Source organism: Perna viridis, chromosome 4, assembly GCF_037379345.1.
Source record: "Perna viridis isolate PV_CMFRI_1.1 ecotype Kerala chromosome 4, ASM3737934v1, whole genome shotgun sequence".
NCBI classification, from domain to species: Eukaryota; Metazoa; Mollusca; class Bivalvia; order Mytilida; family Mytilidae; genus Perna; species Perna viridis.
The window spans coordinates 47,779,405-47,914,303 of NC_142448.1; the positions used below are offsets into that span (position 1 = coordinate 47,779,405).

The following is a 134,899-nucleotide window of genomic DNA, read 5'->3' on the forward strand; positions in this document are numbered from 1 at the left end:
GGATGTTTCTAGAAAAGCAGAGGACGCTTACCCTATCAGTATACCTGGTCCATGCTCCCAGTTTTTAGTGGAGTTCGAATTGCTCATTTGCTTTCGTTACTTTGTATGTATGGATTTAGTTACTTTATGTTCTTTGTTGTGTATGTCTGTTTTCCAATTCTGGTCTTTGTCCCTGGATTGCATTCTTTTGATTACCGCTATAACCTTGGTTCCCTTGATTACTCTCTCCAACAGACAATTAATACACCATTGTACGGAAATAAATACTACCTCCATCATCTGTTCCTTTATATTAAAAACATAACAAATTTATTTTCGAGGGCAATTTGCAAAATTCTTAATCCACAATTTCTGTTTGAAAGACAAATCTCATTGTTGTATGTAATTATATTTTATTCTGTTTGCTACATTATAAATGGTGATTGTATGGGTTTCCTCTTGACAAATGTTAACCATGCACTTGGGTTTCCATGAATCTAATTTTTTTTCTAATGTTAATGCTTTCTTCTAGTAATAGTTAGGGTATATTAAGTGAAACTTTAATGGTTAAGAAGGGGCAAAGTGACCTAATTAATTATCATAGTTAAGCCATTCATAGCATGAAAACAACTAGTTTACAATGTGAATTTCCCTCTTTCCCTAGCGTAAACAACAGGTGAACATTTTAGCATTTGGTGATAATATAGCAATGGAAGCTTATTCTACCAGTGCATCTGGTCATACCTTCTTTTTTTTTTTTTTTTTTGTGAAATACGTTTTGCTGATGTATTATTTTAGATTAAGTTTTTTTTTTAATAATTCTATGATGTTTTTGGTTATATGTTTCTTTGATCTAGTCCCAGATCATGCATATCCTGTTCTGTGTTCTAAAAACGGTATCCGTGCTTTCATTTTCTAGAAGATATTACTTTATTTTGCACATTTTAAATGCAGAAAATTTGTATTTAATGTATTTTATCTAATGAGCTAGAAAATTGAAAGACCAAAAAGGAAACAATAATGCTCTAAAAGTTAAGTCTATAGATTTTGTTAAAAGTATGTCGGATTGCGAAACATTTTCTCCTATATCGAAGTAGAATTGTAAATTTCACGCTTAAATTCTTATGTTTTTACACCATATATAAGTCAGAATAATCAAATTCGTATGGAATTTATTCAGTTCAAAAGCCCTTAACACAAGAAGTAAATTAAATGATATAATATTACTTTTATTATTCCGACGCAGTCGGTATATTTTCGCTTTTTAGCCTTTGATCTTAAAGACGCTCTTCCATGGCAACGCAAGTCGCCTGGTCGCAATTCTGTTTCCCGATTGGTCAATACTGATAACATAGTGGCGTTCGAAAAAATAAAAAAACTGTATCGAAATTGCATGCCATGTGTTATTTCCTAAATGAAATGCAGAAAATTAAAAGTAGAAAGAACGATATTTTACCGCGTCGGCTATCTTTGTTTTTTTAAAAAAAGATAGTACTTGTCTTATTTTCATAATTTATATTGTTTTGAAAGTTAGATTAACCAAAGAAAGTGTTCAAGATCGGGATGTATTATTTGTTATTCCCAAGGTTAGGTTTCCAACACTTCAAATGTATGGCGTCAGCGATGTATATTTTCGTTTTTGGTGTCCCACTCTGATACCAGTTAGTGATCTTGTTTTTTTTTATTAAATAACAAGTGTAGAAAACTTAATGACATATTTTCATTTATGTTTGAAGATAACGTTAACCAGACAAAGGTAATATTTTCAAGCTATTATGTCATTTTAGTACTATAACGAAGTCATAGATTATCAATGATTTTATTGATTATTTTTATGAAACGTATTAGTTTACTGTTGACTGTAGTTTAATATTGTATCAAATGTTGTTGGAAACAGTTGGCTTTCATGTTCAAAACATCAATGCTGTCAACGCGTATGGTCAATATAGGAAAATGTAACACCACAACAAAATTAAGTAGTTTGAGTAAATATGAAGAAATTGATATACATTTCGTTGCTTCGTGTACATTGTCTTGCTCAATTTTCATGAATATAATGGTTGGATAGCAAAGAATAATTTCTCATCTCAATAAACAAATATGCAACATCTATGATGGTATGACAAGATTTGTTTAATAGGTACGAGTCTGATATACAAACTAAAAATAACCAGTTTATTATTTTTAAAAAATCAAATGTATAAGGTGTACTGCAAAATTGGGTTTGCGTTTATGTTTTATGCTGTTTGTATTTTCACCAAGAAAATAAATAATTTCAAAAGGGACTATGTACTGATTTCGTCTTCATGACTATAAGAATAATAATAATAAAAAAAACAGGAATTTGAATGAGTATATAGCCGCACCAATTTATAAAATACGTCAAGTGAAGAAACTGTTACGGTTTTACTATTGCAGAAATGCGACTGAATCCAATTTGCAATAATGTAAACCTCATATAATTGAATTTTAATGCAAAGGTAAAATGAAATAGCGTTTTCGGCTAAAATTACGTAATTGAAAAAAATACAAAGTAAGAGTTTAAGTTCAAGTTTGCTTAAACAACTTAAAAAATAACGTTTATATCAAGAATTTTGCATTAGGCAGCATATAATTCTTAATTTACTTTACACAAAAAATGTAAAATTGGCAAACAACATTTTGATCATGCTATAACAGGGTTTTTAATAAGTAGCTTAATGCCGACCACTTTCATGTCAACAAGATACGCCTATTGTTGTAAACATTTCACTCATAATTAATTGAAGATAGTAATTATCTTGAAACTCACCATTTATAAAGCGGATAAAGATTACTTCAGATACTTCATAGAAATTTTGTCTCAGTATCTGCAAAGTAATTAGCGATTTACTTTAAGTATTCGTGCGGAAATTATCATGCTTAAGGTTATTCCTAAATGACAAAAATTTATAGCTTTTTCAATCGTTAAACTCAATCTGTTTTTTTTTGTTTTATAAATACTATTAATATACAATAAATAGTCTGTAAATCATAACATTTATTCCATTTAGAAAACATCTACCAGCATTACAAGTAAACAAATTAAAACGAAACAAAACAACAAAACAAATCGAAGCAAAACAAATCTTGTCATTACAATTACGCCATTGAAATACAATGTTGGCAATTGAAATAGATGAAGGTGTAGCAAATTTGTTTGTTAATACCTTAAGTTTTTAAATGTATTTTTTTAAAAATGTTTAATCTTATATTTATCTTCCTCACTGTTCTTGAGAGTCTTCGCATATAATAGCTCCCATAATGGAGTACGTACTAATAATTCAGAGGAACATACAAAATGATGACTGTATACAGATACACAGAGAGTTCTCAACAAATATATGTCACTCGATACTAGTAAACACAAAATATCGAAGTAAAATGCCATACTGAAAAAAATGTATTGTACATTATGTGAAAATTTTGATGTCATAAAAATGTAAACAGTTTCTCTTATCATCTAAAATTGGATTAATTTGTTACTTTGAATTTCGTTTTTAGTTTTAAAGCGATTCCATTTCTTTGTTTTGGTGACTGGAATTATCTTCTAATTTTCACATGTATCAACTTTGAATAACAAATCTATTCATATAAATAGAGGAAAGCAATATTCTTCCTTTACTGTTAATCTGTAGATCGTTGTAACAGAAGGCAATTTCTGTCAACATTGCATGTTACATATACAAGTTATTTAAAGTGAGATATTTTAGTTCAAGTGTACAAATTTTCAAAGTTTAAGTTGGTTAGTGCATTCCATATATTAATGCTATTTTTAAAGATAATTATAACTTTTGTTGGATATTTTACTTCATTGTATGACTGAACAATGAAAACCACAAAACATTGTACCCTACTGAGAACGTATTATAGTGTTGACAAAAAATATGTATTTGCAGATTTAAAGGCATCAGAAGATTTTCCTTCTTTGGAAAAGAGATTGATCATTTTATGATCAATTATACTTGCTTGTTATCTATGGACAGAACAAGGAAAAGATGCATTGTCAAACCTGAAAATGTTCTTAATAGCCTTCATGTTCCGTCGAATTGATTTGTAGAATTAATCTATCTATTATTAATTTGTATTTGTTATCGTCATGTAGCTGTTGCTATCATACGAAGAATTGTTCTATATTGACTCTCTGTCTACTTCTCACATACTTTCATCCTAATTGTAAGCACTTGTAATTGACGCGTTTGCATGTTTATTAATTTATCGAGAAAGAACAAATAACTGCAATTGCCATGATTTAACTATTTAGGCAAAGTTTTAAGACTATAATGACGTATGTTTACCATGGCGCTAAACATTCATATTCAAAGCTGGCTCCTTTAAAAGGATTATTTACTTAAATAGTGGTAAGACATGAAACCTTAAAAAAATCAAACAAACAAAATCAAGTGTAAATAAATTAAGAAACCTGTCACAAACATATTATTACCAATTGCGTTATTACGTTAGTAGCAACGGCAATCTATTCTCAAATACTGTGCTCTTACTGATATGCGTTCTTGTCGAAAAAATAGAAATGAGATTTCTGGTCCCAGATAGATGCATCATATAGTCTTTTCAATTCGAATCTGATATTGATTTTTTTCTGAAATGATTTTAAACGGTAGTTATTGAAACAGACATCATCCACTGACAAAATGCTTACACGTTATTCGGTTTAGTCCTTGAATGAAACAACCAAAATAAAACGTACAAAGCAACAAAAAAGAAATGAGGAACTTGGATTCCACTAAACAACTCGGTGCATGGACCAGGTGTACCGGTAGGGTAAGCGTTCTATAGGATCTGCTTTTTGTAGAAACATCTATCGACCTGCTTATAAAATGTCAGACCGATGTAGACGTAAGAGGAAAGGAAAAGTATGACATGCTGAACAAATTGGTTCTTATGGTGCAGATGGATACAAAGTAGCAATCCACGAGTTCATGACAAGGACCATAAAACTTCTATAGTGATGACTTCAATCTTGAAACAACTTAACTTTGTTTCAGAAGCCGAAACGAAAGAAGTCTAGAGGTAAAAAAGTCACGCAAAGTTTGACATAACGTATGAGCTGTAATATAAAAAAAAACATAAGTGACCACTACAGCTAGAAAGACATCTCATTTATAAAACTGGTATTGCACTATCATCAACATTTGATACAAAACAAGTGGGTGACTAAGGGGGACAAGATATATTGTGAATGGATATACCCCGGTACCTGTGAAAATGACCGAAATCTTAAAAATTTATTGAAAAACACTTGTTATCAACTTATCAGAAAACTGGATTTTGTTTTATTTGTAACTATACAGTGAATTATTTTCCATTTAAAGCCGGGACATGAAAATTACATAAAAATCAACATGTTGAAGGTAACATAAGTAATGCTATATTTATCGAGATTGCTCTCCTTTTATTATCTTGCTTCGAGTAATTACTTTTGTTCTCTTTATGTTTGAAATGATAAATCGAAATATCTGCTGTTTATAATGCTTTCATCGCCTTATAATGTGTGAAGCCTATAAACTTGGAAATGCTTTGCAAAATTGTCATAATATATCTTATCAGTTCTTCTTTTTTGTAGCAATGTTGTCTATAACTACTTTCATTGTATTCAGGACGCAACGCTATTTCAAATTGTATTTTTGAAAAACTATATGTATCATGTCGAAGGAACAGGTAAGGTGTACCTGAAAATATTTTTGTTAACTATTTTATTTTGTTTGATTTTGCTAAAAATGAAACATCTAGCTTTTGAAGTACTTTGTTTCAAACACTGCAAGCCAAATCTTTTTATTGGAAATGATGTCAAGTAAGTATTTACAGAAAAAGTGAAAGTTTGCGATATCAGAATAAATCGGACTAAAATACAGAATACAGAAATTATTTTTTTTGACTTGAAGTTTGTCCACATATAGTGCCTCTGTTATCCATTTTTCTGTTTTCCTTCTTCATTGACTTGTAATTTTTACATTCAAATGAAACCCGTTTTGAAATGAGTACGTGTACTGTGTTTGGGAGGGAAATAATATATACATTCGAATAGATTTCAGCTCCATGAGATCTTACACGAACGAGCATCAACATTATTAAAAGTCTTGATAAATGTCTGATCAACAGTTATCGACGATTTTCATATAACTTAAACTTGGATTTTCTCGTTATTAATATTTGTAAGACGGAGATTAAAAATACTATATGGAATATACACAAAGATATCATCAATTTTTGATTCTATTCCCGTTCAACACTCAACAATGGCTATCGGACCAATGTTTGTTCCTAATAGACGAGAATCACAATGACATGTAAAACAACCTTCGGTGCCTGAATCACCAGCTCGTCAAATTGCCTTTTTAAATCTAATGAGCTGATTGAAGATGTTAACAAGTTTAAGCAAAAGATGTTCTAACAGATAAAAAATGCAAAACTGCATTGGATTTCAATTACAGGCATGTTGTTCATCACAAAATTAAAACATCGAATAATGTCTGAATAAGAATGTTTGCATTAGTGTTCATTTATTATTCATCATTAAATAATTTTATTTATTTATGATTCTATCAATTAATCATATATTAATCATATCAACTGGTGATTCTGCCATATAATGAACTGATGATTATATCCACTGATGACAAAATCCACAGATGATTACATCCACTAGCGGTAACACCAACTAGTGATTCTACGAGAAAACTAATTATACCCACTGGTGATTCTACCTAGTGGATATTATATCCAATGACGGTTAAAGACAGTGTTGATCATATCCCCTACGAACTGGGGATTCTACGAACTGATGATCATTCCCACAGATGATTCTTCCCACTAGTAATCATATCCACTGATGAGTTTACACACTGGTGAATCTATCTCTGCTGTTTCTACCACTTGATGTTCATATCCGAAGATGATCATTCCCACTTGTAATCATATCCACTGATGATTCTTCCCACTGGTGATCATTTCCACCCACTTGTGGTCATGTCTATTGATGATTCTACTCACTGGTGATCATATCCACTGATGACTCTACCCACAGTTAAATATTCCCATGATTGATTTTAAATCTTCTCATTAATGATTTAGCAATATAATTGTTCTAACCTAGTGCAATTCTACCGACGGAGGATTTGTATCTATTTAAATGCTTCACGCTGATTATTCTAACCTTCAATAATTATAATGATTCTGTTTTATGAGTTCGGTATTTATCTATCTGCTGATGATTCTATCCGCCGATGATTCTATCCGCTGATGTTTCTATCCGCCGATGATTTAATCTGCCGATGATTGAATCCGCCGATGATCCTATCCACCGGTGATTCTATCCGTTGATGATTTTACCCTAGATGATTTTTTATGATTGATTGCTTCCGTCTTAGAACTATTAGACACTGTGAAGCCTCATATCTTAATCTACACTTAGAAATCGAAAGGAAAACTATTGACCAAACCTTACGACAAATATGATGACTTTTCATTCAAAATAGTCAACTTTCCTTTCATCTGTGGCAACTTCCCTGCAGCATCTGAGTGTTCATATCACAACTCTTATGTTATGTCAGAGCTTGCCGAGACTACGCAGACTTTTTGTATCGCGATAGAATGCTAACAAATAGGCTTCTGGTGCAGGGTTATGTTGCTACAAGATTGAAGTCATCACTACAGAAGTTTAATGGTCGTCATCATGAACTCGTGGATCGTTAGGGGGTATCCATCTGCGCTATGAAAACTGATTTGTTCAACGGGTCATAGTTTTCCTTTCCTCTTTTGTCTACCCCAGACCTGACTTTTTATGAGCAACTCGGCGGGTGTATCTAGAAAAGCAGAGGACGCGTACCCTACCGGTGCACATGGTCCATGCTCCCAGTTTCTTTTTGGAGTCCGAGTTGCTCATATGTTTTTGTTACTTTGTATGAATGTTTTAAGTTACTTTATGTTCTTTGTTGTGTATGTCTGTTTTCCAATTCTGGTCTTTGTCCCTGGATTGCATTCTTTTGATTGCCGCTATGGCCTAGGTTCCCTTGATTGCTCTTTGATTACCGCTATAATCTTGGTTCCCTTGATTACTCTTTAACCCAAGAATTAATCCAACTACAGTTTATACACAATAAAACTATAACCTGACGTAAATAATCTTAATAATCTTAAAATTTTAAAATATTTTTTTATTTGATAAAATCATAGAGACTTGAATGCGGTATGAAAAGCAAAACATATTTTTGTGTACAAATACTAACCAAAATGACAAATACCTATTTCTATATGATAAAAGTGTGAAGAAAAAGAATAAAATAGGAGATTTGCACTGGAACCGTACGTATTGTCATTCAATACGAAGAATTGCCATTTTATGTTCGGTTAAATATTCAACAGAACGTAAAGTGTAAAAGTATTTACCAGATTAGTGTATCTTATTGATCATAATATATTTTTAGGTACCCGAAAGTGGTGTCTTTTTATTTTAAAAAGAGAGGAGAGAAAGAGTTTTTCGTAAAAAGTGTCAAAATTCTTGAATTGAGACGATAGAAATCTCTATCAGCAGTCATGTTTTAAATCAAACACCGACACGTTTCAAAAATGTTGTCTCATTGTATGAAGTAAATTTTCAACTGCTGATTTTTAGCCTGAACAAAGGTGTTCGCATTCAATATCAGACTTGTTTGATTCCGAATTCGCTGCTCCTGAAACGCGGTAAGAATATAAAGGTGTGTTCTTTCAGAAGATACGATATTTTTTTTGCAGATGGATGAGGTAACGGATATTGGTGAGAGCTAAAGAAGAAGGACTAAAGTCATGAATAAATGCTTTTAAATATACAATAATAATTAGCGTTTTTTTGATAGTTCTACTCGAGCAAGTAAACCTCTCTAAAATGATAATATTCAAGACATATAGACACACTTTGAACTTATTTAAAATATAAAGGAACAGTATGAAATAAAGGTCTTAATAAAATGTTTGTCAAATCAGTTACACAATCGTAATCTTCTTTCTCGAACAAATATAAAGACATAAATGTCAAACATCATTAAAAAAGATATTGCCTTTATAAATAGATACATCAAAATCATAAATTGTCTTAATCGTTAATGCTTATCGGAAGGTTTGACGGAGAGTTTAAAAGTTTATGTCAAATTAACTTCGAACTAATTAACTTTGGACATCATTCGATTTTGCTGTAGGAATGCAAACGTAAAAACCTAAATATCTTAACAGCGCACACAAATATACAGATGATCTGTGATCCTACGTGGAAATATTTCTCAACATATGTCAAAGCGAAAATAATTTAAAAAAAAACTTTTTCATTAACAAAACATGAATACAAAGATCAATTAACAAGGTTAATGACAAAGTACAGTTAAAAGAGTTGTTCTTGCAATATTAAATAGAGAATCAAATTCCTTAGTTTCAAAATGATCAAGTTTTACATGCCACTATCTTGCTGCAATTTTTTTTTAAATACATAATATTTATATTCACACATTGAATATTGCATCATTCTACATTTTAATGAATTTCTATTATTATTGTATCTTTATGAGAAAATTTCGTTTTTGAATTAACACTATCTCTATGAAATATTATTTCATTGTACAATTAATATTGTACACGTTATTTTAAGTATTTAAAGATTTCCACAGACCAATCAATTTCCGATGCAATTAATGTCGATTTTTCATATGAAGAAAACATAGACTATATATTTTAAACAGCAAAAGTAGCTTTAAATTGAAAAAGAATTCCTTCATATTTTTACATTAAACCAAGATTGTAAGAAAAATTATCTCACTTCCTTGACAAATTTTTTTTGGTAACGATTATCCATCAATATAAAAATGAATGATACAAAATTTAAAAATAAAACATGAGATGTCTGATTGAGAATTATTGCCCTACATAACAAGAGAGGAATGATTTTGACTTTAAACTGAAAAAAATATAAATACGGTTCCCTAATTTTTATGCAGAGGATTATACATCGTCTCATTTCTTCAGCCTTAACCTTAAGGTGTGTTTAATAACACTGGTGCCTAAAATTATCATCATCTGGTCAAAGAGTTTTCTCTAAGTTACCATAGATTAATACGTTACAATTATAAATAACACAATAAGATGTCCATAAACAAGGTTTCCACCTTTTTAAAAAAAAATGAAAAAAAAAAAAAAAAAAAAAAAAAAAGGTACTTGTGTTAATAACCTTCGTTATTCGTTATTTGAACCACGTTCATATTAACACTGTTCCTTTTTGTGTAAATTAGAAAGACGAGGATATAATTCCAACTTCAATAATTAACATGTTCCATAAGCGGCTTGTCGGTTCAGGTGCGAAAGGAAAAATAAATAGTGCCGCGTACCATTAATTAATTATTTTAAGTAATTGAAGATCTGATGGAATTAAAGTAAGAATAAGGATGAATATATATTTCCCAGATCAAGAAATGACGTACGTTTAAAGCCCAACATTAGCCTCTACTAGATTTCTTGATATTTTGACATCAAATCCATCTGAATTCATTTTTACAACACGATAAATAATGCATGTAATTATCTTCAAGTGGCGATCAAACCGTGTATTTTTGTTCACTGTTTCTCTTTGCACAAAAATCTATAGATCCAGTTTTTCCGTCATATTACCGTATAACTGGAAGGTGCTGTCTTATTTGCGGTTAATATCCAAATACTACTATACCTGTATATCTATCTGTAGTCCATCGAATGAGTTATTCGTTCAAAAAAAAAAAAAAAAAAAAAAAAAAAAACGGTTATACGGTATTGTACAAATGTAACTGTTCATATTTTACACAGTATATATTTTTTTTTCGAACATACGATTAGATTACATTGTAAAAAGATTCTGAGACAATAATGCCATACTTTTTAGCTTTATTTAATGGTTACAGGAAACGTAATAAGTTAATAATACTGTTATCAAATACTTAACTAATAAAAATATTGATGAGGTGGTGTGACATGTTGACTTCAAATAACATAATCTTATCTAAATGATAATAAAAGAAAAAATAGATTACTCTATGTTTGCGACCTTTGTTCCCAGAGCTCTTCTTTGCTCATTTAATTGATATGGTGTTTCTAGATATAACGTATTGGACTGTATGATGACCTTCACAAAAATAACTAATTAACAAAACTCCAAAAAGAAATTAAAAAAAACCAATTAAGTAATTTCATATACTTCTTGTTCTCCTGTAAAATCAAAGTTGAGAAAATACATAGTTAGTTTTTTTAATAAAATGATGTCCAACTCCTGCCTCAAATTTTCATATCTTCAAATAAATCAAAGTTGTCTATAAGGAAGCTAATATCGCTTCCCATGGTAATTAAATCTAACAATATTTTATACCTACATACATGTATATGTTAAACTTCGATCAAGATATAAGTGATTGCAATTCGTAAATGCAAAGAGAACGGTAAAGTAACACATTGTGGACATACAACGAACGGACAGACACCATTATTTCTATTTACACTATCCCTATTTACCTAACGCAACTTGGAAGATGACATGCTTTTGTCGTTAGATTGATAATTTACACTCGAGATACTCGACCAGTTTGTACCAAAACTTTGAAACATTTGTGGCCAGCCTCTGCCTTGGTATACAATATTTTCTTAATCCTTACCTGTTCCCGATGTATGAGAGCATTTAAGTAGACTTAATATAATATGAGAAGAAAATCGACATTTAATTAAAAGCATTTTATGACAATGCCAAATCAGAAACCGATTACACCCGTACATTGTTCCCGCTGCATACAGGCTTCAATTGGAAGCAATGAAGTTATTTCTATATGTGCTGGGCGGCAACATTATACGTGTTAATAGCCCCCATGATTTCATCGATTGATAAGCCATGTATTTATACTTTGGAAACAAAGGCATTGTTACCGTTGTAACTTTATTTTACAAAAAGACAGTCAGGGATTAAATGCTTATTTCAATAATCAAGACATTCCATAATCGGCTTATGGTTTCAGGTGCGGCACGAAAAAATAAACCGATGATTTCAATAATCAAGTCTTCTTAAATCGGAAACATTCTTTCTCAGCCCAGTACAACCGAAGATACCGTATCAGTTAGTACTCGGTTGTTTTGAAACGGCAGTGATACGGGTAAGTCATTAAGTTAATGTTACATATCTTATTTGTTCTGTTAATTTATTTTTATTTGTAACAACAAAATGAAATAAAGTGTTACGGATTTTTTTGTTAATTAAAAAGAAGATATATAACACATTGTCTGTTTAGTAAAGCTAGCAATACCATTCTATTATTACATGTAAACAGCTAAATGTTTACTCATAATGTGAAAGATGAAAATTGAACATGATCAGTTCACTGAAAAACAAGGCTGGCTATTTCTCATATATATATATATATAAGCAAAGTCTAGTTGCTTTGATATATTTTTCTGGATTCATAAGGTATACTGACACTATGTTCTGAACAATGGTCTTATTTGATTTTAATCCTCAAAGTTCTTGTTATACATCTTTTTTGCCTCTTTCGAAAAACAGATTTAGTAGAATCTATTTATATTGAATTAATTTATACTATTGATTTTTTCCCATGTAATAAAACAGTAACTATGAAAAACAAAAATAACAAATGGCTTTACATTTAATATCCCAGAGTACTTTCCTTTCTATTATCTCAGATGTATATGATTTCAATCAAAGCAAATATTTTCTTAAACTGCACCGCGTTATTTCTCAAACTTCGGCAATTGCGTACCTCATAGTTGAGTCTTAAGTACTCATAATATACGCTGTACATGCGTTTCCTGAGAGCGTGTTGAATAATACTTGTTCCCAAATTACTTCCTTGATTATATATTATGTCTTAAAACGTTAGAGATAATGTTAAAATAATAATGCTAAAGTACATAAGATGTCATTAAATTGTCTAATTAACCTAAGGTATTTGAATTAACTTTGAAAGAACATCCTTATCAAACTAATTTTTCACGCATATCAAGACGTCCAATATAATAATGATAATGTTACTATATTTGCACAACACATAAATTAAACCAAATCTAAAGGCCTTGTCAACATTAGTGTAGATTTGGATACTTAAAATCAAACTGCATTGGCCAAACAATTGTCGTTTTAACCAAGCAGCTAGTATATGCAAGTATTGTATCCCGCCATCCCGCAAAAATAAACCACTTTATTATTATTGTCATACACTCAATGAACTAAATAAAGACTTCACCACTACTCTTAATTAAGTGGTTTAGAACATCACAAGTTACTTTATTTCATTTCTGAGGAAATGAACTGTTCTTATTGTATAAAACATGGTTATATTGCATCAATTACAATATATTATATATTTCAATATATGTCATTGATATTTTTGTATTTAATAACTATTGGGTTGATGACACTTCTTGTGGACGAACGGTCTCCGATGGTATTCACTGACCCAGTAGTCAGAAATTTCTGACTCCGAGTTATACTAGATTTCATTAATCATGTTTCTCAAATATTGCAGTACCAGTAATACAACTATCAGAAAACCTAATTCACTGAGGCTTTATTTCTAGTATAAATCGTGAAATAATTTGGATTCCTATTTCGATAGTTTTGTCTATTTCGAGTACTTCTTGTTTACAATTAATATTGGTTTAAGAACTTATCATATATATGATTCTATTGCTGATGATGAGAGGATAGTCCTTGGAACACATGTAGAGCATATCGAAATTTGCAAGATATATGATTGGTACTTGTATTTAGCACGCATTTAAGTGTCAAAAGTGCTTTACCAAAATATATAATAAATACCCTGGATATTATCACTAAGCAATATGCGCTTACGATTCTTAAATAAAATAGACATAATAGTTATCCACGTAGACGAAGTCTGCCCCCGTGCAATGATATTGCCTCCAACACTGAAGTTACCCTCGTCTCTAGCTCGAGACATAATCGTTCTTTCATCTCAAATCACGGCCCCTCGTCTAGCCTACTTATCATTATACAGCCCTCCCTCTATATAACAGACTATTGAATAAATGAACCATATGTACATCAGTAATCAAAAAACCTTTTGAACACATGAAATATTGCGAATTGTTTTTAATTTCTATTTTATGTGTACGACCAGCACTCACTGAAAATTTGTTAAGGACTACAAAAAAGTCATTGATAAATCATATTCACGATTTACTTACAAAAATATGTCTATGAATGCTCTTTTAGAAAAGTTTTTAACATTTGTTTTCTTATACAACCAGATTATTTACACTTTGGTCCTTAACTTATATGCATATATTGTTAAGAAACGTGTGAATTAGGTAACTGTAAGTTCCGTTTTTAATATAATTTTTGGATGCTTCGGTATTTTCCTGTGTATCATTACCAAGAAATGAAATTATGTCATCGAAAGCTCATACTAAAGTAATGTACTGAAGTTAGTTAAAAGTTTTGATGGATACTGAACCCTGTATAAATGTTTCTTATGCAAAAAATAAAATGAAATAATTTTTCATCTTTCGAACATTTAGATGAAAACTTCTATCACCACTTTGATGAAAGCTACAGAAAATAATTTCAATGATTGATCGTGTCACGAAAACCGCCATAAAGGTGTATTACTGGAAGAAAATAACGGATTCAGGTGTTTAAAATTATTTATGAGAAGAGAAATGCGTATATCGTTAACTTTATTTTTTTTTAATTCAAAACAGGCTAACAAGTGTGATGACCTCGAATAACGAAATAAAAGAAAACGCGAACACATGCTTAGTTAAAAATTGTTTTCCGAAAAGCCGATACATTCCGTTAAAAAATGTTTTCTTGTTTTGTGTCAAATAAGAATATACGTATTTTTACATGGTTCTGTCTCTGTTCACTATTATTGACGAGCAAAATAGAAAAATAGTATTTAGTTCAAAAAGTATTGTACAAATTGTCAAGCAAATGCCACTTCTCATAGTAATAATCTACAGAGATGCAATATGTATGTTTATTAATTATTGATTTACGCAGATTTTCTTTGTCTTTTGCAATATTTCTTTGTCAAGGTAATGCATCAATTTTCTAAAAGGTACAAATTATATATCGTATGTTTTTTTTGTGTTTTCTTTAGAACTATTTTATCAAATAAGAGCATTCAACACATACGTTCATTTAGCAGTGAACTTTTAAACAAAATATTGTTTTGTTAGAACTGGTGTTCAGTTCACCAACGTTAACAATAATTTTAAATGGATACAAAATGACTGTTAAATGCGTGTGATTTTACAGGTTTTCGGATTACTTATGGTTGGGCTAGGACAGTTTACACTATATTCATATGAAAAAGATTGCATTATTTTGCTATATTTGTGCTTTCCATTTACGTCATGTTTTCGCATTTTTGTTCAAACCTCACACTCGCTGATGATTACCTTCAAATCTTAGCATTTAATGACATGACATTCACTGTGAAAATGTCAAAGTGCTTTGTGTCTTGTAATGTAAGAGTATTATTCAATGTTTATCTCCTTTTGTTAACCGAGTGTTTAGTGACGTAGACGCGCGTATTTATTAATAAATAAGCATCATATTGCAGCTTAAAAATAAATAAGCAGGCTTAAAATGAAACAATGACACTTCAACAGAAATTAGTAGATATCTAGTTATCAAAGCCATTTTATTTGGATAGTGTAACTTAAATTACTTGTTTTTTTTTATTTAGTTACAGTTTTTTTTAATTTCAATTTACCAAAATTAATCAATGAATAGTTTGTGTATTCACGCAATAAACCCCCTAACCCCCTAAAAATAAAAAAAAGGAAAAATAAAAACAAAATACAAAGACCCCCAAAACTCCCCACAAGAAAAAAAAATAGCTGATTATTCACGTTGAACAGGGACCTGTAAACGTTAATCGTGACATTGAAAACAAAAAACAGTATTTCAGAATATAAACTATTATATTGTGACCTGTTGATTTTGTTGTACCCATATCAAACAGTTGACTAAACGTTTTGAAAACAATCATGTGATTTTTAGTGCTTTTTTTAAAAAATAAAATTGAAGGAGAAATCAAGGGAACCAAGATGTCAGCGGAAATCAAAAGATTGTAATCCAGGGACGAAGACCAGACATTGAAAACATGCAATCACAAAAAAACATAAAGTAACTAAAATAATACATAAAAAGTAACGAAAGTAAATGAGCAAATCGGACTCGCACTAAAAATTGAGAGCATAGACCAGGTGCACCAATAAGGTAAGCTTTCTCTGCATTTCAAGAAACATCCGCCGAGTTGCTCATAAAAAGTCCAGGGTAGACGAAAGAGGAAAGGAAAACTATGACACATTGAACAAATCTGTTTTCATGGTTCAGATGGATGGATACATCGTAACGATCCCCGAGTTCATGATGACGACCATAAAACTTCTGTAGTGATGACATCAATCTTGTAGCAACATAACCCTGTTCCAGAAGCCTAATTGTAAGAAGTCTAGCGCGATACAAAATGTCTGCGTAGTAACGGTAAGCTCTGGCATAACGTATGAGTTGTGCTATGGAAACTCCATACGCAGGTGCTGAAGAGATGTTGCCACAGATGAAAGAAAAATTGACAATTCTGAATGAAAAGTCACCACCTTTGTCGAGAAGTTTGGTCAAAGATTCCCTTTACCATCGATCTCTAAGTGTAGGTTAAGATATGAAGCTGACTTCACAGTGTCTGTTGTATCCTTTATCTCAAGTTCTTTTGGGTAGATATGATATATCAAATCCCCGAAACTAGGATTGTTTAAAGATATTAGATATTTTTTTCTTTTGGGTCAGATCAACTATAAAGTCAGCCTTGGAAGAGTGAAGGAATAGGTCAGTTTGTAGAGGAGCACAATTTGTTTCAATTTGAAATGCAGACCGTTTGTTGATAAACGCGTCCACTATACTGGACAATTATGTTGTCGATAAAAAATTCCGGAATTTTGAAAACATCTTTTTCTGTATATTTGGAAGGTGATTTGGAATTAGTTTTACAAAGTATGAGGAATCTCTACCAAGAACTATATATTTGTATCTAGGTGTACCGTCTTTTTTTGCGGCAAATCGATGTATAATGATTTTAAGTCGAAATTTTAACTGAGTATGAGGAACAGAAGTATATACTTTTGAAAAATTATAGCTGTTAATGCTATTATATTCTGATAATTATCTTGAAATGAGGGTCTCCAGAAGGTCTTTCGAATTTTTCAGGATTGAATTAATACCACTACAGGAGTAACAAGTGTTGTGGTAGGATTGGAGACCCTCTATGACAGCTGTAAGTTTAGAAGTTAAACATTAATCAAATTAGGTATAGAAGTTGAAAAATTTTCAAATTAATGTTTTGTTAAAGTATAATTTGATGTATATTCGATAGTTTCTACTTACAGCGTTTTAAGGTTCTTTTTTATTTTTCTCTTTAGAATTATTTTATTCTTTTAGGAATGATGAATGTGTCAAGTTGTCCTTATGGGTACGATGTTATAGATGGTATTACAAATGCAACAGAGGTAGACCAACTGAAATGGCCGTGTGACCTACGGGTCTTCTGGGTAGAATTTTTACCATTCGTTACATTGGTGCGTGGCCTTCTATCTTATGGCACATCTTTCATTGTTGCTCTAGGTCTTCTGTTCAACTTGACGTCATTGCTTGTGTTAACCCGGAAGCACATGCGAAAATCAACTTCAAATCTTTACCTTTCCGCCTTGGCATTATACGATTGTCTAGCTTTGACGATGAATTTCATGATAGGGGTACTAAGAGGCCAAAATAAGCATGTCAATAAAGATTTTCAAGATCATGAACATCTGTGTAAGTTTCATGGTGTGATCGTTGAAGTCTTTAATCTTTTGTCAATTTGGATAATCGTGTCCTTTACAATAGAAAGATTCATCATGATAAAGTTCCCACTGAAAGCAAAGCTGTTGACACCACGACGTGCCCTGTTCACAATATGCGGCGTATCTACAACAGTTCTTCTATTCTCAATGCACAAAATAGCGGTTTCCGGTTTTGAGGGCGATTCAGTGTTTGGTTATGCAGCTTGCAAAACAAGAAGAACGATCTCAAAAGAAATAATCTACTTCTACGTCGCCTTCAACACATGGTTTCCTACTGTCTCAATAGTAACACTGAACACATTAATCTTGTTAGAGATCCGGAGGAACAAGAAAAAAAGAGCGGAAATGACGTCACAATCAATGTCAAAGTCAGACGAAAAGGCAACAAAACTCCTGTTGGTCGTTTCTTCAACATATGTTTTACTGGTATTACCCCTCGGCTTGATTCAGTCTACAGAGCTAATATGGAACAACACGCAAAAAGTTCTGGAAACCCACCCTGATTATGTTGATTTTATGAAAACAAAGATGCGTCTCAAATGGGCTCGAGCGTTCTTTTTCTTCTTTTATCAGCTGAACTTTGCAATAAATTTCTTTCTCTACGTTTTCTCATCGTCTGCAACCCGCTTTAGGGCCACACTAAAGATGCTCTTGGGAATAAAGGTTGAACAGCAGGATATGACGTGGAACAACAGGACAAGAGCATCAAAGATAAATTCAGTCGCACCAGCCCCGAGTAAATCCACCATTGAGGAGCCAACAACTTCAATCCAAAAGACAAAGATTGAACCTATTCCAGAGTCTGAAGCGTAAAATTGTTTGTATACATAAACTAACGGATTGATATGAATGTCTTATGACACTTGTTAAGTGCGAGAAGGAAATTAAATATGTTTTGCCGATAATGTATCTATTGAATCTTAAAGGGAGTTACTTTCTCAAATTATTTAGTTTTGTTACGGTCATTTGTATAATAGTGTGAGGCAAAATATAAAAATAATAACGCAGCTATAATAGTTCAAATCTTAATGCAAAACAATGACAAACAAAAGAAAAAAACAGGCTAAAAATGAATGTGGTAGACATGTCAAAGAGCCAACAACCCTACCGGGAAGAAAAAAAATATTTTTCTTTAAGCAATCCTAACTAAAACGAAAATGAAAAGAGCAGTTTGTACTTACATACAATCTTAGATTTTAAACCAGGTAGCAACTTCGATATGCCATTAATTGTATTTATTTTAATTAGAAAACGACTTTTGATCGATTTGTCCCCTTTAAGCAAATGAAGTCATATTGTATCTACTTAGGCGCTGTAGCGTCTTTGTTGACTATTTTCCCTATATCTACAATTCATGTTCATAGAATAACCCTTTGGTGTATGATGCAATCCGACATCGTTCAGTCGAAGTTGAAGGGACAGGACAAAAGTGTGTTCGAGTTATCTGAGAGGTCCGAGCAAAACCCGGAAATAATTTGGTCGATTATTGTTTCTGCTTTAACATCATTTGTTGTGTTTGTACATGTACATATACATTGTATTTCACTTTATTACGATGATGTCTTGCGGTTCATATTAGAAGATATTTTTTGTGTCTTGTATAGTATGTCCTAAATATTGAACGACAGCGAGGGTTGTAGGGAAAGTTCCTTATAATTTTTTTCTACATCGAAAACGTCATCAGTACAGAACATATTGATTTGATGACTAACTATCAGGACTATCGTCAAATGATGTGCTCTACAATACTACGATAAAATCATATTCACTAGCAAAATGAGTGTAGTAGTTGAAGCACACTAACCATCGACTGTTAGATGTGTAATTAAATGTTCAGATACTATGTAACAAGCCATCTGTATTGTTTTATTATTATCAAAATATCCTATATCACTGTTGGTGTGAATTATGACACGTATATAGTAAAATTCGTTTACTTTCACTCCACAAGCAATTTTTAGTTAACTTCATACACTGATCAAGCCATAATGAGTGTCAACGAGTAATTACATTAGCCATGCTAATCATTGTAAAAATGGTTTGAATAGTTTGACCATCGTTTGAAATGAAGCAATTAGTTTTCCGACTAATTAGTTGACGTCGAAACATCATGCTTAATTAACCATGAGGTCACATCGAGAGTGATTGAAAGCTCGAGTTATACGATATTTCAAATATCACCAAAAGGTCTTCAATAAGTGTAAATAAACCTTGACGTTGCTCTGGACGATAGGGACAACTAAGTAATACAGTAACTAAAGGAGGACATTTTTTTTCCAAAATAAAGCTAAATCTATATAACAACACAAAGACACATGAATGACCAACATTAATGACCACCATACTACCAACTGGTACGTGTATCCTTTTTACTGTTAAGAAGAAGATGCAATAACAAATGTACAAACTTGGAGAAATTTCTAGACAAGGCAACGGTTGATCAAAATGTACTACAAAACGCATTCACAAAGTTGCTGAAATCTTGCAAAATGAGAACCTCCACACACACACACACACACAGAGTAGAAACATTACTTATAATTTTAATGTTATCTTTATATTAATCACACGGGATTCTAACATTTAGAACCGGTACATATAGGTTGCGCAAAAAAATAAAAATAAACAACTCCTGTCACATTTTATAAAAATTATTTTTTCAAGATACTTATAACAGATAATTATATTACTTTGCTAGGTCGTGTTAAACCATTTTTATGGAGAATTATTAGTTTGTAATAGGATTGCGGAACTTAAACTGGAAATAAAAGTGACAATAATTACATTATAACATTGAGATAAAAAAGTCGTACAGTATTAATTAGTCGATCATATATAAGCACTCACCTGGTTGAAATCTAAATACAAATTCAACAAAATTAGATATAACTGCCAAGAGCATTGTCTTACAGTTTCTAATTGGTGTAAACTTCCCATTTCCCGAAATGAATCACCCCTCCCTAAATATAATTCCCCATTGCATTTTTCTTTAATATATTATTACATGATGAACTTGATTGATATAAGTAACAATGTTTACATCGATTTCTCCATCCTCCCAATCTCTATACAAAATCCCCGTCCCCAATATACAATAGACTAGGATCCCCGTCCCCATTATACAATAGACTAGGATCTCCGTCCCCAATATACAATAGACTAGGATCCCCGTTCCCAATATACAATAGACTAGGATCTCCGTCCCCAATATACAATAGACTAGGATCCCCGTCCCCATTATACAATAGACTAGGATCCCCGTCCCCAATATACAATAGACTAGGATCCCCGTCCCCATTATACAATAGATAAATACAATAGACTAGGATCCCTGTCCCCATTATACAATAGACTAGGAAAGTACTTCATGTAAATTGACTGTGTAGATCATTGTTGTAAAATAATGGTATAAATCATGCATTTATTCCTGTTAATTAAGAAGAGTTCAGCTGTAATTATAGATATACAGCTTGCTATATGATGTCTTGTACCTGTCAAAATACTTCATTTCTTTTTGAAGTTTGCAAAATATGAAAAAAAAGACAGCAACATCCATAAATTTATTTGATATTATATTCCCATCAAAATGAACGCATTGAATTTTAGTCATTAGAGGAGGAACTAGAAGCGACACCATTCCCGCGCGTAGAGATCATTATTGTGAAGTCTAGGTGAACTTAAATAGCAATGCTAATAGCGGTGCACAAAATAATGAATTTTATAATAATCAAGGGATGAGCTATAATTGCATTGAAATGCAATGAAAATAAACATTTCAAGGGCAGATAACTATGTCAAAAAATCCTCATTTTTTAACGTTCTGTCGAAACATTTCAAATAATGGTCTTGTAAAATAGACAAAGCATCCTTGAGTGAAATTATATTGTAATATCGGTGTGTTTGTAACATGCATGTTTATGATTTTTCCCATTTTGCCTAATTGCACTTAAGGCAAGGTTAATAAACGGTTAAATACCATGATATAGCTAAATTGACTTGAATGAAATTCAGTTATTTTATAAAACATGAAAACTTTAAAAAACATCTAAGCTGTCGTCCAGTGCCGTTGCCTCCTAAAATACATGGTAGCATACATGAATGACTATATTCGTTTCTTGTGTTTAACTACAGACAGACAGGCAGACCCCTGCTGTGACTAATGTGTACTGGGTACAGTAGGTAAAATATGATAAGCACGTACATGTACTAATCATTTTTAATTTTTTTTTATTACTTTTAGCAGAAATAAAAAACTCCTATATTTACAAATAATATATTTTTCAGATATTTAAATGAAAAAATAACAAATGATACTTTGTCATTTGAACTTAGTATGCTTACCAAAAGTAGTAAATTTATGTGGAAAAGTTTGAAATACATGCATTTATATAATTGTTAACTCTTCCGCTTTCGGCGGGAGCCTCTCGATCGTTCATCATATTTTTCGTAATGTCCCACTCTCTTGACTGTCTTCCGCTGGGAACTTATAACGTACCGCTTTCGGAATTTTCGGTATTCATAAGTCGCAATGATCGGGAGAAAAGGGAAGCTCAGAAGTAGCTATTCAATTTAGGATCGAAATTGCAGGTTTTTTGTCCAAATTTAATGTTTTAATGTATGAAAATGAACTGTCACAAATTCCAGTATCTATACCACTAATGAAAAAGACCGATTTCTTTGAGCCACAGCTCCTCGGAAACCATACAAGGTCGACTACATTTGTGATATGAGGTATAATTGTATTGTTGTGTACTTCTTAAATTTGTCTTTGAAACAATCTTTTTTCTACGGAAAACGCGAATTCGGAAACCGCCATTAGTCTGTGTGTTATAAAACGCTTTCGCGCAAGCTCAATCGACGTACTATTTAGATCATGTGTACATTTGTCACAACAGTATTGTACGTTTATTATTTTGCTAAATTAAACGACAGTCACCATTTTCTGAAGTGCAGAATTGTCCAGAGATGGAAAGGCGTAGAACGTGTCGAAATAAACCTTCCCCCTTCTATGTGTAAACATCTGCTCCTAAAGTCCGGACCCCTCCCCCTTTTTATGTGTTAACTTGCATGACTGGTAAACCCCCTGCCCATTGTTTTGTGTAAAATATTGAATAATTTAAAATTTAAGAATTCATTATGCACTATTAAACTTAGGGGAGCAAAACTTATAAAAAATGAAAGCGTTCAATTCACCCACCCCCCCCCCCCATAAAACAACCCCAATAAAAACGACTGAATAATTAATCACAAACAAATAGAATAAGACATTTCCATACATTTAGAATGACTTTGTAGTACCAAGTCTGAAAAGTTTAATATATAATACATGTAGTTGTCTTTCTTTTATTACAATATAATGATATAAATTTCTGTTCGAGCAAATTGCACAGTTTGGATAAAGTGTAAACGAAGCCTAAATATAAAAAATCAATTGAGTGTCTGTCTGCCCGTCCTTGGTTCTCTTGATTACTCTTTGATAACCTACTTGAAAGCATTAATGGGGGTAATTTCTAACAGAAAATTTCACAGAAAAATAGGAAAAAAAGCTAGAAAGTCCCCTATTGACTTTTCTCGCCAATTCAACCAATTAAAAATTACGAGCGAACAAGTCCCAGTTTGGGGGTTGATCACATATTTGTATATACATATAAAAGGGTGGTTACGAAATGTGCGTCTGAAAAAACGCACACGATACATTGAAAATAACCGATGTCAAAGAAAAGGGCTTTAATGCCTCTTCTGCATCTTGATGTTGAGCAATGTATGAGAATCTCCAACAATGAAAAAAAACGTTAACACCCTCAAACCAGACCAAGAAGGCCCCTATAACGTGCACAAATTCTCGATAAAATAAAAATCAAGGTTACTCTGTTGCTGCCCACTGACCATGGAGTGAAAACTTGGACGAAGCCTCAAGATAACCAGGGTTAAAACTAGAGACTGCTCATCTTGAATTAATCGCTGCAAAAATACGTTATTGACGCTACGCATGACTGGAGCAGTCACATTGTTTATTGCAAGTGTATTTTAATGGAAGTTGTTTCTTTTCCTCAACGGGCCATATCAACTTTAAAAGTCTTCTTTTTGTGTTTGTAAAGCATCAGCTCCGCCACTACCCCTGGGTCAAATTTAACCTGGGACCAATAAAACAGCTTCTAAGTCTCAGATTAAAACATTTTTTTCCAGGAAAGTGCATTGGCATGAGGATATGAAATTTTGCCTAGGGACGCATAATTTAACTTTCGGGGGGTTGGGGGGTATTTCTTTGGGTGTTAATAATATTTCGATTCTGAATTTCAAGAGAAGATACTTTGGTAAGGAATAGTTAAAAATAAGAAATGTTGATAATAAAAAAAGAAAAAAAAATCGCTTACATGTGTTAGAACAGTACACATTTTTTCGCGCTGTGCTAAAAGAAATGATTTATTCAGAGACAAAAGAAAACCAAGTCCCCCTGAAAGGTTAATGGTTAACTCCTCTTAAACCACCAAAGCATTTTGAACAAAACTACATCATTGATGTATGGTAGACGATCGTAGAACTTTACAACGATTACTCATTTTGTTTGGATTCGTCAAATTAGTACTGGGTCCACATTTCGCTCAATCGGCCGTGATTTCGCGGGAATCCTCTAGTAGTTCTACAGTTCAAATATGTCATGAATTTAAAATGACGCCGCATCAAATTTCTGGGAAATTTTAAGAGGAGGGTGTTCTTCTCTTGGGTTTCCGGGGATTCACACCTATGCAAAAGGTATCTCCACTGTAATGCCTTAAAGCTTATCATAACTCAAATTCCAGTTGAAAAAAACTATTTTCATTTAAAGGTCACGTGGATATTCTTACCACAAAACCTCAAATGGTTCACTGCCAGGCCATTGCATTGTCGCATATCCCCTCCATATCCACCACTCGTGACGCGCCTGCCGTTGTTTTTAAGATAAAAAAAATTCTGGAAAGACATGGATTGAATACAAATGTCAGACAGGATGCAGCTGACTGAAATAAAGACAACTTTGTTTCACACATAATATAAGCGCTAAAATTTGCATTAAAGAGTAATCAAGGGAACCAAGGTTAAAGAGGTAATCAAAAGAATTTAATACAGGGACAGACCAGACATGGAAAACAGACATTCACAACAAACATAAAGTAACTAACATCATACATACAAAGTAACAAAAGCAAATGAGAAACTCAAACTCCACTAAAAACTGGGAGCATATTCGAAACGACGACAACAGCTGAACTGTCGACAACAATTAGCACGACAGGAACGCTAGGGTCCAATATTTGACCTGTCATAGTAATTACTGAAACAACAAGCAGATATTTACACATGACCGTTGTAAGTTTACATGTACATCCATGCATCTCATGAACCGTACTGGAAAAGTAATGTACATGAACATAGTTTTCCTGGATAGAACATTGTTAGATATATGGGACTATTCTTGATAATTTCATTAGATAAATTCCAATAGCTTTTATTTTTCCGACATTCAAAATAAGGATCGGGAAAGTGTTCAAAGCTTATTTTGCGCTTGATGTTAAAATAGTATTTCCAACTTTGCCAGAACATATCTGGGAAAAGAATGCAAGGCAAAAATTGTTACAAACAAAATGAACTTTCTACAGCGTGCTGCTTGTTTCTATACACTATGGGGGGAACCATTTGATTTTTTGGAGGGGCGGGGTAGGATCAAATTTTCTATCCTTCTTTTTTTATTGTGCAATGAGAACAAACAAAAAACAAAAACAAAGCAAAACAAAACAAGCAAAACAAATAAACAAAAACAAAAAAAAACAACAAAAAAAACAAAAAAAACAAAAAACAAAAAACACAAAAAAAAATCCCAAAAATATTGGGACAATATTTGATTTATACAGATACAGCTACTCAAACCAACAATTTCTGAGAAAACTATTGGATTTAAATGAAGACAAAAATCGTAAGTAATATGATATGTTCAAAGTAAGTGCATACATGTACACGTACACAGTACATGCGTGCATGTTCACAACAGTCGCTATACATGTCAAAATCGAAAAATTATAGATTACTTCAGCCTTTATATCGTTACAAAATGTCAATTATTTGGCATGAAAAGGAGAGAAAAGATTTTAATTAGTATATTTATTCCATGCGCTATTATGTAAATAAGGTTTCAGGGGTACGATACACGGATGACTAGGCGTTTAATCTTGTGATAGTTATCTAGGTCACATGATACATGTACAGGTATGGTTGGACTTTGTAATTTTTAGCAATTTGAGCTTTTTTTACTAAGCAAGTGTGATACAGACTGGAATTACCAGAGGGGCAAGTATGGACGCAGACTGGTATTGCTCAAAGAGCAAATTTGAACATGCATACGATTTGTCTTGAACGCGTTTGCATCGTCTAGAAAACTTCTCCGTTTATTGATATCAATAACTGAATTATGCACATGTTGATAAATATCCATTAAGATATGCTACGAAACATCTAAATGGGGAACAAATTCCACTATGGATTGCCATAAGACAAGTCATATACATATTACAATGCTTCGTCCTTGAAGGTGTACTTGTATGGATGTGTTGAACTTGCTATGTCATGTAAAGGATTTGCCATTTCACTTCATACAGGTTGGCTTGACAAAATTCTTGACCCTCAGTTTTTTTAGATTAACGGAAATTTCATAACAATTGATCAACCGTAACCATAAAGTTCTCGCACGAAAACCAAGTGAATATGGACGACGACACGGACGCCGCGGTCAGCACCATACCAATATACAGTGTTTTGCGGTGACACTATTATATGAAATATATACATATATGTATATAGGCTAATTCGGGGTTTGGGAATGCTCCATTTTCAATTCCCTGAAAAGCCTGTCAGTTACTCTTCCTTATGACCAGTTTAGTAGTGTGTGATTTGCTAAGAATTTACATCTATAAGGTCTTTGTTTTTACATTAGTCCTAGTTAAGCAGTTCTCTAGCAAAAGAGAATAAAACTGCATAATGGAAAAAATTCCCAGTAACAGACATATACTCAACAGATAACATTCGAAATTCTTATAAAACAATATTACAAATACGGTATATGAAGGACATTAAGACTTAATCCATTGTTCCTGGCTCACAGTTAACACTTAACATTCCAACTAAATCTTGTATCAAACAATTTTAATCAACTTCTAATAGTTATATACATTTGTAGCATGAAAAATGTTTCAACAGTATACTATAATATTTGTTTTGCAGCTGTATAAAATATATCTAGAAGCTGTGCCAGTATCGTTTGGTTTCAGAACCGACGTAACATGTATGTACATTCAGCATTTGAAAACATTGTCATTGACTTTATTTTAGAATCTTTATTTCATTAAATCATGTAAATCTTCACAATTTAGTAAAAAATTAGTTATTTTACGTGTGTAGTATTAATGTATTGATACTAAACAAAATCTTCATCCTTTTAACAGTAAAACGATTCATCCATATTTGTCTATCTGCAAATATAAGAAAAGAAAAAGAGTAGACATTTATTTCTAATACTTCACCAAAAAAAAATCAAAAATGCTTTTTTACATACATGTAGTTGTATATCAATGCCTGAATTTGTTGATAGAGTGTATTGTGTTACTCTACATCTATAATCATATACAGTAAATCTAACTGTGCAATTCGAAATCAATGTCTATTGAATATTCTAAGAAAAACATCATCTGACATCACTATTGCTATAAAACATTTTTAAATAGCATTGCATGTGCAATGTATTTTATCTTGCATGCACATATGTGTACAATATCATAATAAAATGAGCTCAGACCACCACCATCAAAACAAAAATATCTTAAGCGCCGAATCCCAAAAGAGATTTGGCCGTGGATTAAGTCTAGAATTATTACAATGTAGTTGTTTAGTCTTTGCATATTTGGTTTTCATTGTATTTTGAGATTGGTGTCACTACAATGACATATTTCATTTCAAAATTTTAAGTAAAAATAAATCCCTACCTACCGACCCTATACAATTTCAGAATGGAGATTAGAAACATAACTTTATTTTCTTCGGCCTCCGAGATTTCTCATCAATTGACTGGCACCAGTAAGTTGACTTACCTATCTGTCTTACATGCACTTGAAACTGTTGATTTTATCCCGAAAAGTATTTTGCTGGGTTAATGATTCAGCAAATGCTGTAGGCTGTACAATATAAATGTGCAGATCACATGACTACTATAATTTCCCCGAATACACCACATTCACGGGTATGACTATGCTCGGGGACTGTGTAAACGCTTTGATGCTTTACATCGTCCGTAAGAGACCAAATGGTAGCCAAGGGCGTTAAGAAACCCCTAAATACCACATGAGTGCAAACCGGGTCTAACAGTATTGAGTATATGTGTTAGCACGAAAACAAACATTAAACCAAGTATAGGAATAGTCAGCTGGTGACCAGCTTCTCTAATATCTCACAAATGATCGGCTAAAACTGTGTTACGAAATTATCAACTTAATTTTCTGCAAGACGCAATGATGTCGTAGCTTTATAATGCACGAAATGAAGGGTGTAACGGATATACGAAAAAAGGCTGTCACTTTCAACTTAAAGTTTATTGTTATATTGTTATTTCATGAACATAGTGCTGTTGATATATAGGTGCTGTAGCTTTCGAGTTTAATGGTCCTAGAGCGAATACGGCTATATCTTATGTCAATGGAAGAAGAAATCAATGTAGTTTTGGAATATCATTCTTTCATAACTGAAAAGTGGTAGAGTTTTCTTTATCAAAGGACACTTCGCATTCATTAAGTTTTATGTCATAACACCTTTTATACCGGAATCATAACGAACCAAATATAATAAATTTGTGACATATTTAAATGGCCTTATAACTGAATTACCTTTTGAGCATTTTTCTATGATCCAAATAACTTGTAAAATGGCTCAAGTACATTTTTGCACTGAAAAATCGCTAGAAAATAGAAATGACTCTCGTTTCTTCCAAATAATCAAGACAGCAAAAGGACATAAAAAATAAACTTACGAAGAAACTCGCGAAGATATAACCGCAGCAACACAAACTAATTTAAAAAAATCCCAACAGATAAAACCTTAAGTTCTTTGATCGAATAGGCGTTTTCATAGATTTCAGCATACTGAAACAATAAACCTTTTTTTTTAAATGGTACATTTTTCAAACGGAAGGGTGATAGAGTAATCAAGGGAACAAAGATTCTAACAGAAATAAAAAAAATGTAATCCAAGGACAAAGACCAGACATGGAAAAAAGACAAACACAACAAAGAACATAAAATGACCAAAATAAAACATACAGAGAAACAGAAGTAAATGAGTAAACCGGGTACCACTACAAACTGGGAGCATGGACCAGATGCACCGGTAGGGTAAGGGTCCTCTAGAAACACCCACCGAGTTGTTCATAAAAAGTCAAGTCCGGGGTAAACAAAAAAGGAAAGGATTCTATGACAGATTGAATAAATTAGTTTTCACTTTGCAGATGGATACACCGTAACAATCCATGAGTTCATGACGACAACTATTAAACTTCTGTAGTGATGACTTAAACCTGTTCCAGAAAAATTGTAAGCCTTAAGCGATAAAAAAAGTCTGCGTAGTTACGGCCATCTCTGGCATAACGTATTAGTTATATAAACATACGCAAGTGCTGAAGAAATGTTGCCACAGATGAAAGGAGAGATGACAATACCGGATGAAAAGTCATCGCACTTTGTCGTATAGTTTGACAATCGTTTTCTTTTATCAAGGGTGCAAGCTGAAGAAAATTGATATGTATTTGACATCTCAATTTCCAGGAACGTAGTGCAGTCACGTGAAATCTATTTATTGAGGACTAATTTGATATTAACAGATAAATTAATCTACTATTAGTAATACATGTAAATAAGGACAACAATAAAATTACCGAGTACTAATCCGATCTATAATAGTCCAAAACAAATCTGGCAAAACAGATATTACACTATATCATGACTCTTGATTTAAACAAAATAATACAAAACTAATTTGTCATTTTCTATTTTATTCCTGATATTCATCTGTCTAAAATCTTGTACAGCGACATCGGCTGTCGATGCAATGCTTTCTTTCGTGGCGGTCACAGTCTGGGCAATCGGAAGCTAGAGTGCAAGCTGAAAAAATAAAAAAAGTGTATTTCATTTTGATATGGTACAACTGCAGTGTTAACAAAGTTCTAACATTTATTAGTTGAACAATATTGTCCAAACACTATGTATACTTTGTAGCAGCCACATAAGATTTAAGTATTTCAAGTCGCAAGCTCATGCAATTTAATATTTTGCAGGAACAAAATTCCCCAATATAAATGCGGTGATCGTATAATGCGGTGTGACCTTTATTTAGTGATACAAAGGTAAAATTATATGTTACATGACAAAAGAAAATAATAAATAATATATTAAAATTAATAGATAAAAATGAAAGAAAACAAATAAAAGAAAAAAAAGAAAAATCGGATGTACTCTAAGTTGCGTAAAGCTTAAACTTTCATTTATATTGTAGGTCAAATACATTGATATTCAACACGTCAAACGGATTGCCCCTTTTGAGTGAACACATGCATGATCAGAAACAGAGGAATATGAAAATTTGTAATAATTATTGGACTAACATAGAATAATTATTTAACTATTTTGACTTTTTACTGACATGAGCTAAGCTTTTTACAGCAGTTTAAACAGAAATGTTACTACAGAAAAAAAATTGCCAAAGCTTAAACGATGGATTTGCATTGAAATCAATTCGATTTTGCGTTGAATTTATTCATGTACGTTCGCCATGATTGTGCCGACACGAAACATTGACTTAAAAAAGACTATACTGTAGTTCGAAATTTATTAGAATATTATAATTATATTCGATTAGTAATGTCGCATATTTTATATTACATTGATGACATCAACAATATATGTGCCAAACTATGCCTTCTATACTTACTACTACCACTGGTGTGATCCCGGAAACATGTGCAAACATTATCGATGCAGTGAATCTTTTCATCCTTTTCGGAGCATTGAGTCACTGTACAGTCTGACAATTGCTTGCATTGCTCGCACATAACAACTACAAAATCATATCAGTACTATTGAATATACTGTTGAATATCAAGAAAACAAATTAATCAAATAAAAAACATATTTTGAACTAGGCTACCCAGAATTACATAAAACTACGCCAAAATAATCACATTCCTAATTTGTTGGATTCATAGCGTGTCACATGAAGTCGGCAAATAGTAAAATGATTTTCTTTTCTTTGACGGCGTCGTTTGTTAACCCTTCATAGTCTGATTTAGATTAAGAGCTAAAATTGTTTGTGACTTATTCTTTAAAAGTAAATGTGCTTATACATGCACAAAACAATAACTAAGTCAGAAAATGTTATGAAAGTATTTGTATTCAACCCTTTTCACTGGTTATAATGTATTCCTTATGACTGATTATGTAATTTCGGACTTAGCATAAAGACTAAGAAATTGTCAATTTTCTTAAATGGATAATTTGGAAGTCTTCATAAAAATGGGTGGGTTACATAGCTTTAACCATACAAATGTTCGGTAAGAAGAAGAAGAAAGGTACAAATGAACCGTTTATCTATATTGCAAAGAGCAGGAAGTTGAAGTTGAAGTGTTTAATAAACGTTTCGATACCTAGTCGAAAGTAATCCAGGGATCCAAGATTTTAGAGGAAATCAAAAGGATGCAGTCCTGGGATACAAATTAGAGAAACAAAGAAGATACATACAACAAAGAACATGCAATAAATAAAATAACACGTAAAAATAAACAAAAGCAAATGAGCAACTCGGACTCCACAAAAAAACTAAAAGAATGGACGAGATACACCGGTAGTGAAAGATACACATTCTTTGGTTACTTTTACTGATTATAGTGTTTATTTATAAATTGCAATTATATTTTTTCCATTGTTTTTTTTTTCACATTATCAAGTAAACTGTGTGATGTAACATACGTTTGACCTTTTAGTCTTTAAACGAAACACACTATTTCATGTTTGATAATATAGACACAACTCAATGAGTAACGACCACTATGCATCTTTTCTCCTTCTTTACATATATTTTGCAAACATGTCTGTAAAAATATGCTTCTAACTAATTTTTAGTCGACGAAATTGTGGTTGAATTGTGTAATATTGTATAATATCTACATATTTAGTAGAGAGGAAACATATGCATATTGATGCAGCATTGACAACAAGTCTTTATGACTTACTAGATATCATATTTTATTAAACAAAATTTCGCAACATGTTCAAAGTTTGAAACGTGATATTATTTTATAGTTATACAAGTAGATCAGTAAGATTATTAATTCATTTTTGAAAACAAAATTTATGACTTACCAGCTACAAGAGCCAAACAGAGAATAACAACCTTCATTTTGTCGGTGAGTGTTACTTTCCAAGCAGGGAATGTACATTATCTAGAAACTGTTCCACCTTTTATACTGTTCACGACACGATTTTACATTGGCTGAAGTCAGTATTGGTGTGTCAAATGCATATTGTGATAAAGATTCACATTGTTAAAGTCTTTGTTAATATCTGGCAACAGCACGTAACATCCAGGTAAAGAAAGAGTTATCAAAGTAATCTAGCAGAAATTAAAAGAATGTAATCCAGGAAGAAAGAAATAGAAAACAGACAAACACAGCAAAGAACAAACAGTAACTAAAATGATACATACAAAAGAACAAAAGTAAATGAGCAACGGACAATAAAAACTGGGAGCATGGACTAGATGCACCGATAATGAAATATACATGTTCTTTGGTTTTGTTTTACTGATTATAGTGTGGATTGATAAATTGCAAGTATGTGTTTTCTTTACCTTACTCGATATGGCAATTATACCGTTTTGAACAGTATTTAATAATATCATCAGCAGAGATTTAGATATTGTGTTTTTCACAATATTAAATGTCCTAGATGTTTTCATTTTCTGGACAATTTGAAGTTGATTTTAAAAAAAGTGCACCGAGTGGCCAGTGGTGAAGTTATGTCGTAATGACGGAGTTTTAGGAAGTACACGAAAATTAAGTGGTTCTTATTACAGGATGTAGGGAAAGTATGCTAATAAACTCTGTTACAATAACATAAAAAAATGATAACATGATAAAATATATAAAATGTATGGAAACGAATGTTCATTTATACGTTATATTGATGCAAACAACTATATGTAATTACTCAAATAAGAAAAATCCTCTGAAAATTGTAAACGTTGAGGTTTTTTTCAGACATATTTACACCCAGAAAACTATGTCCACTCTCCAGAAACATCTTTTTTTTTCAACTAAAATATACTATTTAACAATTAATATATTAACAGAATATGACGTTGTTTCTTCTTAGAAAACACGATTTCCTTGCCAACAATTTTATCAAAAAGGGATAAAAAATGAAGCATGTCATAAAGCACCTTTTTTTACTTTTATTACAGCAAGAATTGTCAAACGTTTTCTCATTTTTGATGGATTCAAAACTCTAAATTCTCAAAAAGAATTCTTCCAGTCGCCTGACTTTTATAGGGACTTGCATTACTGAGTCCCTGTCACGTTTTAATTGCCATTCAAGTAGGGTCACATAAGTGAATCATAAAGGAAAGCTAGTTCTGATAATGATGACCTTAATTTGATAGTAAATTCTAAATTTACAAGTCATACACGATTCGATCTACATATTTGTATCGTTTCATAACATGCAAACGATAGTTTATCATTAACAGCATGTCACATGGTTATAAAAGAGTAATCAAGGGAACCAAGGTTATAGCGGTAATCAAAAGAATGTAATCCAAGGACAAAGACCAGACATGGAAAACAGACATACACAACAAAGAACATGAAGTAACTAAAATCATACATACAAAGTAACAAAAGTAAATGAGCAACTCGGAGTCCACTAAAAACTGTGAGCATGGACCAGGTGCACCGGCAGGGTAAGCGTCCTCTTCTTTTCTAGAAACACCCGCCGAGTTGTTCATAAAAAGTCAAGTCCGGGGTAGACAAACGAGGAAAGGGAAACTATGACCCGTTGAATAAATCAGTTTTCATGGTGCTGATGGATACAGTATAACGATCTACGAGTTCATGATAACGACCATAAAACTTCTGTAGTGCTGAAGGGATGTTGCCACAAATGAAAGGAAAGTTGACAATTCTGAATGAAAAGTCATCACGTTTGTCGTAAAAGGTCAATATTTTTCCTTTACCGTCGATTTGTATGTGTAGGTCAAGATAGTAGGCTGACTTCACAGTGTCTGTAGTACCCTTTATTTCAAGTTCTTTGGGGTAGATGCAATGTATCGAATCCCCGAAATTAGGATTGTTTAAAAATAATACGTCATCTATATAGCGGAAACTGAGATTAAAAGATCTAGCTAAACGATATTCTTTCTTTCGGATAAGATCAGCTATAGTCAGCCTCATAAGAGTGAAGGAATAGGTCAGCAAGTAATCGAACACAATTTGTTCCCATTGGAATGCCGAGCGTTTGTCGAAAAGCACGTCCACCACACTGGACAAATATATTGTCTATTAAAAATTCCAGCATTTTGTAAACATCTTTCTCTGTATCTTTGGAAGATGATTTGGAAGTATGAGGATTCTCTACCAAGAACTATATATTTGCATCTAGGTTTACCATCTTTTTTTGGAAAAACAACGATGTATAATGTTTTTAAGTCGGAATTTTAACTGAGTATGGGGAATAGAGGTATCCAGTGTTGAAAAATCATAGGTTTTAATGCTATTATATTCAGATAATAGTCTTGAACTGATTGTCTCAAAAAGATCTTTCGAATTTTTCAGGATCCACATTGAATTAATACCACTACGGGAGTACCATGTGTTGTGGTAGGACTGCAGACCCTCGTTGACAGTTGTGAGTATAGAAGTTAAAAGTTTGAAAGAGGTTTGGTGGTACATTTTGCAGATCCAGCTATGAAACGTTGTTTGTATAGATTCTTGTGTAGTTTAGAAATCCTGTACATAGACGGTAAATCACAATTATCGTCCTTGGAAGAGAGACCAAAAGAGGATAACACAGATTTATGATTTTCCACAATCTCTTTTTTGGAGAGTGTAGTAGCAGTATATAGGTCTTATATCTGCTATTATTTTCCAATTCTACCTCTGAAAATAAACATTTGATGTAAAACGTTTTGCAGACAAAACAAAAATAGTGTTTTGGGCTTTGTCTGCTGGTATGACAACATATTTGTCATTTATATTAGACAATGTTTTTGCTACATCGGGGTCTTTGAAAACTGATGTAGCCTTGGCACTCATTAACCTACTTAAATCTTTCATTCGTTTCAAAATTAAAGACCTCACGGCATTTAACCCCTCTGCCAGAGAATCCATGTCTTTTTGTTCTCGTTTTATCCATTTTCTTGCATAGTCCCCTACGGCATCCATAAGAACTTTAAAGTTATAATTCCAATTTATGGAGGGTGCTTCGCGGTACTTGGGACCTTTAGAAAGGATATTACGCAGGGATTCGTTGGTTAAATCTCCTGTAACGACGTGACCAGAAGGACATATTTGAATGAGTTTTTGCAAGAACAATCAGGTAGTTTAGCCTTGAAGTCCTCAATCTCGAGGTTCTGCAATAGCCTTTTATAATTGAAAATTTTGGATGCCATGGGTGAAGTATAGGAATATGAAATAATTGGTATGGAGTTTTCTTTGAAATATCGGGGAATTTTGTTGGTAACGTTTTTGTGATGGAGGATGTTAGTCACATTAATTGCATCTATACCTTTGTTGACAAAGGGTAGTGGAAGAAATGATCGTTTTTCTTCATCTTGACCTTTCATACAAACTGGTTTAATGTGTATGTGGAAACTAATATCCAAAATGATGGCAACAAGTCTTTATAATGATGAGGTGAAGTCCGAAACAAGATTGTCAAGACTTGTTTTGTAAAGGGAGTGTAGTAGAGAGGTATAGAATAAAGTTTGGTTCTAATGTGATGAAGTCCAAGAGGTTTTTGTATGAAAGGAAGACCATCTATGGAGACATCATGCAACTTAGGTGACGTATAGTGGCGATGGCTAGGACTCCTTTCCCGTCTTAGATTTTTGTCAAATAAATTCATCACATTTATGCTATTGTTATATTGACTTGAAAGGTTTCCTATACTTTTGATGTTGTCATAGCATTCGTAAGGTATTGCAGTACATACTCTGCGTATCCAGTACTCCTCTCCTTCCCTACGATAGTTTTTACTTAGAACGGGACTGTTCGTAGGATGGTAATTTTTTTTCTAAAATACGAACTTTCATAGAGATGATTGAATGATCTTGTTGATTAAAGTGTTGATAAACTGTCGGGAATTTGGTGGTGTTAATTCCCGAACAATGACCGCACATTCTTTTGTTTAATCGTTCTTGTGTTTCTCCGACATATACTAAACCACATAAATTACATTCTAATCTATATATTAAGTTTGTAAACAAAAGATAAGAAAATAGAATTAAAAACGTCGTGGTATATTCTGCATTAGATTTTCAGATAGGGATGAGGTAAATTAGACAAGTGAAAAATCCCTGTTTTGTCAGAAAGTGCTTCTGAAGAGTAAGCATGTCCTAGTCAACCAGAAGACCCTGTCAGATTGGAAGTCAACAATATTTAGTACTCATCAAGTTCGATTAATCACCAATTTGCCAAGACTGGAAACTTATAATTATATCATAATGATATCAACAAAAAAAAAACACATCTCTGTCTTAAATGCTTATTTGTTATCCCCATTTTAATAAGAAAGTCGTAGTATAAGTTACATATATGACATTAATATATCAACTGTGAAATTTATTTCAAAAGGATTGAAAACTTATATCAACCAAAATGAGGACTATACATTTGGAAAGTCAAAATCACCACTCAATACGTTGAGGTTTAGAGCAGAAAAAATGCACTGCTTATTTTATTTTAATTTGAATTGAATTTGGATAGATCTGATATAACTTATCTTTGAAAACAGAATAATAAAGAGATGATAAATCATGTATATAATATATGATGAAATCGAATGACTGTGGCAGTGTTTTTAAAAATTGTTTTCGTTCGAAGAAAGAAACAGGTCGTCAAACAGGGGTGCACGGTTTGTTCCCAAAGGTTGATTTGTTTCAAAGCATTTCAAAAGAAAGCAACATTTTATAAATATTCCAGTAAATAAATTTGTGATTGCTTTTCTGCATAATAATCAGCTTCTGACCTGAGCTTTCCAAGTAGAAATTTGGTTTACAACTTAGAAAAAGCAAAAGGTTTTAATATTATTACAAAAGATTAAAGTGCCAAAAAAGGAACGCTCCTATGTGTCATATTGATTATTGAGATTCAATATCCACCACAATAAACAATGGCTAATTTTTTACAACTTACTTTAAAATAAAATGTAAAAGTCACATCAAATATATTTACATATTCGATTGAAGTCTGTACTTCAATGCACATAGGGATATATTTTTGAAGAATATTTTCTTGGCTACTGTTAAATCTTTAGAATGCTGTTGTTCTATGTAGAACGTTTCTAAAACAATATTGAAAGAAAAAACATACAAGGTGCATAAAAGCTGTTGCATAGGATACAGAGATTTACCAGCGTGCTAGTGTTTCCTCAATTGTTTCTACTAATTAACACAAAGAAATCGTTTTGATATTTTAGGTGTTTTAATTAAAGTGATTGATTGATTGATTGATTATTGGGGTTTAACGTCCGAGCTAATTCAATTTATATACTAACATATTTTATCAAGACCGAAACTGCAAAATTGTTATTGTTTAAGTATAGCTCTGTCTAAAAACAATACAAAGCTGATAATGGGCGATTCATTCATTTCTTAATCCAAACATATTTTTAATGCAAATTCTTCTGTAGGCCCCATGAAAATTGTGTTATCAAATATGAGTGAAAATACGAATAGTGCAGTTGAGATGTTAAAACTCAAATTTGGGTATGTTTTACTACAGAAAAATAACAGAAAAATGTCCCGCCAGAACGTTTTACACTAAAATAATTGTTATAATTATTTACTTTAAGTAGCAGATCCAATGACACGAACATAATTTAAGTAGTTTTAAGGACCTACCAAGATATACAGGATATTCCAAATATTTTTGATTGGAAGTACTACAGTAGACCTCATAGAAATTGTATTCAAAAATAAAACTGCAAATGAAAGTAGCCCTGAAAATTTTCCGCCAGTTAAGAAAATATTTCACAATAAGTAGCAGTTCCAGTAGTGTTTAGGACCTAATTAATGTATTTATACAGTTTCATTGATTATCTAAAGATACCATGAATCGCCCCCGCCTGATTTTTAGACAGAAACATACTTAAGAACTTTCAGTGAAGGGAAATATTAACTTATCTGACAAAAAAGTCAAAAGGAAACAAAAATACACTACTTACATATATAACATTAAGTAAATTAAAAACACTAGACCGATTGATTTTTTACATGGCAAATTAAATGAAATATTAAGATGCATATATATACAAGTATCATTGTTTGAATATAACTAAATGAGCATTCAAATGTTTTGTTATATATATATTTATATCATTGTTATAATTGTGACTGGGTGAGTATTAAAATTAAATATTTTATGACCCAGCTATATCACAGTCGCTCGCTGTATGTTTTTAAAACATGTGGTCATACGTGTCGTCCATGTTGTTTTGTTGTCGTGCATGATTTGCTGTATCATACGTGTCTTCTACACTGTGGTCATAAATTGGGTCCTTAACCATATGTCGACTATTTCCGGAAATGTCGTAATGACCAGCACCCGACTCGGTATAATAGCCATCGATGTCTTGAACATCTTTCATTTCTCTAGCAGACGCCTCTCCGTGTTTCACTGTTATTCTCTTGATGTTCCCGGTGTTCAAACGGTCTACCATAGCATACTCGTCTCCGGGTATATTGGCTAGTTGACTTCGTTTTACCATATTTATAGATTTAGATGGAGACACGTTACCACAGTTTTGTGCATTTAACGGGTTACTAGAAGCATGATGTTTACTGATATTAGGCCTCGATGCATTATTTACATCTGCCGAATTCGTGATTGTTCCCTCATTGTCTGTTTCCCATTTGTCCGTGTAATCAGGTGTTCGGCGACTCTCTAGTTTCCTATGTGATCGGCGACACCTAAATATTTAATTTGTGACTTTACAACCAGCTATTGTACTATACGCCTATATATACGTACTTATCAGAGCACTTTCTATAAAGTATGTGATGAAATGTACAGTTGGCGTTTTTTGATTCTTTTGATGTACACTTCGTGTTCTGATTACGTTTATGTAAACTTTTCACGTTATATATTGTTTAAGTTTAGAAGTAATCGTGCCACATGTATATCTGTCTAGTCTAGATTATTAATAAAAGAACTGTTTTCTACGATATTAACAAGATGTTGGTGTACATGATATATAGATTACTAGAAAACATTTGTTACTGCAAGTCTTTATAGTTCGATAATAGTGCAAAAATTATCGCTAAAGAAATGATATAAAATTTGTCCACAGACATTTTAATGCTTACACCTTGAAAAAAAAGCCCCGTGCAGGTCCGGGTGTCAAAATAATAGACCTGCAGCAGCGCTACGCTGGTCGTAAAAGGCCGAGGCTAGATGCTCTGCCAACAAAGCAACTGAGTTGTGTGCTCCAGGTGTTGGAATGGGGTGCCCCCGGCGTGTTATATGCTGGGGTTGTCAGGCTATAATACGGAAAACCTGACCGCAAACAATAGTGGTACACCGTATTGGGAAAGATGCCACGTTCCTTGCACTTTAAAGAACCCTACTGTGGTATTCAATAGGAATAATAACCTTTGCGTTCCGCTACAAGAGGCTAAATTGCCCCACCCTATCTTTCCCTTCTTTTTTCTTGTGGCAATCAAATTTTGTCGACCCTGTTATCCTTGTGTCCCATCCCTTTTTCATTATCATCGCCTGAACATAGTTGAGATATTGCTGCTCGGGCGTTAAACCCCAACAATCAATCAATCAATCATTGAAAAAAAGGGAACAAAGAAACAAGAAAGAACAAAAAATAAAAACCAAAACAAAAATAAAACAAAATGAAACAAAATGAAAACAAAACAAAACTAAACGAGAAAAAATTGAAAAATAAACAACTGAAATCATCTCACTACATGCACCAACAAAGACCCTATATTCCATTGCTAGAATCTTCTTTAGGATATATTTCTAATGATTCAATATTTTACAGCTTAACATTGATATTAACCAAAAATACTCATACCTGTAGGCCATTAAAACTATAGTGCATATCAAAGCAATAAAAAATACCCCAACTCCTGCACTTAGACCAACAAAGATAACTGCAATTACAAAAGGAAACCAAATACAATAAAACGTAAATAAGATATATATTGAGTTGCATTGTATTGTTTCATAACAATAAGTTTATTTAGTTAAAAAAAGATATATTGTCGATTCCTCGATACAAAAGGTAAATTGAATATTTTGCTTTCGTATTTTTTTTTTTACAATAATACAATATTTATTTTCCTATAATGAATTGGGTTTATGATAAAGTATGTTTTATACCAATATTAATAGATTTTTATTGATACCTGTATTTCTTGAGTTATTGTTTTGAATTTTTGCTGTCATTTCTGAAATGGAAGGGACAATGTTGCAACAATGTAAAAACTAAGGATACAAGCTGTCATATAAGCAATTCTCTGATAACAAAATGTTGCAATTACAATCATAACAACAAAGGGTAGCGTTTCCACCTTGCATATGTCTTGCAGCAAGTGTGAACAGATAAAAGAGAACAAGCATTTAACTGAAACACTGAAAACCAATTATTGGTGACGAAAGAGATAAATCAACGTTTAATTATATGGTTCGTACCGCTATATCACATGATAGAGTTTTAGAAGTCATATAAAAAAAAAGTCCCGGTTTGTTGGTATTTGCCGCATGTACTTGTTTTTGTAATATCGTTCATAATGTTCTCCGATGAACACTTCATGACAAATCGAAGATAAAAAGCCCAAATTAGATTTTGACATATATTGAAAACAAAAAGGAATTAGCATAGAATATCCTATAGTGTTATGTTTCAAGCAAGTGATCAAAGTTTGTTTAAAGTAAGATGAATTTTGTCTAAATTGGAACTTACCGTTGTTTTTTTTTTGTGTAAAATATTATATTTCTTTCACTAACCTAACATATATTTTATATGCAAATGATAACAAACAAGCTGTGTTAAAGTTTACCTTCACAAGAGTATTCTATCATTAGTCTGTTCCAAGTAAAACATTTAGGGTTTTGTTTGACCATTTCTCCTGTATTGCAGTATGTATGGAAGTTGGAATGTTTGCAAATGTTTTGTACTCCTTCAGCAATATACTCTCTGCATTCATTCATTTTAGGGCGGAAATCAAAAGTAATGTTTTCCAGCGGAAGAAAATGGCTATTACATTCATCTAGTTTAATTTGCTCATTAACACTGTTACAACTCTTCTTGTGGGATATAAAGCCTGTTTACCGAAAAGAAATGTCGATAACTTACTTCTTGTTAGTAAGATATCGGTTACTTTTTTCAAGTATAAATTATTAAAGTCACAATAATGGAAAATTGACTATTGAAGGAGAAACACTATCTTTGGTCCGATAATTCAATTGGTTAAAAAATCAGCTTTTGTGAAAAGATGTTATCTCTTTACCGTGAAAAAATGTACGAGAAAAAACATTATAAATATTTTTGCATACAAAAAAACAATGTCTCAAGATCTTGAAATCAAATTCATAAAGTAACTAGATCAATGTCATTTTCACAAAAAAAAAATTGATTCAAAACAAAAGTTGTCAACTCAATTATTAGTTCATTGCACTGGCATTTCTATATTTGTGAGGAAAAGATGTACAAATCTTTTTTTTACAAAGTTTGTCATTTGTATTAATAAAAATAACTGATTTGCATTTTCAGAATAAATATTGACAGAAATATACTAGAAACATCATAGACAAAAACATTTTAAAAAATGAATAACTCGCCGACTTTAAGTGCATCACTTGTTTTTGTTAAGTAGGAGTGACCTGGGCTTTAAACTGCCGAACCAAAAAGCTATAGATGTTTTATTTTCCCTTAATATGTGCAGTTGTGTTAGTTGCATTTAATTCCACGATTAATAGTTCCAGAAACCTAACAACACACAAACGAAATGTGCACATTCTATAGTCGTCACGTTTTTCGTGAAAGCAGGAAAATTGTCGTAATGAAAAAATTAGAAACGAAAAAAAAAATACACTACATCTAATGATATGGCAAAAGGGTGCAATGAATTGATAACCTTATAAAAGAAATACTCTTAGATAGCTGATGTACCTGAACAATTTCCCGGATGTAGAGACATATCATCAATGGCTATATCACTTCGATCGCCTTTTCCCCGTTGACCTTCAAAGATTATTTTGAAAGTTTGGTCTGTTCTTATGTCAATACGTGCAGAATGCCACTGTGGTCCTTGATTATTTGACTTTGAAAACAGTTTCATGGAGTGCCCATTTTCTGATATATTATAAACATTTAGACTTCCCATTTCAGCACCAAACATATTGTACCAAAATACAAAACATAGTTCTCCTTTTTCAAAATATTTTGGACTGGTTGTGTTGACCTTTTCATCATTAGTCATGGAACTTGCTTTCATGTACATATAGGAACCATTCACTACAACAAAAAAGTGGAGGTATTGGTAAACAATGTATTACGGTATTTGGTTAGAAACGTTTCAAGTATATATTTATGTTGAAAAAATGTCAATCGATCGGTTGGGAAAGAGTTTTTGGTATTAAATTGGTATCCCTACGGTTTGAAATATGGGCTTTAGTTAAAACATAGAAACGCTCATGCAAACACAGAATTTATTCATATAGAAAACATTGGATTTGTACAGATTGAACAAGAATTCAAAGATTCAACCACAGATTTCTCTATTTATTCAAGACATTAGCTTAACAAAATTAAAAATATCATTTGTAGGAGTAAACTAGGTATGCTTCAAAGTTTCTTTTGAATTTTAAACTAGTTCACAGAAAACGTTTTGGGTAGATACAGCTTGTTGTCCTAGGTCATATTTAAGGCTCTTTGTATTTTGACACCTCAAGTGTCGAACCCGAAATCGACAGATATAGTAATAGCTCGTTTCATTGCTGTATTTTCCTACCACTGTCCCGGTTTGGGTAGGGTTGAGCGCTCACAAACATTTTTGACCCCGCCACAAATATTATTTCAAGCCAGGAATCTGTAGTCCAGTGGTTATCGTTGTTTTTTTTTTTCATTATTATTGTAATTCGTTTTACGTTTTTTGTTAATGTTAGGTCGATTTATTAGTCTTTTATGAATAATTTTACATCATTTTTGTAACTTTTAACAGCTTGCTTAATAGCATGGGTTATGTCTATTATTGAAGACCATGCGGTGACTTGTAGATGTTTGAGTGTTCGTTGCTTTGTATGTTGTGGATAACTATCTCATACGCAAAATATCTCTTATTTTTATATTTTACAAAGATGTTTGAAGTATTCTACTAGGTCGGGGCCATACAATCTGATTAAAAAAAATAGACTTAGATGCCAACACAGACACAGAAAATCATCGATTATTTGCGGTTGTGAGAGAAATATGTACAGAACAAGAAAGGAAACCACAACCATGGAGGAAATCCTAGTTTGAGGTAAAATGCCGATAAAATGTTGATTGAATAACAATATATTTGGCGCAATTAGATGTCGTGGCCAATTCACATTGCATCATTTCCCATTAGACAACAGCAAAATTGTACATACACGTGCAGATACTAAAAAAGTACATGAAAGCGTAAGAAAATTACACCGGGTAACTCAGAAATAAGAACAGTCATTGAATACAGACATTTTCACTTTTCTGCGTATTTGGTATTACATAGACAAGCCATACATCCCATACGCCGTCTAAATCGTTTTCTCCCCGATATTCAGATATTATTTAGAAATATTATGTTTCTGACAAAAAGTTTATAGGTGGTCGACGTTCAAAATATGATGAATATATTTCTGTACGTTTTACTTATATTCAATTACATTAACTTCAAAGTCAATATCGATGTCACCTTATAACCTCATCTGGACCATAGGTCCTTTAAGCATATGTCATCAATTTGTGTCCGTTTCGTCCATCTTCTGTCATCTACCGTCTGTCGTCTGCCGACTATTTTCTCAAAAATCTTCTCCACTAAGAAGCTAATTTTTGGTCACCTTTATTCTAATAATATTTAGTTTTAAAATTGTATCCAATGAGTTTCTTATCAAAACGCAATGCCCGTCACAACTATAAAGAGATCATCGAGTTAAACACTTAGTCGTGCTTAAATCTTGAAAATGTGAAGCGACAGGGTGATTTTTAAATCATATTCCAGATACAGAAACGAACGATCCTCAACTTTTGTTCGAGACCAATTCTTATTTGCAACTCCTTGTAGAATTATTGCCCTTGAAAAGCGAAAAAATGACTTGTTTTCAGTTTTAATCCAGTGTCTTGAAAACTATGATAGAAAGAAAACTTTCATTAATGAAAGTTGTAAAATGACCCCTTGTTCGAAGTATTTCCCTTGAAAGGCGATACATGACGTTTTTTTTTAAATTGTAAGCCCATATCTTGAAATTAAATATAGATAAAACATTTAATTGATGAAATATTTTTTTAATAGGCGTACAAAAATTCTTCCTTCAGATCAAGTTGTACGACTACCTCTTTTTACAATTATTGTCGTTGAAAGTCAAAAGTTACTTTCTTTGAAGATTTCAGTCAATATCTTGAAAACTATTATAAATAGAAAAAAAGACTTTTGATTGATGAAATGATCCTCAAAGGTAGGCATACATAAGCCTCTAAAAGTCAAGTTGTAGTACGACTCCGTGGAAGAGTAAGTGTAAGACACAAAATGAGACAAATGTGCCACTTGTTACCGCTGTCTTCTTTGGCGTTTGGTGTTTCCTCTCAGCTAATACTAGTTGCTCCGAGAAAGTCCGGATTCGAAGATCTGTTTTGATCTTTTCTATACCTACTTCTTTTTTTAAAAAAAATCAACGACCGGTCGGAGAGGCAATATTTCGGATTTTAGTCGTATTCGTTTTGGCAGATAAAAAAGTGACTTATTCTGCTACTTAAATAAGAAAATTGATAAAATGTGCTTCTTTATTTGACATTAATAGTAATACGTTATAAAGAACGGTTGATGTCTTTTTTAAGCCTACCATCTACTGTTGAATGGTCTGAAGATGGTCCTGTTGCAGGAGTTTCAGTTGATCCTTTCCAAAATATCCAGTTTGAAGAATTACTCCAGTCACATTTGTGAGATTCAAAGTCGCACTCTGTAAATACCGAAAAAAATAATTCATGATATAACAAAGTCACTAAACACTTTTGGAATAAAATGATAAGGTAAAGGCAATTCTTTTTTTTTCGTTTGTGGAATATATTTTTGTTTGCAATGTACCATGTATATTAAAAACAGATATTTTTAATAAAAATGCAACATTTGCGTTTTCAGACAAATATGATGGTATTGCATAAGATAAAATAGCTAAATAAATTAATATAGAGTTTGTTTTACTAATACTAATGAAATGATGATATTCTGCCGCAGGAACAAAGCTTGACACAAACGTACACTGTATACCATAATCTATTATAAGTTTCGTATCGCAAGTTAATTTTCGAAATATACCAATAACAGAGATTAATACTTCCAATGAACACGATATTTCGTCTATCGTGCTTCGGGCAACGTGTTTCATGTAGCTTTCGTGTATCGCGTGCCTTTTGTGTGTGTTTCGTGGGAATCGTGTGCGTGTTTCGTGAGCTTAGTGTGCATCGCATTGGGAACATTACACGTTTTAGGAGGTGTAGTTTTATACAAATATAATCCAGATTCTTTCAAAACATCATGATCTTATATATGTTGCTCATATATTTGCTCGTGTCGTTGTCTTTGTTTGCTCCATTGTGGTTTGGTGATCGAGTATTCTCGGGAACAGTTTTGTACACTATATTCCTTTAAAATACGAGAAAGAGTGTGGCCTTATACAAACACGTATAATACAGTGTTACATGTTTTGTTAATGGGTGTGGTGAGTAAACTATAACAAATAAGAGAACAACAATAACAAAAAAAAAAAAAAAAACAATCAGGATATCTTCCTCAAAGGATAAAACACAGACTTACCCCATATTTTCCTACACTTTAAATTTATTATAGAAATGTCGTCAATAATGAAAGTAGATGTATGCGTCGATTTTTTGACAGAAACTGTCCTAAAAACCAACCGGTAGTCACTAGTTTCATTTAGATTAATGTCTATTCTTGTCCATACTCTGGTAGTGCTATTTATTTTCCATGAATTTATTGAATTGTTAGAAGAACCGTTAGAAGAAAACATATCGAGTCGCATTTCATGACAACTTCCTGTAATGATAGCGTAAAACCAGAACGAGAGACACTGGTCCTTGTTTCCATGTATCACATCACTTCTTAAATGATCTGTGTTATTGTTGTTATTAACGTTAATAAATATGTATTTACCATTTCCTGTAATACATATTCTATGCATGTAAAGATTAATCATTTAGCTCTTTAGACAAAATTATGTGCCTTTCTAAAATGTTGGAGCAAATAGATGTTTCTGCAACATGAATTGAGATACTCAGCATTATTATATCATGTTTTAATCAAACAAGAGATAAAAAGTATAAAACTCATATTCCGCTGATATTTAGACATCAATTTACAAGGCAAATATGTGGTTAATATATATATATATAAACGTCTCAGAATGTGACGACTCTATTCTCTACACTGCCCATCGGTTCTCAAATTTGACAGTTCTAAAATCGTTGGGAATTTTTCAGACCCTTCTATAAGTTTACGTTATCTTCCCTGTATCAATTTGATCCGATGGAGCAGTGTAGCGAATAGAGTCGTCACATTCTGAGACGTTGTATAATATTGATTTGTTGTGACATGCATTATTAATTTGATCCTCTATCCTACATAATAACACCTAGATGAACTGTCCCGTACTACCATACATCGTGTACTAAGTTACAGCCCAAGATTAATCCTACGAGGAGGAATGACCCGGCCAGTAAAAGCTATATTTTTATATAGCCTAGCTGGCCGAGTGGTCTAGGGCGCTGGACTTAGTGCAGGCGGTGTTGGCATAGATGTCACAGCGGTACAAGTTCGAGTCTCTCGTAGGGAACGACCAAAAATTTGCTTCGCAAATTTGACAGTTCTAAGATCGTTGGGAATTTTTCAGACCCTTATATATATATATATATATATATATAACAAAAGCCAACAATCACTCTTAGAAACATAACAATAAATTAAATAAACGTCTAAATATGTTTAACATCACCAGAAGATGGTAAAATTTACATTGAATATTTCGGATAACTGATCTCCTTCTTCAACATGAAACTCATATAACTTTATGAGCTTAAAACTCACAAAGTTCAAGATAAAAACAGATTCAGAAGCCGAATCACGTATCCTGTGGGTGATTGTACCTTTATCAAAGGCACACATAAGCCAATGGTAAGGAGCCTGAATTAAATTAACAAAGGGGGTCTTTCTATCTATAATTAAAAGTAAAAATTAACTGTGGAAAACAATTAAAAAAAGTCAAAATATAGTAGTACGGCGTATTGATGTATATCATGTAGTGCTGTAGTAGCAGCCTTAGACCAAGACCAAAACTTATTTACAAGTGCGTTCATTCAGCTAATGAAATCTGTAGTTTATCAAAGCATTGATGCTAGAGTGTTCTACAGAGTTTTGACCTTACCGGTACCAGTTGTATGATCTCTGTAACCTTCATTTTCTGATGCTTTTTTCCATCTAGCTGATGTTAATGTCCAATTACATAGTTCTTCTTCAAAATCACACACATGTGCAAGTCCTAGAAAAACAAAGTCCGTGTAAATAAGGTATAGTATAGAATGCAATACCTGAATAGACATTGAGTATTGTAAAGTAGAAAATGGTTTATTGGAAAATTGAGAATCAGGTATAGGGCATAAGGGGATGTGCACGTGAAATTTAAAATTACATAATGCAGTCAATGATTAATTCAATTAATAATGTATATAATTGAAAATTTCTACATTTAAATTTGCGGTTAGGAACTGGGCGTAATGTACGGTAAATTGAAATTGAGTAAAGTGAAGTGATATATTTAACTAACCTGGCCATACGCCAGGTGAGCTATTGCCATCACTTGGCGTCCGTCGTTGTCGTTGTCGTCGTCGTGAACCATTTTTCAATCGTCTTCTCAAACTACTGAATGGATTTGGATGAAACTAATGACCGTTTGGGTTTTATTTTTAAAACATGAGCGCCGTAAAAAATAAAGAGCTGCGCTTTAAGCGCATGATAAGCCCGTTAGCCTTTTAACTCGTCCTTAAGCTTTTCTGACAATGTTACCAAATACCTTTTATACGCTCCCGACGGAAGCGTTTATGGTTGTATTAACAACATTGTTCTATATACTTATGGCAAGAGAAAAAACACCAATATCCGGTTTGTACCTTCATTTTCAGGAGCTGAAAAACAGCATAATGGCAGCTTCATTTGCGTATATTTGTATATATGCGATTGAGGGCGAAACCAGTCTTAAAAAAATATTCACTAGTTTCGATAATTAAATTCAAATCGAATCATAGCTTTTCCAAAACAGGTTTGGCCATAATAGTCTGCAGTCTGCCCGCCCAGATGTTTACGAAAATTACATAATCAATATTACCCATGATTCTCGAGTCATAAAAATTGCGAAACATAAAAGAAACAAAACGAAACGAAAATAATCGCTAAAAGAAAGAATCGAAACGAAAAACATCGATAAAATGCATCAAATCGTAATAAAAACACAATTAAACGATACAAATCGATACAGAATGAAGCGAAACTAAATTGAATAAAGGAAATCTTTCAGACGTCTCGCAAATTATAAGAACCATAATGTTTACCAGTGCGGGACAATTCGACCAAGAACATTTCCGATCATGACAATCAATAATTCCTTAAAAATGCCGGACATTTGGGCCAATAGACATATCTGAACAAGACAATCAGTATATTGCTTTAGGGCATATATCATTACAAATTTTACCATATTTGAAGGTTATAAATATAATTGATCAAATCGGAGCTGACAAAAATGATCAAAGTTTTTTTTAATTAATGTGTCTTCGGGAACGTCAAAAGGTTTCACCTTCATCATATTATTTATTAGTCGATCATCATAACAAATTGTCCGATTTCAACGATTTTTTAACGAATAAAATTTCCTTGGCCGTTTCCGGCTTTTTTTCAGAGTAAAACTTCATCACACGGAAACGTAAAATTTGACATTTCTACCAATTGGAAGGAAGCTTACTTCAGTGAATATGAACAATTCACGAAAGTTTTAGAAAAAGTTTTTTTGAGTAATTGTGCGAAATCTCGAAAATCCCCCTTTTTCAGTATCATAATTCAGAACACAGAAACGATACATCTGAAATTTATAAAAATCGAAAGGGAGCTTAACAATTCAACAAAGTTTCATAAAAGTTGATTAAAGTGTTTTTGAGATATTGTGCGAAAACTTGACAATCTCCTTTTTTAAATTATAAATAATCATAATATGGAAACCATATATCTAAAACTTTGAAAAATCGAATGTAAAACTTACTTTAGTAGGTATGAACAATTCACCAAAGTTTCATAAAAGTTGATGAAAGTGTTTTCGAGTTATTGTCTAAAAATGTGAAAATCCCCCTTGTTTATGTAAAAAAGGCATAACACGGAAACGAAAAATCTGAATTTATAAAAATCAACAGGGAGCTTACATCAATAGATATGAACAATTCATTAAAGTTTCTTAAAGGTTGGTGAAGTCGTTTTTGAGTTATTGTCCGAAGTATGGACGACAGACGGACGGACAACGTATACCATAATACGTCCCGTTTTAGACGGGCGTATAAAAATAGATCATAGTGATCAGACAGCAGTATTTTTGCATACATTTCCTAAACTGTCAGGTTTAACCAAAGTCTTACTAGATGAAAATGTTCAGCATGATGAGATCTATATGTGGTCAAATTTGTGTGAAAATGTGCTGACCAATGTTGGAGTCATTGCCCTTTTTTGGATGTTTTTTTTGTTTTTGTTGTCATTACTTTTAAAATTTTTCTCCTCAGAATCTACTGTAAAGAATTTAATGAAAATTGGTACTATTGATTTTTCGAGATATTGCACAACCGTTTGGTTTTTTGATTGGTGAAAACAACATGGCTATTGTTATTGAAAATAGAACAAAGGGGCAAAAATACAAAAAAGTAATTCAAAAACCGTTGAACTTAGCAAAATTCTAACGGAGAGTAAAATTGTTCACCATTACAAGACGGACCGTTGCTGAAATTTTCAAAATGTGTTGTTACTTGCTCTAGGAGATTTGGCATCTGAAAAAGAATATTTCTCGTTTTTCACGTGTACTCCTTGTAACCAATTGCAACAAAATTTAATAAATGTTGCATAATTTGTTAGGGATACATGCACAAACTGATCATTTAGAATTTTTCATCAGTCAACAAAACATGGCAGTCATTACTAAAACAAGAACATAGGTCAAAATGCTTTTTTTTTGCTTTTTTCAACTATAGAAGAATAATGATGAAAGCTACTCGTAAGTTGACTGGCAGTATTAAAATTATTTTTAGGCGGCCACTTTAACTAGCTGTTTAAAATTGAATGGTGATGACGAAATATTGTTCTTGGTGGCCATTTTCCCAACATTTGTTTACTTGCTTTGATTTCAAAGATACTTGGTTTATATAGCAAACTTGGTCTTCTGATATGAATGATGATGATGAAAATGTAGTATAGCCATGGTTTAACGTCATTTCATGTTCTTTTTCAAGAAATGTATAATGGGCTAATGCCCCCTCAGACCCGATGGAATAGGGCAGAGGGGGACAAATGCCCAAATCTTTTCCAGAGGTTCTAAAAACATTTTTAAGGCATTTCCAACATTTTCCAGTGCCTTAGGTACTCTTTTGAAATTACAGCATTCATCAATATATGCTCTTTTCCGAATTTTTTTGTCAAACATGGTAACAAAGCATGATACCTTTACTTACTTAGTTAATAGAGCATTGTTTGTCAGGTGAGCGATTGAGGTTCTTCGAGAGCTTCTTGTCCTCTTAAGTTTCGATACGAGGGATTCGAAAGACTACGGTACGTTGTATTGACTTTAGTGAAAATCAAGTGTACTTGTTCTGCCCCCCTCCCCCCCAACAAAAAAATAAATAAGTAAATAAACAAATACAGACTAACTCTCAAGAATACACAGTTTTTAGATATATCAACACTTGCGGAAAATTATTCGTTGTTCTAATAATTATTTTTCTTTGGTATTGAATACATACATACACTTACATACATATATATTTAAACTTAATCATAAGGTCAGCTGAAGCTTGTTGTTTACATAGTTAGCCTTGATTGTCGATAGGACTAAACATTGCATTTTAATGGTGGCGATACTGCAATTAATGTATGAGCTGTACATGTACCAGTTCAAGTTAAATCCACCAGCAGTGGCTTCGACACAGTGGTTATTACATATATATACCAATCATATATATTGCAAATTTCAATTTGCTGCACACCTGGTTCAATAAATAACCTCTCAATATCAGCACTCAAACCTTTACTATCGAAATAGAAAGGCCAAATCCATCACCGAGAGGTTCTACCATGTGGAATACAAGAAATGAAACCTCAGTACTTTAAGTGCGCTAAATATGATAAATAAAATTTGATATAATTCGGGAAAAGACAAGTCTTAGTACTAGGTTGGTAAATGCGTCCACGTCGACCAAGTGGTTGATTTTAGTGTAGAAACCTACATTGTTGTTGATATTTCTCGATATTTATTCAATTTACATAATAGAGTTTAAGAAATTATGTGGAAACTTAAAGTGACAAAATATGTAGTACAACTACATGTATTTGTTCTTCAATAGACAGTAATGCTTGAATTCAATACTTAAATGCATAACATGTCAAAGTTAATTGTTTTCACAAATTAATACATTAGTTTTTAGTTTTCATAAACGTATCTCATGAGGCCCCTGCCTTTGTGAGCGTAAAAACACCCTCTCGTACAAAACCAACAGTTTTATTAATAAATTTAACCTTAACTTTTTAAATGCAAATACCCGTACTTAAAACTTCATAATAATGTTTATCGCTAATATAATAAGTGATCGAAAGCTGACAGTAAATCACGCTTTCATCCATCAATAACCTAGTGACCTACAATGTATGCTGACAATTAACACTATTTTCCTTCTTTTACTTATCACCGACTAAATAAAAAAAATGAAATGACGCTTTTACTCAACATTGATCTTAATAATGAAAATAATTATTGTGAATATACTTTAATTTCAGTTGTTGGTTAAATGTTTTATTTGAAGGTTAAAGGATAAGTGATTGCACAGAAAAGTGAAAAATAGTAGCAAAAAAGGGAACCTTATCAATAATACTTCTTGCACAAAAGTAAAAAAAAATACGTTATTGTTGCCCGGGTGATAAATCAAATACAAACGAGTTCTTTGACATGTTTTAAAAGAAAATATCTAATCAAAAATTAAAATACCCATAGAAACAAGATGGCGGATAAACAATACGTTCAGCGCAAACTTATTTTGCAAAGTCGCAGCGTAAATCTAAAAAAAAAAACAATTGGAAACACACATCAATGAATAGCCCCAATATGCATGTTACATGCATCCTTTTCTATATATTGGAATTATCTAAATAAATGCTTTTATTTAAAGAATAAAATTCATTTGCTTTCTTATATGTTTATACTAGTACTTGATATAATGACTTACTATTGCAGGAGTAGTTTATGTTGTAACGTCCTTTTTCATATAAACATGAATTCATCAGTTTGAGAGAAACGTTGCATGTCATTTTATGGTTACATTTTTCGATATAGTGTCTGTCAGGTTTAGTGAGGTTGCATAATGGTTCTTGGCAATTTGTGTTGAAGTTCTGATATTGTATTGCTTTTATGTTGATTACTTCACTTTGGTCACATGTCATCTTCAAAGTTTCATTTTTTAAATCAGCCATGAAAAGCATGTCAGTGTCACCTAGAAAGGAAACCAAACAATATTAACTTATAGACGTTTACACAAAAGTTCACAAAATGTTTCTCTAACACATGTATCACTTTAATTTTTATACATTTTTAATCATTTTATTTCATATTACATAGATATGTATCAGTAAAAACGAGTGGTTTTATTTTTCATCAACACAGGTAAGAAAAAGTTGCAATACCTAAACATATGGAATGAAATTAATGGTGAAGTCAAAACTTAGGGGGACCGAGAAACCCATAAAGATACGAAATCTAAAGGGAAAGAGAGAAAAATGAACCCCACCTCAAAGTCAAGAAAACACAAATGTACCAAGGTGCTTTGGACATGTTTGCAGATTCTGTCTCTTGCGAAACATTCCTAAGATGCAGGTTTGGCAGTCATTTCAGAAACGATCAACCGTAGAACTTTTTGAGTGACTACGGTAATCACTAGTCAACATGTTCTTATTCTAGTAGCTTTTGTGTAAGCCTATGGGTCATATCGAGATTCGGTTTAATGTTTGCAGTTTTTATAAACGTATGATGTGAGAAGCAGAATAAAAAAATGTATTGCATATGTTGCAACATAGATAAAGTTCAGGACATAATTTTAGAAATTATTAGAGAATCATATATAATATGACAACTCCAATATGTGATAAATCAATGGACTTTAATAGAGCTGTGTCATAATACCAGGTCGCTTGCTACAGGACTCGATGATTGTTACCAATCCAGCAAACCAATCTATTGAAACCCAAAAATATGAATTAAAATTGATATGAAAAGACTTCAGTACACAATCTACCAGGTTTAATATATTGTAAATTGCTGTACACGTGTTTCAAGGAATAAACTCTCATCAGCAGCATTGAAATCGAACATGTAGGTAGATCATAATCGAAATATCAGTCCTATACAAGAAGTACTCAAAACCAAAACTATTGTAAGAGAAAGCCAAATCCATCATCAAGAGGTTCTACCATATGCTATGCAAGGAATGAGACCCCAGTGTTTTATGTATTTTTACACTGCAATATATCATGAATAGGGTAAATAAAGTATGATATAATTCGGGGTGAAACAAGTCTGACAACTGGATTTGTGAATACCCTCGGGGCCCTCAGGTCCCCCAGCAGCGGTATCGAAAATATCTACTTCAACGGGTAACAGTTGTTTTTTATTTATTCATTTATTTTTTTTGAATCAGGGTACCGTTTCATTGTAGGCATTTAAAATGTTTATCTTTAATTGTATGCACCTGTATACCAATTGTTCTCACAAAGTAATCGAAATCCTTCGAAAATTTAAATCAAACATCTTCGGAAGTCCTTTGATATCAATTTTAATTTATTCGGAACCAATGTAAACCGAACAACTAACTTAACCAAACAAATTATTCAATCCCAAAGTGTTCCGATGTGGAAAGAAAGTTTCACTGTATTTTGTGTTTCTAAAAATTAAATGTTTTAATTCAAAGTGATGCTGAAATTTCTTTTTATAAGCTTACTCAGTCTTTATTGTTCACAAACGCATTTGGCATGATGATTTAATGTTTGTTAAAACGTATAAAATCAAAGTTGCTCTTTAGGAATAAATTCAGTAAAAAACTCCCATTGCTTCAAATGCAAACCCATATTTTAAGTGATGCCCCTTGTGAATAAACCTTTAGAAATAAAGCAGTTTTATGTATCACTCTTTAAGAATTATTTATCTTTTACAACTTTCAAAACATAAGGTCATGCGGCATTTTTTTTGGCCATTTCCATGGCTTCTTTACATACAGTTTGTGCTAATTTTTTACCCTAGCCTGCATCACTGTTTAAGGTGCTTTGGAAAAAAATGAACAGCAATATAAATACTGGCATATTCTGCAGTGACAAAATGAAAGTTTTTTTTCCAAAATATATTAAATTGAAAAAAATATTCAATCCCATGGCCACTGTACGAAAGCCAGTAGAGGAAAGCAAGTAAATACCTTTTTTTGCGTAATGCTGGAATAGAAGCGAATATAAATAACATTTGATGAGACGAACAAACCAACACGTTTCCTGTTTTATATCCTTGTATGATTTCCCAGAGATATTGAAAGGGTACGAACTTAAAAAAGAGCAGTCTTTGTAAGAATCATGCAGATACTGTAATATGTGATACACCCCAATTAAAGGCTACACATTTTTATTTATGATTAAGTTGTTTTATAGTTCTATATTATGAATAAATGAATAATCTTCCCAAGCTGTGTGTTCTTAGATTACACTGTATATTAGAGTCATTAATAGAGTTATCTTCCTTTACATTGAATTCTAATATACATTCTGTAAAAAAAATATATCTTGTTAGTGCAATGGTTATATGAAAAGCTACGTAACAATTTTTATTTGCATTAGCATTTTAAACATAATATCAAAAATAAACATGTAGGCCTTCCAACCATGGATAATATTTTACATGCTTAGTAGCTGAAGTGGTACTTAAGTACTTATATTTTTAGTACACGTTCACGTTAGTATTATCCAAGCTACATGTTATAAATTTTAAACTGTTTGTTACTCTCTAAAAGGAGATACTTTATTTATTTATGCTTTATTATGCAAAATAATCTCGATAAATACAAAATATAAAAATTACATCCATATACACTGCAGTAAACACTAGCAATATAACCAGATTTAATCGGGCACGTGTATCCAGTTCAATGTACCAATATGAGTAATGAGAACCAATGACAAGACAACATACTTCCATTTATGGTATTTCGGCGTTACTTTCGGATTTCATTTGTGCATATTGAGTCCGTATTACTTCATTTGAAGCAAATCGATGACCGCACGTTTAACATACTTATGCAAATATCAGTGAAAGGATACGTGAAACCTGAAAGTCACTTGTTTTAAACAAAATTCTAAGATTTATATCTAAGGATAGATAAGTGAAAGAAATAACTTAAATAGTTTAATTGAAGTACAATGCAAACCATGTTAGTCATTTATTTCAGGAAGTATACAAAGTATCTATAGATTATTTATAGACTTACATTTATCTGCAATTCATAATGTAGCTTGGGTACTAACTTTCATCTTGGTAGGAAGTAACATTTGGTAGGAAGTAAGATTTGAAATGAAAGGAATCCATAAAAATGCTGATCTAAGATTCAGTGCACGCTCTTCGTGAATGTTGAAATCCAAATATAATTAATTCTTGTATAGTAACTGGCCCACTCATTGCAGAGCCATTTTTTCAAGTTTAAAAAAAACTACATATTAAAACATATTTAAATGGGAATTTTAACATCTCAAGAACAGATTCAGTCAACATTTTCGATATAGTTTCTAAAACATGGATGTTCAACAGTCCAAAATGTGAAACAGTTCAAATCAAAATTGCCTTCTGTTATTCCAAACCTTTCCCAAAAATTGATCGTCCAGTCCATACACAAAAAAGAAACATTTTATAAAACTTAAGTATATTAATAAAGGCTTTGATTTTATAAACATTGCTATTGCTGATATTAAATGATCATAAAGTTAAAGAAACTATCTGTTTATAATAATAATAAACTCCCTAGCTATATTTACAATATGCCGACCTCTAAACATGTTTTTTTTAATTATAGCGAATAATGCAAACATGTGTACATTAAGGAAAATATGCAAAAATCGGGAAACTGAAGTAACTCAAAATATATTAATGGTCCCAATTTCCATGTTATTGCAGGTAATTTGAATATCTTTAAAAAGACCGAGAATTGAAATCACTTCTTCAAAAAGGACTATAGTATCGTCCTTAAGCCACAATCGATTTGAGTAAATGTCGTAACGTCAGCGTGGACTCACTCCAAACTGTATATACCGGATAAAATACAAATTGAAAGCACTCGGCACGGAATGTGTTTTTGTTCCTGCTGATAAAGATGCAAATAGTATTATTGATATTTGTCGTAAATTTTACATCGAAATTTTGCAAAAAGAAATTACGAATTCACCAAAGTTCTGACTGACTATTTTTAAGAAAGTGAAATTATGAACAAACGATATCTCTTTACATTCTTTAGTAACGAAATACATAAAAAATACATTAATTGTCGTTTGATTTTTCTTACACGTTAACAAAACCGTTTATCGTCAAATTATTGGAATTCTCATTTGGACCAATTGTGCACCACTAGTTGCGGACATTCTTCTGTACTGTAACGAATCACAAATCATAGCTAGAATAAATAAAGACCCTTTCAAGCAACATGTGAGAGATTATTGATATTGATAGTAAGGAATGTCCGTTTTTGATCTTAGTTTTCATTTCGATAATAGTAAACTTTTTACTAAGATTTGCTATAAAAGGAATGTTTTTTATTCGTTTTTAGATGGTGACGTCCCCTTGTCAACATCATATGGTGTTTACATATCACAGTTAGTTCGATGTGCACGTATTTATAACAAGTTTTTGAATTATAACGAAAGGAATCTTTGTATTACCGAGAAATTGCTACATCAAGATTTTTTATATCACAAGGTTGTAAAACATTAACAAATGTTTTCAACCGATACAAGGAACTCAATAATCTCAAATATAGATATACTTGTACATGATTATTACTTTGTTTTACCGTAATATTTTACTCTTAGTACGGGAAGACCATATGGTGGACCTGGGCTTATATTTTTATCCCATTGGAGTTAGTGTCCCTCCGATATACACACAACACCTTTTCTCGTTATAATGAAAGTAATTAATACTTTTCGTTGTTTGTGAATGTTGATATACAACTTTTGTATAGTTATTGTTCCACATATTTCAGAGCCATTTTGTTTTTAGCCAAAAACATGTAACATGAAAGTAGTTAATACTTTTCGATCAGAGGCTCGTTGTTACAAACATTATTATTCGATAAAAAGTCAAAATAAAGTATGACATCAATGTTGAACATCTGTATTAAAACATATAGATGATTTAGAACATCCTAAATTAAATACATAATTTCGAACATCATGAACGTATAACTTAATAACGTTGAAAGCAAGAAACAGACAGTGCTATTCGATTTTAAAGACAATTAAAAACAACTGTTATGGGAAAAATATATCTTCATCGATTTTCTCTATGTAGTAAAGACATTTGATTATCCATCTCTTTTTACTACTATACAAAAGGAAGAGTTTATACAATCATGCCATAAATGATTTCTTCAACCTTCCGGTTGTATAATATGTTTTACATTGCGTACAAGTACTTTATCAAAGGTCAATTACAGGGACCAGAAATCAATTATTCTGATAAGTAAGATAAAAAATTTATCTAAACATTAAAAGACATCGTAGCTGCAAAATAATTATATTTGAGCTGCAACGTGTAAAATAACCTGCTTTAAGTCTGATATTAAAAGCTTATTAGCTTTTAGCATTTGAGAGTACATTATCAAGATCTTAACAGTTCGTAGCAGTTAAAAACTTAAAAGGCGTGAAAAAAATCGACAAGCGTATTAATGCCCAATGTAAAAAATGTCATACTTGAAACTTACCTCCATCACAAAACAGCAATATGATAAATATCATTAACGTTTTCGTGAAGAAAAAAATTTCATCCATGATCAAGTTTTACAAGGAAGTAACTGCTTTGAAATAGTCAACATAAATGTTGTGATGTGTTTTAAGATAAATAAAAACTACTTAAAACGCGATTTTCAATTTGAAGTTTCAGTAGTTTACTGTTAAATTGATATAAAGAGACCCAGGTTGAGAACGTTCATTAAAAAGAACAAATCAAGGCAAGGCAAAGAAAAGGGCACACAAAAAGAACATAGCAGCACTTAACTAACACACTCACACATATAAAAAAAAAGTAAATCAGCAACCTGACCTCCATTAACTGGATATTTACCGTGCTTAATCAGATTATCTTTGTTGATTCTTTTCTATCCTTTTTTCATTATATACAAAGACAATAAGCGAAGATGATTTAGAAACACATTTTTTGGCATATTTCGTCTCTTTTAATACTTATTTAAACGAAGACATCGTTCTTTTAATATAGTGGTCAGCAACTTTTACAATTTTCTTGAGTGAAACTATTTCTCTTGATTACGTATTTTCCGCGTTTTGCACAAAAGAGGTTTGTTTGTTTGTTTGTTTGTTTGTCGGGGTTTAACGCCCGAGCAGCAATATTTCAGCTATATTCAGGCGATGAACATGAAAGAGATGATAAAATGAACATAAAACGATGAATGAAAAAAGAGATGGGGCACAAGGATAATGGGGTCAACAAAATTTGATCGCCACAGGATAAAAGGGGGATGGGTAGGGTTGGGCAATTAAGCCTCCTGTGGCGGAGCGCAAAGGTTCCTACTCCTCTGGAATACCGCAGCAGGGTTCTTTAACGTGCGAGGAACGTGGCGTCTTTCCCAACACGGTGTACCACTATGGTTTGCGGTCATGTTTTCCGTATTATAGCCTGACAACCCCAGCATGTAACACGTCAGGGCTATCCCATTCCACCACCTGGGGCACACATCCCAGTTGTTCTGTGGGCAGAGCGCCTAGCCCCCGGCTAGGTTTCTGAGCACTATTTAGTCGCCTTTTACGACAAGCTTAGCGCTGATGCAGGCCTATTCTTTTGACACCCGGACCTGCACGGGGCCACAAAAGAGGTAACCCTGTTTTTATAGTGGTTTTTCCATCAAAGTATGGTAGTGATAACAATATAACATTTCCGCATTTTAAGTGGGTAACTAATTTAATTGATAAACTTAGATTATAACTGTAAGACAGCTTAATGTAGAATACTATTATGAAAGGTAACTAGTAAAGGGAAGAAAACAAATGATAACTGTTATAAAATACAAAATTATACTTATAAGTAGTTAAACTAAACATGAAGCCTAACATCCGCAAACGTGTGATCAAATAAGATGTTTAAATGCACGAAAATATTGGTCCCAAAAATATTTTTTTGTGACAGTAAGTTCACAGAAGTGTATACGGAAGTATTATTTAAGTGTCATGTATTAAATTATATCAGTGTACAGCAGGAAGTTCGATTGAGATGACCTTGATGCTAAAGTACAATTTCCTGAATGGAAGTGTTCTTCGTATAACGACAAATTTCTAGTTGGCCATAATAACACTGTTCTCATAATTTGTAAACTCCGTAAGAAAAATGTTCATTGATTGATATATAAATTGAATTGCTTTTTAGAGTTATTGTATGTGTTATGAACTAGTTATTAATTAGTCATTAATTGTAGACTCTCATGGAAATTATATAGCTTGCACTCATAAAATTCGCAAAAATATTTTAAAAGAATTTTTTCTCCAATTCACGTGTCGAAGTCACCCACATGATAATGATATTAAATAAATAAGCATTTAAGTCATTAATTTTAAACCATCATGTAAAAATTAAAAGTGTGGGCACTCATACATTTGCCAAAAATATTACATTTTTTAAAGAATTTTTACTCAACTTAATGTGGCGTATACGTGATAGTTATATTGAACAATTTAGCATTTCAGTCATTAATTTTAGACTCTCATAGAAATTAAAAGCGTGGGCACTCATACATGTTGCAAGAATATGACATTGTTTTAAAGAATTTTGACTGAAATTAGTATATCTTAGCCACCTACGTGATAGTTATATTGAAAAGTTTTAGTTTTGTAACACACGTACATTTTGTAGAACTGTCACTTCAATACAGGTGCCACAGTCACTAATATGGAACCAATATTTATAATTTCTACATTTTCTACATGCCTTTGTAAGGTCATATAGGTAAATTGGAAAAGTGCTCACACTCATATACTTGGTAAAAATGGCATTTGGAAGAATTTTGACCGAAAATTTTAGGTATCAGTCACCCATTTAATGCTAAAATTGTCAATTTTAACATTTTATAGAATGACTTGAGATCCTTATATATGTTTTTCAGCAATAGCTTCACCCAAAAACTACTTTGTCAATCTTGAACTTCGTGAGAACTACCAAACATCTGAAAGTTATCGGTTAAGGCCGTTTTCACACTTAGAAACACGTGTACAGCACATTGAAATTTACAATATATAAAACCGGTATTTTTTTGTATTTTAGAACAGAAACATAGACCTTTTATTTTATTTTGTAATTTAAAAAAATCTAATTACAGGACTATGACATAATGTAAAAAGTTATACATGTAAACATATCCTAAATGTAAAATGGGCCAACAAATAAGAAAGTGCAGCTTGTTAAAGTGAAACTAGATGGTACACCTCTAGGTATAGATTTCCCATCTTATTTTTAATATAAATCCGCATAAAGATAAAAAAACTTTCCGAACCTGTCAGCGCTTAGAATGTGAAAATTACATGAACAAAGCCTTAGAAGAAATCGACAATGCAGCTGACTGTAACGTGCGTTTATTTTGGAGATTGCAGTCTATACACTAAAATAGTTATAACAATTTTCTTAGTGGCAGCCAATTATAAAATAATTACGCTCAAAAGTACATGTACATATATAAACAAAACATTTTCAACACTATATTGTGAAACATATGCAAGGATTTCCAAGAAGAACTCGATCACATATGTGAAAGCATGCTGAACTGGTCACGTCTTCCGTTCGTTGCTGATAAACATAAACTTATGTCCTTACAGAATTTTTGTCAATTTGATCCCGATGGCATTACTTCTGATACTGTCTAATCCTAAACAGATATGGACTACAACGTTTCTTGGTTAATGTATATTCTTGTTGTTTTCCATTTAGCTGGAAAACATTGTATAAGATGATATAGATAACACTCCGACAAAGTTTCAAGAATACAGAGGGATTATAAACAGATCTAATGGACTTACAGAATTTTGAAGCTCATCGAATGTATGGAAATATGGACTACTCTCGTCAAAAGACCTACACATTGGGAAGAGAATTTCTAAATTATGGACATTACCCATGAAGACCGGGAACTGTCCGTTATGTTTATTATACTCAGTTTATTATAGTCCAGGTTTATGTAATAAAAATGGTACAACATTCAATGTATTCAAAGCCTGTATACTCCAGGAGTACGTTTATGTACGCAGCTTATTCACGTAGTAATTTGAATACAAAATGATCTTGAATGATTCTTCACTACACAGTTTGGTTAAATATATATAATGTTATATTTATAAAAGAAAACACCTATATGTATTTTAGATTAAATTAAAGCAGAGCATTTTACAAAAAGGAATGTTAATACTGCTGAAAAATAATTAAAAAAAATTACAAGCATTGTCATACTACATGTGAATGGGTGTATTTTTGCGGGAGAGGAAAAGGTAGTACACAAGCCCTCAGTAAGAACAGCAAAATCCTTCTAAATCCTTCCTTAGTCGTTGATATGGAGGCTAGTGAATCAAATCCGTCTACTTTTCCTACAAGATCCAAACCTCAGCACCAACAAAAAAAGCCAGTGTTCACTTAATCAAGAATAACAGCCCAAGCAAAAAAGAGGTTGACACATGGTGCCCACAAGAATACCTCGACCTGAGTCGGACGAGTTGGGTGCTGAAGTTCTTTTTACAAGTAAGTAGAGAGGAAACAATCATTTTTAAAACTGCCTACACTTTATAGAAATATTAGCTTTGATAAAAAAGCTTTTGAGGTCAGAGCTTTATATACTTCATGCTCATGATTAACTAAACTGGTATTACTAGACCGTGTTAGGCGGATAGGTTACTCACAAGTACATTATAACTTAACAATATGAAATAGATTTGGGCAGTTGACAATATTTTCCTAGACTGATTTAGACAGCTAGGCCGGTTTAAATAAGTATAAAAGGATTAAGTGCCGAAAGGAAAATGGTTATTTATGATATGAATAGTCTGAATTAGGCACATACAGTTGCGGTCACTTCTAAACTATATTAGGTTCTGTCAGGGTTTGCTGTCATAAAGCAGTTATAAACTGTCCTGACCCATGACACATCTTGTGAGGATCAGTCAGGGCTTTGGAAAAGGTCTCTCATAATCTGTCATGGGACAAACTTCTGTCAGAAACATAAAAGTAAATCCTATATCTAAGTTACCTGGATTAGAAAGAGTAATCAAAGTAACCAAGATTCAAGCGGAAATAATAAAAAAATGTAATCCAGGGACAAAGACCAGTCATGGACTCCACCAAAAACTGGGAGCATGGACCAGGCGCAACGGTAATGTAAGCGCCGTCTGCCTTTATAGAAACACCCACGGAGTTGCTCATAAAAAGTCAAGTCCGGGTTAGACGTAAGAGGAAAAGAAAACTATGACAGATTGAACAAATTAGTTTTCATGCTTCAGATGGATACACCGTAAAAACCCACGAGTTCATGATAACAACCATAAAACTTCTGTAGTGATGTAGCAACATAACTCTGTTCCAGAAGCCTAATTGAAGAAGTCTAGCGCGATACAAAAATTCTGCGTTGCAACTGTTAGCTTTGGCATAACGTATGCTTTGCGATATGAAAACTCCATTTGCAGGTGCTGAAGGGATGTTGCCACAGACGGAAGTAATGTTGACAATTCGAAATGAGAAGTTATCAAGTATGTCGTACAGTTCTCTAAATGGTTTTCCATTTCCATCGATAGTTTCTGATGTTTTTTGTATGACATGCTGTAACAATGCCAGGCGCAACGACCGTAACGTTAAAGATTGTCGAGGAATAAGGCAAAGTATATCTTGACCCAGGACAGCCCCTGTCAGATCCTGTTAGGACCTGCTAGAAATTCTGTTCTATCTGATGTCGTAGAAGGGTTGTCCTGACAGATTCTGCATTTAAGAGAGGTTAGATGTGATCGCAAGTATAGCATACTCAGAATAATCTTTTTGGAATATGATGGTTCAGTGGGTAGAACGACGGACTAGACTGGCTTAGGTAGCTGGCAAAAGTCAGAACTAAAGCTTGTTAATATGAATTAGTTTCATTATCCCCTATAATGCACAGTTTAAAATTGTTTTATTGTATTCTCATGTACAAGTTATGAACTGGCGGGAAGTGACAGTTTGAAGGTTAAGTCGAGTCATCATACTTAAGACGTTTAGTATTTAAGTTGTACCCAATGAGAACCAAAATTGGTGTAAACGGTAAGCTACTGGAATAGGGTTATGTTTTAAATGTTCAGAAAGAAAACGGAAATAGATGAGTAATGAGTAATTAAAGAGTGTATGTTTATTATCCAGCTAGATCATAGTCACATTCATTTTGTTTCCCAAGTATGTGGTCATAGGTATCTTCCTCGGTATTCAGTTGTCGTCCATAATTTGTTGTATTAAACGCGTCTTCCACACTGTGGTCATAAATCGGGTCCATAAACTTGTGTTGACTATTTCCGGAAATGTCATACACACCGGCATCGGACTCGGCATAGTGGTCTTTGCCAATGTTTTGATTTCTAGCCGCAGCTAATCTGTTTGTGATTATAACTCTTTATATGTTGCTTGTGTCTTTCCGATTTACTATGATATATTTGTCTCCTGTTTGATGGGATGTATAAATCACACTTGTATGATGAGCTGGTGAGTGTAGTGGAACTATTCCCTCTCAGTGTCCGTTTTCCATGGAACCGTGTAATCATTTATTGTTGATTGATTTTCAGGTTTTTAATTTGGTCTGTGACACCTGTCAATATATGCGCATTAGATATGTTTAACTTTTACGATTCATTATGTGAAACCTATCATCATATGTCTACTTGAATCTCTTTTATATCTTCTAAACTTTAAGTAAATAAAAGTGGTTGATCATTTTCAAATTTTCTAACCGACAAGCAATATAAAAGAAATAAGCGTTCAACCTCAAATGAGTTTAAAATATGTTTCATGTTATCTGCATTACGTTGATTGCTTCATTTTCAAATTTTGTTTTTGAAACATTATATGGGAGTTTGATTGAGTTTTTTTTATATAAAAAAAATAGATTAATTGTTTTGTTTTCGACACTATTACAAAGTATAACCTTGTATGAGATAAAATAAAATTTTGAACATTAAACAGACAAACCATATCTGATATCATAGAAATGTTTTGGTCTGTTTTCACTGATTTTCTATATGTTTTGTCATTTTTCAGGAGAACCTTTAACAACATATACAAATAATGTTGTTTTGTTTTATAATCTACGTACAAAAAGTGAGTTTTTGCAGGGATAATTTATAAATATTAATTGCAAATGTGCCTAATGATTACTACTACCTGTGAATAAGTACGGCGACGAATATCAAACTAATTATCACGACTCCGCTGACTACACCTAAAATCGGAACTGAAGATAATAATATAAGTACTCTGTATCATACTTGCGACACATATTTCAGTCGCAATTCTTTAAACTTAGGTGCGTAACTCCTGGTAACAGGTAGTGCTACCTAGGACTATACCAATATTTTATGTTGGTATTGCATAAAAACAAGTACACACTTGGCTAGGCTTCCTCTCTGTCCTATGAATCTGGATTCATGTGGTACGACTTTTTGAATGACGTACATGTACTGTATGTACGTTAACGTCAAAGTTAACCGTGCATGATATGTAGATCGTAATTGTATTCACCATTTCCATTCTCGTTATATCGATATTTTCAATTCGTATTTTGTAAAAGAATCTGGCTCTCTTTTTACGGGTCCAAAATAGATATCATTTAAAACATGTAGTTCATACCTTATTGTTTCAAATCTACCGGTGTGTGACAGGCAAAATATTTCAGTAAAATCACTCGTGTTTCTCTTAAATAATATTATATCTTCTGTAACTCAATAAAAAACAAAACTGTTTCATGAGTCCGATTCTCCCATGTAGTCACCCAAGGTCTCCGCATCATATTATATCATTTTAAAGTGTCAGTCTATGAAAGAATCAGGCATTTTAGGAAACACAATTTTGGAAATTTAATTTGACTTTTTGCACCAGAATCAGAATCAAGGAAAAAAGACTAGATTATCCATATCATTTAGATAAATTGAGTTATAATTAAATTGAAATGCACTGGCCATTTCAAGGGCTTTTAACGAGCCATATTTTATTATTTGATTTTTTTTGTGATTTTGAGAGTCAAAAATTCTCAACAATCATCTTAATTTTGTAGCCCATAAATTTCTTTTATCATGTAATTTCAATTCTGAATTCTCGGGTCATATTCATTTTTAAAATGACCTGTTCCTCCCGAGAGACATACCATGTTTTCGACATTTTAATCTTTTGTAATAATATATGGCTAAATTATGTATCATTTATCGTGATGTTTACAAATGAATTTCTTAAACCATGTCTCTAATTCCTGACATTCGTTAAAGCGTCTGCAAGAAAGATTACCCAATATGTTGACAAGTAAGAAAAAAATCTAACATATCACCCTCAAAGGGGATAAACTTGTCTTTACTTATAAGGAAAGTAATGGTTCTTTCAAAGATGTTGTGCGCAAAACCTTGATAAGAATGGCGGCTCATTAATTGTGCAACTATTATCTTAAAGCAGAATTACTTTTCTACTACTGTTTTTATCATAAGTACTAGTTTGTTAAGACATTTTAGATAAGCTTCAAGGTCAAAAAGCAGTCATAGTTTGGTTTGATGCTAGACTATGGCCATTCACTTAATCTTCATCATGCCTCTTTTAAAAATTCATCTCTTCATCAAAAGTGGGCTTAAAAAATTGTGAAAAAAAGGCTGTTCCTAGATTATCAAAATTCAAGTACATTTTCTGTTCTGAAATATTAAAATCTCGATTTCATTTTGTTGTGCTGTTCTTTTATCCATTGGTCAGAGAGTGCACAAATTAAAAAAAATATTTCACATGTATGAATGATGGACTCAAACTGTATAATAACAATAAAAATAGAAAGACAATACCCCCTATACACAGTTGATTATTTGAACTGTGTAAAAGAATGAATCTCAAATCATGGTTGTTTATTTTGTCATTTTTGCATAAAGTATTAAAACAGCAAAAAAGTAAGGTCAGTTTGTCGTTTCATTTTACATAAAGTTAATGTAACTTTCTCATGGTATGCTATGCTTCAAAATTATTCTTGATACACAGAATTTTCTGTATTAAATGGAAAGTTAGTGGTAAAACTTAGTGATGAATCTTAAAGTTGCTTGCTTGAATACTTGTTTCATATATTGGGCTGTTACTGCATGGTATAAAAGGCTTAGAGTCCATCTCACAAAAGCCATTGTTTTTCTTTTATGTCAACAATAACAACGTTAACGGAACTCCTGATATTTTAATCAAAATCTTCTAAGAGCGCTTACATCTACGAACACCATTTCTTAAATTAAAACTTGCCTTCGCAAAATGATTTGGGCAATGACATTTTATATTGGCTTGTAAGATATTTAAAAAAAAGAGTGTATTCTACTTAGTTCAAAAGGTTTGTGATTGAGTCAATTAGGGTCACATGTCCATGTATACATTTTTGTACTTTTAGGGAATGTTTTGTACAGCAGTTAAATCACTGAAAAACAAAATAAAATTGACTTAACAAATTAACTTTGCATATTGGCCTATTACATACATGAAAATGCTATTCAGTGGCATTCTTCTTGAGTAATAACACAGTATCATGGCGTCATAGGGGAATTAAATCTGAAATTGTGAAATGTACCGGTTGTTAACACTTCGAATGATGTCAGTTATCGCCTTTGGTGAACAAACTATACATAACAAATATTTCAAAGAAGTAAATCTTTCCATTATGTTGGTGTCAAAGATGACTGTCGAATATATATAAATACATGTACATATGTACTTACTTGTATTTTTACACCTTTAATTTGTGATAATAATGTCATCATTAGCTAATCGTATCCTGGCATAGGATGGAAAACCTTTGAACTCTATCCATTAGTCACCAATATTATTCAACTGTATATCATACATCTGCCATAAGACATTCTTAGTTTTTTCATATCATCCATGATCAGTTTAAGGTATACTGGGAGCCATTTGAAATGTGTCTGTCAATTTGAATATGATGATATGATTTACTTGAGTAGACCCAACAGGAAAGGCATTGATCTGTGGTTCTTTTCATCATTTCTGTTTTCAGTTGATATATTATACCATCGGTATTAGGCTATGTGTAAGCTTAGTGACCATACCCTGAAACATACAACACCGATTTTTGGAGTTTAACGTCCGAGCAGCAATATTTCAGCAATATTCAGACGATGAACATGAAAAGGATGATAATATGAACATGAAATGATGATGAAATGAAAAATGGGATGGGACAGGATAATAGGGTCGACAAATTTTGATTGGCACTAGAAAAATGGGGGATGGGTAAGGTCGGGCAATTTAGCCTCCTGTGGCGGAGCGCAAAGGTTCCTATCGAATACCACAGCACGGTTCTTTAACGTGCGAGGAACGTGACATCTTTCCAAACATGGTGCACCACTATGGTTTGCGGTCAGGTTTTCCGTATTATAGCCTGACAAACCCAGCATGTAACATGCCAGAGGTACCCCATTCCACCACCTGATGCACACATCCCAGTTGCTCTGTGGGCAGAGCGCCTAGCCCCTGGCTAGATTTCTGAGCACTATTTAGTCGCCTTTTACGACAAGCTTAGCGATGCTGCAGGCTCATTCTTTTGACACCCGGACTTGCACGGGGCTTTAGAAGATCGATCGTGGGAGATTACTCCAAACGAATGGGCGAAGAGATATATGTCTATTTAACAAAAGTTACCGTTTTGGTAGGTCAAAACGATTTTTCATATAAATGCAACGAAAGACCTTTTCAGAAGTGATACATTCAATGTCTTAGAGGACGGTTTTTTTCATGTTGTGCTTTGGAAATCTTTCAGGTATGACCTATTATCTTTAATTGCATGGTCCCTTTTAAAAATCACACGAAAATGCATTATTTATAAAGCGTTAAAAGGAAATTATTTTTCCTTTAGTTAAAGAGTAATGCTCTAAATTATCTCGAACAAAATATAATTTGTTCTTAACGAGTGTTTGAATAACACGGTAATCAACCTTCAGATTAGAGATTAGAAAAAGAGAACATTTTCAGCGTGATCCAACTTATTTGGATAAACCAACTGAAAAATCGTAAAAAAAATAGCACGTTAACATTAATCTTTTTTATTATATTGCGATGACGTTTCACAAATGTACATAGTAATGATTTTCTGAAAAGTTAACAACGTCATACTTTAAGCTAAAATTTATTAATTTTAACATACATGTAAGATAGGAATGAATATGGTGAATATGTCAAAGAGACAACAACGCCACCAAGATGAAATACAGATTGGTCGTGATTGTTCCTGATATTTATCTATTCTGTGTTTTACATATCCGCACATGATAAACGGAAATATCAGATATTGAAGACATTTCCATCTCATTAATTTTATGGAACTTTACTACCATACTAGTGTGCTTAAAAGACGATAGACCAATTGTACATTCGTCATTTTACCTCAAATACCGGACATCGAAAGACATCACTGACTCCCATCATTATGTTATTTTTGAAACTATGATTTAGCTAATAGAATATGCCCACTTTCATGATTACAGACGCATTCACTTCAAATCTCTCTTAAATTCTGTAAAAGTCTTCCAGGAAGACAGTTTAAAGATAGCAAGTAAAACAAAAATTCTGACAAGGTCTAAGTTTGCCATATTCGGTGAAATATTCAGACAGCAACTATCCTTTGCTATCATAAAGAAATACTATCAGCTGTGTTAAAGGTATCACACCCCTGAAGAATTTCTGGCAAAAAACATTCATTCTGCATGATATAATGCAAGCAAGTCAGAAACAAATAACCATTTAGAAGTATGTAGAAGTTTAATTGTTCGTTAATATTTGGTGAGTGATTGTCTCATTGACAATAATACCATATCTCCTATTTTTTTTTAATTTAAATATATCACTCAACTTTCCCGCTCGTTGCTCAAAATATTTATCATTCATTTCCATCACTGAACAAACCACGTATCGTAACGTTAAATCGGTCGATCAATGACTTTTTGTGTTTTGTTGATTGTTCTAATTTTGTATTTTTGTCTATTGTTTAAGTTTCAGCAAAACACTTCTGCTCCCTATTCAAAAAAATAAAATGATTAAAACAGATTATGTTATAGATCATATGTGGTTTCTACGCCATGAAAAACGAAAATCATCAGTTTTTGTTTAAATGGTTACTACACTTAAAATGAATTCCTCCAAAAATTGTATTTTATATTATAATAGTACAATGTGCCCCCTTTATGGAAACAATCACATCTAACTCCAGCATTGTTCCAGTTAATTTCTATACTTTCTCAAGAGAATTTAAACGATTTTATTAGATGGGTTTACCCAACATCTTAAACAATATTACAGAGAAATCACTTCTTAATCTTTTCAACCTCATTTTTCTTCTGAACTATCAAGTCAGAAATCTAGAGCTATAGAAACAATACCTGTCACAGTTGTTCTGACAGAGAGGCTGAAAAAGGGGTTGTAAATTGTCAATTTTTTTTATGGAGAAAGCAGAAAATAATAACTATACGAAAATGAATTTATTCCATATCAACAGTAGTGACATCGCATGCAAAGTTACAGAAGTTTCCAAAGTATTGTCCCACACTCTACACTTCGCTTGATTGATAATTACAAAGAACTGGTGCTAAAAACTGGTGGCTGATGAAATGAAATATCCAACCCTATCTCAAAATAATAATTTTATTCCAAAAAATACATTTTGTGCCTTTGAAAGGTCTAACGCTTAAAGGTTAATGAAAACCAGAATGGATTAAGTGAAAAGCAAATCCTTGAACGAGGAGTTTATGTTTGACATTCACTGACAAAATATCAGACCATTATGTAAATTTAAAGAGTTCACATTCAATATTCGTCATAACCCTGTCATTTTAAAGGAATTTGGACCGAACCATTTCTTTTGTAGTCTCTTATATATTATCGTAAATGTTAATTCAACATTTTAAACTATATGTTTAGATTCGTATGTAAATTTCGAACACATACGTTTTGCAAGAATGTGCTATTTTTAGAGAATCTGGACTGCAATATACGTGTCACAGACACAAATTTGAAACTTATCATAAAAGTGTTACCATTTGATATTTAAATATGAATAAAAGTGATCGCAATCATACATTTATCAAAACTGAATTTAAATATTTTTAAAATACACTTAATCTTGAACACTTATAAAGCATCTGAAAGTTTTTGGTTACAATTCAGAATGTAAAATATTATACATGTAAGCAGTGTAAGTGTATTTTTATTGAATACATAACGATCCTAATTTACTGACAAATCTATGAATAAGTTTATTGATACACTGTAAAAAACCTCGCAAAAGTACAATTTAGCCGACCAAGATCTTTTACATGTTTTTGGAGGTGTTCAATGTCCCGTTACTGTAAACCAAAAATAAAAGAAGACAACAATGTAAAAAATAAGTAAACTGTCCAAATAAGTAAAATTATTAGAATCCATGAAATAATTCTAGATTATATTGTACACTGTATAAAATTATAAAATCCATGATTTTTTATGGGTTATTTTGTACATATGGCTGCGGCCATTCGAATGTAACGATTCTATTCTCTACACCGCTCCATCGGATCAAATTGATACAGGAAAGTTAACGTAAACTTACAGAAGGGAATTTTTCAGACCCTTCTATATATATACGTGTGTATGGGGGAAAATATGTCTTTTTCATATTATTTTATATATATACAACGTCTCAGAATGTGACGACTCTATTTGCTACACTGATCCATCGGATCAAATTGATACAGGGAAAAATATAAACGTATAGAAAGGTCTGAAAAATTCCCAACGATGTTAGAACTGTCAAATTTGCGAAGCAAATTTTTTGTCGTTCCCTCCGCGGGACTCGAACTCCTGTGACATCTATGGCAACACCGCCTGCACGAAGTCCAGCGCCCTAGACCACTCGGCCAGCTAGGCTATATTAAAATATAGCTTTCGCTGGCCGGGTGATTCCTCCTCGTAGGATTAATCTAGGGGTGTAACTTAGTACAAGATGTATGGTAGTACGGGACAGTTCATCTAGGTGCTATTATGTAAGATAGAGGATCAAATTAATGATGCATGTCACAACATTTGATCCGATGGAGCAGTGTAGAGAATAGAGTCGTCATATATATATATATATATATATATATATATATATATATATATATATATATATATATATATATATATATATATATATATATATATATATGTTTAACATCACCAGAAGATGGTCAAATTAAAATTGAATATTTCGGATAACTGATATCCTTCTTCAGCAAAAAACTCACAAAACTTCACGAGCATAAAACTCACAAAGTTCAAGATCAAAACAGATTCAGAAGCTGAATCACGTACGCTGTGGGTGATTGTACTTTTATCAAAAGCTCACATAAGCAACTTATAAGGAGCCTGAATGATAATAACAAAGAGGGTCTTTTTACCAAAGTTACGATTAACTGTGGGAAACAATTTAAAAATAAAAAAATAAATATAGTCCAAATATAGTAGTACGGCCAATTGATGTACAGAAAGTAGTGCTGTACCAGCCTTAGACCAAGACCTAAAAATGAATTATTTTTTCTCGTTAATTCCATCTGGAGAAGTTGTTTGCAATTTCTTCATCCAAAAGCTTTCCCGAGATACTCTTTTACATTTTGACCAGTTTTTATTATGTTCTATGATCGTAACAACAATAAAAAACAAAAAGGCACAAATACGATTATGTACCCGTAACACCATATTTTCATATTTATGAATACAAATATCAAAATTTGTAGTGTAGACAAGAGTTCGCTATTCATTAAAATAATGAAAAAAAATAACAATAATTCGTTACTATAATTAAGTCATATATCTTGACTTTGGAATAACCTTAAAACTAATTAAGTGTGCCTATGAGTTTTGTATTAATTTTATTTTATTCAGATCATATCATAATCAGATTTATTTGTGTAAAAAGGGGGCTTATACATAATTCGTACCGATGTTGGAAACAGTTTTTATTTATATTTATATGATACACAATGTATGATACTGAGATGGAAAAGCAAATAAAACTACTCTGTGTTACAAACTGCATTTTCTTAAAATTTGCTTAACAAATCCAGTCATTCAATGTCCAAAAAGGATGTTTTATTGAGTGCTTTGAATTAAACCAAGCTATCTTTAATTCATCCCATTACGATCAAACAGCACTACCTGATATCTGTTATAACTTCATAATCAATTTTCTTCCCTGCCAGTATGCATAAGGTGCTAAATAGATATCGTACCACAAATGTAGTCAAAGTTTTGGAATGATGTCAATGTCCAGAAAGTAAAGTAAAAAGTATTCAATTGAAGTAGTGATTGATATAACAAAAAAGGCGGAAAACTGCATCTATTAGGTAAAAGCGGCAACAAAATACGACAATATCCAATTAGTTATCTAGAATGTTCTTGTTACTTAATGAGTCATTGAAGAGTATAAGCTTATGATCCAGCTACATCGTATTCGTTCCCGATTTGTTCTCCAAGCATGTGGTCATATGTATCTTCCTCGGTATTCAGTTTCCGTCCATGATTTGTTATATCATACATGTCTTCCATACTGTGGTCATAAATTGTGTCTTTGAACTTGTGTCGGTTATGTCCCGAAATGTCATAAACACCGGCATCGGACTCCGCATAGTCATCGTCAACATTTTGAAAAATAGACGAAGCTACTCTATTTGTGACTGATATCCCGTTAATATCAACAATTGATCGATTAGCAATAGTATATTCGTCTCCTGATTTATGGGATGTATTAATAACATTTGTTTGTTGAGCTGTTGAGTTTACGACTAATTTCTCATCATTGACTTCTCCCGATGGAACCGTGTAATTGCTTGTTGATTGACTACAATGTTTCTTGTTTCGTCTACGGTTTCTTAAATGTAATATATTTTAAAGATTAATATCCTAACTTATAACTAGCACTATTGCAAGCAAGAAATCTAAGCAATGCCTCTCTTGAAATACCATCGTTTCCATTTAATAAAAGGAAATTCAATTTTTTTAAAACAGGAAGTAAATAAAATCAAGTACAACAATGCACCACACAATGCAATTTTTCTAAAGAAAAATCAATTAAATAGCATCCTTGATTAATATTACTTAAGACAAATGGAAGTTTTTTTGGAACAAAAAAGGAGATGTACGTAAACACTTCAGTATACCATATGAATCTTTGTATAAAATATATCAACAGCCTGTGATGTACAGAAACGGATAAAATTGGACCGAAAATGTAACGAAATAATGCTCCTAGATAAAACAGTTTACCCATCTCTCCTACGGCGCGGGAGTATAAAAAGGCCTAAGTTATCACACGTTTACGTATGTAAACACTTTTTTCACGAAAAGATAACACTCAGCAAATGCATTAGTATTACGTTTCATACAGTACAATTCATTATATTATGGAAACTAAAACAAAAAGAATTAAAAGACAGCGTCATTCTGCTTTAAAAATATCTAAGATAAAGTTTGATTTTACTACTTTATTTTACCAATAATTCTAATATTATTTGTATAACCTGCGTCGCATGTAAGCCTAAGGACTATTTTCAAAGAAAACATTTACAGCAAAATGTTGTTCTATACGCACACTGAAACTAATATGTGAATTAAAAAAAAATTTTATTAGCATATACCTGTAAATAATGTAAGCAATTGTACATATAAAACCTATGAACAATACTCCACCGACTCCACCAATGAGACCAACAAACGGAACTGCAAATAAAAAAAGAAAAAAAATATAGATTGCAGTTGAAAGAGATAAGCACATTGTAAATACTCTAAAACAAAACACACGTTCTAGTGAACGTCACTGCATTGTGTTAGAAGAGCACTCTTTATATTTCAGAACATGAATGTAACATGCATATTAACCAACTGCACTAATGAACATCACCTTTTTCTCCAGGGTCATTGTTTTTACTGTTTTCTGTTGTCGCTAAAAATAAATTTATAAAATAACGTTCAATACTTTGACTTTGAGTTGTCGCTATGCAATAAATTACTATTTTGAAAATCTATATTACACATATAAGAATAATTCACATAAAACAGTGAATAGGACGTGTGTTTTTTTTTACTGTAAGAAATCAAAAAAACTTTTATGCAACTTAATGATATAGTCACACAGTCGACATTATGTTTATCTTATTTCCTCAGATATACTCTGTCAATAAAAATAAACTTGTTAACATGTTTTTGGCTGTTCAGGAAGGTTTAAGTAATAAATAATAATAAATGCTTTCCCAATTTCATATCCTACCAATTACTGATTAATTGCATTAGGTATCAATCCATATACAATCGAGACACTTTCATGAATTTTCCTGAAAATAAAAAAAGTATCCCCCTCCAAAAAAAGAAAACAAACAAACAAACAAAACGAACCGCAAACGATGCTTTTTCAATTTGTCATATTCTACGTTACTATAGTCCGCATTCATATCTGTATAGTAACAATATCATGTACAATCTTTATGATTTTTATCTCCAAAGTGTAGAAGAGTGATCAAGGGAACCAAGATTCTAGCGAAAGCCAAAAAATGTAATCCAGACGTGGAAAACAGACACACACACCAAAAAAACATCGAACTCCACTTAAATCTGGGAGCTTGGACCAGGTGCGCCGGTAGACTTTTTCAGACACGGAATCGAAGTCTAGACTAAGATTTAGGTTAATTAATACATAGAACTATGATGATGTACATTGTTTAAATAAATGCTTTGTTGTAGCATACATGTCATCTGACCTTCAGAATTATTTTTTTCCGGTTTATTCAGCTTAACAATAGTTTGCGACTAACCATTATCGCCTGAACTTTTGCTTGAATCTAAAAAAAGAATTAGTTAGCAATTATAATATTGTTTTTTGTAATATATCAATAGGTGTCTATATGTAACAAAATTTGGTTTGAATAATGTTATAATTGTTAATTTTTGCGGCACGAATTTTTTGCAGTCTATATAAGTACTACGAACAGTCTATTCTCGAGGAACTTTAAGTTAACACGACTTGATATAACTTTTATGATTTCAATTATTGTGGTTCCGTGGTAACTGCAAAATGTTGATAAATTAGCTGGATTTCATACAGTAAAATGATTGTTCTGTATACAAAGTTTTTCTGGTAAATTAAAATCTCAATTCCTTAGTATAAAATAACATTTTGATATTCATGCAAAATCGCACTCGAAATCTGATAACCACAAATGTTTTTTTAATTTAAAATCCTAAAATAATTACCCTCACACCTATATTCCAGTGTTAATCTGTTGATATAAGGACATGAATTCTGTTGAGTAAAGCTTGATAGATTACAATATGTATCGTAGCCTTCACTTATGCATACCTCCTCGGCATTTATTTTGCCGACATCAATGCAACCAGTCTGGTTTTGATTTGCTTCAAATGTGACATTGGATAATGGAAGATATTGGTGATAACACCCTGTTAACGATATGCCTTCATTGCTACAGTTTTCATCGCAGCAATGTTCATTTGTTATAAAGCCTATTGATGTAAAGTAGAAAAAAAAGATACAAACAAACAAACAAATAAATAAAAACAAAGAACAAAAAGAACAAAAAAAAAAAAAAAAAAAAAAAAAAACAACTGCTCAAATTATTCAATTCAATTTATTTTATTCAAAAGAAATATTTGATGAAACAAATATATACAGATAGCTGCAGAAGAATTAACATTTGCTTGTTAAATATTTTGTAACGTTGTGGTATTTAAGTCCAATCTTTCTAAAAGAAAATGCCGTATAAAGTCGTATAATTCACGCCGTGTCTTCATTAGGAAAAGAAATCATTCAGATGTAGTCTAAACCAGGGCAAATTAAAATTACCTTCACAAGTTCCTGGCAAAAGAGTGATATCATCTATAGCTATATCGCTGCGATGGTCATTTCCGCGTTCACCTTCGATAATTATACGGAAATGTTCTTCCGTTCTTATGTCGAATTGTGCCTTATGCCAAAACTGCCCTTTGTTACCGAACTCCGAAAAAAGCTTCTTAGAATATATTGTTTCTGACTCGTAATACACATACAATTTTCCCATTTGATGTCCATACATGTAAAACCACAAACTGAAACAGTACTCTCCTGTTTTATTGTAGAAATGTCTTGATAGATTTGAGCGAGCCCCATCGAATCTGCTACTTGCATTCATATATGCACAGAAACCGTTCTCTATAAAAATTATAAAAAAAAAATTAAAATTGTAATTTGCAAACAACTGATTGGGAGTTTAACAATCGCCTACTAATTAATATGATACTACAACAGGAGCTTTGCTTAGAAACATAGGTTTAGTTGCTCATTTACTTTTGTTATTTTGTATGTATGATTTTAGTTAATTTACGTTCTTTTTTGTGTATGTCTGTTTCCCATGTCTGGTCTTTGTCCCTTGATTATATTCTTTTGATTACCGCTATAACCTTGGTTCCCTTGATCACTCTTTATAACTACCAAAATAATTTGTTACGAGAAGACAATTGAAATGCGACTCGTTCACTACATATTGTTACTGCAGAACACGTGGTTTAGTTAAACTAATTGTAAAAGCTAGGTACATAAGGCTTACAGTAAAATTATACTTACTCATCATCAATAATACTTGTTTTAATCTAAATCACTGGTTAAGAAAAAAATGTCGGATAACCTCTCGTTCATCCATCTTCCTTAGAGATTAAATATCGCATTAGATTATTTTCATTGGCTGTTACTTTTATTTGACAAAAGTTTAATTGGTAATTCCCGGCTTAGAGCAAGTGGAAAACCTTAATTACAAGCCATGTGCTTCATGTTACATCACAACAAGAGACGGCTTCACCATCACACTGATTTTTTGAAGTTTTTTCATAGTACAAAGGCAAATGTTTTTCACGTGAAATTCATGTTAATCTAGCTTCACGTGAAATTCATGTGAAATTCACATGAAATTAACATGATTTTCATGTGAACATTTCGCGTGAATTTTTACGTGAAGGCTCCATTCACCCGAATTTCAAGTGAACTCTGTTACTTAGTTTATTTGCTCAATTCATGTGAAAATCATGTGAAATAATTTTGCCTGTGTATTTGTTTAGCCAAGAATCGGGTTCATAGTAGTCAATTTGAAAATAACATTGTCTGCACATCATTTATATAAACATATTCAGAATTCAAACCTTACATGGTTATATCTCCTGCGTTATGGTAAATTATTTCCTCCTATGTTTCCCCTATTTTCATGGGCACAAAAAGGACTATCTGTACGATTTTAAGACTGATCTTGAAAAAACCGTCCCTTATCATACAAATATTCCCTTTTGAATAAAAATATTTACAAAATATGAATAAAAAAGGGAAGTTTACCAGATGTCGATGAATGGTCTGTTGAAGGCCCTGTTTGAGATTTTTTTGACCTGCAATGTTGACGGTCCCAGTTTCCAGTTGCAAGCCATCCGCACAAATCCGATTCAAAATCACAATCTGTAAAGGACAGTGTGTTAAGTTTCATTTAGAAAATTTGACAAATGCAAAAAAAAAATTAAATTAAATTAAAGAAAAATAAAAATAACATGTTTTCCATGTAGGTAACATAAAAATAATGTTGGCTTTAACTTATTAATTGGTTTATATACATCCACTGAATTTTGTTCGGATAAGGGAAACTCGATTGTGCTGTATAAATATTCGGTCGTCAGTCTCAACAAAAATGAACAATTTAAAATCAAAGAAATGATCGCTAAAAAAAGTTTCAATGACTTCTTTTCTTAAATGTGTTATTTCTTCAAGTAACGGTTATAATGTTCTCATATAATTACCATCAAGCTCATCACAGTCAGTATTTGTTATAACAATATCATCAACAGCAAATTTACTGTTTTCATGCTTGCCATTTGCCTCAATCATAATATAATAATCACCATCGTCTTTCAAAGATAGTTTTTTTCTTGTCCATATACAAGTATTTTGTTCATTTTGAATAACCCATTTATTTATCTCTTTTGAATTCTGAATTCTGCTATATATATAAACCGTCATTGTGTCAGCTGTCATACTCATCCAGTAGTAAAATGAAAGGCATTGCTTGACATTTCTTTGTATGTGCCTTTCCAGCAGTAAACTTTGGTTTGTTGTACCGGCATTAACAAAGTAAAAATTAGGAGAATCTACCAAATGATAAACAATAAATAAATCTGTAAACAATATTACGAAAATGAAATAAAAATGTAAAGCAATAATAAAAAGTTAGAACCCCAGATGTTAAAAATAGAACTCATGGGATAGGGTTACAAAGAGAACCAAGATTCTAGAGGAAGTCAACCGAATATTATCTAAGGACAAAGACCAGTCATGGAAAACAGACACACACACAACAAAGAACATAAAATAACCAAAATAATGTGTACAAAGCAACGAAGGTAAATGTGCAAATTGGACTCCACTAAAAACTGGAAGCATGGGCCGGGTGCACCAGTAGAGTAAGCGTCTTTCGAGAAACACTCTCCAAGTTGCTCATAAAATCTTAAGTAATATGGGGTATACGAAATAGGAAACGAAAACTATGAAACGTTAAACAAATCAGTTTTCATGGTGCAGATGGATACACGGTAATGATCTACGATTTTGATTAAAGTAAAATAAGTTTTTTTTAATTTTGATTATAAGTAAATTATGTACATATCTTTACTATCAGATTTTCGAAACTTTAAATTTTATCTCATCTACATGTAACCAAAACAATAGAAAAATGCAAACTTCTGTTGTTTTTGTTGTACAAATTACCAAATTCGCAATGGACAATGAACACATTTTACACATACAGATAGATTTCCAGATGTATTTTGTGTCAATAAGAGCCACAAGTGTTTTTTTTTCTTATTTCATGTTTTCTTCACTTTTTGATTTGTGTTGATTATCTTTTGGTTCTTTTTTCTTGCTTTGGACTTATTGTTGTGAAAGTATGTTATGTTTAATTGTAGTTTCCGGGTATTCACCTCTAAGAAACAATTCCAAAAACAACACAAAAAATGTTACTACTCGTGAAATATGTTTTGTGAAGGATAAACCCACTATTGAAGTACAACAAAATGACATATTTTCAATTTTGAACTTATCATTACAAAACACAAGGAATTAATCAGATATTAGCTTACCGGAACCAGTTGTATGATCCCTGATATTATGTGAGCCATGAGCGAAACCTTGACCCCTTGCCCAATGATCATCAATGTCCTCGTTTTTCAATTTACAAGTGTCGATCTCAAAATCACAACTATACACATCCCCTGAAGAAAAAAATTAGCAGGAAGCATGTTGATCGTTTTTATGTAGAGATTCTTCATCAAGCACGAATTGTTTGAATTATTTTTTTAAAAATTGGCATCCGTCACATTGCACGTGAGTAAATTCGACAAGCGTCAAGTTAAAAGAAAACACTTGAAAGAATATGGGTTGGCTCAAGTAAAGGGGGGTGTTACAAAAAACTTTCCTGGGAAACCTTCTGTTGGAATACAACCGGTAAATTTAGAAAGATTGGAATTCATTTTGATATTATGGCACAATTTAAAAGATATATTGAACAAAATTCAAAATATTTTGAATTGTCGGAGTAGAAGGGACCTTACGTATCTTGGAAGGACAACTTTTCCTAAGACTTTAGCCCCTCCTAATTTTAGTCAAAGTTTTCACTGTATTACCAATTCCATCATTGGATATAACAGAAGCAATTCAAGAGATTTCTTTTAAAAATTTTTTTTGGGATGGAACACCAAAATGAATCTTATTTTTATTAATATTATTAGTAATAATTACAAAAATGGTGAATTAAAGTTCCCAGATGTTAAATCCGCTCTCAAATTATTGAAGATGTTCTGGCGACAGAAACTTCTTAACCAACTTAATCACTTATTTTAGAAAGGATTATTATTAAGCGATGTCGAAATATATGGGGATGACAAAATTGTTAACTATAATACCAAGGGTCTAGAGTACCTGTCGGGATAATTATACAGTTTTCTTTCAAGGTGGTACAGGGAATTCAAAACGGAACTTAATGAAGGCGAATGTGAACAAATTTTAAGTCTATGGTTTCATTCTAACATCAAGGTGATGGCCACTCTTAGTTTTAACAATATTAACGATTTCATGTCGGGTTATATACTACTCACCTATACAATGATGGAATATAAAATAATATTGTAGAAAAGTTGTAAAGTGACAAGAAATTAGGAAATATTTTTTTCATAAATTATTCATTTAAAAACATCAGAAAAACCCATCAAAATTCAAAAAAATTGAGATATTTTAGTTGTACAGGAAAAAGTAAATTAGAACCACATCTTTTAGTTGAGTATTTCCATTACAAAAAAGTTTTAAGGCTTAAAACTTTCGGTTTAAATTAGTACATATGCTTGTAGCAACAAATTCCTAGTAAAATAAGTGTGGGATATGGGAATTGCACATATGTTCCTGTTGAAATGAAACTAAAGAGAGTATTTTCCACCTATTTTGTGAATGCAGACTTAATTATAATATCTTGCTAAGTGTAAAAGGCCTTTTACAAAAATGTTGTTATAAAATCCACCAAATAATATATAAAGACAATTTTGTGGCATTAGAGATGTTGATGAACCAAACAATATTGTTCATCAAACCTTTCTTTTCATGAAATATCATATATATAAATGTAGATTTATTGCTAATATGCCTTGTATGAAAAGTGCTTTGGAATATTTTAAATTTTGTATTACGATAGAAATAATTAGTCAAATTTATGTCACCCTTGCACAAGAGAACTATTATTGTAAAAGTTTGATGCCCTTGCAAACTGGTGTGAATTAAAAGAAATACTTTAATGCAAGAACATACTATTTTTCTCCACCTTCTTACGTACATTGTAGTTTGTAATATATTATGTGCTTTTAGTATATATGTGTACTTTCCATGCTTTAAAAAGCATTGATGTATGACTTATTCCCTATCTTGGAAGCTCACTATTCTAGAAAAGGAGTAGAAGTCAGATGCACAACAACAAGGGATCTTTTGAAGGCAATTATAAACGGGTTTTAAACAAATACAGTCGAACCTCGTTAAGTCGAAGTCGAAGGGACCATGCAAAAATGTTCGAGTTATCCGAGGTTCGAGTAATCTGAGGTCGATGATAAACCGGAAATACTAGTAGTTTGGTCCATAATTGTTTCTGTAGTTACATCCTTTGTTGTGCTTGTAAATGTACTTCACTTTACATGGTACTTCGTAATGTCATGCGTTTCATATCGGAAGACATTTTTGTTTAGTATATTGTATATCATGTTTCAAAAACTGAACGGCACCAAGTGTTTTAGTGGAATTTCCTTTTTATTTTTTTCTATATCAAAAACGTCAGTTCATAACATGCTGCTTTGTTTGATTCATGATCAGGAGTATCGTCAAACCACGTGCTCTACAATATTACGATAAAATTTCAAATTCACTAGGGAAACGAATGTAGTCGTTGAAATACCCTTACTATCGTCTGTTTGATGTTTCATTAAATAATCAGATACCATAATACAATTTATCTGTATTTTTAATAAATTTTTTCTAAATATCAAAATGTCCAATATCACTGTTATCGTAAATTCCCACTCAAATGCGTTTCTTTTAACAACACCCACAATTTTAAATTAATTAAATAAACAAATCAAACCATAACGAGTGTCAACAAATTAATTTTAAAAGCCAAGCTAATTGTTATTAAAACACACTTCGATAATGGTGGGTAATAAGGCAATCATTTTTCCGACTAATTAGTTGACTTCGAGACATCGGGGTTAATTAAACTCGAAGTCCTATGGAGGGGACTGATTGATTACCTCGAGTTATCCGAGGTTTCGATTCATCCGAGTTCGAGTAAACCGAGATCAAATTGTATTGGAGTAAGGGGAGTTTTGGTGGGACTTTGTAATTAGTTCGAGTTATCCGAGATTTCGACTAATCTGAGTTCGACTCATCGAGGTTCGACTGTATATACTTACGAAAAATTGAAGTGTAAATCTTTTAATATTTCCGCATATGGCAGGTGAAAGTTTTACCAATATCGCCTACTAACGAATACGTTCTTTTTAAATTAATTGCATACACACCAACTGAACAGATTAAAAACCCCTTTTAATTGGAAATGAGTCAACAGAGATGAGGAATATAAACTAATATGATACTTCATACAACAATCACAAAGTTCTATTGGATAAGCATAATGTGTATAGGTATGTGTATAATTGGTATTTATGAGATTTCCCAAGATGTCATTTTCACCAAGATAAACCTCCTTCTTGACCTTAAATGCTTCTTCGCGGTGAATTTTCATTTTTAATATAAAATTACTTTACAAAAACAAGTGAAGAATGGATGTGTTCATATTTGTTATTTTCTTTTACTATTGTTGATTTACCAAAATGTTTGAGTACTTTTATCTTTAATTTCAGTTAGCATTCACTTTATTTGAGGAAATGAAACAATTTCACAAGAATTTAATACCAGATAAGTTTCTTAAGGGTTATGCACTCGTACATGAAAATGTGATGTATTAAAAGGATAATCAGTTTATTTCGATATTGATGATCCACATAATATTGTTCATCATACCTTTCTTTTCATATATTTTTATATAAATGTAGATGTTCTGAAAATATGGTACGTAGTAATAAAGACTTGTGTATCAACTATGCATGCTGTTTCAAATATTTTCAATTCTCTACAGTCTTATTCATATTGAAATACTGATGCCCTAGTTTCAAAGGCATCTCGGATTATTTATCAAACCCGTGTGTTACTTTGACGTATCGCCCTCTGCTGAAGGCAATATTTGTTTATATTATACAGAAGTGAAATATGCCAGGAAATGATGCAATTCGATTGGTCAGTTTGATAGGGTATGTATCAAATGCGGACTTTTGATTTGTTGGTTACCCGTCGGTACAAATTCCACGACCCCCGAATGGTTCCTGACCGTCTTGTGGTAATTGTTTGTACGCTACTAATGACGTTAAAATGTCATATTTTTTTCTGCAGACTTGTGTATCATTAATGTATGCTGTTCCAAATATTTTCAATTCACAACAGTCTGTAATATTCATATTGAAATACAAATGCCCTACACATATTTTATTGATAAAATTGGAAGTTTACGTCATTGTCTGCCGACGTCATGATAACATGACTTGAGCCGCCATTATACCAAAAGTAGTAAAGAACAATGAACAACAGGATAACAACTAACACAACACTCTTAGACTGAGGTTGGTGCGAAATAAATCATCTTCGACCTGGTTAAAAGCGAATTTTCTAAATGAAAAACATATCGTTGAGTGTGTTAAGTTGCAATGACGTTGCATATATTTCATATCTGATCATAAAAATAACCGACATTTTGCCTTTTACACTTTAGCAAGGGATAAACCAAGGTTACCTACGTTATAATCATGGTGTATGAAATTTTAACATTTGAAGGTATTTGTAGAGAGACTTGTGTTGGCCACAGGCTGAACAGAATTACTTTCAGGTTGTACGATTTCCATACACCTGTGTAATAACGTAGATACCTGACGTTAATGACGTGAACAAAAACAAAATGCAAAAAAAGTTTAATGTATTTAATATTCGGGTCAATTAAAAGGGAAACGATCTAATATTCTTTGTCATCGTTCCTTGTTCCTTTTACCTACAAGTTATGGAATATCGAGCGCTGACAGGGAACATAATCCAACATTCCTTATGTAGGTCATGATTGACATACAACATTGATGAAAAACAGTTTTTTTAAAAGAGGATAATTATGAAATATGTGTGTGTTTTACATAATGGGCGATATTGAACTGGGAATGTGACATCGGAAATATTGCAATGACGAATAGGGCAAGGAATATTTGTGATGTGGGACAACATAGTAAGACCAATGGGACATGGAGTAATAGTGATGTACATTGTAAAAACAGGGAATGCGACATCGGAAATATAGCATGGCGAATGGGACGAGATGTAATATGGACGTGGATAGGGGAATGCTTCATCGGGAATACGATATCGAACATATGGCAGGGTGGACGAGACAAGACCTAGAGAAAAAGGGCCGCGGAAACGGGAAATGCGCTATCGGTAATATGGCATAGCGGACGGGGCAAGGAGAAAAAGTGACATTGGAGTGGTGGAATGCGATATTGAAAATATTGCATGGCTAAATGGGTAAGGAGTAAAAGGAATGACGAAATGGGGAATGCGGCATCGATAATATATCATAGCGGACAGGACAAGGAGAAAAAGTGATGTGGGAATAGAGAATGCAACATTGGAAATTTGGCATGGCGAATGAGGTAAGGACTAATAGGAACGTGGCCAGATGAGTGCTTCATCAGAAGTATGGCATGGCGAATGGGGAAGGTATAATATGGATGTGGAAACGTGGAATGGGGATTTGGATATTAAAAAAGATGTACACGTGCTTGTAAAAACGTATTTCAAAACATGTATGCTCATGTTACTCTGCATGGCAAAATCGATAATATGTTAAATTTATACACTTTTCCAGACAATATAGCTAATAAATATGATCGATTTATACATAAGCACGCAGTGTAAGTTGCCTAGTGTCGATGTAATAATGTATTGAATGAGGAGGTCATTTATTGTTATAAACAGTCAATACACTGCTCTCAATGTTGGGTTTCAATCCATGATGCGGTTAGGGATACTAAAACAGTTTCCAATATATGGATAGTAACATAATAAAAGTTTTATCATTCTAACAAATTAAAACGAACAAAAAACTCAATCAAATGATGCGTCAAATACAAAGATATTGTCAAAATAGCAAATTTATATAACTGGTAAACAATTTGATCAGTTGGTTGAAGTGTATATCTGAAAAAGCACACATTTTACATGTTTATAAATTTATGGTAGGTTTGCAAATTTGCTCACATTCTTGTATTCGAATTGGCATCATGAGAATTAGAATAAAATACATATTAGTAGGCATTGATATTGTATTGGAAGATTCTTTTTGTACTAAACATACTGATATTTATTATTTGTTTTCTTTAAAAAATACCAAAAGGGTCAAACAGTGAACAATTTTAACTCAATTGCATTTTTTTACCAAACACTTCATATTTTATTTGTTATGTTAAATATTAAAAAGATGATAAAAAAAACTTTGAAACTTACTTCGACATGCATATTGCACTTCCAGGAAACTCCTCTGCGAAAGGCACAAACTCATATTGAGAAGAGAAATTTCACAAGATTGCTTTTGTTCACATTTTTCAGAGATGTATTGTTCATCAGAGTCCAAAAGAATACATTGGTTTATCGCACATTTCGTCTGGTTGCTCTGAACTTCTGTTTTTATTATTCTAATAATCTCACTTTCACCGGAACATTCTAAATTAATTACACTGCTGTCTGCATGAACGCTATATGATTTGTAACCTAAAATCAAACTGTAAAATTAACAACGTATTTTAAATTGAAGTCCTGGTTTCGATTTAATATAGGTCAAACAAATAACTTTGATTTGAAACAAAACAATAATAGAGCAAATTTATTCAGTGGTTAAAGAAGAAGTATTAACAGCAAATGTATAAACGAAAAGAAATTCCGTGACAGTGTGTACACAGATGCCTCGATAGGATGACCAATTCCATTTATGATTCGAGCCGTGCAGCTCGGTTTAGGGAAGACAGGACATTTATGATAGTTGGAGATCACCGAAAACAACATCTTTATATATAAATCTTTTAACACGTAGATTTGATACTAATGGCAGTAATTTCCTGTCATAATAGTAAAGGAATCAGTCGCAATATCTAGAGTTGAGCAAGTGTTCAACATTTCTCTTTTCTAGAAAAAGAGTCATCATATTTTAATGATAAAAACTACAAGATGATACTTCACTTATCTATATGCATGAAGGAAATACATAAGATAGATTCTAAACCGGATAGATATTTTTTTTTAAAAAATATCATCGTATTAACACTTGCCTGTTTACTGGCAAGTGATTTGTTTTAATTTCTCCTTGAAACACTTGTTAGAAATTGTACTAAGCAAACTAAATGCAGTGTTAAACGAGTGTATTGAATTGCACAAAACATAGGATTACTGGTATTTTAGTCAGTAGTCTGTTTCTGCTGATTTTATGATTTTATTGTCTCCTTATTAACCTTAGACGTTCTTGGTTTTAACGTTGATTTACAAATATAACGTGATTTGTTATAGTTGTGTTTTCAGACTATTCAGGGTTTGATGAAAGCTTTTTTCTGTTTTCCTTTCCATTCTAGTCTACCCTGGACTTGACTTTATGAGCATATCGGCGGGCTTTTCTACAAAAGCAGAGGACGCTTACCATGCCGGTACACCTGGTCCATGCTCCCAGTTTTTAGTGGAGTCTGAGTTGCACATTTACATTTGTTACTTTGTATATGTGTTATTTTGGTTATTTTATGTTCTTTATTATGTTTGCCTGTTTTCCATGTCTGGTTGTTGTCCCTGGATTACATTCTTTTGATTGTCACTAGAATCTGTGTTCCCTTGATTACTCCTCGTGTATTATATAGACCTTATTTCTTGTTTTATAGTTACATAACGTAATCTAATGACGAATGTCAAAATATCGTTGCATGTAACGTATTTCAGGGATGTCCAAGAAACATTCTTTTTTGATAGGTAAACTATTCATTGCCAACGATATAAACTATATCATTTATTTTTACATTTAAAGGAGCAAGCGTAAAATATACAACAATTACAAATGTATTGAAAAACGTTTTAGTAACTAAAATGAATAGATACAGACTGTAGCTTGTATCAGTTTACTTACCAAAATTACCGGTTACATGTGGAAAAGGTATCATTAAAATGAATATCAATAATATAAAGATGTTATCCACCATCTTGAATTTAAATAAAATGTATTTATATTTGGATCAAGACAAATATCTGTACTTCTTCTTCCTTGTCACTTATGAGGTTAACACATGTTGTTTGCAGAAGTAGTTAATGTAGGCAATTCGACTCAAAGTTGAAATTCAAAGGTTTTTATTGTACATCTTGAAAGTCATAGTACAAAAATTTCGTTTTGACAAAATAATGATACGGTTCAAGTTGAATTGCCAGATTACCTCAGCTATTGTTTTAAAAGGCCAAAATAATAGGATTTTGTTGTCCATAAGAGTGAATCAGGTCTATAACTATTCCAAAGTATGAATAGTGCATTGACTTTGACCGAACTTGGAATGTGGGGTGTAATCAGCTAGCTGTGCTATCGGGATGGGACGTTTAAGAATTGAATAGATATGTTTTTCAACAAGATTTCTTCTGACGAATCCTGTGATTACCAATTTCAATTTATAAAACGTGGTACTGGAACGATTGTGTAGGGTATTTTTGTTACGTGCTGCCTGCAAAAATTACTATATCATATTTTAAAGCATGAAAACAAGGTAAATAACTTCATTTTATTGTATAACATATTTTTACAGTTTAAATGTAAGTGAGGTACGTAATCTAAATACTACCTAAGCAACAAGAATATCACCATTTATATCGTACATATCATTGCAACACAAGAGACTCATTTGTTTTGATAATGAAGTACGAATTACAGTTAATAAAATTAGTTTATAAGTGAACTTGTCGAAGTAAAAAAGCAAGCAAAATTGTAAAAAAACCCATAATACATGTACATCATTTTTACTAGCCATTTAATTAACAAATCATAAGCTTGTAAATAAAAGGAAGAACAAAACTCTTTTTTTTTAAAGTGTACAAGTACATAAACAAAAAGATGTAAATATAAATAGGACAGTAGAAAATGTATAAGTGTGAATATTCAATGATTTATACATGAACTCAACCCCGAAGAACATTCACAGCTGTTCAAAATAGGTGTATGGGATAAGTAAAACTTTTAATGGAGGAACACTTACTCTTTATGTAGACGTAAGATTCATTTGTCAAGATGATTTAATACAGTGGATACTTAAAAAATCGCATTCAAATTCTAATTTTGAAATTGTTTTTGTACGGCCTAATGTAAAGTTATCATTTATTGACGTAAATAATGTATCTTACATGATTTATATAAATATGTATACACTGTTTTTTTTTTATAATAGCTTGTGCTTGGAACGTTTTAAGTTATCACCTTGTTATGTAGATTACTTTCATATGTTATATAGGTTTTTTTTCTATAAGAAAGTCGAGAATGTGTGTACTTTGTGGTGGTCATTGTTATATGGACGAGAGGAGTTTCATTGGAAGATGAGTAGACGAAACTTTTTTCCAATTTCTGCTCGCGGTTTCTACATCCGTGCATTGAATATAGAAGTAAGAGTACTAGACATCATGAAACGGAGTTCGTGCAATTGATTGTGTGAGTTTTAAGTTAAATAAGTACAAGAATAAACATCACACATATTGTAAAGTTTCGAGATACTCTACAAGCGTTGAAGGGTGTAACCTCTCATCAGCAACATTCAAATCATATATGCAAGAAAATCATAATTCAAAACTTAGGTGTGTATAAGAAGTACTCAAAACCAAAACTATCGAAAAAGAAAGTCGAATCCATCAGTGCGAGTTTCAACCATGTGCAATACAAGTAATGAAGCATCAGTGTTTAAGTATTTTAACATTTGTAATACTGCAGATGTTGGTTAATATGATAAATACAACCTGATATAATTCATTGCTTAACTTTGCGCAATAGTATTATTGGTTTTATATATATTGCACCCACTGCACGTACATCATGTGAAATTCGAATATTCTGCAATATTGTACTATTTTACATCTAAAGAAACTAAACCGAGGAAAAGGGACATAACTCTTTAAATCATATTTAATTTCGTCAAAGCCTATCAAGCTTTCATTTGAAATCAGTTCAAGTTACTCTGATGATTACATGAGATTGACCTTAACTGCTGTTAAACGTTCCAACGATTTGTACGAGTTGTGTTCCTTACCCTAGGTTTATCTTCTTAATATATGGCTTTGATAAATCTTTGATAAGTAGCAAAAGAAATCGACAATAACAAACGCAAAACTTTTATTTTACATTACCCATTAACCAATTTCCAATACCTCATTGCATTATTCCATATTGAACCATCTACATAAATGCTTAATTTACCATTTATATTCAATGCATAATATATGCATACTGAAACGTAATGAATTCATAATATTTTTTCATTGAAATATTTTTAGTGAATAATTGTATATTATCGTAAATGTCTGCTTATCAATTCCAAATTCATCTTTATTCTCAATACCTCTAAGATCCAACACATGTTGTCTTATTCCGATACCGTTTTGCTTCATATACCATAAATATAAATTCCACCATAGGTTATAATATGAATAGAAAAATCAACCAAGAAAACTGCAATTGTCAAGTTAACATGTAATTATACATGTAAAGTGCGAAGATATCTGATCATAATTAGTGTGGCAAAATAAAAATTTAGATGCAACAATTCAAGGTCTAGCTATATCATATTCATCCTCGGTTAGTTTTCCAAACATGTGATCATAAGTATAGTCCTCGTCTTTAAAATGTCGCCCTTGATTTCCTGTATCGTACGTGTTATCCATACTGTGGATCGTGTCATTAACCTTGTGTCGACTACTAATAGACTCCGCATAATCACCGTCAACGTTTTGACTCAAAGACACAACTGATTTGTTTGCGGTTACTTTGATCCTTTTAATAATACCAATGTCTGCTCGATCTATAATAGTATATTCATCTCCTGTTTGGCGGGAGTCATTTTTTTCGCTTTTTGAATAAACAACTTTTCCCTCAACATTGTCTGCACTCCATGAAGGCGTTGAATAATTTACTGTTGATTGGCGTACTAGCAGTTCATCTGTTCTGCGACGCCTTTAAATACGTTAAACAAAAAAAAAACAAATGTGAAAGTGTCATTTAATAAATACAGTTGGAATGAGCAAGGTTCTAAACGATTTTGATAACTTTACATACAGGACAATAAATGCATTAAAACATCAAGGTTCTAGGAGCTAAACCGTTGAAAACAACCTAATAGATTTGCATAGATATTTTCGTGCTAGTTTATTACAACAGCACAACCACGGGGAAACGCTACAAAATATTTTGTAACGTGCACTGAAAGAGTGCTAACGTTATATATTTGCAACACTGTCCCATCTGTGGCCTTCAATATGTTGGTGATTCTAAACATCCTTTTCACAAGCGCTTGAACGGACACAGAAGCGATCTAACAAAAAAGCCTTTACTCCCAGTGAGTCAACACTTCAGATTACCAAACCACTGCCTTGATGATTTCAACAAAATGGAAATCTTCATCGTGGAACAAAACACGGTCTGCAGCGATCTACAGAGAGTGAAGAGGGGGGATTTTGGATAAAAGAACTCATTGTTTTACACCCACACGGAATTAACAAAAATATTAAGTTCTACCTATTTTGTATTTTCTTATTTTTAGTTTTATAGTTCAGTGTTCAAGATCAACACACAACATGTGTCAATAAAAGTTTATACGTCACAGGTATTCAACTGTTTAGGTAGTGAGTTGTGTTCACAGACCATTTACTTTCATACACACTCAGTTTATTTAAGGCACTGAAGAAGGTCATTTGTTGACTGAAAATTATGCTCATTATATATTTTATTATAGCGTATTAATACCTTTATCGGTATCGTTGTACAATCCTTTAGACTTATATAATTTTTTTGTCTGTGCTGCATCGTCATGACTCGACGATCCGATACCTATTAGGCAGGTGAAGCTGACTAATATATTTGTACCAAAGATAGGGAATTCAAATATTTAAGCCTAGAATTGAAACATAGTAATATTCTTATCACTTACAAAGAAAACTCATATTAACTATAGTGGAATTGCATTACATGTACAAAGAATTTTATTTGGGACTGTCTTCAATTAACTCTCACAAATGAAACGAGGTTTAAGTTATGTAGGGATACTGGCTTTTTATTTATAAATTTATATCGATTATTACATTTAATTACCTGTAAATGAAGACAACGATGCATACTGAACAAATCATCGCAACGACTCCAACAACTACACCACAAATAAAACCTTAAAGTAAGAAAATTCATATTCTAAATTAATGTAGGTATAATAATTGTAGGGCTCTACAACAACCTAGGTGGTCTTGTGGTAGCTTGTTTGCATCAAAGCCATGAGTCTGTTGTCTGCTTATCATTCTCATGATTTCCACTAGAATATTGATTCACTTGATGACACTTAGATCAGCGTCATATTAACGTCTTTTTGGTTGTCACTGCTTCTTTACCAAGCAAGAAAAATTACCAAATTAATTTACTGCACAAAAAACGAAGAAAGTTCAATACAAAATTCTAGTTCAGATTATTATTTGTGCAATGATACTTCGTAGTGTGATGTAAACAAAAGTATCACATATATTTATACCCATTGTACAGTACATTTTATTGTATTTACGTAACTGTAAAAAAACATTATCAAAAAATATTCTAAGTTTCAATGTGCTGTACATGTGATCAAGGGAGTGACCTCTCATCAGCAGCTATAAAAGAGATCTAAATCCAAAAATTAATTGTTTACAAAATGTATTCAAAACTAAAAGTATTGTAGTTGAAAACCATGAGGATGGAAAGGTTCTTCCATCTGCAATATAAGGAATAAATACTCAGTGTTTTTGGTATTTTCAAATTTGTAATACTGCAACGTTTGATAAACAGGATAAATAAATTATAATATAGTTGGCAGTCAGATTAGTCAGACTACTAGGTGGTGAATACCCTCGAGGACCTTTGGTCCACAAGTAGTGGCATCGATCCAGTAATTATGACATACAAAAATACAAAATATTTACATTGCAAATTTCGATATCCTGTACACGTCTTTCGAGGGGGAACTTCTCACCAGAAGAATAATAATGGAATAATATTTTTATGTAATAATCAATAAATGCAAAGAAAGAAATGTAATTATAGGGAACGTATTTTTCAAAACACATAAAGATAAAAAAAAATTGTATTACCAAAACTGTAATCAGTATTTCCAGAGTTATCGTTTCCATTCGTTACAGTTGTTTCTACATAAGAGAAGAAAAATGATCGATAAAAGACCTAAACAATTTTAACTGAAAAAACTTTATCTAATGAATGAGTTCATTGAATAATTTTTATTATAATGCGTCAAAAAGGCTGCAATATTAACATAAAAAATATTTTTGTATTATCCAAATTCACCCTTCCATCGTGGTAAATTGTATCACAGAGTTCTCTCATTGACTGAAACATCTGATATTATAAAAAAAAAATCGGCTATGAAATGTACTTGATGAAAAAATGATTAAGAAACAAAAAAAAGTTTTATACAGTTTTATTCGTAAGTGTAAATAGAAATGACTTGAAATTCCATGGTTACTATTTTGTTATATTTTTGTAGTTTTTGATAAGTAGTGTAGAATACACCGTGAACATAAAATATCAAAAGGAGGAATTTAGTTTGTAGATTTGTAAATATCCCAGAGTAGGAACAATTCTAACTTCGTCTCGAATGGTACATTTATCATTTTTTTAATAACTCAATTTATCTTAAAGAATATTGACCAGCCTTTGTTTCAGTAAAACAATATACTAGTATCGATTAATCGGCATGTCATTGATAAGTTTATGCACAAAAATGAAATGTACTTGAAATATTTGTTGACAGGTATGAAACAAATGTAAAAGAAGAATGACTTAATTTACTAAAAGTTACTTGTGGTTATTTTGTTTCATTTGTGGAAACAATGTTATTGTGTTTTATTTTGTTTTGTTTATCGTGCCGATAAAACTCTTAATAAAAACAAAAATGAAACCCAAAGTGATAATTTTTTAAAACAAAAATGCGAGTTATAAGTTGCCAGATAAAAACTTAATTAATATTTCTCTTTTCTGGCTTTTGTGCATGATTTAAAATACATCACTTTTACTTGTCTCAGTACTTTCATTCATAGCTGTTGTTACTGAAATGTTAAAAAACAATTAGTAAAATGATGCTATAGTTTGTTAACGATTGTTCTTTTCTTTAAGATGTTTTATTGAGTTGTCCATTAGTTTGATTTGTGAAAAGACTGCGACATGTTCTATTTCTTAACATTTAATTTTTCAACTCAGTTGATACCTTATTTTTTATGTGTTATATATGTGCTAATATCAATATATTTTTATGGACCAATTAACATGTTTTTTTTTTACAATTATCAAGCTTTACCTGCACATGTGTATTTTATTTCTAAAGCGTTGAAATAGTAACATGATGCGTTCTGTTTAGCTATGGCTCTCATATCACAGTACGTGTAGCTACTGGAATTGCTGCAAATATTCTTTGTTTGTTCTGCAGTGTACGCAGTGCAGTTATCCTTCTTGGAATGGAAATCAAAAGTGATGTTTTCCATTGGCAGGTAGTGACTATAACACTCATCAAGTGAAATTTGCTCCTCGACACCATTGTTTCCCTTGTGGTACGAAACATAACCTACATGTATGAATATTCAAGGAATTAGAATTAATTGATGCATTCATGTTAGTTATTCTGAACAGTTACTTGTTTCTTTGTACATGCAATTCAAATATTTCAACTTTCAAAGATCAACATTTAAACATAATTCTAATTCAGAAGTAAAACGGTTCCTGATTGAATCAGATATTTCGGTTATATTCGCATAGACCAAGTTTTGTAATGACTGTGACGTCATCAAACTTTTTGAACAATTTCCTCGTTGAATTTTGGTACTTAAATTTTTTTTGTAAATCAAAGTATAATGAATGAGTGTTATATTTTTTCGTTCTATTTGAAATAACCTAAATGCTCTTGGTGGTTATTTAATGTACACTACTTGATTGAGGTTATTTCTTCATTCTTTAAATAACTGATATATTTCATTTCAGTCATGTTCAAGTCATTTTTCTATGGCAATGGTGAAAATGTTATAAGGTATGAAAAAGAGAATTGGAGAATGGTATATGATGTAAATATTAATTTTTACCAGTTATGAGCTTTATGTTTTAAACATAAAATGTTGAAGACAACACTTGTACCTTTACAATCTCCCGACAGTAGAATTATATCATCAATGGCTATTTCACTTTCAATACCATTTCCTCTTGTACCTTCGATCGCAACTTTAAAATTCATGCCTACATTTATGTCAATGTGTGCAGAGTGCCATCGCTGACCTTGGTTGTTAGATTTCGAGAACAGTTTCACTGAGTGTCCAGTATCAGATTCGTAGTAAACATTCAGGCTTCCCATGTGTTTTCCGAACATATAATACCAGAAGACCAAACATAGTTCTCCTCGTTTGGTAATAGTTGTACTTGTAAAATTGACTTTCTCAAAGTTACTCATATTCGATGAGTCCATGTACAAATAGTAGCCTTTGTTTTCTATGGTGGTTTCGAAAAAACAATAATAAACATTAAAAGCAAACAAACTGCTTGTTTTTGTAATTAAGAAAATGTATAGACATGTTGTTTTGAATTGCATACAATAAACACTAACAAGTTAAAAGATATGTCGATAGACGCCTTACTGAACCTTGGCCTTAATATCCTAAAAGATTGCTTAGTATGAAACAAAAAAAATCAAGGTATAATATAGATATATAGATATATATGTAAATGTAAGTTATCAGTTCGAAATAAAATCTAATTTTGGGCAGGGAATGTTATATATATCAAATATGGGTGTGTATGCAAACTATCAAAAAACATATGGACGTTGTACATATATTTGTCGGACCTGATCAATAGCAACGGTTGTTGTCAGGGGAAGATAATTATGAAACGAAATCTGTATTCAAACCAGAGAAATAGTATAAATCAGTAATCGGAATCGATTGCCTTTGTTTACGTTTTGATTACATTTTAATTTCAATCATATTTTTTTCATCATCTAGACTGATTTTCTTTCTCTTTTGTGATTTGTCATTCCAATATACTGAGTAAATTTTTGTGGCTGAATATAATACAAACAGATAGATCATCATTTTGTTATACGTAATTAACATTCTTATGTTTGTTCATTGCTTGTCATATTTCGTACACCGTGACACATGTGAACATATTCCCTGTCTATTGAATCGAACAAATTAAAGTGTCTTTGAATCTAAAGGATATAACATTTGTTTGAACTTGGAATGATTGAAATGCGTCAAAATCCAAAAACATGGCCTAAACATGAACACATGATACAAAAAATATCAATGGTCAATACGAATTAACCTAAAATGTCTCAGATGTTTTGTACAGAGAAAACACTGAGTTGTTTAAAGACTTATTGGTCTTTTTGGACCAGATATAAACATGGAGACTCAACATTTCAAATGAAAATAATTTAATTTGGATTGAAATAGTTTTAAAATTTGGTGGTTCTTTTTTTAGGAAACCAGGGTTTTTTATAACCTTGCTTGCTACTAAGACGTCATTAGTCCACAGCCCGCGATTAATAAGAAATACCAAACAAAATGAAGTTTTGAATACTTATTAATTATAATTTTTGAATTTTGAAGTAACATCCGTTAGAAATCAAATTATAAGAAATGATTCTGATTTTTGAACAGGGTATACTCAATAACCTGGCTTGGAAAGTTTACACTTTTTGGTTACCGCGAAAGTGTAAACTACCGCAAACCAGGTTTTCAGTATAACATGTTCCAACATTAGGAATCTTCCTTAAATGGTGAAAAAGTGGAATGAAAACAAGATTTGCAACTTTGTATGTGATTGAAGATCTTTTTTATTTTTAAATCCACATCGTTCACAACTACATCCCAGAATAAAATAGTAAAAACCAACAAGACGGTAGGACGTATTCTGGATATAATAACAACAATACTGACAGAACCTACCAAACGTTGTTGTATGGTCAGTTAAAGGCCCTGTTCCACCAGTAAGTGTATTTTTGTTCCAACGTTTCCAACGTGAAGGAACACTCCACCCACAATTGTCAGATTCAAAGTTACAATCTATACCTGACAAACAAAAAGAAAGCAAGTTTTGGAAAGGAACAAAGTTTAAAAGATGTATAAAATTTCATTATGACATTTATTTAATTTAGGTAGAATGAGAAATTAAATCAAAGTATAAAAAAATGCATCGTTTTCAGATAATTGCACAAGTATTTTGTTGATGTCGAATTTGCAAAGCATAGTAAAATTGTGAATTTCTTTGTTGAATAATTTGAAAAGTTAATATTTTAATATATAAAGTTAGTATCATGACAAACAACGCGCAAGAAAGATGCAATTAAACTATGTTGTAAGAATGAAATGGAATTTTCCTTTTACTGTCGTGATGAAGATAAAATAGTTAAATCAGTAATATAATGGTTTATGTTTGAAAATATAAAAGTAGGAAAAAGTAAAAATAAGATATTTGTTAAAATACATAGGAATACAAACTACCAAATATACAAAGAGACACTGAAATAACAAGAAAGAACTTACAGCTTGTCATCTGACACTTAGAGTTAGTTATAAGGATGTCATCAATAGCAAATCCTGTTTTATAATTTCGTAACGTGGCGTTTTCAACAGTCGTGAACGCTAACCAGAAGTCTCCAATGTCAGTCAATTCATATTCAATCTTTTTCCAGGAATATTTGTCCGATTTATTTATTATCCATGAATTGTTTAAGACACAGTTACAGCTGCTGTTTATATATCTTTCAAGTTTCAGTTCGCGTGAACTATCCTCTGAGTGGAACCAGAACGTCAAGCACTGTTCCTTGTTCCGTGCTATCACACTGCTTTCAAGTCGACTAACTGTTCCATTTTCTAAAGTTTTTACATACATTAAATGACCACTTTCTACAAAAAAAATACAATTTTAATATAAAACGCGGTTTTTTTTTGCATTAACGAAATGCAGTACTTAAAATCATCTGTAATTTCGACCATCAATCAACGCTTCCGTTTAAATCAGTTCAGAAGTTTGAAGGGAAACTGTGTTATATCAGCTTGGTACTTAAGTTATTGTATTATAAGTTTTGAAACAAATTTAAAAACATATTTTTGAAAATCAAATATCAGCCAAAAAAGTACGAGAAGTCAGCAGTGGGAGGATTTAAAATACGTCAAAATCCACAAAACATGGTCCAAACGTAAACACATGAAATAGTAGCAAACCGAATAAAATTATTACATATAAAACTGAAGATAAGAGGAAAAAGACGTTAGACAAAAAAAAGACCAAAACACTAGCAATATAGACTCCAACAAAAGACCAGGAGTGACATCAGTGCCCCGGAAGGGTAAGGATTTTCAGCTCCGCCTGTATCACCCACCGTATTTCAAGTGACTATAAGCCGGTAATAATCTAGCAACAATAATGCAATTCAGCGGCACATGCCAGACACTATTTACATAAGGTCGTATCATTCATTCATTTTGAACTAAGTATCATACTATAAGCGTAGTGGCTAACTTGGAAATAGTGGACAAATATCCAAATATAACAAGAATTAGATTAAGGTAACCAAAATTAACCATTAAACATACGCCACTATCCATTTTTTTTTCACATATGAATGTAATATAATAAAATACAGTATACATGTACAAATAATTTATTAGAAAGATCTTTTGGGGACAATCAGTTCAAGACTATTATCTGAATATAATAGCATTAAAACCTACGATTTTTCAACACTGTATACTTCTATTCCCCATTCTCAGTTAAAGTCACGACTTAAAAACATTATACATCGTTGTTTTTCCAAAAAAGATGGTACACCTAGATACAAATATATAGGTAGAGATTCCTCATACTTTGTAAGAAATAATTCAAAATCATCTTCCAAATATACAGAGGAAGATGTTTACAAAATGCTGGAATTTTTAATCGACAACATATTTGTCCAGTGTGGTGGACGTGTTTTTCAACAAAGGGTCGGCATTCCAATGGGAACAAATTGTGCTCCGTTACTTGCTGACCTATTCCTTCACTCTTATGAGACTGACTTTATAGCTGATCTGATCAGAAAGAAAGAATATCGTTTGGCTAGATCCTTTAATCTCAGTTTCCGCTATACAGATGACATATTATCTTTAAACAATCCTAATTTCGGGGATTTGATACATCGCATCTACCAAAAAGAACTTGAGATAAAGGATACTACAGACAGCCTCATATCTTGTCTTACACTTAGACATCGATGGTAAAGGAAAACTATTGACCAAACTTTACGACAAACGTGATGACTTTTCATTCAGAATTGTCAATTTTCCTTTCATCTGTGGCAACATCCCTTCGACTCCTGCGCATGGAGTGTTCATATCACAACTCATACGTTATTCCAGAGCTTGCCGAAACTACGCAGACTTTTTGTATCGCGCTAGAACTCTAACAAATAAGCTTCTGGATCAGGGGTATGTTGCTACAAGATTGAAGTCATCACTACAGAAGTTTTATGGTCGTCATCATGAACTCGTGGCTCGTTATGGTGTATCCATCAGCACCATGAAAACTGATTTATTCAATGGGTCATAGTTTTCCTTTCCTCGTTTGTCTACTCCGGACTTGACTTTTTATGAGCAACTCGGCGGATGTTTCTAGAAAAGCAGAGAACGCTTACCCTACCGGTGCACCTGGTCCATGCTCCCAGTTTTTAGTGGAGTCCGAGTTGCTCATTTACTTTTGTTACTTTGTATGTATGATTTTAGTTACTTCATGTTATTTGTTGTGTATGTCTGTGTTCCATGTCTGGTCTTTGTCCCTGGAATATACTCTTTTGATTACCGCTATAAGCTTGGTTCCCTTGATTACTCTTAGATAATTTTGTTTCTGTTTTACATATTTTAACTCCTGTTTGTACAACACAAACTTGCAGCGGAACTGTTATTACCACTTTAAACATAAAAAAAGGAGAGGTTTTGCTAGCCATGCCACTTGATTAAATTCATCAGCTTTCTTTAAAATAGGTGTACACGTTGTGAAAAGTCAGCCTCGTATTGACTACTCTGTTTGAGTTTGGTAATTCTGTTATTACCTTAAGTTAGATGCATCTCAACAAAAAAATCGAAAAGATTATTCAATCATCTGTTATTTCGCATTTCAGAAATAATATAACATCAGTCATTCATCTAAAGTTTAAAAAAAAACTGCAGAGATGAGTCAATCTGTTTAAATTTATAAAACTATTTCAGGGACTTTATTATCTTGATAAAGAAGTGTAGGGGATTAAAACAGATGGACAATATTCAGACGGAAACGCTCTTTTGTATATTTCTCTGATTTTTATCCTTTATGTCTTTTCCTTTTCAGTAGAAAAGACCTTGTATTACCACTGATTATTATTTTTATCATTTTTTATTAAAAAGTTTCATATCATTTCGATACCGCGTTACATGTATACAAGTTACACATCTGACGGGTTGAGATATATCCTTTCCAGATTTTTGTTTTAGAGAGGCAGTTTTCTCTCCGAAATCATAAAAAATCTCATTCGTATAAAAATCTCAGTCTAACACAAAAACTAAAAACGTTATACTATTCAAAAACCCATGGCCATGTCAGTAATATTTGACAAAGTTTCTTCCTTGTGCAGTTTAGCGGTCTGAAATTAAAGATACAAGTTGACCACTAAAACTATAAAATCGTAAGTCATTAAAAAAAACCTTGACCCTTCGCTACATATTTATAATGGTATTATAATGATACATCAGTGACTGAAATTTGATCTTGGCCTTGCAATAAAAATACTCGAAAACAAAAACAGACAGAGAACAATGTTGGATATTAAAGACAAGTTCTTAAAAAAAGTTTTGATGACGTCAATTGGTGGTTTTCTAAAACAATCAGTATTCTTAGTTAAAGCCCAGATCTTTTTATTATAAATCAAAAACTGTTACAGATAGATTAGCAATACCTACAGAATTACACATTCTACAAGAAAAATGTTTTTTTTAATTAGGTTTTAATTGTATAAGTTGAAAAAAGGGTCAACGACAATAATGAAAGGGTTATTTAACTGACATATAAGGTTTTGGGTGTTTGTTTCTAGCAATATGAGTATTCATAAGAAAAGTTCTAAACAACTATGTAAATTTTGATTTCACGGGGTCAAAATGTATCAAATTTGCAAAGAAATTTTTGGTCGTTCCCTCCGCGGGACTCGAACTCGTACCGCTGTGACATCTATGGCAACACCGCCTGCACGAGTTCGAGTCCCGCGGAGGGAACGACCAAAAATTTGCTTCGCAAATTTGACAGTTCTAACATCGTTGGGAATTTTTCAGACTCTTCTATAAGTTTACGTTATCTTCCCTGTATCAATTTGATCGGATGGAGCAGTGTAGCGAATAGAGTCGTCACATTCTGAGACGTTGTATAATATTGATTTGTTGTGACATGCATCATTAATTTGATCCTCTATCCTACATAATAACACCTAGATGAACTGTTCAGTACTACCATACATCGTGTACTAAGTTTCAGCCCTAGATTAATCATACGAGGAGGAATGACCCGGCCAGCGAAAGCTATATTTTTATATAGCCTAGCTGGCTGAGTGGTCTAGGGCGCTGGACTTGGTGCAGGCGGTTTTGCCATAGATGTCACAGCAGTACAAGTTCGAGTCCCGCGGAGGGAACGACCAAAATTTGCTTCGCAAATTTGACAGTTCTAACATCGTTGGGAATTTTTCAGACCCTTCTATATTTATATATATATATATAAACTTCAACATCAGAGAATGCGAGTTAAAATTGTAATATGTCAATGGTCTGCTCATACCTAAAATATGTCAAATAAACTCATAGTGACCCACTGTGCTCGCTGTCATTCAGAGCCTTCCTCTACCAATCCGTTGTAGAATTCTTATCTACACCCAATGGCAGGGGTTTTATCTGAGTAATGATGGATGCGTGAAAACGTTGAAAGAGCGAGTTTACATGGGTCTATGTACAGAAAATTGCATATAAAGACAAAATAAAGATTGTACATTTTGTTGTATAATGCAAGTATCCTTTGGCCCTTGTTTTTTTTCTGAAAGTAAGATGTTTAGATTTTAAGTTCTATTATGTATCAGGTGTTAATACATACTAGAACCTGTCGTGTGGTCTCTGTCCGTTATCGACAATCTTTGATTAACTTTGACCCTCTTCCAATTGCCGTTACCTTTCCAATTACATTGTCCATTTTCAAAGTCACAGGCATGGGCGTTTCCTACAAAAACAATTTGGTCTAGTAAAAAATAGATCTCATAAATATTTTATTCTAAATTTGTACATGTATATGTATAAACTTAAAAAAAAGTAAAGTGCAGTGACGTTTGATAATATTGGCATTGAGTATATGTTTGTTTGATTTTCTAATATATCATCGTATACCGCTTTCAAAAATGTGTCTATTGATGACTACTAGAATTTGAAAGATATATCGAAGACGCCGACATCAATCTCAATTGCATATTATTATTTTACAATGTAATATATTGTTTCCTCTTTGTATCGTTCTTTTTATCGATTTACATCTGACAAAGAATGTTGAAACGTTCAATATATTTATTGCAAATCTATGTTAATATTGCTTTTTTTAAATCCGAAAGATCTTCATGAAACCCTAAATGCATGATTACTTTCGGAATAAAATAGCACCAAAGACCCATGATTCTTCAATCTTTGACACAACTGTTTTTCAATCCCGACTTCAAAAGCATTATGATTCGTTGTTTATCTTTTAAAACAGGAGATACACCCAGAAACAAACACTAGGAGATCGCCATTCTTAGAAGAAATCGATTCCAAATAATATACCCCATAAACAGAATAATATGCAAAATAACTGGAACTTTTGATCGACAACACATTTGTCTAGCGTGGAGGACACGTTTTTCAACAGATGATTGGCATTTCAATGGGAACAAATTGTGCTCTGCTACTCGCTGAAATATTCATTCACTCCTATAAGGATGACTTTTCTAATATCTGATCTGATCAAAAAGAAGGATCATCGTTTAGCCAGATCCACTGAACTCACTTTTAAACCCATTTTCTTAGACTTTATACACTGCATCTACTAAAAAGACTTTGAGATAAGGACACAGCAGACACGATGATAACAGCCTCTCATCTTGACCTACAGTAAGTGAAAAACTCATGACTAAACTATATGACGATTGAGATGAATTTGCATGCCGTATTATCAAATTTCCTTTCACTTGTATCAGCATCAGCATCCCTGCAACAGGGGTTTTCATATCACATACCATACGTGTTACCAGAGCTTGCCAAACTAAGCGGACTTTAAGTACCATGCTAGATTTTGAATAAGAAGGTATCTGGAAAAGGGCAATGCTACTCCAAGATTAGATTTATTACAACAGAAAGCTTATGGTTGCCATCATAGTTATGGCTTATTATGAAGATCGATTTTTCCACAGTGTCATAGTACATGTAGTATTTTGTTTTTCTTTTGTTAACTGCCGACGTGAAATTGTATGAGCAACTTGGCAGGTGTTTCTAGAAAAGCAAGACCTACAACTTTTCAACAATCGAAACCACGATACCTTGTACTAAACAAAAAGTCATATTATTCTATCTCACAGAAGCAACAGCTCACAGAAGGGCGTATCTTTTCACCTACTTATTACTACGAGGAGACCAGTCGTCATCTCCAAAACACACGCGCCGCTTGAGTTCAGGTGTTAAAGTGTTGAGTAATGATCTACTGCAGATCAAAAACGCTACATCTGGCGGTAGATTATCTTATATTTGAACAAAAGTCAACAACCAAATAATTTCACAAGTGCTGCCCCGTGCAGATCCGGGTGTCAAAAGAATAGGCCTGCAGCAGCGCAAAGCTTGTCGTAAAAGGCGACTTAATAGTCATCAGAAACCTAGCCGGGGGCTGGGCGCTCTGCCCAAAGAGCAACTGGGATGTGTGCCCCAGGTGGTGGAATGGGGTACCCCTGGCGTGTTACATGCTGGGGTTGTCAGGCTATAATACGGGAAATCTGATCGTAAACCGTGTTGGGAAAGATGCCACGTTCTTTGCACGTTAAAGAACCCTGCTGTGGTATTCGATAGGAGTAGGAACCGATGCGCTCCGCCACAGGAGTCTAAACTGCCCGACCCTACCCATCCCTCCCTTTTTCTAGTGGCAATCTAAATTTGTCGACCTTGTTACCCTTGTGTCCCATCCCTTTTTTACTTCATCATCATTTCATGTTCATTTTATCATCCATTTCATGTTCATCGTCTGAATATAGCTGAAATATTGCTGCTCGGACGTTAAACCCCAACAATCAATCAATCAATCATAAGCTGCTCATCTTAATTTGATATTTAGAATGATACATGTACAGGGGAGCCTTTAGATGAACGAATGAGTAATTCGAGTGTTAGCGTGACACATATATAATTTCACTTATCAATAGATAATAGTTATTTCTGAGCATTGCCGCTTGTTTCTCATAAGACGATGCAATGCTGTTTGATAAACTATATCTATCCTCGAAATCAATGGATCAGAAGAAAAATATTGAAATGGAAAAATGAGCTCAAATGGTGGCTCAGCATTGTCTTAATATTGGTAATGGACAACTATTGTGGCTCATCCTATAAATACCAATAATATTTTTCGGGACATAGTTCACAATCTGTTCATTCAATTATCATCTTATCTTTATTGTTATTACATTTAATCAACTTGATATGACAAACATTGTATCTCCTCTGATGATTGATCAACTAAGCTTTTTTATCCACTATCATATCCTTTTGTTTTCATATTTTGTAAAACATATTATTTGACTTATACTTACTTTTACAAAAGTAATTTACGCTGAAATTTCTCTTCTTAGCAAAGCATGGACTTGACTGTTCGAGTGGTTCAGTACATTTTGTATTTTGAAAGCATTCCTTTATTATGCGCCTGTCAATATCCGTCAGATTGCATGTGTTATCTGTTGCCTTCTTTAGTTTCACATCTACGATGTTAATGATCTCACTTCCAATGCATCTAATCTCCATTTTAGCAGTTTGTGGATATATAATTTGATACATGTCACCTACAAACGATAGCTGTATTCAAACATAAATATAAATGACAAAAAATAGCGACCATCAATAAATTGATCGAAGTTACTTCAAATTTCCTTTTTGCTCTTAGATAATTTTTTTTATAAGTTTTAAATTTGGAATAATCTCTTGATATTTGTTCGAAAATATTTATTTTTATTCAACTCGTTCCTTTTCAATTAGATCTATTGCTCTCACAAATCTTAAGTACTTTTAGTGAGAAAATGATACGCAAGTTTATGCTCACTACAAATTTAACACACATATATATATTATGTTTTATCTTAAATATAAAAATATGAGATATGATATGATTGGAAAAGAGACAGTCATTCTCGGAAGCCAAGCAATATACAATTAAACTCCTACATGTCACGACACGGCCTTCAATAATGAGTAAAACCAATATCATAAAATAAGCTGTAAAAGTCCACCAAAAAATTGAGTGAAATTATTCGAACGAATGAATGAATACTTTATTGCATTCGCAAAATAATGCTATAGCAAATATCCCAATATACATATATGACACATATGACAGACAACAAACAATATGTAGTATAATATGAATGAATTGTATCTAAATATAGTGAAAATATGAAATAAGTTTCAAATAATTTGAGCCCCTAGTTTCCAAGCTGCACGAACAATAATATTTTTGTTAAAAAATGACATCTCAATGACCTAAATGTAGAATATGTCAAAATGAAATAATATTTATCTTCTATGCAATTCATATATCAATATTTAAAGATTCTATTATGTCTAGGAGTATTATCATATCTACCAGTTTCAATACACAATTCATTAACGAGGGAAATCAACCTAATATATAGAAAAAAATTAAAAGAATAACAATGAACACAAAAAACTACAACAACCACTGTCCTGCAGGTTACTAGCTTGGGACAGGCACATAAAGTATATGCCAAGGTTAAACATGTTTGCGAGCGCTCAACCCTCCCTCCAAAACTGGGACTGTGGTGATAAAGTACAACAATAGTACTATAAAAATATGTTGAATTCGGATTTAACTCGATACCGATTACAAACACCCTTACAAATAAAACAAAATACAACAAGCTGTATTTAGCTCAATGGAGTACCAAAAAATGATAAGCACACCATATTTACTCAAGCAAAATTATCAATTAAAACACGTCCAAGAGGATTCAGTGAAAATGTATTATAAGTGTCTAATTAAAACAAGTTACCAATGCAAAGAATAAAAGCAATGACGTTCACAAGCACAATAACATAATATTGTTGCAATGGATTCGTTAATCTTTAACTTTGTTAAGTACATTTTAGATAGAAAAATAGGAACATTGTATTCTGTACTTTGTTTTACTTTTTCCATGATATTTAGATAGATCATTTATAAAAAAAAGGGCTTTTTCAATATGTACAAACATTTTTTTACATTAAGTTATAATTGCACTGTTTTGTATCTTTATAATTTAATTACATTCGTTAAACAATATCATGCTATATAGTGACCTATTTTTATGCCTAGCTTTAACAAATACAAACAACGTATTAATTTGGTTGTTATAATCAGTTATACCCTAATATTTAATATCTTATAATAATAGAATCGACAACAAGATATATGAAACCTACCGGCATAACTATACTGTAAAATGATTATCCACATCTTGATGGAAAGAAAAATGTCTTCCATGATACAACCATCCAAGGAAGTAAATAGTCTTGTATGTATCATAATTTGAAGTTCAGAGTAATTTCCCTTAGTGTTGAATTCTATAGTACATTCTTTGTAAGAGTAATCAAGGGAACCAAGGTTACAGCGGTAATCAAAAGAATGTTATCCAGGTACAAAGACCAGACATGGAATACAAACATACGCAACAAAGACAATAGAGCAACTAAAATCATACATACAAAGCAACAAAAGCAAATGAGCAACTCAGCCTCCACTTAAAACTGGGAGCATGGACCAAGTGCACCGGTAGGGTAAGCGTCCTCTGCTTTTCTAGAAACACCCGCCGAGTTGCTCATAAAAAGTCAAGTCCGTGGTAGAATTATTAAATTAAATTATTTTTATTGTACTGCTTACTGTTGTTTTAACAAATACCCACAAAACCACATGGCAATCACGTGTTACACATTTGTTAAATTTGTTAAGTCCTAACAAAACTCATGTTAGGATTAATCTATGTAAAAATCCAAAGTAAAATATATACATGTTTTATGCCAACAGCTTCTTATTAACCATTCCCACCGATTAATTTGAAAAAAAGTTATTCTATCGGCCTTTAAAAGTTCAAAAACTAAAACAAATTATATATTCTATTTATAGACCCCACTACAAAGTCATTGCAAAAGCTACATTACAAGTAGAAATAGATGGATGTTTTAAAACTACAATTATATTTAGTTATAGAAAATTCTTAACTTCTAGACTACGTCTAGTCAACTGTTAACATAAAATCAAATTAATGTAATAAAATAGTATAAAAGTTCTAGACTACGTCTAGAAAAAGTGAATGTTCCTTAAGTAAACATGCTAAATTTTAATACAAAATACAGTAAATGTAAAATGTTTAAAAAGAAAAACATCAAATATAACAGAAAAAAACAAACAAAATCAAATACAAAACAAAAGAAAGTAAAATTCTGTGGAAATGTTATCTGTTAGTTACATTTATAACGCATATCCTTTAAGGAAGTATATGTAAAACTTTTAAGGGCTGCTTGATTAACTTCCCTGTTACATTTATAACGCATATCCTTTAAGGAAGTATATGTAAAACTTTTAAGGGCTGCTTGATTAACTTCCCTGTTTCACAATGAGAAAAAGAAGATGATAAAATTCGTTTACAACTTCTATTTTTCTATGAAAACTGAAACCAATTACTCTAACGTTAGGAGTGATTCACTATATATTAAGTAGGTACAAATTATTGACCCGGAATTTTCTTGAATAATGAAAATGAAACCAACAATTCTTCCTTCCACTTTCATGTTAAAACTAAAATATAACAAAATTTCAAACCAACCAAAACTAGAAGGTCACGAATGTTAAAATGTGCCTGATCATATAATTGCAGGGCTGATGTGATTGATGATATAAATGCAGGGCTGATGTGATTGATGATATAATTGCAGGGCTGATGTGCCTGATGATATAATTGCAGGGCTGATGTGATTGAATTTTGCTCTTTCAAAATAAATGTTTTCGTCGTCTGACTATAACATCTCGTCACAATTTTGATGATTGCTTTCTAATGTTTTTTTGTCAAAACTTCTTTTTTCAGATTTAGTGTAATAAGTTAGATCATACCCTTGCCACAAATTTTGGCAATTATATCGACGGTTTCAACATTTTAAATGGTAGGTCTGTTAAAACAGACCAAAGCACTGATCACACAAGAGCTTCAGAATAAAATACTGATTTAAACGAAAATACATGTACTATGTGTTTAATGTGTAATGATTCACGAGATTAAAATGACATTTGAATTATCTTATTGGTTCCTTTTATACGAATCGGTTACGGAAGTATAATTCAAAAGGCCCTTCTTGAAGTCTTCTATTTTCACACATCTGTAATAAAACTAACTTTTTCAAGGAATTAATTGAATTTATGGTTTGTTATTTAGGGTGTGCAAATCCTTAACAATTCTTTATTTATCATGTGTAAAAATATATCATTTTGAAGGAATGCATATATGACAATTTTTGGGTCTACTGATCATTACTTACATGTATTTTAAAGAAATTGTAAGAGAGGGAAGCACTTAGTGCTTGGTGTGTATTAGTTTATATATTTAATTGGTTTCATACCTCATTGGACTTGATGCTTATCAGATTGAAATCTCCAGTAGACGGGTTCTGCTGGTGGATCAGGACATTACTTACTCCCATTTATTTGTGTGGGATCCAAGGACTTGTCATGTTTTATATGTAATTGTATTTTTTTCTATTGTGTTCATTGCGCATGCATATTGTAGATCGTTTCATCATGTTCTCTTTTTTATATTTTAAGACATATATTTTGATTGTTTTGATATCTTTGAATTGTCCTTCAATTTTGATACTTCGGTAATGCTTGAAGATATTTCATGTTATCCTAGCGCATCATGAAAATTGAAACAATACGCCTTTCTCATAAACAGCATAATCAAAAAGATAATACATAAATTGAATGATTTAGTTCGTAGTTACATTTCGCTTAAAGTCAACATTATGTGGGCAAGTTTATAAACTATTTTAATTCTGAAATATAAGTTTATATGTGTACATATATATGGATGTTTAAAGCTCTTGAACAGACAGAGTATCTCATACGAATATCCCTTGATGAAGTGTACTTGTACACTTAATCTCTAGTGTGGTTTATAAGAACAATGTGACAGAACACTTCAAGGAATGTTCAATTGTTTCCGAAAAAGATTTTCCTACACAGTTTGACACCAAGCACTTAAGAACATGATTCATTAACTTCGTCCTCGCGTGACCGGGCTGAAGCTTAAAGCAAACTTATTAAAGCACATTTGACTCAATTATAAAAATATATAATCTGTTTTTATTCGGCAAATATTTTACTTGTATTATAACATAATATAGTTTATCATGTTTTTTATTGTTTGTATTTGGTATTTTTAAAAGTTGGTGGTTCATGTATGTGACAACTGCATGCATTCAGCGTAGATGTTGGTACAAATGCGTTTATACTATGTTGTTCCTGTGGTAGAATCAATATGGCGATTTTCTATACCATAAATACCATTATGTGTTTTAGTCTAATGGATTGAAAATAATATCTTTGTTTACCATCGATTTGTAAAACATCAAATTAATGACAATTAAATCGAGACAAATATAGGGTTTCATTATTGACTATGTACGCCCTATGTACTATTTCCAATTGTCTAAAGCCACAATCTCAACGACCCAATACCCCATCATACTGTATTTGCTTATGACACGTTGAAAAAAGATTGTTTTTCTATAATTTTATTGCATTTTCCACTTGATGTAAGTGGTTCATTTGTTCCTTCTATACAATTAAAACAGCCCATGATACATTTCCTGAAATGTTTTTGGAATCGTTTCTTTAAATACACACTTCACTAGATGGTAATTTATACTAACAATGAAGCTATACCATGTACAAATCATTTCTTACATCCAGTATGAGTCATAGTATAGGAACTCTTGAATCATATAAAATAAATAGGGTAAAAGAGGAAATAATCATTAATTGGCAGACTTTTATATCGGATAAATATATCTATGGTGGTGGTTCTATACTATGAATTTAGAAAGGAACTCTGTATAATTTAAATATTAAAACTTAATTTTAAATATTTGTGTGAATGTCGCATCATTTTTGCATACATCAGAAAAATAAGAAAAGTTTGATTTTATGCATGAGTAATCAAGGGAACCAAGATTCACAGCAATAGTAATTAAGCAACTCGGAATGCACTAACAATTGGGAGCAAAGACCGAGTGCAGCGGTAGGGTAAGCGTCCCTTGTTTTTTTTTCTGGAAACAACCGCCGAGGTTTCATAAAATGCAAGAAATAATACTCCGTTTGTTGTATTTTGTTTTCAAAATGAGCCAAATAAACTAAAAATACATGTACATGTATTAACTTCATATTTGGAAGATGATCACTTTGATTCCTAGAACGTACAAAAACATGCTTAATATACCATTTGATGTACTGTCACTACCACACTACTTATATATACACAATGAAGTTGATATCAGTTAGCATTCAGTTTTGAAAATATGTCATAAATTATTCTAGTAAAGTTCTACTGATACGAACAATCAATTTTACACGTAATTCATATCTTTATAGACTCTAAATATCGGCAACAAATATCGAAGCGTCAACAGTGGGATGACTCAAATACCTCAAACTAAGGAAAAAAATATGGCCGAAAGGTGATCACATGAGACAAAGACTATCTACATTTACAATGCGAACCGAATAAATACAAACTGAAGATAAGGTAAAAAGTCACACAAAAACTCAAGCACTACAACAAACCTGGAGTAAAATCAAGTGTTCTTGAAGGATAAGCATGTCCTCTTCCGGCGAGGGTACTCACCATATTTCAAATAAGTATAATCATAATCCGGTAATAATATAGCAACAACAATGCAGCTCCGACACTGTTTACACTAGGGCGATATCAATTATTTCATTAAAGTATCATGATGTGAGTTAAACGTAAAAAATAACTTGAAAATGGTTGGAAAATATTCAAATTTAACAAAATTAGATGAATGTAATAAAACATCACCAAAACATACACCATTATCAATTGTTTATATTTAATTAACTTTTGAAAACGCCGGAGCTAGATCTTGAACTTAGTACCAAATAGCAATTAATAATGCAATAAAAAGGAGAATATTCAAATACTTGACTATTTCGTAATAATCTTTGAACGCACTTATACAATAGCAATACATTTTCAAATAATAGATAGGATGAGGATGATCCAAATATTACATGTAATATTGCTTAACCTAGACCTGAGTATGGATATTGTTAGAACATTTTAATTTATTAAGTTTAAACTAAAACTCCAAATAAAAGCGTCTCGAAAATGTAGAGGTGTGTTTTGAAACGAAAGGAACTAATATCATATTGAAGTGTGCAATGAGATGTGAGAAATCAATACCAAACACATCCACTGCAAGTAAAGGATAATTTTTTTTTTATCGTGGCCGACAAGGCCTACTAGGGTCTATATGCTTTATAAAAAAAAAGGTAACAAGGATAGCAATTTGATTTATGATAGTTTTTGCGAATCGTGGTGAATCTTGTGATATATCCACTTTGACTTGTGTCACTTTACTGTGACTAGTAGGTTTATAGTTTGGTGGGTAGTCAATGCGGTTAGACCTCGAATCTATCTGAACGTATATTATCTCATCTGGGAGATTGAAATTTCGTTAAACCATCGTTTTTTGTGTTATCAGCAAAGACAATAACAACAAAAACAAATCAATTATATACAAAAGGGTAATGTACACCAGTTGGCAATAAATCTTAAACCACTTCATGAAATTGTATTAGGATCCAGCTATGTCGTAATGGTAATCGGTTTGTTTTCCAAACATGTAATAATATGTATTGTCCTCGTCCTTGCTTTGTTGCCCATGGTTTGTTGTATCATATGTATTATCCTTACTGTGATCATAAATTGCGTCCTTCACTCTGTGCCGGTTGTCTCTGGAAATAATTGGTAGTGATTTGAAGGTGGCCACATGTGGACTTTTTCCCATTTAACTCAACTGCAGGATAACCAGTATATTCTATATCAATGCATTGTAAATGTTGTACTGTGTTTCTTATTACAGCCGAAGTGTTGACATTTTGTACATATGTAGGAGTATCTATGTTTTCATTACCACGGACGTCAGACGTTGGTGCTTTATTTACCGGTTCGTAGTCTTCATTAGCGTGAAGTAGAGTACCGGTTGATGCCATCCCCATTTCTTGTCTGCTTGAACTAGATCCAACTGCTTCAGGCTTCGGGTTTCGTAATCTATAAAGGACTTTTATTTTGTATTACATGATCTGCATTCATGTAAAAAAAGTTAATCATACTTGTCAAATAAACATTTCAAATTCCTTTATGCGACATACATTTTAAAGGAGTTACCTCTTGTCATTAGGAAGTTCAGGATCCAAACAAATCCTTTATTAGAAGTACTCAAAACCACAAATATCGAAAAATAAAGCCAAACACAGCACTTATAAGTACTAAGTAAGTATGTCAAAGGTGTAGCATTATCGAAGATTTATTACAATAAATGAAACATATGTGTTCCAGGCGTCGTCGGAAATTTGTGTTACTTAAATTTCGCAAAAAATTTCAGAAATGTTTCAGTAGATAAAACAACAGTTATTATACTTGAAGCTTTACAGTCTGAGTTCTTGTAATTTTTGTTTACATCAAATGCATTAATTCTTGAAAGTATGTAGAATAACTTTACCGTATGTATGTTTTAAGTCATATATTTGACAGTTTTCATTACTTAGTATTTTGGTTAACAAAGTTGTTGAAAATAGGTTACAACGTATTGTTCTGAGAAATCTATAGTAAACAAAATAAATAACTTAAACAAAAACAACATAAAACAATTAATTCAAACAAATGTATTTTACTATAAAAGTATTGATATTCAAGGTTTTGTCAGGTAGACATATTTGTGGTTTCATCAATTTTCGCCATTTCAAAGATGATAAGCGTTTTTTAGTGCTAAACATTAATTATGCGGATATTGTTTTTCGCACTTTTCTGTCCAACGCTAAAATTAATACTTTTAAAGTACTTATTTTCGCGATTTGTGGTTTACAAGTATCTCTGTTTAATGTCTTATATTTATGTTATACGTTCGCATTTTGTTGAATGTTACTTTACGATTAATATGCATATTAAAAGGTACATATTTTTTACTGATTTCGGAAAACTAAAAGCTCTAAAAACTAAAATCAACGAAATATAACATCTATAAAGCATTACTATTTTCCAACAAAATGTTTGCCAACTGGCCAATCTTCTCAAAAACTATAATGCATTCAACCTTCCCACTTTTACCGAAATATCAAAAGTAATATACATTTGCATAAATATGTATAATATCATGAGAATTATTACATTTGCAATATTGAATTAGAATCTTACCTTTTGGTAACTGTAACCAAACCAGATATTAACAAAATCCCTAATACAATGCCAAAAATCAGACCTGTGAATAAGAGCAGAAAATGTCCAACTTATTCAAAACATTGAATAAGACATCATAACTGGTGTTTTTTTATGTATGCAACTTTTATTCTATTCCATCAGGTGTTGTAAATCCGCATGATTCATTTGATTTAATGCTTTCATGATTTGTGTTGAATTATATTTCTTGTTGATATACATCATTCTTCTTCTCTCGTAGCCTTGTCTAGAGTATTTTTAATTGTTTTCTTTTGTAATACTGAAGAGCACTACGCCTCATTATAACGTTTTACATTTACAAAGGACATGAATTTTCTAAAGCGATATATTTCTTCAAATCCGACAGGTGGAGATAGGTAATAACTGACAAGCTCTTACAAAATATTTTAAGCACTGTTTATTACCTATCATTTCTGAGTAGTTGCTCTTTTCTATCTCGTACTTTACATTTTGACATTCTGGAATGAAACGAAAATATTTTACCTTAAAGATATGAAGATATGAGGGAGTAATCAAGGGAACCAAGGTTATAGCGGCAATCAAAAGAATGTAATCCATGGACAAACATCAGACATGGAAAACAGACATACACAACAAAGAACACATAGTAACTAAAATTAAACATACAAAGTAACACAAGCAAATGAGCAACCCGGACTCCACCAAAAACTGGGAGCATGGACCAGGCGCACGGGTAGGTCAAGAACTATCGTTGTAGAAAAATATGGACCTATAAACTCGATCATTCGTAAGTATATACTATCCATATTCTCCCACAGTGGAGCAGAAACAGAAGAAGACTGGTACGAGAAAAAAAACCATTGCATAAGATGTAATTATTTGAATTGATTGTTGACTTCATTATAACATATTTTTTTTCCAAAGAACAAGAACTTCATTAAACTGAATTAACTTAAGATAAGCAGCTCGCGTGAAGTACTAGACACATGGGTAGCGAATTTACAGTCGAGTTTTATGAAAGAGGTAGAACAGATTGAAATGAGGCCATCGTGACGACGCTACATCTTTTGTATCGACAAACTACAGTCGTCTGGCAACGTATTGCTAAAGGGTCTTTAGAAAATAAAGTGGTTTTATGGTCGAAATATCTAACCGGCATATAAGGTCAGAGACATAAACTTCACACCATTGAGTACGTTGAATACTACTGCAGAGCACAACCAATCAAGAAATCAAACTAGTCGGTCTATGATTAAGTACAGCAGTTTCAATATCTGATAACGTGTTAAATATTTGAAATGTATCAAATATAGTGACGTGACACCCCACATCGCACCCATGAATCTCGTTGTTAACCTTCATCACACCACTTTATACCGTGTCTGTAGATTCGTCATACTTCTACTCGGAATTCTCTATCATTTTCTCTTAGTCATGCTGCAAACTATAATACTCTCCTTTCACAAGTGTATCATAAAATATATATTAGATGAAAACGTGTCATTACATTCTGCTTCTCCATTAATCAATATCAACAATTGATCCAGAGGTCATCGTATTGATATATATATATATATATATTTTACTTGTACATTATATAAAACATCATTTGACACGTATTATTCTCTTAATATATCATGTTATTTTTTAAACAAGAATAATCGTTAAGTTACTTGATAGGGGTCGTGAGTTATTGTGACTTTGAGAATGATAAATGTAGGTGGAATAACAAAACCGATGACGACAACTGGAACAGAATTAGAGCACAAAATAAACACAATTATCCTACAAGTGATCATACAACTGGATCTGGTAAATATAGCTAGTACATAAAATCAAATGTGTTTGACATAATATTGTAACTTATTACTTGTGTTTTGACTTCTGTTTTGTTTGTTCTTGTTTGATAATATGAAGTCCACTAACACGATCATTAATATTCATCAGTACAAATATAAAAGTTCAGCATTTCAGTTTTTCTCTGACTTAAAATCAATGATATGCCTGTATCATATTCAATTTCAACAAAGTCTATCAAGCTTTCAGTTGAGACAGATAAAAATCGGTTATTTTCATTCTTTAATGAGATGGCTGTAAAATGTTGAATACAAAAATGATGTGTAAGCATTATGTCTCTAACCCTACGTCAACCTTCTTAATACATACCGTTTTGTAAGAGTCTAGTTAAGTTTTGTATTGGCTGTAGTATTTTTTATTGGATTGTAAACAATTGTTTGAATTCTCCGTTTAATGACTGGTAATACACAGACAATATGCCCCTATCATTCCCGTACATGTAAAACCAAAACACGAAACACATTTCCCCTGAACTGCTGTATGCTGGACTGATAAAATTGGATCGTTCTTCGTACACAGTGCTTGTTGCATTCATATACACGTAGTTACCTTTATCTATGTTATAAACATTTGGTCTGATTCAATAAATATATAATATATCAATGTAGTTTCTTTATTCGAAATGAAATATAAATACTTAACAGACAAAATATTTTTTTCACTCTTTCCTTTTAGCGATATAATGACGATTTAAGTTTTTCAAACCATGGAAATAACCTGCTGCTTAATCAGTAAAAATGGACATGCCATTTTAAGCCATAATCATCCATTTTCATACGGATTTGGATGCTAGCTAAATAAGGCATCTCGAAGTACACTTCGGACATACAAGAAACATAGAACACAATATAAATATCTGGGGTGCATGGTTTAAGTAAATGTATGCGTTAAAATTTACATAAAAATATGAAAATTTGTTTTCTTGATTCAAACAAATCGAATTCAAAAACAGCTAAGAAACATATAACGCATTTACTTCTACAGCATAATGCTTTTTTTTATTTAGGTAATTAAATAGACGGCGTATTTTTCATTGTAAAATATTTGTTAAAAAATATTTGAAAGATAAAGAAAAGTCCCTAAAAGTAAGACTTTTCGTTTACTTTCGATTTTAAATTGTTATTGAAACTAAAAATTTCAAACGTAACAATTATGTACATATTTAATTTTCAGTGTCGCAACATACGCTTAAAATATTTTCAGCTAGGTTAAGTCTTACGTATGGTACAAATTATAATCCCCTCTTTCGTTATTTTCAAAGAATGCATTAAATGATAAATTCAATAAAACAATGTTAAGGCTTACATGATGTACGCGTGTGATCATTGCGAGGTGGATCGATATCGGTTTCACTACTGCGTCTTTGCCAAACACCGTCCCCATGCCAACCACACAAATCAGCTTCGAAGTTACATTCTAAAAAGGGAAAACAGATATTGCTGATAGACATGCACAAGAATCGGCTTTTTTACATTTGCAACGAATATTATAAAAGAGGTAATTTGTCAATCATGTCATAATCCGATGATAGTTTATTGTTTTAGTTAAACCGTATTCCATGGCTACCCTTACCACTTTAGCATGCTCCAATAGTTTTTCTAAGAAGTTACATGTAAATAGTCTAGTCAAGCTTCAAAAGTACTGTATATATTATTGCTGGATAATGTAAAAGTCGCATAATAAAAATATATCTTGTATTTTATCCATCAATTTACCTTTGATATGTTGACATTCGGTATTGGTAATGACAATATCATCGACTGCGAATCTGCTATCTAAATGGTTGCCAGTTGCCTGAATCAATAACCAATAATCGCCAGTATCTTCTATTGGAATAATTTTTCTCTGCCATCCCGAATTTTTATTTATATTTTGCAACTTCCAACTCTCCGTTCTATTTACGTTGAATTTAGAGACATTTATTGAATCATTAGGTCTGTACAACCAGTAGTACAAGGAAAGACATTGTTTGAAATTTCTAGTTATACGTTGGCTTTGTATTGTTTGTGTTTCCATGCTGGTTTCGACATAATAGTAATAACCTAACTCTAAAATAAATCAACGAATCTATATATTGTCAAAAAAAAAAACAAACAAAAACAAAAAAAACAAAATCACGAACAGTATTTATATTTGACATTGAAAAATAAAATTCAAAATACTCAAAAATTAAAACAGACTTTAATATCAGACAAACCGCAGCAAATTGTGAAAAGACAGAACCATAATTTAAACGAACCACCATTTCTTGCAAAGGCAAAGATACATGATATACAATGAAGGGGTAATGAGTCTTGCTTTTTCTTTAGAGAAGTCTTGCCTAACTGTTACAGGCCTTCTTAGTCTCTCGTAGAGAATTGGCTCTTTCATAGACTGCTTAAGTTGAAAACTGTATTAATGTCCAATCTGATCCAACCAAGATATTTTTTACATGTATTAAAGTTGAAAATGAAAATGAGGTGCTTACATTCTCGACCACATCATTCTTTGTGTTATAGTAGCCGTAGCATTGCATAGTCAACACTGTAGATTATTTGAAAACTAAATTGCATTACAAAAACGGGCAAATGTGCCACACATGAGAATTATATGGTTTGTATCATATGATTATCGAATAAATCAGGCAACATATGATACTCATATGTGTCGTTTTACATATGATTCTCATATGATTATCATATGATAATCATGTGTTTTTCACAAACTTATAATTACCATATGTTTTCAAGCCAAAAATAACATACGAGAATCATATGGTAAACATATGATTATCATAAGTTGAATATCATATGATTTGTCATATGATTACCATATGATTATCATATGTGGCACATTTGGATGTGTAATTTTTGCATACATGATGCCAATAAAGAAAGTATCAAGTGTTGTTTTGATACAAATATTGAATTAATTACGGAAATATTCTGATCAGAAAGCGGCTAATATTTTTTGAAAGAATTAAAATTCAATAGAAAATACTACAGCCAATACAAAACTTAACTAGACTCTTACAAAATGGTATGTATTAAGAAGGTTGGCGTAGGGTTAGAGACATAATGCTTACACATCATTTTTGTATTCAACATTTTACAGCCATCTCATTAAAGAATGAAAATAACCGATTTTTATATGTCTCAACTGAAAGCTTGATAGACTTTGTTGAAATTGAATATGATACAAGCACATCATTGATTTTAAGTCAGAGAAAAACTGAAATGCTGAACTTTTATATTTGTACTGATGAATATTAATAATCGTGTTAGTGGACTTCATATTATCAAACAAGAACAAACGAAACAGAAGTCAAAACACAAGTAATGAGTAACAATATTATGTCAAACACATTTGATTTTATGTACTAGCTATATTTACCAGATCCAGTTGTATGATCACTTGTAGGATAATTGTGTTTATTTTGTGCTCTAATTCTGTTCCAGTTGTCGTCATCGTTTTTGTTATTCCAGCTACATTTATCATTCTCAAAGTCACAATAACTCACGACCCCTATCAAGTAACTTAACGATTATTCTTGTTTAAAACATAACATGATATATTAAGAGAATAATACGTGTCAAATGATGTTTTATATAATGTACAAGTAAAATAAATATATATATCAATACGATGACCTCTGGATCAATTGTTGATATTGATTAATGGAGAAGCAGAATGTAATGACACGTTTTCATCTAATATATATTTTATGATACACTTGTGAAAGGAGAGTATTATAGTTTACAGCATGACTAAGAGAAAATGATGGAGAATTCCGAGTAGAAGTATGACGAATCTACAGACACGGTATAAAATGGTGTGATGAAGGTTAACAACGAGATTCACGGGTGCGATGTGGGGTGTCACGTCACTATATTTGATACATTTCAAATATTTAACACGTTATCTGATATTGAAACTGCTGTATATCAAGAGTTATCAAGGGAACCAAGGTTATAGCGGTAATCAAAAGAATGTAATCAAGGGACAAAGACCAGACATGGAAAACAGACATACACAACAAAGAACATAAATTAACTAAAATCTTACATACAAAGTAACAAAAGTAAATGAGCAACTCGGACTCCACTAAAAACTGGAGTATGGGCCAGGTGCACCGGTAGGGTAAGCGTCCTCTGCTTTTCTAGAAACACCCGTCGAGTTGCTCATAAAAAGTCAATATATGTCAATGTGGTTATAAGTAGAATGTTTGTCAAATTTAAACATAAAAGCATTTTGCTAATGTAAGGCTGAGCAGTTCTAAAATTGTCGAATACTCATAACTACATAAGGCATTTTGGCATATAACTAATAAACCTGAATCTAATTAATCTTCAATAGCTTACAAATTCACTATTTTGAGAAGAACCTCGCTGTTGTCTGCCAGCTGTCCGTCCTCCCTGCAAAACTGGTGGGACTGGATATCTTGGCAGTAGTATACTGAAAGGGAAGTTTCGGACCATAAGGATTCTCAGGGACAGTTCTGTTACGTTTAGAAACCTTTTTTATTCTTTTTAGCAAAGATTTGTTATAAGCCCTATTTTGGATTCATCATCTGAATCACTAGCAATCGGTTTTGATTTATACTGACGTGTATTGTCCGAACCTCCATAAGAAGTATCAGCTATTCTGATCAGTTTGTTTCTATGTTTCAAAAGTTCAATGCATCCAATAATGAAATCATAGGCGTAATCCACGTCAGAATTGTCTAATGCCCACAAAAATGTGTTAAATCCTCCAGATTTCTGAATTTCCAGTGTTTTGAATCTTTTACTTTGAGACCGACATTTAAATTGCGAATCCGTTTTCAACTTTCTAACTTGCAATTTCACAAACTGAATATACAGTACCGTTAACTTGATCTTAAGATCTCAATGTTTTCCGAAATGTTTACATCAACACCACATTCAACATCATTGGCTTTGTGATTAACTGCATCTAGAACTGTTGTTGATCAAACGCCATGAAACCAGATATTTAAAATACGTGTACATGTATGATCTTCGTCGTGCTGAAAGAACAGCTCATGACAGCGCCGGAACAACCCTGTGGGAGACAACCCGCAAGAAATAAATGTCAATCTTATTTAATTCCTTCAAACAGTTGAAATGCATTAGTATTACATGCAATATACGAACAAGTTACCTATCTCCAACGCAGAAGTTAATGCAGCTACTACATGTATATATAATGATGCAACGACACTGAAATGTAATCCATCTTAAGGTCGAGTAGCCTTATATTTTTAACGACGACCTTTAATTATATTTTAGAAACTTGATTTCGAAATGATTTATCCTTAATAAAGGCGATTATTTGCAACATTTTATATAGATTCTGTTATGAGTTTTCACTATTTTACCAACTAACATACCTATATGTAGATTTTATCGTAAATATAGATAAAAAACGCAAAACGTACAGTCTTTCATATTGTAAAAAATTCTTTTCCTGTAACATACAAAAAAACTAAAATATCCATTAGATTTCTATAGACACACATTTTCCCCCAATTATTTTCCCTTGCAAAAGTTTTTTTTACAATTATTATATGTATTTTTTTATAAACAAATGTTTATGTCAAAACTTGTATTAAAGTAATTTAAGCAAATTATTTTTACACAAATATTAGTTTAATTAAAAATATATGTGTTAGTATGGATGACAGAATATTACGTTCTGTGTACAAGGTATTTTCTCCCTTAAAGCCGCTAATGAAGGAAGTTACAATATGCATGTTGTAGACGGATGAAAATATAGGATTAAATTTATGCCAAGTAGCTTTATGTTTGAACTCTCTTATGTAAGTTATATCGGAAATTGACTGTCTGTACGTAACCGTTGTAGTGTTAACAGCTTAAGATAAGCAGGTCATAGACAATTTTGTTTATAATTTGACTGCTTAGGGAATATAGCCCTCATTCTATGCATTTGTTCGGTAGACGTTTAGCATACATATAGTTGTAATTTCAACATCGTCTGTTATTCCGTTCGATTGAGATTGTAATGTGTTATCAAGGTAAAACAAGGCGACATTTAAATAACTAGGAAAGACATAAATATTTCTTATTTTGTCGCTATCGTGTCTTTTTTTATACACTTGGGGCATATTATTTTCATATAAGTATGGCTTCCTTATTAAAGACGTTTACAAAGAAATAAGGTACTTGCAGCTGGCTTTTTTTCAACACCTATACTGAAATGAAGTTTTAACGAGGTAATCAACAATTTTAAATAAAAGAAGATATTTTAAAGGTGGCACTTTCATCAACTCTACTGAATCATATACATATGTAAAGATTAAATGAAAACTTAACGTAAATAAACTTATTATTAAATTGAATGAATATTCAATTATGATAAATTAGGCGATTGATTGGGAATCGCCTACTAGAAGGGGATAAACTTCATTCTATTATCTTTATTTTGGACGAAGATATCCGTTTCTCATTGATTACACACATATATCTCTAAACTAGTCAAGGCCTATTTATAAATGGAATAAGAAACAGGACATTTGATCTACAATCATCAATAATAAGCCTTTGTTTGATTTCAAATGTAAAATTTGAAATGTTGGGTCAATATAAGCTTAACCATTTATATCTCATAGAACTGACAACAGTAAAAAAAGCAAATGGTTAATTAATAGAAATTTCCACTAAATTGGCACACGAGCAGACGTACCGATAGGGATTGTCTGTTTTGTTATTTTGAATCAGTTCAATTATAGTACAAATAATGCTCAAACTAAAGTATAGGTCATTCCGATTTTATTAAAATTATAATCAAGATTAATGTAATGCCTCTACAAACTTGGCCTTTTATTTATTAGACTGAAAATCGAGTAAATATCATACGTACCGTTCGTTTGATTACGAAGACATACGTATCGCTATGATTATGGAAGGGGAGGAAACTTTAAAATGTTAATTGTCGCCAATTTTATCTTAGCTTTATTTATTTTTCTTATCTTTTTTCATGCAAAAATTACCCTTTTCTCTTTTTTACTCAAAATTGACGTTCCGAATGATTATCAAGAGGCCTTACCAATTAAATTTTGCAAGAAGACAGTGACAAGACAACTGACAATCACAATAAAGCACTTCATGTTTAAAACTTGTTCAAAGACTCCTTGTGACAAAGTTACATCTCCAGCCTCTGAAATATTATTATAAAGGTAATAAAATATTGAAACGACAGATGCAGCATTAACTTTGCTCTATTTTTATTGTAAAAGATGATTTTTCTTCTTCCTGAAATGAATCATCGCAAAAACAGAGAAAGAAAGCACAGTACAAGGAATGCTCCCGACACAAAAGACTACGTGTACAAGAAAACAACAAAATGTAGACACAGAACGAGCAAAGGGTGATCGATCATATTTATCTATATTTACATACTTAAACAATTGCTGTGAAGTCTACCAATTGTAGATTAATATTTTACGAATAAATGGTTAACAAACGATAGACAAATATTTCCAAAACACCTCATTGAGTAGTGTTAAGAATGTGCAAACCATTGTTGGAAGTATAGGAACGCCACTTATCACCATTAGCCAAAAAAGAGCTAACGAAAATATAAGTATTCCTTAAAAAGCTCAACTTAAATTATTGAATTTTTCTAGAGAATAAATGATTCCGTTTTAAAAAAATATATTGTAAATCGAAAAATAAAAAGCTACGATAACGCCAGGCTTTCGATCTCCCGTGTTTGTTGTTTAAAATCAAAACACTAAAGGGAAAAGGGGAAATCAAGAATGGTAGTTTCTTTTGATCAATACAAACTTTACACTCCTATGAGGCTGCTTTGATAGCTGATCTGATCCGAAAGAATAAATGTCGTTTAGCTAGATCCTTTAATATCAATTTCCGCTTGATGACATGTTATCGTTAAACGATCCAAATTTCGGGGATTTGAAACATCGCATCTACCCCAAAAGAACTTGAGATGAATTATACTACGGACACCGTGAGGTCAGCCTCATATCATGACCTACTCTTTAAAATTAATGATTAAGGAAAACTAGAATTCTAACAAAAGGGCTTCTGGAACAGAGTTATGTTGCTACAAGATTAAAGTCATCACTACAGAGATGTTATGGTCGTCATCATGAACTCGTGGATCGCTACGGTGTATCAATTTGCGTCATGAAAATTGATTTGTTCAACGTGTCATAGATTTCTTTTCCCCTTTCGTCGACCCCGGACTTGACTTTTTATAAGCAACTCTGCGGGTGTTTCTAGAAAAGCAGTGGATGCTTACCCTACTGGTGCACCTGGTCCATGCTCCCAGTTTTTAGAATCCGAGTTGCTCATTTGCTTTTGTTACTTTGTATGTATGATTTTAGTTACTTTATGTTCTTTGTTGTGTACTTGATTACTCTTTTACACAGTTTCCATAAAACATCTCGAATCCCTGATGACGGACAAAAGAACAATTGCCTACAATACTTACATACCATAATTTATATGGAAAGAGCACAATACACTCACGGCAAATAAATACCTAACGGAAAGGGTGATTTAAGTTATGCAAATAATGCAGAACACGTCTTTGTTTAAATCAGTCAAAATGGGAATCAAAAGTCTGAAATATACAAGTAAAAAAACCGCCGATCTGAAAATTGAGTTTTATTTAAAGAAACCTCTAATGCGACGAATAGTTTCATCTCTGTATCACTTAACTTATTTTGTACTTTTTTTATTAATAGAACGGAAGAAAGCCTTACTGTATAAGACGGCTACGTGTCCTTGAAACGTTCGTTAGCTGTGCATTATCATTAAATTTTCCCCCATTTTAACAAAATTTTGAAATGAAAAATCCTGTGTTTTTTCTAGATTCCGATAGTACAAATCTGTATGAAAGATGGGTTAATTCCTAACATGATTCACGAGCACACTGTCTGATCCCCACAAAGAGACTGCTACTTGCATGTAATCATACATATATTATGTAACATAGTATACGAAACATAGATGGACATTTTATCAAAGTATTAAATGAAATATTGTAGACTCACTTCTGCTTTCACCGACCAGCTACTATAAAAACAAATCCGTTTTATTTCCGTGTCATTATTTTAATTAGAACAACACGTCAAAATAAAGTACATGTATTTCATTTTGTATAATGTATAGTATGATAGTAACTTTTAAGGAATATATATATAATTGAGATATACTAGTAAGTTTTGTTTCCTTAATTGAAACGAAATGGAAAAAAAAACTTTTTCAACAATATTATAATTTAAATACCAATCGGAAACTAAACAAAATAGTGGAATTGACGATCTGGCTCTAGTGTCTTGTGTACTTGATTACTCTTTTACACAGTTTTCATAAAACATCTCGAATCCCTGATGACGGACAAAAGAACAATTGCCTACAATATTTACATGCCATAATTTATATGGAAAGAGCAGAATACACTCATGTCACCAGAACTTCGTAGCGTCAACTATACTCATATCGACATCTAGAAAAGCAGACGACTCTTACCTTACCGGTGCACCTGGTCCATGCTCCTAGATTGTTTTAGTGGCGTCCGAGTTGCTAATTTGCTGTTGTTACTTTTTATGTATGATTTTAGTTACTTTATGTTCTTTGCTGTGTATGTCTGTTTTCCATGTCTGGTCTTTGTCTCTGGATTGTATTCTTTTGATTTACCGCTATAACCTTAGTTCCCTTGATTACTCTTGAAACGGATCAAAGACGCTGTAGGTCATGGCTCTTCTCATAACATCATTAAACGAATGAATGCAATTACCTTAAAAAAAACAATATTTTTATCTCACTAGAATTACACAAAAGGCATAATTGGATATCAAAACAGTTTAATTAGTGGACATCAAAACAATAGTTAATGTAATAGAATCTATGAAATGCTTCGAGCTGGTGTTTTTTTTTTTTTTTTTTTTTTTTTTTTTTTTTACAAATCAGCTGCATTCCATTGTATACATATTACTGAATCATTACAAAATAAGAAAACACAATTTAAATGCTCCTTCAGACATAAGACATGTAAAGCATTTGATCTCATTTGATTTAAAGACGATTTTCTCCAATGCATGTACATGTACCTTTCTAGTGAGCAGTTAGTGACAGAACAAAGACCGGAGTACATGTATACACGTAGTAATTATTTATTGATCTGCCGTATTGCAATGTACATTTAGATCTACAGCTGTAATTCAAGGTGTTAGGATAAGATAAAAGAAATTAAATAAACAAACTAATTCAACTACTACAATGTTTTAAAAATATAATGGAACTTTGCAAACTAGGAAACTGCTTGTTGAAATAATAAAAAAAAAAACATGTACATACAGTAAACATGTATATAGAAATATGGCACCTTGTGGTACAATTTTAAATCAATCCATTTTCTTTCATTCAAGTTACTGTCTGGAAATCAGAAAAAAAGTACTTTTTTCTCATGGCCCATTTGTTACCCTTTATTCTTACTTGGTTCAAGTCACAGCCACAAAAAATCAATCTAAGTCTTTTTTTCTGGTTATCTTTAAGTAACAATTAAAAGAGATCCATTCCCTTTTATTAAAGTTGCTATAAGGACATAAGGAAAATGCTTGTTTCAGGCCCATTTCCCTCAAGATTTAAGTCTGAACCCCAAAAATCAATCACACTATTCCTTTGGTGGTAAATTGTACATTTATACCACCTTGTAAAGTTGAATTCTATCAATTACTTATTTTAGGCCTCCTTTAGGCCACTTTATCTACAACGGTTTGGCCTATAAATATCAACCAGTATTCAAGTTATAGCACAAAACAAAGTGTCTACAGACAATGACAACAGCGCCATAGATATATATGACCGCATATAAAAAGTAGCCCTCCTGCCTTCACTGATTTTTTTTGAAAATTAATCTTATTCAAGCTTGTTTTGCTACTTATCATTAAGCCAAGAAATCTAAAATATAGGGGCCCTATCCAGGCGACCAGCCTAAATTGTGATTTTAACATTGAAGTCCATCTCCCAAAAAAGTTAAGACCCTAGAATGTTTTCTAGGAAAGTCCATCCCATCTAAGGTTAATTGGTACTTACATTTCATTAAAGTTTGAAAAAAATAAGTTAGAAATGGACGTGCTATTACAGTGATCTATGACACAATCAGATTTTCTAAGCTGATTTCTGTAATGATGCAGCACTGTAGACGAATATGGAGTTCATACAAAAATAATCATTAATATTTTCACACACCCCCCAACAAAAAAAAAACAAAAACAAAACAAAAACAAAACAACTCAAGAAAAATAAAAAGATACGGTATAATTCAATATAACTATTACACATTGAAAAAAATCCGTAAAAAAATGGTAAAAATCAATTAGGCAAGGAACTTACTTCCATCTATATTAGTCACCTGATTATCACCAATTAGTTATATAATGAGTACTAATTGACACTTCCATATTATTCACTCAAAAAATAAATGTCCATATACATGTGCATGTCAATTTAACTTACACTCAGTAACTATAAGATTTATAATATCTAAAATAAGGTCCTAATCTTAATCTCTCTCCATCTAGATGTCTTGGTACTTTTGTATGGATCTATCACTTTTTTCCATAGAACAAACTAAAAATAAAAAAAAGTACACGTATATTGTCTTTAAAACTGACTGTACATTTAATTGTCTAAAGTGTCTTTTGATCCAGGGACAGCTGGACAAACATTACATTTGTCAAATGCTGTAGACCCAGGTATTTTGAAAAGAGAGGGTAACAGGGGTGTTAAAAAGAGGGTTTGTAGGCTGCTTTTTTATTGCACATTATGACAAATGTTAAAAAAAATACTTGGGTCTTTGACTTATGAAGGTTTGCAAGTATGAGACAACTTGTCCTTCAGGCAACTTGGGCCAGGACAACTTGGTCAGTTAAATAAAACAACAAGCATATTGGAACAATCAAAATCGACATCCGGAAGGATGAAGAGTATGTTTTATATGCAAGTAAAGATCTTCGCCAAGCAAGCACAGTATGATACAACCCTTTTTCTATCAATTCTAATGATAACACCCGTTTTCCCACTTTAAGTCCCTTATTTCCAAAAGGTGTATGGCAAAAACCTAAAAAAAACTTAAAAGCCCTTCACCGTGTCCCTATGAACAATGTATATAAATATCAAACAGATCGTACAAAGTTTACTCAAGTTAATGTAAATAAACTAAACTTTACGTATACCTATGACGATGACAGGATGAGACCAAAAATATTTGATTTTGCAGTTGTATAAAAAGGCATTAATATTTGTTAGGCCTAAAAAATAATAGCTTCTATAAGTTTAAAATAATCTGACCTAAAATGTTATGCCTACTCTAACAGTTTTTTTTTTACAATTTTACAAGTATATTTTACATGTGTATATATATTGTGCAGGCGGTGTTGCCAAAGATGTCACAGCAGTACACGTTCGAGTCCCGCGGAGGGAACGACCAAACATTTGCATCGAAAATTTGACAGTTTTAACATCGTTGGGAATTTTTCAGACTTTTCTGTACGTTTATATATCTTCCCTGTATCAATTTGATCCGATGGAGCAGTGTAGCAAATAGCGTCGTCACATTCTGAGACGTTGTATGTATATATAAGTCAAAGATGACAACCTATTAACTCAATGTAAAAAAAATAATAACATAGAAAAATAATTGTCTACCTACCGCACTTTATTTTTTTCCGGATGTTACCCTCAACACAAATTTTGTACACAGAACGAAATTCCATGGAATGATTCCATGTAAGTAGGTAATGACACAACTTGTAAAATTATATTTTTTTTAAATTTTATCTCAATCATTATAATAATAGCATTACTTATTTTCATACATTATTTATTTATTCATAACATTTACTCCATTATAAATGGCCCCGTGCAGGTCCGGGTGTTAAAAGAATAGGCCTGCAGCAGCGCTAAGCTTGTCGTAAAAGGCGACTAAATAGTGCTCAGAAACCTAGCCGGGGGCTAGGCGCTCTGCCCACAGAGCAACTGGGATGTGTGCCCCAGGTGGTGTAATGGGGTACCCCTGGCGTGTTACATGCTGGGGTTGTCAGGCTATAATACGGAAAACCTGACCGCAAACCATAGTGGTGCACCGTGTTGGGAAAGATGCCACGTTCCTCGCACGTTAAAGAACCCTGCTGTGGTATTCGATAGGAGTAGGAACCTTTGCGCTCCGCCACAGGAGGCTAAATTGCCCGACCTTACCCATCCCTCCCTTTTGCTAGTGGCAATCAAAATTTGTCGACCCTACTGTCCTTGTGTCCCATCCCGTTTTTCATTTCATCATCATTCCATGTTCATTTTATCATCCGTTTCATGTTCATTGTCTGAATATAGCTGAAATATTGCTGCTCGGACGTTAAACCCCAACAATCAATCAACCATTATAAATGTTTATGGACGGGCCCAGTTAGCCTTTAAAAATTCTTGAAGTATCAATATCAAGTATAATTCTTTTATACCTTCTTTATTATGAATATGGTCAGACTTGTCTGCATGTTTGTTGAAGGGATGATGACTTCTTATGAATATCGTTTGGCTAGATCCTTCAATATCAGTTTCCGCTATATAGATGACGTATTGCCTTTAAACAATCCTAATTTCGGGGATTTGATACATCGCATATCCCCAAAAGAACTTGAGATAAAGGATACTACAGACACTGTGAAGTCGGCATCATATCTTGACCTACATTTAGATATCGATGGTAAAGGAAAACTATTGACCACACTTTACGACAAACGTGATGACTTTTCATCTGTGGCAATATCCCATCGGCTCCTGGAGTGTTCATATCACAACTCATACGTTATGCCAGAGCATGCCAACACTACGCAGACTTTTTGTATCGCGCTAGAACTCTTACAAATAGGCTTCTGGAACAGGGTTATGTTGCTACAAAATTGAAGTCATCACTACAAAAGTTTTATGGTCGTCATCATGAACTCGTGGATCGTTATGATGTATCCATCAGCACCATGACAACTGATTTATTCAACGGGTCATAGTTTGCCTTTCCTCGTTCCTACCCCGGACTTGACTTTTTATGAGCAACTCTGCGGGTGTTTCTAGAAAAGCAGAGGACGCTTACCCTACCGGTGCACCTGGTCCATGCTCCCAGTTTTTAGTGGAGTCCGAGTTGCTCATTTACTTTTGTTACTTTGTATGTATGATTTTAGTTACTTTACGTTCTTTGTTGTGTGTGTCAGTTTTCCATGTCTGGTCTTTGTCCCTGGATTACATTCTTTTGATTACCGCTATAACCTTGGTTCCCTTGATTAATCTTCTAAAATATGGAAAACAAAAATGTACTTCCTTTTGCAAGCTAAAATTAAAGAGTAACCACTTGATTTTTAGGGGAGGGGGCAGGATCAAATTTTCTGTCCTGTTTTCTGTTTCTGTTTTGAGAAAATTTAGCTTTAATGTCCTGCATTTTTTCTACGGCGCTGCACCAAAACATCTATGACAACAATAGATCTTGTCTTTTTATTTTTTCTCAAGGCCTATTCTGGCTTGAAATTTCCTGAATATTACAATCCTGCCTTTTTATTTCAAAATTATAGTTCCCTTACTGGCCTTAGTACTTTTTGAAACATTTTTTTACAATATTTCATATTTTGAAATTTTAAATATTTTTTATTCTATACGAAAACTCACTGTTTAAAGGACCCCAAACAGGAGTTTTTGCCTAATTTTATATATATGTGTGTGTGTTCGACGAAACCTTAACTTCAATTTTGAAGTATGAAGTAAATTGGTTGCCCCAAATAGCATGGTAAAATTGCCGATGATTGGGTATTAAACCATTTTAACATTTAAATTGTCGAGAATTGTTGAATTTTTGCAACTAATTGCGTTGACAACCTAGCGTAAAGTTTAATTCGAAAACAATTATAAATAAGAACTAGATGAATATCTGCATACACTCGCCGATTAAAAAAAAATCAAACATTTTTCTCTGTGTTTACATCTGTAGCGTCACCGAATAACAGCTTACACGTAACCGGATGTCATATGTCATTAAATAATCAACAGCGAAACGATGTAAAATGTAGTATAAAGACACGTGACAGTAAAACAGATTTTTTTTCATTTAAGGGCATGTTCAAATTTTACGACGGAAATCTTAACTCCTTTGTAAAATTATCAATATCAATCTACCTTCAATTAGGACAGATCTAGTTGTGCAGGATGCAAACACCAGTTTCTGATGAAAACAACTATCATCATAAATTCTTTTTAGTTACAGTTATGCATAAATATTTTTGGGTGAAATGTTGTTGGCAATGACGAGATCGGTTCAGTACCACTCGTGATTTTAGATAGTTTTTTACACTGGCCAGCAAGATTTAAAAAATTGCGGATTCCGCCATGCTGCCTTGAAATTGAAAGTCATCATGGAGCGCGTGAAATACAGAAATTCGTCACATGTACATGTAAGGAGTAACTGGCACTAGATAAAGGTGGAATCATTCACTGGTAATGATTCGGTATTATTTGAATGTGTACTGTAGTGACCCTACTTTTTTTTAATTCTCAAAATAACTACAGTCGAACCTCGTTAAGTCGAAGTCGAAGGGACCATGCAAAAATGTTCGAGTTATCCGAGGTTCGAGTAATCCGAGGTCGATGATAAACCGGAAATACTAGTAGTTTGGTCCATAATTGTTTCTGTAGTTACATCCTTTGTTGTGCTTGTAAATGTACTTCACTTTACATGGTACTTCGTAATGTCATGCGTTTCATATCGGAAGACATTTTTTTTTGTATATTGTATATCATGTTTCAAATACTGAACGGCACCGAGTGTTTTAGTGAAATTTCCTTTTTATTTTTTTTCTATATCAAAAACGTCAGTTTATAACATGCTGCTTTGTTTGATTCACGATCAGGAGTATCGTCAAACCACGTGCTCTACAATAATACGATAAAATTTCAAATTCACTAGCGAAACGAATGTAGTCGTTGAAATACCCTTACTATCGTCTGTTTGATGTTTCATTAAATAGTCAGATACCATAATACAATTCAACTGTATTTTTAATAAAATTTTTCTAAATATCAAAATGTCCAATATCACTGTCATTGTAAATTCCCACTAAAATTCGTTTCTTTTAACAACACCCACAATTTTAAATTAATTAAATAAACAAATCAAACCATAACGAGTGTCAACAAATTAATTTTAAAAGCCAAGCTAATTGTTGTTAAAACACACTTCGATCATGGTGGGTAATAAAGCAATCAGTTTTCCGACTAATTAGTTGACTTCGAGACATCGGGGTTAATTAACCTCGAAGTCCTATGGAGGGGACTGATTGATTACCTCAAGTTATCCGAGGTTTCGATTCATCCGAGTTCGAGTAAACCGAGATCAAATTGTATTGGAGTAAGGGGAGTTTTGGTGGGACTTTGTAATTAGTTCGAGTTATCCGAGATTTCGACTAATCTGAGTTCGACACATCGAGGTTCGACTGTACATTTTTTCCATAATTACACTACTTTTGATTAATGACATTATAACATTAGTTCTTGGTCAAGTTGCAAGTCATTTTATTTTTTTAATAAAGAAGAAATTAACAGCTGACATTTTCCTTTAGCGGAATTTTAATGAACTGACTTAAATATCAATACGTGTAGTCAATAATGATTTTTTAGTCACCCATATACCAGTCAATGTGCATTATTGCCAGACTAATTGGTGGTAAAATAAGCCTTTTCTTCTTAAATGTTTATTAACTGTCATTAAAACCGAAACTAAAAGTCTAAGCTTTTGTTTCTATCGGAATACATGTACTTCATGTAGGTTTTATCGGTAACCAATACTGGCTGCACTAAAACGTTTAGCAATATAGTTACTTCAAACATTTTTGTTTGTTTTGTAATGCATGTTACATTATTCTGTTTCCATCTATACATGGTTTTGTATTATCACGTGATTATCATATGATTTTGTCATGTATATAAACAGTAGTTAGCTAAGCTCGAAGTTTTACGTTTAACTGTTGTGTATCGGTATTTTCATATTGCTCAGAAACCTAGCCGGGGGCTAGGCGCTCTGCCCTCAGAGCAACTGGGTTGTGTGCCCCCAGGTGGTGGAATGTGGTACCCAATGCTAGGGTTGTTAGGCTATAATATGGAAAACCTGCCCGCAAACCAAAGTTGTGCACCGTGTTGGGAAAGATGCCACGTTCCTCGCACGTTAAAAAAACCCGGCCCTGCTGTGGTACTCGATAGGAGTAGGAACCTATGCTCTCCGCCACAGTCGGCTAAATTGCCCGACCCTACCCTTCCCTCCCTTTTTCAAGTGGCAATTAAAATTTGTCGACCCTATTATTCTTGTATCCCATCACATTTTTCATTTCATCATCATTTCATGTTCATTTTATCATCCATTTCATGTTCATCGCCTGAATAAAGCTGAAATATTGCTACTCGGGCATTGAATCCCAATAATCAATTAATCATTAATTTATTTGAGAACAGGATTGAGTTCGTAACATATTAGTAACAATCGTAGCAATGATTGGTTAATCAAGTCGGCATTTAGTGTTTAAGCGAGTTCATCGGTGCGGTTTATCGCTTCTTCTATAGAACCATTCATATGTGACGTGCACTGTAAGACTGTTACAGACTGCATGTTCTTTGTTTCTAACTTTACTACGGTTATGCCGTTTTTATTCATAAGAATAAGATAATGCTTTGGTTTAGATTTATTCGTACCTTTTGGCTTCTTTATATGCTAAATCATTACGAATTTCTATACATTGTATGGTTTTATGTCGAGCTACAAGTATGGCCTGGTAAAGAAACGTTTAGGTTGTTAGCCAGTCACTTCTAACTGCATTGTCATACCGGTTAATTTTGAAGTTATTAAGTGTTATACATTTAAAGGCAATATGCACCGTTGTTTTATATCAAAGGTTTTGTAATTGGTCAAATAAACTATGTGTTTCTAAATGGAGTTTTCATTTAGAAAGTGTTTTAGTTACAGAGCCCAGTGCACGAACGTACCACAATACAGGGTGTCCTCTATGAGGTTACTAAGTCAGAATATAGGTAGTTGATAGTCACACATCAATTTAGAAAAGCAAAGACGGCTGTATAATACAGATAGCATTCAATGATCAGTACGATAAACACACAAGAAATCGTACTATCTGTTGCACATTCAAACTAGCCATTTTCACTGAGAAACTTGCACATTAAGACGACTCCCGCTACATTTTTGCGCCCAACGAAGGACTCTGTTTAAAACAAGTAACACTGACTCCATCAATGAGTATAACATGAAATTATCTTGTAAGTGACCATTCCCAGTATAATATTTTAGAGTATCAAAGACAAGCTTTGTTTACCCTCATGACTATGTATTGCTCTTGAAATTAAATGTACTAAGTACATAAACGTTTGTTCAAGATACATTTGCATGTAAAAGTCCTCGAAATGTTAAAAATGAATTGCAATCTAATTAGCAAATTAGTATCAATTATTGGTAGATGAGAGATCGACAAGTTATTTATACCTTTGTATCACACGTAGTATACATGTAACTGATATACTGATATTAAAACTGTTCAGAGTGTGTTATGAATAAATAGTGTCGTATATAAGAAAATGTTTAAAACTTTACTTATATTTTCTTTTGAAGGTGATGGGCGCCAGATTACATGCTAATTGCATATATTTCTTGATTTAAAAAAATAAAACTTTGATTACATTTAACCCTCTTGTTGCAAAACAGGCATATGTGTCCATCATTGGCTTGGTTTCAAACGGACATATATGTCCTTTTGTTTAAATTAACAAAAATAGTTTGAATCTTTTAATCTCCTTACGCCTGTATTGCTGATGCCTAATTGGAAAATAAATACTAAAATCAATAACTACCAATACCACGATGACATCACTTTTGTTATTTATTATCTTCAATTGAAACACACATAACCGCACTTAAGTTTGTGGCATAGTGCAATGCAGTAAT

General features: G+C 32.4%; 5 protein-coding genes across 13 annotated transcripts; 1 reads left to right on the top strand and 4 right to left on the bottom strand.

Annotated features, from left to right (window-relative positions):
- The first annotated feature begins 17,466 nt into the window (after nucleotides 1–17,466).
- On the top strand, nucleotides 17,467–18,849 carry LOC148620332 (neuromedin-U receptor 2-like). The gene has a single exon (XM_088577001.1). The coding sequence runs from the start codon at nucleotides 17,473–17,475 to the stop codon at nucleotides 18,682–18,684; it is 1,212 nt and encodes a 403-aa protein (XP_088433127.1). The 5' UTR covers nucleotides 17,467–17,472; the 3' UTR covers nucleotides 18,685–18,849.
- An 11,069-nt stretch (nucleotides 18,850–29,918) lies between these two features.
- On the bottom strand, nucleotides 29,919–32,456 carry LOC148620333 (uncharacterized). Its single transcript, XM_088581123.1, has 3 exons — nucleotides 32,298–32,456; nucleotides 30,871–30,996; nucleotides 29,919–30,044 (listed from the first exon to the last, which is right to left on the bottom strand). Exons 1-3 carry the CDS (start codon nucleotides 32,332–32,334, stop codon nucleotides 29,956–29,958), a joined length of 252 nt encoding a protein of 83 aa, XP_088437249.1. The 5' UTR covers nucleotides 32,335–32,456; the 3' UTR covers nucleotides 29,919–29,955.
- Nucleotides 32,457–36,683: 4,227 nt separating this feature from the next.
- Nucleotides 36,684–58,842, bottom strand: LOC148620334 (uncharacterized). 3 transcript variants are annotated; one of them, XM_088581124.1, is made up of 10 exons: nucleotides 58,710–58,842; nucleotides 52,938–53,201; nucleotides 47,843–47,956; nucleotides 46,219–46,581; nucleotides 45,248–45,364; nucleotides 42,339–42,683; nucleotides 41,227–41,490; nucleotides 40,573–40,614; nucleotides 40,239–40,317; nucleotides 36,684–39,120 (listed from the first exon to the last, which is right to left on the bottom strand). In XM_088581124.1, exons 1-10 carry the CDS (start codon nucleotides 58,774–58,776, stop codon nucleotides 38,610–38,612), a joined length of 2,166 nt encoding a protein of 721 aa, XP_088437250.1. In that variant the 5' UTR covers nucleotides 58,777–58,842; the 3' UTR covers nucleotides 36,684–38,609. The 3 variants fall into 3 exon arrangements, with proteins under 3 accessions (XP_088437250.1, XP_088437251.1, XP_088437252.1); XM_088581125.1 differs by lacking the exon at nucleotides 58,710–58,842 and adding an exon at nucleotides 56,229–56,249; XM_088581126.1 differs by lacking the exon at nucleotides 46,219–46,581.
- A 14,347-nt stretch (nucleotides 58,843–73,189) lies between these two features.
- LOC148620335 (uncharacterized) lies at nucleotides 73,190–88,233 on the bottom strand. Of its 2 annotated transcripts, XM_088581128.1 has the most exons (11): nucleotides 88,102–88,233; nucleotides 86,448–86,711; nucleotides 80,399–80,530; nucleotides 79,064–79,411; nucleotides 78,612–78,728; nucleotides 77,100–77,444; nucleotides 76,493–76,759; nucleotides 76,054–76,080; nucleotides 75,147–75,188; nucleotides 74,884–74,965; nucleotides 73,190–74,117 (listed from the first exon to the last, which is right to left on the bottom strand). In XM_088581128.1, the coding sequence occupies exons 1-11, from the start codon at nucleotides 88,172–88,174 to the stop codon at nucleotides 73,679–73,681; spliced, it is 2,136 nt and encodes a 711-aa protein (XP_088437254.1). In that variant the 5' UTR covers nucleotides 88,175–88,233; the 3' UTR covers nucleotides 73,190–73,678. The 2 variants fall into 2 exon arrangements, with proteins under 2 accessions (XP_088437254.1, XP_088437255.1); XM_088581129.1 differs by lacking the exon at nucleotides 75,147–75,188.
- A 2,080-nt stretch (nucleotides 88,234–90,313) lies between these two features.
- LOC148620336 (uncharacterized) lies at nucleotides 90,314–121,571 on the bottom strand. Of its 6 annotated transcripts, XM_088581132.1 has the most exons (14): nucleotides 120,235–121,571; nucleotides 114,481–114,534; nucleotides 114,035–114,098; nucleotides 111,382–112,891; nucleotides 105,095–105,340; nucleotides 102,373–102,495; nucleotides 97,776–98,138; nucleotides 97,179–97,301; nucleotides 95,368–95,715; nucleotides 94,541–94,804; nucleotides 94,254–94,292; nucleotides 93,321–93,374; nucleotides 92,302–92,374; nucleotides 90,314–91,167 (listed from the first exon to the last, which is right to left on the bottom strand). In XM_088581132.1, the coding sequence occupies exons 4-14, from the start codon at nucleotides 111,443–111,445 to the stop codon at nucleotides 90,762–90,764; spliced, it is 2,103 nt and encodes a 700-aa protein (XP_088437258.1). In that variant the 5' UTR covers nucleotides 111,446–112,891; nucleotides 114,035–114,098; nucleotides 114,481–114,534; nucleotides 120,235–121,571; the 3' UTR covers nucleotides 90,314–90,761. The 6 variants fall into 6 exon arrangements, with proteins under 6 accessions (XP_088437258.1, XP_088437261.1, XP_088437259.1 ...); XM_088581135.1 differs by lacking the exons at nucleotides 111,382–112,891; nucleotides 114,035–114,098; nucleotides 114,481–114,534 and having other exon boundaries at nucleotides 120,235–121,085; XM_088581133.1 differs by lacking the exons at nucleotides 111,382–112,891; nucleotides 114,035–114,098; nucleotides 114,481–114,534; nucleotides 120,235–121,571 and adding an exon at nucleotides 106,974–107,220 and having other exon boundaries at nucleotides 105,095–105,353.
- Between the last annotated feature and the right edge of the window lie 13,328 nt (nucleotides 121,572–134,899).

Excerpts from the sequence above, each read along its gene's own strand:
- LOC148620336 (XM_088581130.1), bottom strand. The coding sequence starts at position 107,076 with ATGATACATACAAGACTATTTACTTCCTTGGATGGTTGTATCATGGAA. Across the intron at positions 94,293-94,540 it reads AATAAAATACACATGTGCAG|TAACAACAGCTATGAATGAA; the intron begins GTAAAGCTTGAT and ends TTAACATTTCAG. Across the intron at positions 91,168-92,301 it reads ATCGTTGTCTTCATTTACAG|GCGTCGCAGAACAGATGAAC; the intron begins GTAATTAAATGT and ends ACGTATTTAAAG.
- LOC148620332 (XM_088577001.1), top strand. The coding sequence starts at position 17,473 with ATGATGAATGTGTCAAGTTGTCCTTATGGGTACGATGTTATAGATGGT.
- LOC148620333 (XM_088581123.1), bottom strand. The coding sequence starts at position 32,334 with ATGAAGGTTGTTATTCTCTGTTTGGCTCTTGTAGCTG. Across the intron at positions 30,997-32,297 it reads CTGTTTGGCTCTTGTAGCTG|TTGTTATGTGCGAGCAATGC; the intron begins GTAAGTCATAAA and ends ATGATTTTGTAG. Across the intron at positions 30,045-30,870 it reads GGATCACACCAGTGGTAGTA|CTTGCACTCTAGCTTCCGAT; the intron begins GTAAGTATAGAA and ends TTATTTTTTCAG.
- LOC148620335 (XM_088581128.1), bottom strand. The coding sequence starts at position 88,174 with ATGGTGGATAACATCTTTATATTATTGATATTCATTTTAATGATACCT. Across the intron at positions 86,712-88,101 it reads ACATGTAACCGGTAATTTTG|GTTACAAATCATATAGCGTT; the intron begins GTAAGTAAACTG and ends GTTTGATTTTAG. Across the intron at positions 76,081-76,492 it reads ACTGGAATATAGGTGTGAGG|ATTCAAGCAAAAGTTCAGGC; the intron begins GTAATTATTTTA and ends TTCTTTTTTTAG.
- LOC148620334 (XM_088581124.1), bottom strand. The coding sequence starts at position 58,776 with ATGGATGAAATTTTTTTCTTCACGAAAACGTTAATGATATTTATCATA. Across the intron at positions 53,202-58,709 it reads ATTGCTGTTTTGTGATGGAG|GTGACACTGACATGCTTTTC; the intron begins GTAAGTTTCAAG and ends TTTCCTTTCTAG. Across the intron at positions 47,957-52,937 it reads CATAAACTACTCCTGCAATA|GACTTGCACATGTGTGTGAT; the intron begins GTAAGTCATTAT and ends TTGTTTTTCTAG.